Source organism: Aythya ferina, assembly GCF_964211825.1.
Source record: "Aythya ferina genome assembly, chromosome: 5".
Taxonomy (NCBI): Eukaryota; Metazoa; Chordata; class Aves; order Anseriformes; family Anatidae; genus Aythya; species Aythya ferina.
The window spans coordinates 53,934,634-54,041,511 of NC_140301.1; the positions used below are offsets into that span (position 1 = coordinate 53,934,634).

The window sequence follows — 106,878 nt, forward strand, 5'->3', positions numbered from 1 at the left end:
ATGTTGAGCACTTACATATATTCCCATACACTCCCAATTCAGAGAATAGGACTATTGATTTTTTATGGAATAAGGAGCCAAGTTCTGGCCTTCAGTCCCACTTGGTAATAAACTTGTAGTTTTCTCATTTCCTACTACTGATAATGTGCAATATATATATTTTTTTAATAAAAAATAAAATAAAAAAAAAAAAGAATAAAAGAGAGAAGTAGTGATATAGCTTCTTTTTCAATATCACCAGTCAAAATTCCCTTTTTCTCATTCAAGACTTTTCATCAAAAAGAGAACATTTTCATCGGAATACATCAGATGGTATCCTATGTCTGTGTTGAATCCAAGGAAGAGCTATCCCTTTCACAATGCAAATTCTGATTTATACCAAGAGACACCTCTTTAAGAGAGCAAAGAACTGAGTGGTACTTTTTCTCACAAATTACATGAAGTTCTACATTGAAAACAGTTTAGTTTTCAAAAATGAATGTAAACAAATTGGTATAAAAATATGCCATCATATAAAATACGGCATTTAGCTATCATTTTTTTCTCTCTACCTTTTCTTAGTAACACATATTCTTCTGTTCATATTGCAGGAAATCACAAGGCAGGCATGTTTACTCCAGAAAGGTTTATCAGTTAACTAGGAATCTAACTTGGCAGTGGATTCTGCTTTCTGTAGAGCTACCTTATAAAGATTGTATATTTTATTCTATTTTACTTTTTAAATAAAAATTTATAATAAGGCTATTATGCGTCCTCTTCTATTCAAATCAATTCTCAGCAGATGCTTGTATGGTCTGTCTATTCAATTTATATTAAAAAGTAATGCTTAATGCTTTCCAGGTATTTAGCTCTGGCAGTAATACACATAGGAGTGAATTGATACTGAAAATTTGCATTAAAGCTAACATGACAGCAACTGAAATCAGTGAAGACAGACTTTCAGATTTGTTGTCATAGTTCTGCCACATACTGCTGGTCTGCTTTCTCTAACTGAAGATGTCAGGGCCTTTTCTTAAGACCAATTGTTTCCAGATGTACAGGATAGTGCCAGTGCAAAGAAAGAAAGAGAATGCATGCTTCCCACTGGCATAATTGAAATTGCAGTGAAAAGGCAGCCTCCACAAATCAAAATCAATCTCTCCAATGTATTTGTTTCTTCTTTTCTCTGTTACATATTGAATTTCTTTCTTATGTTTTTAGTCAACCACCAGAAAAACAGAAACACTGCCTGCATGGTCTCCCTGCCAATGCAATATGACTGTTTCTCTTTGCCTTATTCAGGGCAAGATGACAACCTTATTCACACTGAAGAGCACCTGCACTGATGAACTGAATTCAGTGAAGCCATTTGTGAAGTGCCATATTTACTATCTATGAAAGATCTAATGTTTCAATCATTGCATATAACCTGCAGTTACACTCCCAGTATCAGGGGCTGCTTCATGTTGTTATTAATGGAAATAGAGTATGCCTCTGCTTGACGTTCAAGTCAAGTTGAAGTTCACATTCTCGAGACCATTTGTATGCAACAATGTAGCTCTTCAGTAACCTGTGTAAAATGTGTGGTGATTTTATTTCCAGCATTTCTTCACAGATTTCTACTGGAACACACTGCCTTTACTGTACTTTTCTTTCTTCTCCACAGACAGCCCAGATATTAAAGGAGTACATAAAATGAACTGTGTTGTAGGTCAGCATAGAAGGAAACCATCAAAGGAGCTTTGGCAATTTTTCATGTGTTATTTCTCCTCCTAAGTAATTTCTGCAATGCAATTAGCAGTCAAGCTTAATTTGCTAATATGATAACAGATAAGTATTTTATATTTATTACAGAGCTCTTCTAATACCTATTCTATATTTCAGAGAAACACTGAAAAAAATTGCACTGCAATCCTAAATAATAAGCCATTATGCTCTAATACCTCATAGCCAAACACAATGTTTTCAAATGCTTCAAAATAATTCTTAAAATCCTGTGTTTGTATTTAAGGCAATCTTCTTACAATTATGAACATGTGAAACTACACATTATAACTAATATTTGTTTTATTGTAGTGCTATGTAAATAAAGTGTTTTTCCCATGAAGAGGTCCCTTTTCAAGGCAGGATATCTACAAAGAAAACATAACATTTTCCAAAGAATATTGAGTCATCAAATGAGCATCCATTTTTCAGTAACACAATATCAAGTTCATTTATTTTTAGTCAACAAGAATGCTAAAACATAAAATAACCCAAATAACAGTAAAGCCTACTTTCTTATGACTTTAGTTTATAAGTTCAGCATTCACAGAAACCAGAAACGCAGAATTCAAGAGGATCAGGCAAGTAGAAGTAGAAACAAGAGACAGATTCACTTGGTGATGCTGACTTGTTGAAGAGAACGGGGAGATAAGATCCAAGTTACTTTTCACTTTCAACATCACAAGCTTACTTGTAGTATAAGAGAGAAAGAACATCATTTTAATCAACTGCCTGGCCTGTCTTCATCCAAATAGATTGCAACTTGTTACTAACATACAGTTAATTTTCACAGATGTACATAAGCATTTCCTCCAGCACAGTTCCTTTTCAAAGATGCACATAACCATTTCTGCCATGACATATGGTTATTATTTTTTCCTGATATTGTTTTTCATTTCTTTATTTATCCACAGAACACACAAAGCATAGGCTGAAAGTCTGAGACTATTCTGTATCTTCCATTGATGATGTTCAACTTTCGAAGAAAAATTTCTAGAGGAAAAACATAATCTCCATGGCCATTCAAGCACTGGTGAAAAACACTGCCAACAAAATTACTGGTTGTTGTTTTCAATAGTTAGCTATATTGTGGGGGGACTGGACACATACAATTCATTAAATACAGTGCTGCGATCCACCATCATATAATATTTAGTCACTAGCAATGTGATCCAAAAGTAAACCAATGAATCAGAAGCAGAATGCTTTATAACTCACCACTAGCTGCTGAATAATATCTTTCAAGCCTAATAACATAAGAGCTCTTCACACAACATTTTAAAGTAATACTCTTCATTGCGTGGTTACATCTGACCCTTAGTGGACCACTACTTATTCTACTAGTAGTTTTATTGACACTTGAAGAATAGCTGTTGTATCATCCAAAAGGATCATTTGTCAGTTAATTATTGTTCTGTAGCTACATTTATGTTGTTGCAAATTTTATGCTTTCACATTGGAAACCACTGCAGTTTATACCATTACAGCAAACACTGCTTGAGGGAATTGTGGAACAAAGATGACAAGACAATAACTTCTCTCTGTGCACATGGGCTGTACAGATCAAGTATCTCCTTTGCTCCAAGTGCAGACATCAGGGAAAAAAAAAAAAAAAAAGAAAAAAGAAAAAAGAAAAAAGAAAAAAGAAAAAAGAAAAAAGAAAAAAAAAAAAAAAAAAGAAAAAGAAAAAACTGACATTTCACATTCCAAGTTGAAAGCTAAGAAAATAAACACTGCATTTTTATGTTTTTATTTTTGCTTTTGTTTTTTAAAGGCAAATCACATAAAATTAAGAAAAATATTTACTACATATTCTTCATACAGACTAACAGAAAAACAACTTGACACAATATGAGTAAATATTCATATGAATTAAAATATATGTATAAAGTTCAAGCAGCTTATAGGAACTGTGTAATACATACCAACATCAGTATAACCTACCATCAGTATCTGCTATTTTATATTATATGTTATATGTTATATGTCATATGTTATATGTTACGTGTTACATGTTACATGTTACATGTTACATGTTATATGTTATATATATAGCAGTGACATTTAAAAGGTACAATCCCACACCCTAAAACAGTCTAAAACAGACTGTTTGATAACAGTCTTGTTAAGGATAAGAGAAATGAAAGCACTGTTAAGGTACCTGGAATTGCTACACAAGGGAGCTGGCTGTAAGCCAAGTGGTCTTTGAAAGTAAAATCAGATCAGTAAAAACATCAACACATGAGTTCCAACCTGTCCTGATTTTTGCTTCCAGGGATCACTCCATATGAAAAGCTCGAGATGTGTCTAACCATGTCTTCTTTGTTTCCTGCTTTCTTTTTGCTTTGGCTTTACACGGGGCATACACGAGTAGGAAGCATAACTTCTTCATTCCCAAAGTACATTATTAGATAAAAATTCTCCAGTATGTGTGAAATAATAAAAAAAAAATACTCTGAGTTGTAGGATTTTAACATAGACACATTTCCAAACTTCAAGAGGATGTGCGAGAGATCATTTATTTTTTGTAACATCTATCTTCACTGTAAATAAATACACTTTCAGTCTAGACTGGCTGGCCCTTTCAGTGGGTAGTTTTGAAAAACTGATGCTTTGAAATCTCTGAGTTTATTCTTTTACACAGGTGTTTTTTTTTCCCTTTCATTTCTTTCCCTTAAGCTATACTCTAGAAGTTTGAAATTTGAAACTTAGAAATGAAGGATGCTTTATATGCTCATGGATACCAATGTCTAGATGCACTCTAACCATGATTTTAATGGCAGAGTTCAAGAGTAGACTAAAAACTAACTAGTGATCCTACCATGTAAAAAAATATACCTTTGAAAAAGCTGCTACATCTGAAAGGAATTACAAAAGTTTGATGGTCTGGCAAATTACAAGAAATCATATACTCTGTTTTATAGTTGTATAAAATATACATAGTGCAACTGATGCTGGTGGTTGATGCATATATTATCATCCCATTGTATGCAGTATTTGGTTAATTATTCCTTTTATGTTAAGGAAAATTAAACTCTGAATTTATAAATACTAATGTGGGTAACATTCCAATCTTTTCAACACATGTAAACTAATTCACACTGATGTAAATTGAGACGTGTTAACACATTCTGCCACTAGAGGATAGTGTTGTCATATTACTATGCACTCACATTAAATACATAAAATTCCTGTAAAGTTCACTTTTTTTCTAAAACCAACAAAAGATATCATTTCTATTGCAGTTAAAGATTTTTTTTTTATCCTGAAAAAGCTTAAAACCTCTCTTTAAATTAAAAGTCACAGAAAAAACACATGGCTTGTTATTAGTTTGCACTTAGCAAGAATATTTAACACACTATTTGTTTCCATTAGGTGAAATGAATTTACCTCAGGCTAAATGTGCTATATAGAAAACTCATGGAAGGATATATCCATTGTGCAGTGGTCTGATACATGGCAGAAAATTGAATTTTATTGTAGTGGTGCTGGAAATACACAACTCGCTTCTGAGGTGCCTGTGAAATGTAACATAGATCATGGCAGCCTAAGCAGGTCTACTTGCTGCCACATCCCAACTCTCATATTCTGCTTTCTCTGTTGCTCTGTACCCATCCTTTTGAACACATGTTTTGGTAAGTTTTCTGCCTCTTTTGCTCCCTAAATGGTCACCACAATCAAGCTGTGCTCTCAGCACAAAGTGCAGGAATACACTGCCCTGGAATATGCGGCACCAAAGCTGCCTCAAATTAAACCAAAGTGTTTTGTAATCAGACTTGAGAAAAACACTTCTACATTTAAAAATCCATACAGTCCTGCTGTAACTAGTAATCAGATGAAAGTAATTTTTTTTTATTAAATTTAAGAATTAATTTCAGAAATACTGTCTCCAGATGCAGGTATAGATCCTTTTCATAGGTGTCATATTCAATAACAAACTGCTCATGAAGAAGCCTACCTCCCCAGAAGGTTCAATGTACATCTTGCTAAAATACTTACTATTCAAAGCATTTTTCTTTTACTTAGTTATCAAAGTGTCTTTGTTCTTATTATTTTTGAATGTTCCTGTTTCATTGTAGCAATAAAATAATTGTTTATATATTATGTTAAATAAAAAATAATTCCTGCTCTAAGGAACCTGCTTTGGCAGGGGGGTTGGACCTGATGATCTTTCGAGGTCCCTTCCAGCCCCTTCAATTCTGTGATTCTGTGTGATTCTGTGATTCTGTATCTGCTTGATTAAAAATGAAGCTATTGAGAGTTACAGGTATCAGACTCACTTACCTAAAAGTGACTGACAGTCTGCTGAGCACTAGGAGCCAGCTTGGACCAAGCTCAGGTATATTTGCTTATGGGAATAACAGGGAATAACAAACACACTCATGTAAGCATACTTACACCTTTGCTTATGCAAAGCAGAGGCAAATCAGCTGCAAACCTCACATCAAATACACACAACTTAGAAGAAGACTTGCACAGGCCTGAGGAACATGCTGTATCAAATAAAAAGCCAAAAAATGTCACCCCCCCCAAAAAAAAAAAAAAAAGAAAAGAAAGAAAAAGAAAAGAAAAGGGGAGAAATGTCCCTGGGAGCTCTACCTGATGCAGTACAGATGGAAGTTTCTCCATGTTTAGAATTAACATATTAACATCTGGGTTAGGGCTTGGCAAAACCTAAATTTACTCTGGTAATGACAAGGTCTTTCTTCAACAGAAGGGCAGAACATATTTTAGACACTTGTTTTCAGTAACTGAAATCTAGAGTGGAACACAGTCAATTCATTTGAGTCTATGCCTGTCAATGAACATTATACTGTTCGGAATGAGACAACATTTTTCCTTAACATCTATGTTCACAATATTCATATTAATAATACCACAATATTGTAATGTATGTATTTACTCAATTATTTTGGTACAGCCTTAATTTAAAAAGTCAGTAGGTCTAGCAATTGTTAGTAGTATTTACAGAAGAGTTCCATACAGAGAAGAAAATAAAACAGTAAAAGTGGCTTAGAAAATGAGACCTAAAAGAGGTGAAGGATCTGAAAAAGTGCAGGTTTCATAATCCTCTTGATACATGAAAGCTGGTTATAAAAAGATGATCATCTACTGCTCAGTGTATCCACTAGAAGGAAAACTGGAGGAATGTGGTGGTTTTACCCAGCTGGGCAGCTGAGCCACAACCACAACCGCTCTCGCACTGCCCCTCCTCAAAGGGAAAGGGGAAGAAAATACAAGGGGTCCCTCTCATAGGTGCCGTCCTTCCTGACTGAAAAGGAAGCACAAGAAAAAAATAATTAAATCTTACATTGAAAAGAATTAGAATATATATTATGAAAATTCAAACTGTAATGGATGTGAAGCCAAGCAACAGGCCCACATAAGAAGATAGTGAAAGCTTGTTTGTCCTGGATTGTTTAAAAAAAAAAAAAAAAAAAAAAAAAAAAAAATTGATAAGAGTAATACCGGATTTGTGAGACAACATTGCTATTGTTTTACAATCTCACTAAAATCAACACAAACTGGGAAAGTGGTGTTGCATCATACTACTCCAGTCATGTTATTAGTAATAGTAATAGAACAGTTTTAGGAAAAGAGGGGTTTTTGTATTTTTTTCTTATAAACACATATACTTAACACACTTTCTCTACATTCTTCTGCAAAAATCACAATGAAATAACTCTTATCTCTTCTCAGCTGTCAGTTCATCACTAGCATCACACAACACTGAATTTTAGGACTCTCCTAAAACTATTCCTAAAGCGCTTTTTCTCAGTACTGTAAGTAGGCACTAGAAAAAGCAAACAGTAGTTTCTATAAAAAAGAAAAGCAACTTCCTCAGCTTTCCTGTTCCTCAACTGAAGCATTACCTAAGTCTTCCAAATAGAGTGATTTAAATTCAGTTAGAATTATGTCTTTTTTTATTTCATTACATCATCTTAATTTAAAATAATTACAAAGTTATTTTTTTAATGAAGCAAGTCTGAGTAATTTTGAATCCGACAAACTCCAATAATATTTTACAGGGGGTTTTTCCTTGTGAGCTGTTTCTTTATGCCCTACAGTTATAGAAATAAAAACACTTAATATGTGTGTTTTTGTTAAGGTATTTTACTCCCATTTTAATAGATTCTTGTTGCAATGCATACTAATATACTAAGAGTACAGTTTACTGCTGATGATATTTAAGCAATAAAATCCTGCATGTGATCTCCACATACTAAACAATCTATCATACCTTCTATGCTATGAAGTGCTTCATTCAGATAAGTTTTTCTTTTTTCCCTCTGACTGCTGAAACTTGTTTTGAGTTGTAGTTCTGATTTTCTTACAAATGAATATAATTTCTCTGAAACCTTTGTATGCAATTAAATAGTTGTTACAATGCCAGAACATGTGTCTTGGATTGCTCAATTAAGTAATTACTATTATTACATAATATTATTATATCTGCACTAACTAGACACTTGGCTGAAGGCACAAGTGTCCTGGCACATCTAGTTTTGTTTTTAAAAGTACATTATTAAGCAACTGTGTGTTGATAACTACTGGCAGATGATCTTTACAGAAATGACCAACAGCGTACATGAAAAGAAGCCCAAATACATTGTCAACAGAGATATTAAAATCTGATCTATGAAATACTTTTAACCACTTAAAAGTATTGTTTTAGATTCAGCTTGAGTAAAAAGACCAGAAACCAAGTTTCTGTTAAACTCAGTTTAACCTCTCACATGTTAAGCAGGGGTCTGAGCTGAATTTTTCTTATAATTGAATTAGGAAGTTGCAGATGTATTAAGAAAAGCAAGAACCACGATTATTTTTTACTATGTTTTGTCTTTCAATCTCTTGGCTTCTGCACTACTGCTATGAAACATATACTCCAATTGCCAACGACTATGGAGGACCTGGATTTTTAATCCCAGAGCTCCAATTTATTTTCTTAATTCAGACATTCTTTGCATAACCTAAGGAATAAAACCAAGAACATTTATTAACCCACCTTATTCCACAGTTCATCTTTAACAAAAATACTCTATCTGAGGTTGAGTTTAACTTTAGGATTTATTGACTTACTAAGTCAGTCCGGGTTCCAAAATCATACCCCTCTAAATGAGACAGTTCTATTGGTAAAAGCACTACACTAGATACTGGGAAAAATAAAAATTATTGGGAAAAAAATAAAAAATAAAAGGGACTTTGCCTCATTTGGAGAATTACAGTAAGCCTTGACTGGGAAAAAAAAAAAAAATTAAGATCCAACTGTAACCAGTTTATTTGTACAAACCCTTTAGTTTATTAGAAAAGGATGAACACTAGAACAGAAAAGGCCTTGAGCCTGGTCCTGAGCAGCCAGACCAGCAGGGAGAGCAATTTGCAGCAATCTTCTGTAGTTTCTGTTGTCAGTCAGGACATCAAACCACACAGCTTGTCAGTACCTACCTACAGCAGAAATGCAATCTTGAAGCTACAAAGGCATGAAAAGTGCTGAGATCTGTGTCAGAAATAAACAGCCAAGCCTTTGGGTATTTTGTCCAGTGATATTTATTTGGCATCCGATTTAAGAAAAAAAAAAAGAAAAAAAAAGAAAAAAAAAAAAAAAGAAAAAAAAAGAGAGAGAGAGAGATTATAAAGAACTTTTATTTTGCAAATATCTTGGATCAAGGACTATATTTGCATGTCATTTTCTCCCAGGCAAATAATTACTTTCCTAATGTAAACAAACTGCCCCCTCTAAGGAAAAGTAAAATAAAAATAAAAATATAAAATATAAAATAAAAAAGATAATAACTCAAAAGAACAAGCTTTTTGGAGGCCTTAGGAAGCTGAAAGTTAATACTGTCTTGGTTTGGCTGCAGGCTTTAATTCTGACAAATTTTCAAATCATATTGTTTAGCAATTTAAAAACAAAACAACTACTCCAAATAAGACTATAAATCATGGGTGTGAGTGGCTTAAATTCTAATGCAGTAACTTCATTGTTCCTGGTGGAACTGTTAATTAAAAATCTTAAAATATTGTCCAAAACAAACAAAACCCTCCAAATATTTTGGCCATTATTCTGGCATTGACATCTCCATTGACTTCAGTGGAGCTGCACCAATTTTATCATCATTCAACTACTTAAGTCCAAAATATTACCTTACTCACTTCATAGCATTAAGACAAGTATTTTTTAAAAAACTGGATGGTGTTAGTTGTAATAAGTCATATGTTCTCTTTTTCTGTTCAAACTCCCTCTTTTGCAAAAGTATTTTGAAGCAGTAATAGAGCATACTAATGTAATACAGAGTCTTATGCAAAAACTAAGCAACCTTATATTCATGGATCAATTTTTAAGTCACATCTTGTGTTTTAATTCCATTTATCCACTAAAATAGAAAATACCAAACAACTTGCCATGGCTAGTAAGTAGATGTTAGAGGTAGGAAGCTAAATAATGCTGAGACAGCTCATGCTGGAAGAATTAATAGCAACGTAAAAGCTAGAGCACAAGCTGCGAATACATTATTAATGATATTTTCTTCTCAAATCAGCAGATGGACACTGAGTTGCTCAAGGGACTGGTAACGGGATACACAGCTTTTCATCTCAAGGTAGCTACTTCAGATAAACCTGGCATTAATTTTAACTGAAAGTTACTATTTGACAGGTATTCAGTAACCAATACGTAATAACTCGTCTAGTTTTTCTGTACAATCTGGTTAACAAAGTTGGCATGCTGTTTTCAAACTCAGTATCGAGTAGGTCAGAAGACTTGGTTACCCTTTTATCTCTAAAGGTTTAGCCCCTCAAAGTAAGTTTCAGACCCAATTGCAAGTGGGACAGCAAACTTAGCACATTACTCTTCAGTTGTCATTTTCCACCCATGTCTAATCAGAATTTTTCTCAATGACTAGATTAATTTTTAAATAGGAAAAAAAAAAAAAAAAGCATGGACAGGAAAATCAACCTAAGAATAAACTCATGAAAATATTTTTATGAGACTGACCACTGTTTTAACAAAGCTTGGCATGAAGGACATGAAGTGTTCTTTTGTATGCTCAAGGCAGAAGAATTTTCAAAAGTGATACAAATACACAGCATGGATGCAATATATCTGTATTGTCAAAAAAAAAAAAAAAAAGTGCATTAACAACTTTGTAAAAATCAAGAGATTGTAAGTCCCTTTTGCTGGAATATTGGGGAGGGCTAGTAGCTACAGATCTCAATAAAATTTGCCATGTTCATTGATCGCCATGAGCTTTTAATTGATTAAGTTTCTTTTTCAAATTTAGTAAACAGAACTGAACTTCTGTTTTCATGGAATCCTACTGAAATTGGTAGGGTTTCAAGCTAAACCCAAAGGCTGCCTTTGGGCAGCTGGCACCTGATAGCAAAATTGGACATAATTTAGAAGCACTTTTCTTTAAATATATATATATATATATATAGATATATAGATATATAGATATATAGATATATAGATATATATATACTGTTAGAGTATGTTTGGAGTAAGTTTAGCAACAGATATTTGAGAAATATTTAATGAATTGTATTCAAACATAAGTAAGGTTGGTATCATATGAAAATGTTTTTAATAAGAATATTTTTGAAATTGTATCAGTCATGAAAGAGAACTATATGTATAAAAAAGCTGTGGAAATTTAGCTATGGGTTTGAGTTGTTAAAGCTGTAAAAAAATACAACCATATTACCTTTTTGACATCTGAGGACATTATCTTTAAGTCTAACTATTCTCTACACAATACAAAACATGAAGATGGATGCCATAGGCAGCTCTCTGACAGGATTTAATCCTTTAGGTTAAAGATGGCTGAAAAAGTAACTTAAATCTGTATTGTTTTATACCTATAAAAAAACCATTACAATCATTGTTCAATACAATAACTGAAAAATACTTTGTATTTAATACTATTTGCTATCACTTACTAGAATCAGTCAAGAAAGCCTCTCTCCTTATTCTAGGCACTATAGAGACAAACTGCAGTAACGATAAACAAGCGATAAAGATGTGTGGGGGAAAAAAAAAAAAAAAAGAGAGAGATTAAATTGACGAAAATTGTACAGCAAATCAATGGCCAAATTAAGAATAGATTCCATGTCTTCCAAGCCCCAGTCCTTTTCTGAGCTCACAGAGTATTCCCCTTGGCTTTTTCTAAGACATTTTTGTTTGTCATCAAAGTGTTTACCAGTAGCAATTAATGCTAGATCATAAAGAGACCTTTTAAACACAAAGGAACTGAACTTACAACCTCTCAAAAACCCAGTTCCTCTCTAACATTTATGGAATTATCCAAAATCTGGATAAGAGACTCTTGAGTCTACCTGCTCTACATATTCAGGGTTCACTCAAGCCTGCAACAGCAAGCTGGGCTAGCTGGGTATAGTGTACCAGCTTCTGCAGCCAGCAGCATGCAAGGATATGAAATGGTCAACATCATAAATGATCGACATTATCTCTTCAGAACAAATGACATAGGACCTGTATACAGGTGGAAATATACAGTCAAAGGTCAAACTCACACATCTGAGTGCCTACTGAGCCTTTGGCTCTGTGACGTTGTACAGGTAATACATACATTGTAATTTCTTTGGAATTGTGCAGCTTTTGATCATATTCCTTTTATTCTAGCTTCAAGCACACAAAGACTTATATTTAATTTAGCATTTAATTGGGTAACACTATATATTAAGCTTACCTTTAGGGAAGTGCGTATGTCATGACAAAACCAAATCTTTCTGTGAAAAGGACATTTGCTTACTAGCACGGTACTTCAGCATTGAGGGAGAACCGCTGGTTGGTTCAATAATGCAAATAATTTTTTTAAATCTTAGAAGATTAGCTACTGCTATGTATTAACATCTTTAGCAGAACTAAACTTCAAAAACAGCTTAGTAAAGTACGTTGCAAAAATTCAGTTAATGTGGAGTAGGATTCATACATAAATGTAAATAAAGAAAATTTTTTTATATATCTTACATTTATTTACACTTCATTTACTTTATTACTTTTATCCTCTTTACATATATGAAAGAAACTTTAAATTTAAAGTGCTATGGGAATTATGGACAGGTAGTTACTTATCTGCTTCTTTTATATTCTAATAACATGGATTTTCCTGTTCAATTTATATTGAATAGCAGTGAACTTTAGCTCACTTATCTGCTAGTTCTTTCTCCAAGACAAAAACAAAGGCATCCATGAAGTAATGTGGGCATCTATTCTAGAAATTTAAAAACACAAAATAAGGAAAGGGCTGCCCATGAAGGTATCAATGTCAACCTACCTTCTATCTTGGCAGCCCTGGTAAAAGGAAGGGGAAAACAGCTCTAACAATTGATTCTTGAATCAATATTACATGTATATGGATCACTTCTCTAAACAGCCAAGAACAGTATGAACAGGGAGTCTTCTGATAAAATTGGAATGAAACACATAGCAATAAAATATAACAATAAAAACAAAAGCAGAGATATGCAGCACACTGGAGAAATGAGCTGCTTTAAGGAAATTATCATCTGTAAGAATAGTTGCAATTCATCAGCTCTGATCACATAAATGCTATTTTCAGGGACAGGAAAAAGCTGTGGGCAGAAAAAAAATGTTCAAATTAAAAATAAAAAAAGTAATTGTGAAGGGAATGTATTAAGTATAAATACAAATTTCCATACTTTGAGGAAGGCATACAGGCAAAAAAAAAAAAACTGTGTCAAAGGCCTTGTTTTTTCACTTCTTAGTAAATGACTGTGATGGTTTTACCGTGCTAGGCAGCTGAACTCCACAACTGCTCTCTCACTCCCCATGATTAGAAGAGGAGGTGAAGAAGTAAAGGAAAGAACAACTCACAGGTTGAGATAAGGATAATTTAATTAAAGGGAAACAAAAATAACTATTAAGGAAATATTATTATTATTAGTTAAACAACTTAACTAAAAGGAAAAAAGGGAAAGGGGAAAAGGGAGGGGGGAAAAAAAAAAAAAAAAAAAAAAAAAGGTAAAGGCTATGTGGAAGTGCAGAGGAAAGAAATTATTCTATACTTCCCACGAATGAGCAATGCTTGACCACGTCCTTGAAGTAAGGGCCTCAAAGCATGTAGCCAGTGTTCGGGATGACAGATGTTTTCCCAATGAGAGCCCACTCTTCCCCTCTTCTTCCTTTTTCCACCTTTTATTGCTGTGACATCACATGGTATGGAATATCCCTTTGGTTTGTTTAGGTCAGCTGCCCTGGTGATGTTTCTTTTCTCACATTTTGCCCACCCCCTCTACATCTCTACGACGGTTAGAGAGAGTCCTGATGCTGTGCCAGCACTGCTCAGCAGCAGACACAACACTGGTGTGATAACACTGCTGTTCCAGCTACAAGTGCAGAGCACAGCACTGTATGGGCTGCTGCAGGGGAAGTTAACATCCCAGCGAGACCCAGTACAATGTCCTCCCACATTATTGTCTCTCAGTACTTTTTTCACTTGTCCAATGTTCAAAAGAAATCCTAATATGCATAAGAAACGATATAAATGTAAATACAACTCACATCTATATAGAATTTTTAAGATAAGTACTGAACACATGAAATGCATACAAAGGTAACTTAGGGGCATAGTCTGTACAGGCATGCCAGACAGGCAGTACACAGCATCATATAAATACAGATGGAAGAGAAATCTGTAGTTAAGTTTGCCTAACCTTCCTGTTATAAGGTTTGAGTTTGAGATGCTTGTAAACTTTGCCAATGTTTAATTGCTCAGTCTGATTTTTTTTTTTTCAGAGTATCTGATTTGGTTTACACTTTCTTAAAAATGGAGCTGCCACATCCTAAAATGTGGCTAAGCAAAAATTCCGTTTTGCCAATGTTCATGAATTCTTATAACTGTAATGTTGAAAAACTACCTAGAAGGAAGAAAGGACTTAGGTATTCTGTCAGCCAGTAGAATCTACAGCCCTGAATCACAGGCCAAGGCTCCCAATGTAACACATAGGGGATTTTGAGTGCACCTTATACTAGTAGTTTGAATCATTACCTGTTTTGTTCCAAAGTCCTGTTGGCATCTGCCCTTTAGAAAAAAATTACAAGGCTTCTTCAAAGACAAAACCTAGGAGCCAGTCATCAGGTAGATACCTCTAGGAAATGGACTCTAAAGTCTCCTTCCACTTGGACTAACTCTCCAATATCAGCCTTGCAAGCCTTTTGCCTCATATGCATCCATATTATAGCTCTTTGGATACATGCAAGAATAGTAGATACATGGTTTGGTGTGAGCATTTCGCACATTATCTTGGACAAACAAAAAAGGGAATTAATTATTAAAGAACTTTTAATTTTTTTTCAAATGTCTCATATGCAAAGATAGGCTGCAAGGTGCCATGAGAAGGTCTGAGTGGCAGAATACTGTAGGCTATGACAGCCCTTGAAGACACGGGAATCTTGACTGCAGGAGTCACCCCAACTACCAAAAGAGAGATGACAGGGCAGTTTAGCACTGAAGAATGCTGATGGATCTCAGCATTGCCCCAGGCAGTAATCCCTGAAAATAAACTATATCCATGTTACACAGTACGAACTAGCATAATCACAGGATATGAGTGCAGTGGAAAAGTGATATTTGTTCCGTGCTCCGCATTTTAAAAAGGCTGAGGAAAGGTCTACAAAAAGATTACAGGATCCCTCTGGATGCTGCACAGTGCAGATGCATGCAGCCTGCTCTAGGTGGAGCAAGCCAAAAGCTGTGTTGATGGAAGCTGTTCTTTGCTTGCTGACCAGGAAACACGTATTGCTCCTGAAGCAGATCACAATTCCAGCATATGCGTCTTTTGAGAAATTGGAAGCTTCGGGGCATACTCAAAAGTAGACCTTCAAGCATCTACAGATTTACGGTAGTTACAGGGTTAAGTCCTGAGTATGCCTTCTGAGTATGTCTTTCAACTCTTCCCACACTGAGATAAAAATATATAGCTATATTAGCTATGTCGAATCCCAAAAAAGGCAGAAAAAAAGTATGAAGTGTTGAAAGAGAAAATCTTGTGTGCCATCAACGGGAGGTACAATTAATTGGAACTCTTCATTCATTCCATAAATACCAACTTACACATAATAAAAAAGAAAATGTAGGAGTTTTAGCTGCAGTCACCTTTATGTTACTAGTCTCACTCATCTGATACAAAATTAATCTCTCTTTTGACATCATGTGGGAAGAGGGAACAGTACTACGTGATTAGGAACATTACACTAATTGCAGCTAAAAACCTGAAATCAACAAAGACATTGCTAAAAATTGCACCAAAACACACCACAGTGATGCTGAATTCTGACATGAAAATTAGATGAACTAACAAAAATAAATTTATCCCTTATACATTCTGAATGCTAGGCCCATCCATTAAATTTTAAACAGATTATATATGATATGTAAACATATCTCCTAGTTCACTGTAAATACTGAAAATGAAACCACTAAAGACAGTAGAAACATGAAAGCAGACCTCCTAACAACATCTATGTTACCAGCAGTGTTGTACTTCTTGCACTTTTTTTTTTTTTTCCTGGAAAGATTCAATTACATGACATGCAGCAAAGTCTTGCTCTTAGGATCTTTTGATTGCTTCACTGAGGCAGAAGCACATCAAATAATTTGACTGAAGTGTTATAATGTTACTATATTTGTAGTTCCCATCTCTATGGAATCTGGGTACCAGCACACAAGTGGAATTGCCATTCTGGATAAGACGAACAGTTCGTCCACCTTAATTACTGTGATCATCATCCAACTTTCCAGATGAAATTCATTTTAATACTTAATACCCAATGATGGGCATAAACATTGCAAACTGTGGTCACAAACAGGAAAATCTGCTTAGTTTAACTATTAGATATTGCTAGATATTTTTGTTATCTACTTCCTTGTCCACAGCTTGTGATTAGGATAGCAGTAATGAGGTCTCAGTAACATGCTGCATAAGTGAGTTCTCTGTGCTCGTTATTTATGGTTTTTCATTTTCATTTTAAAATTAAGTTGGCCCTAGCAAAAATACAGAATCAATGTATGTATGAATATGGATGTAATTTACTACTGACATTGTTTGGTATCAGGCCAGTTGCCAGCCAAACGTGACAATATTGCCAACTGGTCCAGAAGCTCCACTTAAGCTCTGGCCTGGGCAGCCAAACCTGGCCTGCTTTCTTGTACTGGCACCCAGCCCTCTACTTCCAGCATGATTTATCGACAGGGCTTCCTAGGTGGACCTCAAGCATGCCTTGTAGCTAGTCTTGTCTCTGGCCCCCATTTGGATGTACTTTAGACAAATACTATAAGTAGTTCTCTCTCTGGGTCTGTCTCCTGTAAGCTTGGATCAGCATTATTGAGTCTTGTCTCCATCCTTCTCTTTGGCCCTGTCTCGTGGTGTTCCTCAGTGGATTTCTTGGATATGCCCCTGACTCATTAGCTCGCCTTGCCTTATTCCCGTCACAAGCATGATGACTTCTGGTTTTGCCAATAAGCTTCTGGAAGCTTAGTGAAAAGGGGTCTTAACCTCAGCTTTCACTCCTTAGTTGAAAGAGTCCTGGATTTTTAACAAAAGTGGAAAATATCCTAGCAGACATCTTCTGCAATGTTGTAATTGTCTAAATAATTTATAATCCTATTCACTAGATTCAAAATGAAATCTTGTCATTTAAAAAAGAAAACAAATTAAGAGAAATGAATGAGAGAAAGAAGATTAAAAGTTTTAAGAACAGGCGACTCAAAGAAATTTGTATTTCAATGGAAATACACAGTCACTGAAAATTCTTGTGATTTAGACAGTGTAATTATCCATATAAGAACATGTTTTTCATTTTTGACCAATCCAAATTTTACAAAAATACAAAGTAATATTACAACTAGAAGGTGTCCAGTACTGACATTACTATACATACATATATGAATTATACATACATCAATGAATTATGGTTCTGAAAGTGAAAGTCTGGTTCTATCTATCCAGTAATTGCCATTTGTATCTATGTGGTCACAAATGAGGCTGAAATATCATGTTGTAAACATGTATGAAGTTGACTAAAAATTGGCTTACTCATCATCTCAAAAGAGCCTGACTTCTATATGTTTTGAATAAATTATTTTGTAACTTTTACAAGAACATGACTGCTAGGCATCCAATGCTAGCAATTGAGAATTGAGGAGAATTAAAACCTTTTGAGAACAGCCCAAGAATTATTTAATGTAATTCAGCGTAGGCAAAATAAATACATGCTAGTGAATGTTTCTGAAAGACGCTTCATCTTTTTGGTGGAGTTGAATATACTGCCTTTGCAGCTTTTGATGTTAGGCTGTACAGAAGAGAAGTCTATTGCAGGTGCTCAGGGCTGAAGAAGTAGTTTATTCCCCCAGACATAATTTGGTAGTTTCACTATTCCTGATAAGAAAGTTATCTTACCTAGTAGTTGAGCCTGAACACAAGATTAGAAAAAATGTTTACATTTCAACCCATCTATTCCAGCCTCTTCACTGCCAGTGGTGCTTGAGTTTTCATTTTTCTCTTTACGTCTCACACAGGGTGCCAGAAAGCAGAATAAATCTGCTTCAGTCAATAAAGAATTTTGAGAAACAGCCTGCCAGTGTTTGACAATTATGTATAATGATGACAGTTCACTGGCTTCTCAAACCTTGTCCACAAGTGCGGCTGCATAGCTTCAGCTGAGCCAAATTAACAGCTCACTGGCAAAATGTCTCATTGTCTCCTGTCTTCCCTGCTCAGTTAGTTTTCTGCTATTTTAGCAAGTTGAATTGGCATACCACCCAATTAAACAAGAGATGGGGCGTGGAAAGCAGTAACACTGTACAACTGGGAATGGACAATGTTATCCCCATCACAGTGGCAGCAATCTGTTCAATAAACTCAGGACAGAGCATGAATGCTTAACCTTTATAAAAAATAATAACCAACATAGTTGGAATGGACTAACCATGTAAATATTCCCCCTTCATTGGCATGCTGGACACATGGCCCAGTTTCAAGCTATTAAATATTATACAGCTATTTTATACAAGGCATAAAACTATTTGGTGTTTTAACTTTTGCAAGTTTAGATAATTCAGTCAATACAGTAAGAAAAGAAAATAGTAGCTGTGATACATGCTTTTTTTTTTTTTTTTTTTACTGTTTTATTTACAGAGATAGCCTAATCAGTCTGAATCCGTTCTGGTTTTTGAAAATATCTAGTTTGCATGAAACATGTTCAGAAGTTAATGCAGATATTAATATAGTCATACTCACACTCATATTACATTACTTTATTTACATAGTTTATCCTACTGAGTAACAAAGTAATTAGGCCTACAGTGATACAACACCATAGTAAAAATAAGATTTCAACTCAATGCTGTGTGAAAATGTAAGTCACTTATCTTATTCTCATATTTTATGAAGATACTAGAGCATACACATGGAACTATTTTTCTTGTAAACCACCTCCACCCACTGATTATTTCGTAGGCCTTGAAAAATACAATTGCTTTCTGTTACTGGTGAATGAGACTCTTTCCTCAGCAAGTGAGGTGAGGGGGAGTCAAGTTTTCACAAGGCTTTCTACACGTGGTCACAAAGAAAACCTCCCAAATGTAAACTGAGTCGGTGCCATCTTTTGAACCTGTACTCAGTCTGATGTATTGATTCACGGTTTTCCCAGCTAACAGCAAAATAAACACAATTTTTGCTGCTGCTATTCATGAGTAGGTGGGTAACAATGATGTTGACTGAGTTTTTTCACTATTTGGAAAAACCATGAGCACTAGCAAGCACAAAGGAGGCCAAGAGCCAATGAGAAACTCATTAAGCTGCTTAAACTGATCTAAATCTAGGCTGTTGAGGTCACATCCCGCCCCCGCCACATATTTCCACCCCCTTCCTTCGGCCAACGCTAGTGTTTACAGAAACAGGTGGTGGTGTGCCAGTTCAAGGGAAGAAAAAAAAAATAAAATAAACAAAAACACAAAAACCCACATCATTTTAGGGGTAGAGTTTTCCACCTGATCAATTCCATGAGCTGGTTTAAGGGGCTGCACAGTACCAGCATCAGTGCAGAGGAGTAAGACAGGAATACAGCAGCTGGGAATTAAGAGTAGTTTAAGCTTCTGTGAAACTGGAACTTAACAAAGAACTGGAAGCACTGGAGTTTATCCTCAGCTGTACAAACCCTTTCATACACCGATCAAACTGCAGACTACAGATGGAAACAGATTTCTTTCTCTTGCTATCTATGTCCAAAATCCATGTTGTTTTGTTGGTCAGAAGTCCTATTTAGTAGTAACTTCTTTGTGACTGGCTCCTAACAGAAGCACAACAGTGATAACAGCACCTCAATTCTAAATCCTCAGACCAGAGAAGATTAGGGAAAGGATAAGAAGCAGACATAATTTTTTTCTAGCACTTAAGAAGCAGGGAAGGAAGGGGCCTGAAGCAAGAGGAAGCAACACTCTGTACCCAGTAGTATTCCTTGTTGTGCCTCAAAAAGAGGAAATTTCTTTGTCCTTTGACCACAGCAGAGTGTTCAAATATAGTGGATATAAACTGATGTTAGATATCATCACATCAGATACGAGTACGTATTAGAAATCCCAGTTCCTAAAAACGAGAGCATGGCTGCTAGCTAGTGCTGCCTTTGATACTCACAGGCTGAGTAAGGAAGGAGGTCAATTTCTCTTTCATGCTGGTGTTTGTTAGGCTGTAATTTTTCTATCCGTTATCAGCACAGCACAATTAGTATTTAATAAGCATGCCCAATCTAAATTTTAAATGTTTTATATCTTGGCATTATTATGAGGATTAACATCTCCTTTTTCCTCAGCTAATGGTAGTTTGGAGCTTAGTCAGGCCACGTGACAAACACAATGTGTAACTTTTCCAGTAGAAGCATATACACTTTTCTTCTTTTGTCTAAGAATATCGTTGATTTTCTCATTCTGACTTTGAAAGATTAAAGAGCAACTTCGAAAGTTGCCATCTGTAAAGACAGGCTGGAACTACGCAAAGTTCGCCTCTTCCTCATCCACCTCCTGCAGGCAGGCAGTGAGGTCCCCCAATTAATGACGACCACAAGACTTGTATGAGGCCAAATGTTTTTTATTTTGGCTTTGTTTTTATTATTTTTTTTTTTTCCTTCCTCACACCACCGGCTGCACCCGCACCCGGGGCCGCTGCCCCTCAGCGAAGGGCGGGCTCCGGAGGGCGGCACACGGAGGGCGAGCAGCGGGGCTGAGGCGCCACAGCCCGGCCCTCGCTGCCCACCTCGAGGCGGGGCTGGGGGCGCGGGACCCTCCCCTCAACCGGGGCGGAGCCGGGGGAGCCCCGAGCCCCGCGCCCCGGGCCCGGGCCCTGTCAGCGGCCGCCAGCGGAGCGTGACAGGAGGGAGGAGGAGGGGGGGAAGAGAAGGGGGGGGGGGCGGCGAGCCCCGCCTCCGAGGTGACGCCACTGGAGGCGCCGCTCACGTGACGCAGGCAGCCAATGGGCGGGCAGCGGCCGCGCTCTCCGCGGGCGGGGGGCGGTGGCGGAGGAGGGAGGGAGGGAGGAAGGGGGCGGGGGGAGGGGCTGAGGCCGCCGCCGCTGGAGCCGGAGCCGGGGCCGGAGCCTGGGGGGGGCAGCGGCGGCGGAGGAGGAGGCGGAGGAGGCGCGGGGCCGAGTGAGGGCTGTGCGCCTGGGTGGCCGCGGGGCGGCCATGCCGAATAAAAACAAGAAGGAGAAAGTGAGTCGGGGGGGGGCAGGCAGGCCCCGCGGGGGGGGAGGAGGAGGAGGAGGAGGAGGAGGAGGAGGAAGGCGGGGAGCCCCCCGCCGCCATGGGGGGGGAGCTGAGGAAGGGGCGGGCCCCGCAGGGCCTAGCCCGGGGTGTGAGGGGGTTTGGGGAGGTTTGGGGGGGGTCCCCGGGGAGCCTCGGCATGGGGAGGCCCGGCCCGGAGGGGCTGGGGGAGGGGAAGGGGGGAGAGGAGAGAGGGGGAGGGCGGGGGGGCGCCCCCAGGGCTCTGTGAGCGCCGGGGGGGGGGCTCGGGGCTGCCCCTCTCGCCCTGCCCCTGCCCCTCTCCTCCTCCTGCTGCTGCCGGGCAGGGCTGGGTGTCAGCCGCCCAAGGGGGTTCATGCACAAGTTGGAGGAAAAGTTCCAAATCCAGCCCAGGCGGCTTCACGTGTTGCGCTTTATTCGTGTGGCAGGTAATTAGGAATAATCAGGGAGCCAGGGGGAACTGGGAGCAGCGAAGTAGCCCGGCTCATCCAGCCGCTGTCCTGCTGGACCTTCGCTGTGTGGTTTGGTTGGCTTCTGCCCGCCTGCCAGTTTTTCCAAGTTGCTTTGAAATTCGGATGGGTGTTGTGATTCGTGGTGTTCTTTTGGTTTCATTTTTAATGTTTTTCACAGTATCCGAGCCCCCTGTGACACTAAAAACGTTCAAACTTCTCATTGCTTTTCTTAGAATTAGCAAATCTCGCAAATAAGCAGTGGGTGAAAGATCCGAGTAGAGCGCAGCGAGGGAGATACCGGAGTCGTGGGCCTGCGCCTAAAACTGGACTTTCTAGTGCGTAGAACACCAGGAGCAGACAAGATAATGACGTGCACAATGCCTCCTGCGATGATGCTTGTTTCAAACTTAAACTAAGTGTAAATGCTCCTGAGGCCAAAAGCCAGGCAGCAAGGCCAAGTTTTTAGACATGGTTCAAGTCGCTTGCATTCTTACCTATGTAAAATCTCAGCTCTATATGCTGTATGGGTGAGTTTTGAGGCATTAATACAATTCCAAAGCTGTCCTTGAAGGTGGAAAATGTTTAATGCAACTTTGTAGAGACTGATGGTTCTGGACTAAGGTCTTCCAGTTAAACGATATCATTTTTGTCCTATCGATTTTAATATTCTCAGAAGGCGTCTGAAATACTAATTTCTTGACTTGAAAATCTCTCTAAATCTCCTTTTCCAAGTAACTTAGACTGTGAACGTTTTTTTCAGGAACCTGCAAAATCAGGCAAAAGTGGGAAAAGTGGCAAAGATGGACAAGAAAACCAAGAACATGAGGTAAAAACTACTAGAATATGTAGTCTTTCTAGGCAAATTTATGATGACTTTTCAGAAGTCCTTCTGGACTGTTACAATTTTGAAGTGACAGGTGGAGTTTCTGGAACTACTGACCTGGTATTTGATATAAAGTCTTTTAAGACTCAAAAGAAAATGCTTTTGAAGAAGTTATTCTTATGTAGAGTAACTTTAGAGATCTAGCTTGCTTGCTACAGTCTTAAATACTCATCTGTTTCCTATTTGGTTGTGAAGAGTACATCTATCTTATTTTCTGGTTTTATTGTGAGGTTTGGGGCTTGTCTTTTAGCTGCTTATTGCAGTTTTTAATCATTCTCTGTAATTCCCAAAGCTCTCTTCTTGGAAACTTTTGATGTTAGCAAGTCAGTTAAGTGTAAGTAGCCTGTTGTATTATCAGGAGACCTTAGGCTTAATCAAAGGCTGCCATTTTTTTTGTTGTTGTCTAATTTCTGTGTGTAGGTATACAATGGGGTGTTCCATTTTTGACTGATTATTGTGTTGTTACTGTGGCATGTTTTTTCTTCTGCATTGCTGTGTGTTTTGCCCAAGAGCAAGGTGCAGTGACTTGAAAGGGGTCGGTTAAATCCTTACATGCTGCCTTTCTCACATTCGTCTGGAAACACAGAATTAATAGCTCTGCTTCATCTGGAAGTCCACTGTTTATTTACTTAAAAGTTGTAGTAAAACAAAATACTCATCCAGCTTTACCACTTTTTCTCTCTCCCAAATGATTATGGGGGGGGAAGGGAGAGAATGTTTTTCCTGCAGAGCATGTACTCTTTCTGATGCATCTCAATGAGTTTTCATTGTTTTCTTGTGCAGAAGGATGTGTGCTACTGTCACTACAAGATTTAATGACTTTATGAATTAAATTTAAATATTTTTGCAAATTCAGATAAAAGAATTCTGAATTTCGGCAGAGGGAACTCATATCCTAGCTACTAGGAAAAAAGCCCTTAGAATGAAATCAGAACAGTATCAGCGTAGATGTTTATAACAGTACCAACATATAGTGAGCATATTTCATTGTGATGCATTCTGTTTTTTCAGTATTGCTATAGTGTTGAAAGAGAATTACTTCTTGACTAGTTCCTGCGCAGTTGTAAGGCTTGCCATTATCAGTATCTTTGCTATATGTTGGTTGACTGCTTATTTTCTCATGCTTCTGAACAAAAAGCTGTTGAGACCAGAACTAATTTTTTTGGTCCTTCAGGATAGTGTGTAAAGCTCCCACAGTAAACTAGTGAAGTGCTTTAAATGTTAACTGAAAATGTAGATTCCTTTCTTTCCGCATGTGCAGATAAAGAAAGCTCTTTCTTTTTTGGTATTTGAAATGTGTGAGAGATTAATCTCAGTAGAAGAGTACGTTGTAGTATTCATGCATTTTTTGTTGTCTTTCCAAGTTGAATTCCCAATGCAAAGTACAGTTCTCTTAGATTATTGATGATACTTTGTCATGTGTGAGTAAGGACAGAACGGGAAAGGGACTGGCAAACTGATGAGAATGTGACTGGCACGTATACTGTGATTGCCATTCCCAGTGGGCATTGTTTAGTCTCCAGACAATTTTGAACACCTCAGTGCTTGACTCATAAACTTAATTAATAGAGTAATTGCACGCAAATAGTAATATGGAGTTTGCATTCTAATGTGGCTGGCTGTAACAAAGATGTATGTTAGCTGGTGCTTATAGATGCAGAAGAGAAGCTATTTGTTAGCATAGCGAAGACTAGTAAATATAGAAATGCTCTGGAACATGCTATTAATACACCTTTTTTAGATTTTTTTCTTATAAGAAGGTTGTCTTCTTATTTCCTTGTTCCTGTGTTTTAACGTGGCTTTTTAAAGATCCTCATCTAGACTGTGAGTAGGTTTAGAAATATACTGGTTCGTGTAATTTTTTCATCAAACTGAATTTAATGGGTATACATCTAATGTAAATGAATGTAATGCAGATGGCAGATTTTAAAGACTAGAAACTGCTATTCAAAGAGCAGGGACAACACAAGCAGCAGCATCCCACAAATACTGTATTTATAGATGCATTTATAACACTTACCTAAAATCATGATGCCTTGGACTTCCATAGATGAAAATATAAACAGTTCTTAATAATTTGCAGAAAGAAGTGTGTTTCCTGTCTTGTGGTCAGGGAAATGAGATTTTGGTTGAGTGAAGCTATACAGTAAGTTTGTCTGAGGGATTGAAATGATACCTGATATGCCTGGTGAGTGTGCGCATGCTGAACGAGGATGAGAGGGACTTGAGCTGGTACTTGGGTCACTTCGTAAATTTCAACAGAAGCACATAAATGTGTAGGTAAGTATGTATGGAAGTTCTAAAGTGTAGCTGCAGTGTGCAAGTGACCTGCTGAAGTAAATACCTCTCTGCTTATATCTCAAAGAGATATAACTGTAGTTGTGTTTGAAAACAAGGTCCATCTTGCCTGTTTTCGCATCTCCAGTGTTCCCAACGTACAGATGTATAGGAGGAAAAAATACAAGATGGTTCTTCTTGCATTGCCTGTGCCTTGGTTACTTGATGTATTACAAAAAGAGCCAGGCTAGAGAAGACCAGAGATCTGTATTGTTTGGTATTCTCTATGTGGTTAGTAGCTGATACTAAAGAAAAGGGTTTGAGTAACAGAGTGAATGTATGGTTTTCCATTCAGGCATGCCTTTCTTTCAGCCAGTGTGTGGCTTAGAAGGTTGCTTTCTAGCTGAGGTATTGTATAAAGTTGTTTTCATATTATTAGTGATTTAACAGACTTTTCTGTATAGTCGTCTGTATATTATTTTTTTTCCAACCTCCCTGTTTAATATCTGCTAGGTAAGAGGATTTCATTTCTTTGGCTGTCCTGTTCCTGTGATCCTTCTGTTCTGTTACACTTTTAGTGATGGAGCTCCCAGAGCTGTACACGGTGCATGGGGTGAGAGCACCTTGTGTCTGTGCTGTAATAACTGCGTTCCAGCTTCCAGTTATTGAACACTTCACAAAAGAGCTAATAGGATTAAGTTCACATCTAACTTTAGCTTGTAGCCTGTTAGTAAACACTAATGAATTAAAGTAAATAATTGCCAGAACAGTTGAATCTATTCCTTTAGGTATAGCCTTATACTTCAGTAATTAGTCCAGGGTATTCTTGTCTTCAGGTTGTGCACAAAGACATAGTCTGTTGTGTATTGTTTTCTTCTGTGTGAGGATAGTGCCTTCCTCTGGTAAAACACTTGGGGATTTGTTTACCAGTGACCAAAACCTATGATCAGAACTTAAACACAGATTGAAGAAAAATGCCCAGGTGTGGGGGGTTTTATGCCAGCACTTAAGAACTGGTGGACGTTCCCTGTGACTGAACTGGCCTTTGCAGAAAATACTTTCCTTGTGGATAAGCTTCATTGTAGGGTTCTGTTTTCTCTCAGTGGTTCAGAGGTCTCCTTTTGGGTTAAAACAGTAGTAATTCATGGTCAGGTATATACAAGGGGAGAAAAATGAGGTCTTCCCTCTCTGTTTTTTCACTATTAGAGGAGTGTTGTCTAGGAAAAACCTCGTTTTTTTTTTAAATTAAAGTGTTTCTTACAATACTTTAATAATAGTCTTTAGGTACAACCACAGGGGAAGGAAGTTGACTTTAACCCCACAGACTCTTATTTCTGTGTGCTTTGATTGTAGGAATGCATGTGCTAAAACTTGCACTTTTCACTGGTGACATCTATTGCTGCACAGGCACCTAGAATCACTCAAAAACTTAACATCCCAGAGCTAGACTCTGTTGAACCTGCAGGTGAATCCCTAACTGCTTCATATTTTTGCTCCCTGCTTTGGTATTGATGTTGAAATTAAAGTCTTTGCACCAAAACGGCCTGGGAACATGTGTACAATTGGCAGCTCAGGTTCATCTGGGAGGTAGAAGGGGCAGAGGTAGCTGGTGACCTTTACAGGCACAGGTGACAGGGTGATGCCTCTTCTAGATCTAGCAGGGCTGCTTTAAGGCATGAAACTCGCAACTTCATTAATTTTGAATATAGATGCTGGGCAGCTGTAGTGGGGGAAGACAGCCGTTGTTTAACAAAGTATTGGCTTGGTGACTTCCAACTAACGAACAGAAATCATAGCTCTTCCTTCAAGTTCTTCTGCCATGCAGAACAGCAAACGGAAGGCTGATGTGGTTTAAGTAGTGTGTATGTATTATCTCATTGTTTCCATGTACTGCCCTACTTGGGTGTTTTCTGCTTTAAAAGTTTTCTTTTTTTGATACAAAACGTACTAAAATGCAAACTGCAGTGGCCAGTTTCCTTGCTGTGCAAGAAACTGTTTGATTTATTGACAACATGTGTTGCAAATGTCAGATGATAAACAGTGTTGAAACCAATTTTCAAATATTAAGAAAAAGCTTTGCTAAGTACTGATCCATGCCTCTGTCCTACCACCATCAGCCATCTCTTTTCAGTAAGTTTATTAAACACAGGTAATAACTTCAGTGCAGCAATTTTAAGCTTTGTTTTTAGGGGTCTTGTTTTGTAAAGTTGTTGGTTTTTTTTAAATTATTTTCTTAAGCAATAAGTGGCAATATTTTTCAGGATTGATAGTGAAAATGCAGAAATCATTGCATCTTTAAAACGCTTTAGCAAAAGTAAAGATTTGTCTCTGCAAGAACCTTGACGAGTGGCTGTCTTTCCTATAGTAGTCAGGATATAGTGGGGGAAGGCTATCAATATTCTCGTTACCGTTTTTACTGATACCTGGTTACATGCACACATACCATTGCCAGTTTCCTTAAAAATAGTATTAAAAAAGGGAGAGAAATAGAAATGACATAGTTCTGTGAGGATTTCTTAACAATCAGACATCACGTGAAGAAGTAGCGTGATGTTAAAACAAGAACTAGGAATAAACAAGCAATGAAATCCAGCACTTTTTGTTAACAGGCTCCTATGACCTGTTGCATCAAGAGTAGTTTAGACAATTGACTCCACATTTTCTGTATACTATTCCTTATTTTTCTCGTGTTTTCTGTTTGTGATTTTCATTGCAATGTTATTTAAGAGGTTGTACCAGTTACTAGTAACCCTGAGCAACAAAATAAAGATGGTATATAGAGGCTCTTACACAGTATCTAGCTTCTCAGGAGGTTTTTCTACTTCAGAGTTTTTAGAGTTATATTTGAAATTCTTAGCACGAGAGTGTTTATTAGGCAACCTGTTGGGGACTACAGCAGAGGAGCATGAGGTTTGGAGGTTGGATGGAGAATAATGCTCAATGAATTTTCTCCCATTGCTCATGTGTAGTTGGACTGATCCTAAAAGACTTCTGGAAATAACTTCTTGTGACAGATCATTCTTTCAATCAGCTGAGACTATCCTGGTTTAATTGTTTAGTACAGTAAGTTACACTGGTATGTAATTCAGTGTGTATGTATTTGTTGTCACGTATAAGGTGGCTGCCTCTTAAGCTCCCTTCCTTGCTCTTGTCAGATGAGCATCCTCTTACTCAGTGGCACAGCATTTTTGGATACATTTGGATCAGGATATTTGAGGTATAATAAGATTCTTCTGTACTTGTTGTTCTTCATAAAAGCAGATGTCTTTTACACAGAGATATTTGGCATAGATCAGGTCTGTATTATTCAATTAATGCCTGACGTTATGTATTGATTTATTTCCAATATAAAATTGTTTTAAGGGTTTTGGTAAGAGCTTCCTACCATGCTGTCAGTTGGATTCGAGTCATAGAGCCATGAAAGTCAGGTATGCCTGGCAGCCTGTGATAAAGCATCCCCCAGCCCTCCAGTGTTCAGTGGGCCAAACGAATAAGCTGTGGTTGTATCATGAGTACAGCACGTAGGAAACCTGGCTGTACCCTCGCTGTTTTTTCAGCATGTATTCAGCAGTGTGTCCCAGTTGGACTCGTATGCTGAAAAGCCCGTGTTTTGAGGAGTCAGTCCCATGCAGCAGTTAAAATTTATTTGGCAACTGGTCTTCCTTGATTTGGAAGAAGAAAGGTTTTCATATTATGAAATATTTTTTTTTAACAACCAGACCTTTCAAGCTGGAATCGCAGAGCAGCTATAAACAGACAGTATTAGGCCTGTTTTTCAAAGCTTTTCTACTGTGCTTGGGATTTTACTTCTAATGTAGCAAAAATAGGGCTTTAAACCAAAACTGCATGTAAAATGAGGATGGATTTTTGTCATGTATCAGCTATGTAAATGAAGTCTATAGGCTTTGGGTTTTTTGTTGTTTGCTTGTTTCTTTTTAAGCTGGTATGTCAACTACTTTAAAAAATATATATTAATTTAAAAACTGACTTTTGATCGTGGCTTGCAGTTCTAATTTTCTTTGGTAGAGAATTTTTAAATGGGTTAATCTAACAGTTGAAAAATATTTCAGTGTAGCAAGTAAATACAGTCTTAGCATTAAATGAGGTGCTATTTACTGATTAGAAAGATGCATTATGTGTTACTGTTAAAGCAGACATGCAAGTTGTTTTTTTTTTATTTTTTAACTTCTCTCATTTCCTATTTCCAATTTTTATTGATATCTCATCTTTTTGTTTTGGGGAATTGGAATACCCTTCTGTATCCAAAGCAAATATACCTTAATACTGAATGCTGAAATAGTTTAACAAAGCTTATGCAGTTTTTATATTATACTTTCTAAATGAATTGATTTAATAAATGCTCAGTATTTTGTACTAAATACTGCTATAAGAGTATTGTTACCTAAAATGAGTGATTTCTGAAAACATGATCCTATGGCCTTCAAGTTCTTACACAAGGATGGCAACTACTTGCCTCACACATGATGTGTGAGGTCTTCAGCGTGCAGTTTGTTTTAGTACCTGCTATGCTTTCCCTAAGCATGCTCTTAAGCTCTCTGGATCCCTCCTGAATGAAAACAGAGCAGCAAAGGCTGTTCTCGTTAAAAGGGACAAAATGCTCTTTGAAAATGAGCGTTAGTAATTCGGAAATTGAAAACATCCTTTTCACCCTTTGTTTCAATTGGTTTATCTTTTCTTTTTAAAGATGTACTGTTCCTTAAATTTTGAGAGGAATCAATTGTTGAATAATGTGTATGTGTAACAGAATTAGCAATGTAGCTATCCCATGTAGAATACAAACAGTAACAAATAACAGATACATTTTGAATCTACTTTAAATATATGTTTAAAAATAGTAAATTTTGTTTTGTTTTCTCTCAACTTCAAATGAAATTGGAATACATTTATAGTTATACAAGTGGGATGGTAGGGGCATTTTGAGTGTGGCTTTTTTCCCCTGCTAACAGGCTTTGGGAGCCAATAATAGTAAAGCTGGGAAACAAAACCCTGCCTCTTTCTTGAATATAAAACTTAAAATATGACTGTCAAATATTATTGTTTGCTCCATTATTGCCATTATAGCAATTATAACTTAAGCAGGTTTCTTTTCGCTGCCCAGTTTAGCAGTCTGAAGTACTGAAAAGTAAACTTTTCTAGAGACCTGTAAAATTAAAGATCAAATTATTTGGTGTAAGTTTTCTTTAGAAGTGGCCAAGGTTACTGCTATACCACTAAAAGGTCTGGGAACCTTGTCATGCACTGTAACTCTCTTGTATGGCACCCAATACAAAAACCAATTGGTGGGTGGTGTGGGGGAGCAAAACAATTTCAGTGCAAGCATGTGAGGTGAGAAACTGTTAGGAATAGATTCAGGAGCACAGGAATACAAACATCACTGGTAAAGCGATGTATATACTAGCTTAAGCTCATCGGTAGCTTTATTTAATTAGAATTTACAGCAGACTATAGGGGTTGGGCCTTAAAGCATGTAAAGTGTGTGTGTATTGTTCCCACATTTGAAGGATAGCAAAGAGACATAAAGGTACTTCTTGTTGGATTTTTTTTTTTTTTGAAAGTAAAAGGCAGTTCAGAGAAAAACTAAAATTGAAAACCAAGAATTAATGTAATTTAAGCCAGGCCATCATTTATTTAGATTCTTTATCTCTGTATTTATATAAATGTTTTGAAATAATACTGAGGACCTTATCTGGTTTTAATCCTATTATTTAACTGATGGTTGCAGGTAACAAAATAGACTCTTCTGAGGGCATTTGTTTCTTTGAAGTCTCATTATAGAAAACCCATTAAGGAACAAATGCTGCCTTGCTGCCCGTGATTGTGAAGTACCAGGTGCCCGCTGATGGTGGTGTTCCAGCAAACACAGCATTGTGACTGCACCGAGTCTGAGCCCGGGCACCTGATTGCCAGTGCTCACTTCCTCTGCAACCTCAGGCTGCCGGATCTGATCGCTGGCTGAAAAGAATCAAATGTCAGTTTGTACACGGAGGAAGGTAGTTTAAAGAAATAAATATAAGTAGAAAAAGGGTTGGTTTCCATTTGCTCCTCGAAAACTGTGACTGTGAATGTTGTCAAGTTGCAGTGCAAGAATCTTTAGGCTGCAGTACACAGAGCTGAGATGTTTGGCAATTATCAGCGTTGGTTTGATGTGTTGCAAGGCAAGAGTATTGCAACAAGGCTGGGTTGGTACAAGTCTTTAGAAGATCAAATTTGAGCTGCGTGTGCAAGCACCTGACAGGAAGTACAAGCAATGCTTTCTGTTATAAGTAAGTGCTAGCAAGAAAGGCAGAAGAGTTTCAGCAAGTTGTAGGCCAGTCTTCTAAAATAGTTTGTGGCCGTAAAACCTGCTGTGGTGCACTGCTTGAGAGCAAAGAAGGGCAGTTGACCTCCACTGCTCTCGGGGAACTTCCCAGTCACAGCTGCAGTTCAACAGACTCCATCTTGTGATGGAACTCCATAGGTATACATCAAAAATAGCTGGCAGCAACACTGCTATATGTAAATGCAAAATCACAGTTGCTAAACGAGTACCACAGTGTAGCTCAGTGTGCACTTAGTGTGCTAAAATATATAAACGTTATCAACTGAGCTGAAAAGCCATTCTTTTCATTTATTATAATAACAGGAATCCTCAAAGCTTTCAGATACAGCTTTTGCCAAATAAAAACATATGTTAGCTGAGACTACCACTATCCTGTGCATCTCTACCAGTGAGAGAACTGTCAATGATGATGACTGTACTTGGTAGAAAGGCAGCTGCAAATACTGTTTTAGCAGGCGAGTCTAAGTATCATTCTGGTAAATGATCTTTTGGGGGAAAAACAACAGAAACCTAAATGCAACCTGTGTGAAACTGACTGAAGCTGTCAGTGCCATAAGCAGGATCTTTGGAAGCTTCACTATAAGTTGTCTATCAGTCCTGTGGCTGTGAAGCTAGTCAGCAACAGTGGTAAGAATCGTCAACAAAGTGAAAACCTCAGAACTATTTGCCGTCAAAAATGGTACACAGCAAGCATTTTTTTTCTCTGCTTTTCCTTTAACGGTTTTGTTAATGGAGCAGTGCACCTTCTTATGGGTCTAGATGGTTAAGAATCCATATTGAGTTTCATATAGTTTGCAATGTCTCTACAGATCGAAAGTGCTGAAGATAAAGATCATACCAGGTCGGTCCACACCAAACTCCTTACCAGTGATTGGACATTACTGTGCAGCATGAATGTGAATTATTGTAGATAGTCTTAATGGCTCTGTTGTGCGGTATCTTTAATACTGTAATAATAAAAGTTTGTTCTGACATTGTCCTGCATGTTGAACTTCTACCTGGAAGTTTTGCTCTAGTCATTAGGAAGTGTTTCAAGATGTGTTGTTGTTGGAGGCCTGTAAACGTGGTGGAGGACTGTCTTTCACATTAGTTTCAGAATGCATGGTATTGTCCAAGAGAAGATCAGTGACACCACTTAATAAAAAAGCTCTCAAGGGATGTGTTCTTAGAAAAAAGAAGGAAGGTGACAAATCCTCTTCCTCCCCAGTGGAGGGGAATATTATAGTGCCCTAAGAATTTACAGGTACAAGCCTGAAGGAACAAAGACAGCATATCTTACCCACATTGATCAGAGAAAAGATCAGTGAAAGCATTATGACAAAATTCACAGCACAGGCATTTACCTATAGGCTTTAACTTCAAAATAATGCACTGCCATCAGGAGGTGGGGCATGGTTGTTCTTTGTGGAGTTCATGGTGAAAACTGCTGCGGTTGCAATAAATAATATATCAAAGTATTCTGAGTTTCAACATATCAATTCACAGTTGTTTTTTGCTTTTCTTCAAGGCTGGTAAATTAACATGCGGAGATTTCAGATCTCCTAGCTCAAGCAAGACCTGACTGTAGGATGGTCATCTTTGAACATCTGGAACTTTGACTACAGGGCTGATTTCAGTACTCTCTTCTCAGTCCCAACTGCTAATTTAATACCACTAGCCCACTTCTTGAAAGTGTGCCATGGGTTAATTACCATGTTGATTGCTTCTGGGCCATATGTCAGGTATGGCCTGACCATGTGCCCAGCCTCAAAGCAGAGCAGTAAATGAAGAGCTGCGAAAGAGACAGCTCTGAGGCAGAGTTTGAGATGATTGGAGTCTTAAGAGATTTTCACACTGCTTTGAAATTATTCAGAGTGGAAAAACTGAATGGTATTTAATTTTTTAACTGCTTTCCATCCATTTTGACACCTTTATCTTTGATTTTAGTTCTCGTCTCAAGAGATTAAATTGAATTTAGACTCTCAGCTTAATTACATTGAGTATATATTGGACCTCTACCTCTTGGCCAAATTATTTTGATTACATATTGGACCCTTATATGTTTTTGAAAACGAAGTTGTAAATGCCCCTTTTATGTGTTCTCCTATCCTTTGCTTAGTTCTAGCAAATTGTGTTTCGCTTCCAGTGTAAGTATATTTCAGATATAATCCAGAATGCTTTTAAAGCCCCTTCTGAGGCTTGCTTGGCAAGAAACAAGCTCTTCTGGGTGCTATAGATCAGGCATCTGTTTATCTTAATGAAGAATAAATCCACGGAGGCTACTTGCTGTACCAAAATAAAAAGAAGGAAGGGATTAATTCTGCATTAAGCGTTCTTCTATTCTCAGGTTCAAAATAATGATTCTCATTAAAAGCATTCTGCTCTTTTTTTTACTTCCTATACCTGCATTTCACGAGTCTTAATAACTTATTAACCAATACGAGGTTCACCTACCCAGATTTTTGTAGTCCAGAATTTTCATCAGGGATCTTGTTGGTATGCGGCTTGCTGCTTCCATCTTGGGTTGGTGTACATACTGATTTAAACTTGAATTCAGTTGTGATGCTTGAGACAGAGAAGAAACTCGCAGGATAAAGTTAGCCTGATCTTCATCAAGAAATACCATACAGGTTGCTTCCTGGCAGAGTGTTATCTTCAGGCAGAGAGACAGCATCTCTCTTGTCCTGCCCTTAGGAGGTTATCTCTTTTTGTAACTAGTATAGAAATCATCCATTTTTTTAAAAAAATCTTGAATGGCAGATGCATCCAGGTGCTTATTGTCATCTTCAAATTCTTACCACGTGCCAACTAGTTTATCTTAAAACTAAGTATGAAAGCTCACTGCTTTATTCCAAGCTTGGCTTGGAAACCCTTTGATTCTGTGGAGCCAGAAGGCTTTGTATGCTCTGGTCTAATTTGGTTATTAGTGAGTGTGCTTTGAAAAGTCAGACAGTTTTTCTGGTTGCTTGCGCTTCATCAAGGTAGGTCGAATACTGATGGTTTGAGGGACTATCAGAAAGGGAACGCTTCTTGAGTCTAATGAAGAGACTTGTTAACATGGGACACAGGGCTCATACATGTTCCAAATCCCACTACTCTCCCTCTTCTCATCTTAGGTGACTGTCCAAAGTAAATGTTGCTGTATGAGCTGTTCAATGATGATCGGTTAATTTAAAGAGCAAAATTGGCTGTAACTGGGTAGGTTCTACTTGTTGCTGTCTTTGCCCATCACAAGCTTGGCTCCATTAGGCAAAGTATCACCAGGAGGCTAAGAGAGGTGACCCTTCTGTCTGCTCAGCACTGGTCAGGCTGCACCTGGGGTGCTGTGCCCAGTTCTGGGCCTCTGGTACAAGGGACCTGGGCACACTGCAGAGTGAAACAGGAGGCTGCCAAGGTGCTGGAGGGCCTGGAGCACCTCTGCTGTGAAGGGAGGCTGAGGGAGAAGAGGAGGCTCGAGGGGGATTTCATCCATGTCTATAAATGCTATAAATGCTGCAAAGAGGATGGAATCAGGTGGTGCCCAGTGTCAGGACAAGAGCCAGTAAGCACAAACTGGAGCACAAGAGGCTCTGTCTGAACACAGGGAAGCACTTCTGTGCTGTGTGGGTGACGGAGTAGTGGCACAAAGAGGTGGTGCAGTCTCCCTCCTTGGAGAGTTTAGTTCATCCATTCTGAGACCCTGTGACTGAAGGGAAGAAGGGATGCAAGGACAATCTATCGTGAACTCTCATTACTGGCAAGAAATTTCCTTCTCGTCACCTTCCATCTGCATCTCTTGGATTCACGTTAAGGAAACATACATAAGCTCTGTATTTTCAATTGTTAAAAGCAGGATGTAAAAGTCAGAATCACACTGATCCTGGTAGCCTTAATGTTCATCAGAATAGGTAAAAACTAAAAACTAAATTCATCAGAAAGTCTGGAGGTTGTTTTTGATTAAAGCAGCATCCACAGTCTGATATTTTTGGAGGATTTTGTACACATTTTTAATTTTTTCAGCCACTTCTAGAACTGAATGTGTCTATGACTATCTAAACGTTTGGGTAGGAGGAGCTGTTTGTCAGAACAAGGGTAAGAATAGGTATTTCCTATTCTAGTCACTGGAAGAGAACTGATAAAAGCGTATCAGTAGTTTGACCATTCTGCTGTCAAATAAGCTGAGTTCTGTGATGTAGCATGATGTCAATCAGTTTGTCTCAGGAACAGTGGTTTTCTAAAGTAGTTTATCAGAACTTGGCTCTTCACTCTGAGCTTACAAGGGTTGTATCTTTGTAAAAAAAAAAAAAAAAAAAAAAGTGAAGCATGTTACCTAAAGACTGAAGTCTTTAGTAAATGAATACACAGCTGTTAGTCTGAGTTTTTCTCATTAGACTGCAGCTTTTCAAGTACAAGATGATCAAAGATGCTGTGGCTAAGATTGTTTAAGCTGACTTAACTTCTTCAGGTGCCCTTCTCTCTGGCTACGTGCCATTTCTGGGGACCAGGTCTGTCCTGACAGCATCATCATGCCACTCACAGAAGTTGTCAGCTACAGCTGTGCAGTGTGGTGTTCAAGAACCAAGAGCTGTAAGCTGTTTTGGCAGCTCTCTGGGACATGCTGGCCAGGTGACCGGACTGTGACTGAAATCAGGGATGGTTGGGGCTGGTGGCAGAAAGGGCAGCTCCTGGATGAACTGGCCAGGGATTCAGGGCTAGAGTTGTGCTGAGTTGTCACTGCTAGGTGGGAAGTTGCCATAGGAACAAAAAATGCTTTCTTTCAACGTTTCTATTTAGAAGGGTTACCAATCCTCTTAAATAACGACTTTCGGCTAATTTTAGATTGTATCTGCAATTCAGAGTACTTGTTTCCCCGAGGTGTGTGTTACCTTGGCATACCAGAGTATGTGCATGTGTGCAGGCACACGAGCACTTGCTAATTCCAAATTGAGAATTTGTTTGGGAAGAGAGGAAACAGGAAGGTGACTTTTCCTGTTTCAAGTAGTGAACAAAAAACAGGTGGTAGTGGAAGACAGCCAGTTCAGAAAAACAACACCAAGCTCCAGCACCATATTGAAAGTATAGGAACTTATCCACTATTAGTGTTTATAATACACCAAAATCAGTTTTTCTCACATGATAAATCATTGTTTCCTAATTTTGTAGTGCTATGTTTCTTTCTGCTTAGTTGCTTCACAATTTTGGTTTGTTTTTTAACCGAGTTAATGGGTAGAACCTACCTCACAGATCACTTGTATTTCAGCAAAAAGTTTAAGCGTTGTGTTTGAGATTAAAAAGAGAAATACTCAAAAATGCAAAGTAACAGACATCACTTGGATGTAAATGCTTTTAACTCTCCATTGCATGCTACTTTTACTGAAAATTTAGTATATTTTTGGTAACTTAAAATGTGTAGGGATCAATGTATTGTCTCTTCCTTTATTTGTTCTGTAAGGCTGTAAGCATTTTTGCTCTTTTAATGGTAAATTTGCAGAATGGGAATCTTAAATGTGTTTAATGAAATCTAACTGTTGCTTTCAGTCATATTTTCAGTACATTAAGTACTGTGTGTATAATTAAATAGAATTGTTAATCTATTCTTGAAGTATGTACACTTCTCTGCCAGTTAGAGCATTTGCTGCTAGAACAAGCTTTGCATAAAATGACTGTCTTAAATTTATCTACCTTTAGAGGCTCTAAATGGTTATGTAGGGTAACATTTTCTTGTGCACTGAATGTGTACACTCACAGGCCATATGGAAATTGCTAATTGAATAAGCTATTCTGGAAATCCTCTTTAGAACACGAAGAAAAGTAATTTCTGTTCTTTTAGCTGTATCTCTATGAAAATGTTTTTGGTGTTAGCTCATGCAGGAATGAACTTTTGCTTTCATATCTATTATATGTAACAAAACTCTAATTAAATCCATTCAACTGCAGAAATAGTAGCATTACATCCTGATTTCCATCCTGAATCCCATTTCCATCCAATTTCTTTTTCCTATTTCTTATCATATGGGCACTTACTGAAAAGGAGGCAATGGTCTCTTCCTGTAAGAGAAAAGTGTCAAGGTATATTTTCAGATGTATGCTTCAGTGTAAAATAGCTTGCAAATTTGAAAAGCTTCTACAGCAATTTCAGATCCTGTAAAAAGAATTGCAATGCTTGCAGTAAGATTTCCCGCTCAACTGTTTTTATATTCTTGGTGTAGGTCACTCCCAGATGTTTTATGAGTCTTGTAAAAAAAAAAAAAAAAAAAAAAAAAAAAAAAAACTTGTGAAATCATTCATATTTAAAAACAGTTAACTATTGCCTACTTTAAACCTGCTTTTCCTACTTCAAAAAAAAAAAAAAGAGAATAACAGCATCACAAGTTCTGACAGGCTTTTGTTAATGATGCATTTTATTCAGCTTGAGTGAGAGCACTGTTGAGTGTAGTCTGGGGAATAGAGTGAACTGGGGACCATTTTTCTGATTCTGTTATTTAATTCATCCAGAAGTACAGTGACAATCTGGTAAGGAATATTACAATAAAAGCAACCTGCTGTGAATAGGCAGTAAACTGCTACATGTACGTTTAAGAAGCTTCAGCAGCTTCTGAAATGCTCAATCTGCTACAATAAGACAGCTCATTCCTTTAACTTTTATATTATATCAAAGCCTGAATACACTAGCCAAGGTCAGGACTCTGACAGTGAGGCATAGTACAAACAGGTAGTGTAAGGTTCACCTGCTGTAAACAAACAAGTTCCTGATCACTTCAAAGCTCGGGTCAGATAGACAAATACGTTGAAGATTTGGGCTTCACATGCAAATGGTGGGAATAGCTGAGGAACTGCATTGTTGGCAAACTTCTATTTGGTTGGTGGGTAACTTTGAATAGATGGGCTAGTTAGTGCATGTAACAGGATGATCTATTTCTGTACCGTAACACTCATATAGATGGAAATACTCATCGAAAAGAGTGAACAAAAGAATAAATAACTATATACTCAGAGGATGATGAATAGAACATCTTGATTAAAAGGTTATTTTGCTTAACTTAATTCCTGTAACAAAAAAAAAAAAATAGTCTTAGAGGGTTCTCTGTAAGTTCAACTACAATTAACTTTTTTCATTTCTTTTCAAACAGGTGTCAAACAAAAAATCGAACAGCGCTCCTCCCCCAGCACAGCTATCTAAAATCAAAGTACCAGCACCACAGACAGTACTGAAAAAGGAAAAGCGGCAGAGTTCTTCAAGGTTTAATGTTAGCAATAACAGGGAGCTTCAAAAACTGCCAGCTTTAAAAGGTATGTCTTTCTAAATTTGAATGACTCTTGTGGGGGATCTTGAGCATGAGACGGAGAAGCATCTCAACTATCATACTTCTTTTATCTGAAAAACATATGTTATATATTAAATATTAACATATGCAAACTTGCACACACTTGCATATGCAAACACATGGTCTTTTTTCATTTCGTTCCTTATACGAGGACATCCAGTCTGTTGTCTTCTTGGCAGTCAATATAGGAAATATCCAAGTCTTTTTAACCCAGGAAGGTTTATGTGAAAGTAAATTCAATCATCTTGCATAAAAGCAGAATATTTGGGCTTTTTGCAAAACATTAGTCATCTGTCCTTAGCGTGGCATTCTCAAGCCCTACTTTGTTTGCTTGTACTAAGATAGCTCTTAGCATTGAGAGAAGATCTCGTCTGTTACTGTTCATTGGTTTGATTCTCCAGAGCATAGAGTTAGACTTAACTCCAGAGTTAAGTGAAGTCATGTCTTTTTGGTGAAATCAAGATTTTTCCTTTTCCAGTTTTAAGGCTTAGTGATCATGTAGAATGATATTTATGGCTGTTTGTGGAGAAAAGACAACAATTGATCTCTTCTTTCACTAGTGTGGCATTTATCATCTTTGTTTTAGTTGTTGTCCATGTTGTGTTATGTTATTACATGTTAGCATATTGTGTTTATGGTACCCTGCAGTGTCAGGGCAGAATTTTCCAGGTCTGGTAGATGTACCGATCTATCAAGGATGAACAATTGATTTGCCCTGAAAATTTATTTAATGCTGATTCGATGCGTGATGCATATTGCTTTCCAGTGTTCAAAGTTGGCAGTGAAACCCTAATAAATTTCTGAAATGTTGAATAGTACAGTTATAGGCAATGTGAAAATGTCAAGGGATAAGACTTTTTTCCTCCCGTCATTACTCTCTTGCTTGTCATGCATTACTGTTCATGGAAAATAAAGAACCCAGTTTCCCAGCCTCTGTGAACTGTACTGCTCTTCACACAGACAAAATTAGGCTGCAACATTCGCATCATACAGATGCTGTTTTTACAAAAAGAATATGAAATACCGTCTGTTCATCATGGTAGTCTGTATGTGAGGCTTTAAATTCTTCAAGACGTTAATCTATTTTAAGAAATAGCATTTATATTTACTAAATGTTTTTAAATAAGAATATTAATAATATATGTGACAGGTCATGAATAGTATGTCATCTCTTAAACTAATGTAGTAGGTTGCACATACGTGGATGTCACATCCAGGGTGTGACATGAGCAAATGATGCTTTCATAAGTTATCTGTACAGCCTTATTGAGTAGCATACCCCTTTGAACAAAGACTCAGCTGCAAAGAAAAATACTCATTACTTGTTCTAGAACCTTCATTCTGTTCATTTTTAAGCATTGTGTTTCTGGTAGTGCCTGGGACTGCCAGTTCAGGGAGACTAGAAGTGAGCATTCAGTTAAAAGTGGAGCGAGTCGTGAGTTGGAACAAGAAAAATGAGTGCAGATGGGTGAGGGGTAACGTAGTCCGTGTTACTGAGGGTAGGGTGAATGGAGAGAACTTAGTGGAATGTCCCATCACTGGTATTATCACCAAGAACCAGGGAGATTTGGTAGTGGAGTTTTAGATTTGTTTCCACCTTGGCTCTGTTGCAGTTTAAACTAATAAATGTATGGCAGAAGACTGCCTGCTTGGAATTCAGTAATAGTTCCTAAGATTAGTACTAAGGTGTGTTCTAATGTTTTTGAAGCAACATACCTAGATGTCAAGAAATGATAGAAATATTATTTGTCCTTCAGACTGTGATCACTTCCCTGTACTCTCAGGTGAAAGGAAAGAAAAGAGCTTATCTCTGGTGGATGTCTCATGATGCTGCATGTGTGTCCCCAGGCTGTCGAGAGTCAAACTTTGTTATGAAACACTAGTGCAATTACTGATTTAGTGATAGATAATAATTACTACCTTTACTAATAAAGCTGTGTCCGGTCTCTTGGATCACAGCAGGTGCCTGTATAATTGCTGTTCCCACTACATGTACTCATTCATGACTGGGATTCCTAAAGTTTCTTTTTGGACAGCTCTGTGTTTAATGCTTGTGTCTGGATGGGAGTTAAAGCAGGCTGGCAGGCTGTAATTTAAAGAGACTGAGAGGATTAAGGTGGGTTTGACTTGAGTGATGAGCTGGGAAGAATGTAGCATTGTTTTGGCTTAGCTGTGTTTAACCAGCTTTCAAATTCTAGTTATTCCTAAGGAGTAGCTCTATTCCTGTGGCTACAGAAACCGGGAAACCTTTTTTTTGATGTGTAGTAGGCCAAAAGATGTACATTGTCATGGCTGGTGAGTTGAGTACTGTGTGGTGTGAGACACTACATGCAAGATGTATTTTAAACACTGGGTATGGAGCCATCTTCACGGATTCAAAATTCTACGTTAGGCTTGTGAAAGCCGGTAAGTGGTAGGCTCTAAATGGCCTGTGGTATCCCAGAGGTAGCCACTTTCTTCTGTGCCAAAATGGCTTTTAGTCAACATTTCTTATGTGGGAAACACTTTGCCTGTTAATCTGAAATAGTCTCAATTCTTGGGCTTCAGTTGTGCTGCTAACTTTGTGTTGGGTGTTGCGTGAAAGTGCTTCTGGAAATACCAGCCTGCTTGCCCTGCTAACTGCTATTAGTGCAGCGTGATTTGTATTCATTGGAGCAGATCACGATTAACATTGTGAACCTCGGTTTATTCAGGAAATGGAGGAGCTGGATAGCTTCGATAACGCAAAAAGAATAGGAAATAAATTGTGAGTTAAGAGGCTCTAAGAATAGAGATAAACATAGAAATTCTGAGTAGAGTATGATGCTATTGCATTGCAGAGCACAGGGATCTATGTATTAGCAGAGTTGCAAGCTATCGAAGCTCTCCGCGGCACAGTGCAACACAGCCTGACTGGGTTCAGGTAGAACTGGCAGCTTGTATGCCTGATACCCCAGAAGTACCCCTGATGAGCTGCCCCCAGGACTGGGATCTAAGGGTCAAATGTTGTGAGAAGATCTTGCCAATTTTCACCAAAATGGAAAAACTCTGTGCCAATGACCTGGTGTTACATTACTTCAAGCTCATTTGTTTTTCCTTATTAGCTAAGATTTGCAGTATAGGTACATGTTACAGAAAGTTGACTTTGCTTTCAGCTATTCATTGGAAAAAAAATATATATTTGTTGGTCTAAAGATGTTTTTTGTGGTGTTATGATTTGAAAACTTCCTGATTAATGCTTTGGTTATATCAAGTATAAATAATTAAGGGTGTTTCAGCTTTCAGAAACTTACCGGTTCCATTATTTTAGCTCTCTTAACAAAACAGCTTTCTGTAATTCAGGATGTATTGAAGTTAACAAATATAGAATGTTCTCTGAGAGAGACAAACAGTCTAAGTGTTCAGTATGAATGTTTAATAAATGTATAAAACAATATTTACACGTGTCTGACCACTGACACTGAAGTAGTTTGTGTTCTTTGCAAGTGCCCCTTTAAACTTGAAGGAAGGGACTGGAATTCGTTGTTATGCTATGGATAATTTCCTCGTGGTTAATTGCCAAATAATTCTATGGTGTCTGTGATTTAGTTTTACATGTGCTGGCATTTACAGTGCTTATATCTGGTGAAGTTGATGGGTCAGTGGGTCATCTTCGCTTCAGCTCTGTAATGTAGGTTACCTCTATGAACTTCTGACACCCTATTACATTATACTAGATAAAGCTCTAGAGCTTGTGTGTGATACATATGTGCTAATCACCTATATTAATCTAGTTTTTATACTATAAAAACTAGCTATATTAATCTAGTTTTGAGAGGAAACAATAATTGACATTAAAGATAAACTTTTGAATAGAATCTAGAGATGTTATAAATCGCATACTTGTTGCTTACATGTTCAGTGTCTGCAATAACACATTTTCACTTCAGTTCTTACAGGGAATTTTTAGTATCCAAAGACCAGTATTCAGATGTCTTTGTAAAATCTTAAACAGTAATCTGGCTTAATGCTGAGGGAAGGGAAAGATAACTTTTTACTCTACGTTTTTTTTGTTGTTGTTGTTGTTGTTGTTTTTGTTGTTTATTTTACACCTTTGGCTTGAAGTACATGTAATTGAATTTACTTCCAAATCCGGCGTTTTTCCTCCCAAGTGTTTTCTTTAGGAAAACATTCTCAGATGAATGTTTGTAAGGCTTAGCTTACTATCTAAATTATTAGGAGATGATCAGACTTAATCTTGTCTGAATTTTCTACTCAAAGCTTTTTGCAAGCATATTTTTACAATTAAAGTGTTTTTCTTCTCTGATTTTACTGAGATCATATTTGGCCCTTGCTAAATGAGTAGTGTGCCACTGTTAACATCTGCAGGACTGCATCATCGAGGTGCTGCTCTGATGGACTTGCTGAGTAATTGGTAAAGAACAAAAAATAACAAAAAACAGGCCTGCCAGCTATGTGGCATTTCATAAACAGTTAACAGGAAACCTACATGTTACTATATTCGCACTGCTGTGCAAAGTTATTAATACAGAAAAGTAAATTGTAAGGCTAATGATTCAAAAATATACAATATTAAGTACTCATAAAATTCATAGTTTTAGAAATACTTGCATTACAGGTGGACAGGCTTTTCACCATTCTAGTCTTGTTACTTAATTATTTCTAAGATGTTCCCTTGTACATAATGTACATTTAGTTTATATGCTACAAGGGATTTTGACAGCATGGACAGGTGAGCATACTTGCATTTGTACGTTACTTTTGTAAGGATGTGCTGATTTTAGCAAACTGTAAACGTGCAGTGTTTAGAAAACTTGTATAAAATGGTGAGAGGGTTTTTTTGTAATTATGTTTGGTTTGAATCCTACAATACACAGAAGAATGTTGCAAGAGAATTCGTGAATACAATATTCAAAGTGTTTTACCCCAGTCAGGGCATCTTGTACACTGTTGAATACAGTTGTGTCACAAATCCAGCTTTAACCTGCAAGGAGTATTCATTAAAAGATGATGTTCTCTGTCACTTCTAAAATATATATATTTTTTTTAAATTAGTGCTCCTGGATACTCCAAAGTGTTGAAGAATTTCCCCATGAGTATGTGTTAGTCATGCATATGCAAATTTGGAAAAAAATCAAAAATATGCTATTTTTGTAGCATGTCTCTGTGTTTTTTTTAAAGCTGGATGGAAATTTGCTTTATAGCCTCATAGAGGACTCCCATGACACCAGTGTCGTAGTTTTGTTTGGGGGTTGTTTTCATTTTTTACATGAAGGTGAACATTGTTTCATATAATCTAATAGATGGCAGTTGCAATTCAGCTTTTATTTTCAAATGCAGATCCTAATTTGTTTACAGAATTACTACTTCCCTCTTGGGGTTGGATTTCTGATCTTGGAAAACGGGGATACAATCTTCTTATAAAGGTGTGTGTATGTATATATATATCAAGGTAGGAAGAAATGAGCTGTGTTGACAGATGTGGATGTTTAGACTAACTCTTGAGTGCTGAGCAGTGTAGAATATGCAACATTGTGCTGCTTTGGTGTAGCATAACTACATGATATGATTAACAGATTTTTGGTATTTATTGTTGAATGTCGTGCTGTGTGTTGATTTAATGCTGTTTTTGACATTTTGGTGAAGATGTGTTTCTGATTTAGTGGTTTGGTGAAATCAGGCTATAAGTCAAAACTTTTTTTTTTTTTTTTTTTTTAAAAAAAAAAAAAGCAGGGTGAGGAGCAATGACCATGACAGGTCAGAAGGGTAACATTTTTTTCTGAGCACGTTTCACATCAAGTGTGTGGTTTCTTTATTTTTTTTTAATTTTTCCAACCAGAGATTTCTAGAGGTATGCCAAATTCTGAGCCTGTTTTGTGCAAGGAGAAAACTTGAGGATAGTGTCTCAACTTGTCTGTCTGTGATACAGGACTCTGATAGAGAGACAAGTGTTATTAAAACTTTCCTAATGCTTTTAAGTCATAAGTGGATGTCTAGGAGATAGCTCTGTTTTCATTCTCTATACAATATTAAAATCTGATGAATCAAGATTGCAGAAGAAGTGATTGAATTTTAAGATTCTAAGACTTGAAATACTTTAAAATAAATAAATAAATAAATAAAAATTGGGCCTAATATTCATTGATCAAACCATTGTACCCATGAGGAAGGAAGAAGTGAGAGTTTCTGAAGTGGTCAGAAATGGAAGACCACTACGTGTATCTGTCAACACAGAGAACAGATAGCTAAGCAAAACTGAGATCAAGGTAAATTAAAAAGCAAATGAAGTATTGACCTCTGTGCTACGGGGAAATACAGCCACGTACGTTGGTAACTTCCCCAAACTCTCATCAGGATAAGTCCACGCTCAGTGTGTTAATTTCTTGTTTAAAACTGCCATCTATTTCTCTGATACAGAAGAAGCTGGGTATCCATAATTTACCTGAATTTATAGGAACCATAGAGATAAAGGACCTTTTTAAGGCTTTGAGGAATGTTTTTCTCATAAGCTGTTGAGACTGGAAGTCTCAATGTTTAATGCTGCTTCTGTCACAAAAACCTCCTCCCAGTTGTAAACCAGAATGGAGGTGCAGTATTTCAGCCATTCCGGCTTAATTGCACTTCTTGTGTGTATTCATAGTGAATAAAGAATTTTGTCCAGCTGCAAGGTGGTAGCATCGCTGTTTAGCTAAAAGTATGTTATGCAAAGTGAGGTGGTAGATTTAACAAGATAATGCTACTATAAAAGATAATTTGCCCTGAGACGTAATGCATGTAAAAGGCAAAACAGTGAGGCCAAACAGATTCATTCTCATGCAAAACATCGATGAATACAGTTCTGTGAAACAGATGATGCTTTTCTCTGTTGTACATGAACTACATTGGGCTAACTCGGTATGCTAAGTGCTATTCTTCTGGTCCTGGCTGTGTTCGTGCTATTATAGTATTTTTGGCAGCCTAATTTTCTATTGAATTTACTGAAACAAAAAGCCTGTAAAGGAAAGTACTACAGAAGGTCCTACATCAGTGTGTTTAGTTGTCAGTGAATGTGTGTATTGTATCATGTGAAAGAACTGTGGAGGCTTTCTTCGCCACCTTCATCTAGTAACTTTGTATGTCTGGAAGAATTATTGAAACAAATGTGAGTGGTAAACACAGAAATCTTGTACAGCAAAAGCTGGCAGTTGTTTAGTGTTCATACAGGAAAGTATGCTGTCAAATCAGTAAATATTTTAATATTTAATGATTATGAAAGCATTAAAGTATTTAGCAATTATCCAGTATTAATTATTTTGTAACATTTTAAAGATGAAGAAATATGATACCTTGTGAGTGAATAAATACACCCCAAAAAGGGGTTATAAAGAGAGAGAAATACTTTGCTTGAGTGTTTTTTTTCTTTAGCTAGCTTTACATGAAATCACAGGCTTGGATTAATGAGCCATTTTTCATTTCAACTGCCCTATCAAACACCTACTCATTAGTCAGCAGCTGAAAGTGTTAGAAGAATGCTCTACATCTGTCACTGGCAGCTTTTCCTACCAAACTTGTTTCCACCGAAGCCTGGATAGCATCCATAAAAATGGAAAATAAGACAATACCATATTTTAAATCCTGGATTTTAACCTGTATGTTCAGAGTTTAGATTTCTTAAAATGTCTTTTATTATGCCTGTGTTTGCAAAAAGAACATATTTTTGTTGCACAGGTTTTCATTGTAATGATACCTAAACTTTTTTTCACTGCACTGAAGTTCTAATTTCTTAAGACCTGTACTAATCAAATGTTGTATTCAATATTTATACGTTTAAATGCATCTGCTGAATGACTAGCATGCTTTCAAGGTTTTACTCTTAAATATGTTTTTTAAGCGTCATTTGCTTCTAGAGAATGACTTGTGATCTATGTAATTAAGACCCCATACAGGAATGAGTTTGGTACATTAGGTTTTATACAAGGCTTGGTTAAAATAGTGTCAGTACTTGAAAAGTGTCTCTGTTATCTACCCTGGGAAGTATGTTTTTGCACTAGATTGTATTTTTAAAACACAGTTCTTTTAAGGTAACTAATGAATTCATGTTGTACAGCTTTCCGAACTCAGTTATCTAGTATTTTTTTTCCCTCCTAAAAAGTCTTTTGAGTATACGGTATTGGCTGAAGTAAAACTTGGCACTGAGTCTGTGTGCGCTACAGTGACCATGCAAATACAGGGAGATCCAGACAGAGACAAATTCAGCCATGGGCAGATGTTTGCCAATTTCACTTTTAATCAATTTTTTCCTGTACTCTAGTAAGCAAATATTTTTAGATTTTCAACATTAAAGGTACAGTACTGTATTTCTCCGTGCTTCAGTCTTAGGAGCTCTTTAAGGAAGCCAAATGATAATTCACACTTGTTTTATTTATCCAAGTGTTTTTTTAATTATTTGCTTTTTTTTTTTTTTTTTTTTGATAGCTGGGTATTAAGATGGTTTTCATTGCCTCTGTTCCCATGACAAGAACATTTCCTCTTGCCTGTCCTTTGGAATCTAGTCAGAGCCTTGTATGAGTCCAGTATCCTTCCTATTGCTGTGGCTTCTCTTCCAGACTGTGTAGTACCTAATGTGTTCGCCTCCCCTAAAACAGTTTTATTGTCCTGGAGTAACATTCTGAACTCACTGTTCATGGCAGTAACAAGACGCTTTTCTATATCTGTCATTTGTGAGTGGTAATTTTTTTTGTTGTTGTTTAAAGGGAAGAAAATTGCTGGTGGAGTGTGTGTGTGGGGGAGAATTAAGTTGGGTCTACCAATAAAACCTGGACGTGTTTATTCCCACGTGTTTATTCTCCTTTCTGCATGGCTGTCTGGTGAGCCAGATAATGGTACTGACCTGGCTCATCCCAACCTCTTTCCTTCTCATTTCAACTCTGCTCTGTTTCCTAATCTGGTTCAACCATGCAGCTGCACGAGCACAAAGGTACAGGGCTGCAGACAGTTAGGCGCATGTGCCTCAGGAGAGGCAGGATTGCAGCAGCAGCTCTGGAAGACTTAGTTCAGTTTAGACTCCTGTGGAAGTCTAACCTAACAGAAAAGCAACCTGACAGTAATGTAAGTGGCTTTCTGTTGGGTTAGCGGACTCAGCCTTCACAACTGTGGGACTGAAGTGGAAGGGCATGTGGGAAGAGGATTGAAGCTGTCTGCAACTAGACTGGCTTAGGTTGCTGAGGAATTGCAACTTCAATATTCATGGAGTTATGCCTTCAGTTACCTTGGAGTTCAGGCTAAATAATGTTTCCCTCTCCTCATTATAAAAGCTCAGACTCCTCACTTATTCTGAGTGGTAAACAGCTTTGTTTAAGGTGTTTTGATGGAAATAACTAAAATCAGGTGAATTTTTGTCTTTTGTGTTGTTGGTTATGTCACTAGTAGTTAAAACAGTAACTAGTTCAGAACAGAAATAAAGGCAAGCTTTGCACAGGTGACTTTGTTTTTTTTTTTCTGGTATTTTCTCTGTTTGTTTTTACATCACAACCTAAATGGACTGTTTGTTTTGAAGGAAATGCCACATAGCCTCTCGGTATAAAGAGAATTCACCAGCTGTCCTGCTGGATCCTAAATGTAACAATTAAATCCTGAGAACTTGATAGGATTTTTCTTCATTCCTATTGTCAGGAAGTTTGGAGTGAGAAGCAGGTTCAGAGGAAATGTGTAATAGCTACATTTTTGCTATGCTGTCAATATATTTTTTCATTAATTTGTTAACTTCAGCTGCCATTTTTAGAATTAATGGTTTTTTGATTCTTTTTGCAATGAAAGTGTCTCCGTAAATTTGTTCAAATAACCTCTTCCTCCTATTGATAATCATTAACGGTGTTCTATTTGTCCTAACCTTCTTTCCCTTCCCATTAGAAAATCAATTCCTAATTCAGTTTTCTTTGCAATTTTTTTTACCCATGAAGTTGCTCAAATTAATTCAAATTAAATAGATATTTTCTTTTGGTGGCAAATCAAATGTTGTAAGGCTGAAGCAAAGAACAGCTATACAAACCTCCTGAGCAGAGTGTGTAGTCTGCATAACTGGTGAACAGATAGCAGATTTTGATAACGAGCAAAAGGTCTTGTAAAGATTGAAGTTCTCCAGCTCCCCTAGCACCCTGCAAGAAGCACATCAGCACATACTCCATTGTGGCTGTTTGAGCAAGTTTCATGATAATTTAGTAAGTACTGGCCTTAGATGGAAGAGTCCTGCAAAGAGGAAGAAATGTGAACAGGATATGGGTATTTCACAAGAGAAAACTTACTTGAACATGATCTAGTGCTCTGCCAGTACTACTGCTAGCACTGCACATTTATCACTTACTCTCTTTAGAACAATGTAGGGGGGTTGATTTACTGAACTGTTACAGAAATTTTTGCAAATGAGCCTTCAACTATTCAAGCCATGCTTATGGATAAAGTAGGAAATGGCACTGTAACTAAGGTAATGTTCCCTTTTTATTCTGTTGTGTTCCAGTACAGTAGATAAATTGTGTACCATTGTACCAGCAGTCTTCATATCCACTTCTGTATTTGCAGGGAGTTTCAAACAGAAGCAGCAGCTACCATTAAAGCAAAGATGTGAGTAGAGAGGAGGAGATACAGCTGCTCTTTTAAAGATGTGGTTACCAGATAAACTGGAATTTTAAACACAATTTTTTGCTTCATCATAACTGAGGCTTATCATTGTAGAACAGCCTAATTGTACTTTAGATGTGGAAGAAAAACAGAATTTGCTCATAAAATTGTGTGTGAAAATATTGAGCTTTTTTTCTTCGCTTATCCATCAAGATCTTGCAGAACACTTTGAGATCAGTCTTGACTTTATTTTAAATCCAGTTCTGTTAACGACATATCTCTGTGGTAGCCTTTGTTTTATAAGATTAAAGCTTCATATCTAGGGTATACCCAAGGGATATAGAAATACGAAAGCTGACTCTTTTGAGAATACACCTCCCTTGGTTTTGCCTAGACTAGAAGGACAAGTGATCTGAATCCCTGCAGCATTAGAGAAAGGTTTAAGATTGTATCAGGAGTTCACGTATTCCACTTTCCTGTACTCAAAAGCAGGATCAAGAGCATTTGTATCACTCATTATGTTTGTCCATTTTTAAATTGGAGAGAAAGTTTGCAGTCTTACTTTGTTTCACTATGCTTATTGTGAGAGGCTTTCATTTAATGTCTAACTTAAATTCCTCCTACATCAAGGAAGATTACTTAACTACAGTGACTGTAGAAAAACTAATTCTCTCCATCTCCATAATTACTTCTTAAAACACTTGGATACTCTGTCTAGACCTCTTCATCACCAACTTCCCCCCCCTCAAAAAAAAAAAAAAAAAGAGCACCTGGATATATATTTTAATTGTCTGTTTCTAGATTGATGAAAGAGCCTAAAGGAGACCAGGCTTGCATTGTTCTTAAACTGATACATCCATGAGTTACTACTTTAAATCAGGCCCAGTCATCAGTCAGTAAATCCAATTGATTTCTCCGTGTATCAAATGGGTAATATTCCTCTTATATATCCCAATTAGTATTTTTCCTTCATCGAATTTAATAATGCTCAGTACAGCTCTAACTTACCTTTGATGGTGTATAGGGCAATACAATTTTTGCAGCTAGGTAAGCATATGCCTGAACATTTTTGTTCCAAATTTTCGTAAGCAAATTATGTAACTGAAAAGTCTCTTCTTTTGGATGTACTTCTCTTTTGAGCTGGTATCAGATAGGAAAATGTTGTAGATAGGTAATTTAAATACTGAAAGGTGGTGTACTGGTGCAAATAGTATTTGTGGAGAAGCACCAATCTGGAGATGGTACAAATACAATATTGCTTACGTCTCTGAGCATCACTCCCAGAGGTGCGGTATCTAGGAGACAAAACAGTCCTTCAAATAACACTTTGTGAAAATACATGTTCAAATCCTCGGTGATAAAGAAAATGGCGCTTACAGTGTTTTGTTGCAAATACCTCAAGTAATTTAAGGAAAAAAATTAAACATTTATAGTACTTTCTTGTGTTATCAGGATTGTGCAGTGAAATGTTTTTTGTGTGACCATGCTCTGGTTCTTATTGATGTGATACTTCAGTTTTAAATATTTTTTTGAGTTACTTATAATAATTGAACTTGCATGGATCTTGCAATATTGAAGTTTGACAGTGTTAGGTTTGACTTTAGATAGGTCAGTCTCTGGAATGAAAGAGACACTGAAATGAGCATGCAATGAGCGATTGCATTCAGGAGCTGAACAATTGGGTGACATTGGTCTGTAACAGACTCATACTAGGAGCCATTTGTGAAGCACTTCTTGGGAAAGCTTGTGCAGTCTGATATTTAAAAAAAAAAAAAAAAAAATACTAATAACGAGTGAAAGGCATTTATCTTCCTGGGAACCACCTTCCAAGATGGCTTGGGGAAGCCAAAGCCGTTGGAGACGCTGCCCTCGACGCAGTATTTTTCCACTGTGGAGCTGACCTCCAGTGTGGCAGTTCTTGGCAGAAACTCTCAACTTTTTTCCCCTAAAAGGGGGGAAGGAGGAGGGGCAAAATACCCCATACGCCGTTTTAACAGGCGTTTAACCCCTGTTAGCGGGCGGGGAAGAAGAGCAGAGCGCGGCGGCCCAGCCGGGCTGCGAGGGGCCCCCCCCAGGCCCGGTGCCTGAGGCGCGGGCCCGGCGCGGCCGCCTCCCATTCGCGTCTCGCCCGGTGTCATTTTAAGTTGCGGCCCTCAGCCAATGGGGCCGCTGCCGCCCGCTGACATCACCCGGCAGCCAGTTCCCTCCAGCTGCACAGCGCCTCAGTTTCTGCCTTTTTTTTTTTTTTATAAATAAAAAAAAATAATAAAAAACGACCTAAAATGGAGGCTGGTTTCTCGCCGTAAGCAGCGGGCTGCCTCCCCCCGGCGCAGCCCCGATGTTGACATGTAACCGGGCCGGCGGCAGGATGGTGGTGGTGGACGCGGCCGGTCCCAACGGGCCCTTCCAGCCCCTGGCCCTGCTGCACATCCGAGGTGAGCCGCGAGGGGTTCGCCGCCGCCGGGTCTGCGCCCTCGGCTTGGTGCCGAGGGATGCGAAGGTGCCGCGAGGGGCAGGGGGAGAGCCGAGCCGGGGAGAGGAGCCCCGGGCCTGGTGGCTGGGGAGGGGGAGCGGTGCCCCTCGGGGGGCGCAGAGCCGTGCTGCAGCCCAGGAGATGCGGCTCAGCGCTACGAAGCGAGCTCTGATCTGCCTGCTGGCTTGCGCAGCCCTCGCTGCTAGCCTTCTGCACAGAAACGTGTGCTCCTGGAGCTACGGAATTGCTGCAAACCTACACATTACGTAGTCCCTTAGGAAAATGCATTTTCTCCCGACTTCTTTTTTTTTAAATAATATTGAGGTGTGAGTCTCGCTCCGTATTCTTGCGGTTAGTGGAATTTTGCATCGCTGTGTGTTTCTTTGTGTTTTTACGTGCCCATAAACAACCTTCGTAACCAATCAAAGCATTTATTTTTTTTTAATGTCTTCCTCAAGCTGGCTTTGTTTTAGAACTTTTTAGGAAAGCAGAGCATTTATTAGATGGGATCAGCACAGCTTGAACAATGGCACTTATATGCAAGAAACACAGCTGATACTGTTCTTGATTACCTTTTCCTTCTCGGCTTTCCCTGGCATAGGCTAGCTGTTAGTACTGAAAAGATTTTTTTTTTAATGAACATTCCCATCACTATAAATATTTTGCTTTGGAAGTTTGGTGATTTAATTTATTTATTTAGTTTTTGAAATAAACAAAATGCTCAGAAGCCTGCTCCTCTGAGCAGCAGCAGTTGTCTTCATATATGAAGAGATCATGATTTCTCTTTATCTCTACAAGAGCCTTACCCTTCTTTGTCTGAAGTGAGACTAGATGTATTCTAGAAGACTCTAATTTTGGTCTGTGAGTGGGGGGGGAAATGTGGTAAAATTCCCTTGAGTTAGAATAAGGGCTTTGCTTGTTGTCAAGGGAATATAAATGCGACTGCCTGAACTGTAGACAGGCCTTCACTCTTCCGTCTGTGCAAATCACCTTAATTTCCTGATTTGTGCTTCGTTTTGGAAGGATAGAAGCCCCATCTTTTAAAGGCACAAGTGAATTTTAGAGAAAAACAAAGGTTGGAGGCAGAGCTATGAAGTATTATAACGATGAACCGCAATAATCCTTTGTCTTAATATGATAAAAGGGTTCACGTCAGTGATTCTTTTATCCCTGTTGTTGCCCAAATCAAATACGTAATTGTGGAAGCAATTGTGGAAGTGCATTTTAAGAAACTTCTGAAATTTACTTTTGTAAATACTAAATTTTTGGTGCACAGGATAATATGCTAATAAGGTTGAGGTTAAGGGTTGTGTCGTTAGGTTTGTGTTTCTTGTTGTTTTGTTTTTTATTAATGAAAAGAGTCAACTTTCTTGTAAGCAATTAAGGAAGATCTGGGGGGATTATTTTGCATTTTTCAGATGGTAGGAAGTTAGATGGGTGTCTGGTATTATAGCCCAGAGGAGTCTCTTCAGAGGTGAGGGGAGGCAGGGAAGAGAATGCATCTCATCCATCCATACATACAAGTTAATTCTTTTGTATGCACCTCGTCTCACAAGCTGCTCCAATTTAACCAGTACTGATTTGGGCCCAAAATGAATCCTAACAGAACTATATATTCAAAATGAATAGGAGCTAAAGCGAGCTGATAGCTCTAAAGCCTAATGACGTAGGTTTACTGTTTGTTCTAATCCATGCAGCTTTTACAGTTGTCCTCTTACATCATCTGTTGAAGCATGGGTTGAATTTTCTAGTAGAAGTGCTTTTCTTTGCAGCTGTAAGTGCTAGAATTTTAACTTACAAAAAGGCTTCCTCACTAAAAAGTAAATCTGCTTTAGGACAAATTTCATACAGTGTTTAAAGTAAAAGTTTGAGATTGTGTATTGTATTTTATTTTACCCTTACATTGGAGGGTAAAATACTCTATATGGTCTTAATCTTATTTGGGGTGAGTGGGGAAAAAGGATGGGGATTTTTGTAGAGCAGACTATCAGGAATTACTTGAAAATAAAAATTGCAATCTTGCTTTTAAAATTAATTCTAATACACTTTCTATACCTGGATTACAAGGAGTATGTAAAGTTTGCAGAATTAAAAAGTCTGGTCTGGCAAGAGGTGGAAGCTTGCTCCTCTTCTTCCTCCCCCTCCTGAACTGCAGACAGCTTTATTGTCTGGATTATTTGTAGCTTTGCCAAAGCACCACAGTGGGGAAAATAGATGCAGGTGTTTTTAAAAAGTGATGTTTAGAAGCTTGTGAATAGGAAATAAGGGTGTCAACATCTTACTGTCTACTGCTGCTGTCTCTGGAGGAACAATGGGGATTTGTAGGATAGGAGGTGTCAGGGCCCTGAATACCCCAGCTGGTGCTCAAGATCAGCTCTTCAATAAGGCTGTCATGGAGAGGGCTGTGAGAAGCCTTGTTGGGGTTCCCCCTTTGCTCAGGAGCTGTCTTTAGGCTCAGGCCCTTGGCCTTGGTCACCGCCTCATCCAGGCTGCAGCCATGTCTTGGGCTGTGTGCCTTGCCTTTCAGGGTCCTGATGTTTTAACCAGCTTGTTTGGCTTGCCTCTTCACTGTGGACATGTTCCACAACCACTGGACTGTTGGCTGACCCTGATCACTGTCACTAGATCTGCTCTCCTTTTCTGGTTTGGGTACAGTGAGACTCTGCCCTTTGTCACAATTATAGACTGCTGGCAGTTGTCCAAGACCAATGTGTAGAAATCAGGTCTGCGGAAGATGACTTTGGACCCATTGCTGGAAAACACCAAGCACCAGAAGAGCCCAGTCCACGGTGAAGGCAAGTGGCACACAGCCATTAGTGTGTTATCTGCTTGTGCTGACAGCGCTGGCTCAGGAAGAGTGTTTGGCTACTGGGGTAGTGAGCCCTTGGTCATTCCACCCACACCAGGCTTTCCAGGAGGCCCAAGTCATGCTGCTGCGGCTGCATTGATCATCCTAGAGTACAGAGCACATAATGGTCGGCTCGACTGCTTGGCTTTAGTGATCGCAGTGAACCGAAAGCTTACCTTGCAAGCTTAAAGAGAATCGGTTTCAATTTGAGCAGCTGTTATGGCTACGAAATAGCTGTTGTGGTTTGTGGTCCTCAGTAGAGGCTTGTGTGTGTGTGTGCAGTTGGCTGTGAAACAAGTGAAGATGGAGTAGGTGAAGCAACTGGTTGTGGGCTATCTGCATGGAGAGTTCCTGTAGGATCCTTGTGTGGAGGTCACTAGCTATGAACGTAAGGATAGCAGAGAAGAGGGTTATTGAGTATTGCAAACGTAAGATTTTTACAGCAAAGAGGGAAGCAGAGCAGGATGGTTTTTCAAGATGCTTCTTTCTCCTTATGGAGCCCTTCTGGCAGCGAAACCCCTAGGGTGACGGGAGTGCACTCAGGGCCCTGATCCAAGTAACTGAGATGAGGCCTGGGGGAAGGAATCAGGACCTTCTGATTTCCATCTCAGTGCTTCCAGCAAAGAAAGCTTCTGTAAAAGTAGCATGGATTACAACAAACTGTTAACATTTGTCACTAGGCTTCAGTTACCAGTTCGTGTTTACTGTGGTGAGTTGTCTTGCAGGAAGCTGTAGCTGTAGGACAGAGTGCAGTTGAAAATGATCTTGATCCTTTGTGTAGGCAGATTATAAAGGGCTACATGTATTCGTTTGGAGAGGGTATGCTTTTCATTAGGAATGCAGTTGACTGCTCTTAGCCTGAAAACCAGTGTTTTCATGTAGTCAAGACAGATATTCAGATATTTGAACAAAATATTGGTAGAACTCTGCTTTGGTCTGCATTGCCAGAATTAACAGAGTATAGAAGTTAGTTTGGCAGTCTAGTTGCTTAGTGGAATTGGTAATATTGCCTGTTCATGCTTTTCCAAAATGATTTGCACGGTACTTTGCAAGATGTGGTAAAAGTTGTGTGGGAAGGAGGATGAGAACGCCCTGACCCTGTGTCAGCTCCCACCGGTGCTTCCTGTAGGCTGTGACCTGTTTGAAATACCTCATTGTCTGCTGTCCTCTGCCTTCCAGAGTAGCAAAAATTTTTGATGCTCAACTTTGTAATTATTTAACTTAATTTGGATTTTATGAAAGTTTGTGGGGTTGGTTTATTGAAGATATAGGTAGTGGTAACTGCCTGTTCTTGTCATGTGCTTCCTGTAATCCTCAGCAAGGGACCGTGGAAGCTAGTTTATATTCCATATCCACGTAGTGCTCTTCTGCAGAGTATGACTAAAAATGGCAGTGGTAACATTCTTGTCATGTATATATCTGAGGATCTGGATAGAAATTTTGCATTCTTAGAAAAGCTTGGTAAAAGCTGATGGTTCTGTTGGGTTGGGTACCAACACAGCATCAAGCACCTCCCAGTAATGCTGGTTTCTCTGAGCTTGGGCCACCTTAGATAACCTTTCAGCTCCAGATCAAATCAAAACTAATGCCAGGTTCTTAAAGAAACCAAGTGCTCTCCAGCTATTGTAAGGTGCATTTCCACTTCGTGTTTTCATTCTTGATTATGAAAGGTCAAGTCCCTTTGACAATGAGTAAACAGAGGGAGCAGCTTTTAAGAGAGCTACATGATGCATTTAAACCTAAGTACGTGATTTTTCTTAAAGGAGAAAAGCTCACTCGGTGCTTTCATTTTAAAAGAACCCAAAGAACCCAGCATGTTTCTTTTTCTTGAAAAATAATTGTCTTGTAGATATTTCTGTTTAATAGTACTTGCTGAAAATCACGAAGGCTTTTACTTCACGGGATTTTTTTCTGAGCTTAAAAAAAAAAAATCAATTTTGTAATTAATTAAATGGAAGTGGAGGCCAAAGCTCACACTTCAGCAATAATGCAGACCAAATTCAGCATGCAGAGCAGCAGCCATTAATCTGACTGCACAAAAGGAGGCTGAGAACTGGGTTTGCTGGCCCGAGAAAGGAAAGGCTAAGGGGAGATGTTTCAGCTGATGGCAGGGTATGGAGAACAGAGACAGACACTTCTCAGAGGTGCACAGTGCCTGAAGAGAGATGACTGATACAAGATGCAATGCAAGAAATTGCAACTGAATGCAAGGAGAAAAAATTTTCACTGTGAAAGTATTCAAACATGGGAACAGGATTCCAAAAGGGGCTGTGAAATCTCTGCTTGGAGACGATGAAAACTTGAGTGGGCAACATGAGCAGCTTTGCTTACGTAGTTCACCTTGCTTTGAGCGAGGAATTAGCGACCGTCTCACTTCTGCTGGTCTTTTGATAAATTATACTATGATCCTGCAGTTCTTTGTTGCATGGAAGGCAAAAAATGACTGCCCTTTCTGTCACTTTAAAAAATAACAATAAGAATAAATTTTAATCTACTTCTTAAAATTCAAGGAGCAATATTCTATGCTTCTGGTTGCTGTTTTTTCCCCTTTGGTTACTCAAGTAGACTTTTTAATGCATGTAGTGCCAAAATGCCTATTCGTACTTTTACGTCTGTGGTAACCCTGAAGTTTGTGTACTACTTTCATGAAAACTGTTACGGTGTTTTAAATGATTCTCACTGTTTTTGTGAACTGTTAAAGATAGAGTAAATGGAGCTGCATGAAGTATTAAAAATATTGGCACACAAAAACAATGTTTTGTTACTTTCTTAATGCTCTTTTAGCAGCTCAGCAGTAGTCAAAAATTGTTTGGCAGGTATGTGTTTTTAGAGAACATCCATAACTAAAATATCTTTTGAGTAAGCTAGAACTCATAAATGTATGCAGTCAGCTGGTTCACCCACATTTCTTCACATTTATCCACTTTTGGAAATATGTAATAAATGGAATTCATTTGCTCAGTACTGTGAAATCTTTCTGTAGCTCTCTTTAACAGGCTTAAAAGTGACAATGAATATTCCGTTAACAAACTGTGTGACCTCACTATTAATATTCTGTGTTGTTTATGAAAATGTTGAACAGGGTAACATCTACCACAGATCCTAACAACATGTTTTTGGTAATCTTCCTGCATTAGAAAAACATTGTTAAAAAGTGTGTGGTGTTTTTTGTTGTTTTTTTTTTAATTCCCGAGATAACCATCACCTACTTTACAATCCTTTCCAACAACTTGATAAATCTTAAGCGTAATTTCCTTTACATGTGATCACTTTTTTATTAATGCTTTATTAGTCTGATACTGGGCTGTATTGATTATGAAGTCATATGTAGAAATCTCCATGTCACCTTTCATGCTATTTTTTTCTGGTGTTAGTGTATCCTGCTGTGGGAAATTAAAGTGTTTTATTCCTAGTGATTTCCTGCACAATGGTAATTTTTACCTCTATACAAGTCTTGCATTTTCCATACAAGTAGGTATTTTTAAGGATGATAAATGAACTTAACTGGTTTGAGCATGCATGTTTGCTTGACCGTTAATTTCCTTTAATCTTTCAACACACTTAAATGTAGTAAACATTTAAGGTACGGTGAGTCTGTCAGTGGTGAGTAGTATCTTCCTGAGAAGGAAGTTGCAGAGAGTAAACCCCATAATCACTTTCTTCAGAGATGTTCCCATCACATTAATGAACCATACTAATTCCTTTTCAGTTAATTTAAATTATAAATTGACAGCTACTTCTGAAATTGCAGGCATGCTTTTAGTTTGTGGAAATACTCCTGTGCAAGAAGCCTTCAAAACTTTCTTTCCACTGCTAATCCAGTTAATGGGAATTTCCTGTGATCAGCACACATTTTCTGTTCTGTTTGTGGGTTGCAGTTGGTTTTGCATCATGGATGAATCTTAGCTGAGGTATAAAAGAGATGAAAGTACTTGTTCTTCTCCATTAGAGCAAAATGAAATTTGATAATCTGAAGGTATGAGCACTGGCTTTTTGTTTGAAGGTTTTTACCTGTGCCTTCTTACTGAGCCACCCAGACTGTTAATGTTCAGCCTGACTCTTGTTTCCAAAACTTACCTGTATCCTTGCAGTAAGTACTTGGCCAGTGCTGCTCTATAGCCTTACTTAACCACTTGTACATGGAATTGTTAGCTTTGAAAACAACCTCTACCATTCTTTCTGAACCTGGTGCTTCGAAAAGGAGCGACAAGACCATCTTCCCAAGGAATGAGCTGCAGTTCTGTTCTATCTATGAGATCTAAACTGTGAAATGTATATGTAAGAATTTCATCAATTAATATTAGATAATTATCTAAATTATCAGAGTGCTGATATTTCATACAAATGACTGTTAGAGTATTATTGCCTCTTGTGATGGTTTTGCTGGATATTTAAAGGACATTCGGACATAGCCATAGTACATAGCCAGACACAGACTGATGTGTTTGTGTTTTTTTTAACTGCTGTTTCCTGAAGCAACTCATGGGTAGCATTTGTAATACTTGACCAAGAGCACATTTAAAGGAGGTTTTTATCACACCTGCTGAGTTTAATGTGTTACTGCTTTTACTCTGTATTCTGTACTTCTGCCATTCTTCCTGTATTTTTAAATCTTTGTCTAAATCTTCTAGCCAAACAAAGCATGTATGTATAAATATGGCTCCTGAAAACAACGAGGATATCAAGTGTTTGTACTGCCTTTAAAATCTTGAAGGGTTCAACTATAAAAAGTCTTTGGAGGGGACTTTTTGTTGAGCTAAAAATTCCATTAAATTAGAGGAAGGTAGTCATCTGGAATTTTTAAGCTGCATTTCTTGAGTCACATTGTAGTTTGTATTCCCTTCGAAGGAAGCAAAATTGTATCAACATAAAATGCATATTGTCCTCAGTCCTTATTTATACATCAATCACAGAATCACAGAATTTCTAGGTTGGAAGAGACCTCAAGATCATCGAGTCCAACCTCTGACCTAACACTAACAAGTCCTCCACTAAACCATATCACTCAGCTCTACATCTAAACGTCTTTTGAAGACTTCCAGGGATGGTGACTCCACCACTTCCCTGGGCAGCCTGTTCCAATGCCTAACAACCCTTTCGGTAAAGAAGTTAATCAAAATTCTTGTTTGGTGATTTTTTGCTATGACATACACTTAAATTTAAAACTCAACATGGTTTTCAAGAAATGGTTTTATCCCCGTGTCTGTTAAAGGCTTTTAATAATAAATCGTAACTTCTGTAGAGTCAACTAATTCTCTATCAAATACTGCTAGTTACTGAAACCACCGTAAAGCATGTAGATTAAGTGGGTACCAGCAATATTTTTCATTTATAGGTACAGGAATATTTACATCTATGCAAACGAGATGTTCCTCTGCTGGTAATGGCTTTTATGTTCTAACCTTTATGCCTGACCTAAACCACCTACATGACTGAAAGTGCCGTCTTCTCAGGAAACAGAGCCTGTGCTTGGCTTCTGTCCATGTGCTTGTGTTTTAAAAATGACACAGCTGAGTTAAATGATGCTCTGAATGCAAATGAATGCATGATATTTTAAAGTCAAATCTGCACGTGTTTTATTGAATTCCGCTTAATGTGCATACAGGTTGTGCAACACCATTTCTGCTATAATTTGCCAGTTAAGTTTCCTTTTTCAAAGGCACTTAAATTAGGGGCGGGGGACTGCCTCTGAACTGTTACCAGTAATGGTGGAAGTGACAGTTTTATGTCAGGCTTCAATTTTCTTAATTGCTCTTGTGACTGATATGTGTCTGAATTTTATGAAGTAAACATTTTCCTCATAAGTTCTTTAAAGAAAAGATGAAATATGAAACCAAAAGATGTAAATTTTGAACTTCTCCAGTTATTTGTAGCAGTCTGCTACTTGAAAACTCCTCTCTTTGGAACGGTTTTATGGAAGTTCTTTAATTTGCATTTTTGGATTTGCCAACTGTGTGGTTTGTTTTTCTTTACAAAACCTTTAGAGCCAAATTTTCATATTGCTTTTGTATTTGAAGTGAAAACATAATAATGTCAGCGCTGTTTCAAAGGTGTCCTGTTTTCATTCACATATTGAAAAGAAAACTTGACCAAAAGGATCAAAGCTTGAAATCTCATAAACAGGTTAAGGAAAAACTGTTATCTGTTCTTTGAGGTATAATAAGTTCTTCTTCAAAGATATACTCCAAATGAACTTTAATTAGACTAGTATGTTTCTTCCAACCTCTTCCCAGCACACTATTTTAGCCTTTGCTTCTGTTAGCATATAACCTTCTACAGAAGGTATCTCAAAATCCCAAATCTGATGCAGAGGTGGGTGGTTTTTTGTTTGGTTGGTTTTTGAGGACTGCCTATTGAAGTTATTTGTGTGGTATGAAAAGTTTGGTTTTGTTCTTGTCCCAGTAGGAAATTAATATCTCACTGACCTTTGAATCAGAGTAAACATGTGCTCTCCAAAGTAAAATTTTGAGCATGGACTTTACTGCTTAATTCTTCTCACTCCCTCTGATTGAAAAGTGGGTATTCATTAATGTAGCTTAAGGGATAATGAATGCTAAAGCTTATTTTAAATAGAAGAAATTAAAATCAACTGCTTTCATTGTTCATTAAATCTTCTGTTTAAAAAGAAGATAGTAACTAAAAATAGCCTTAATACTTAGTTTGGGAAATCTGCTGGGAGTTAAGTGATGTTCATAAATATGACCAGGATTTTTGGACATGGAGTAGTGGGTCAGCCTAGGATTCATAGCTAAGAAAGCCAAACTATTTTTGCCTTTTGTTGGAGGCTCTGATTTGAGTGTGTTACCTAAAGAAATGGTCCACTCTTTCTGCTGTGGGAGAGTGGTTGAAATGTGGTACATGTTATCAGCAGAACGTCAGCCTTTCTGGCAGCAAAGCAATGTACTCCTTTTGGGATGCTGTTGCTAATAGGTACGAGCTCTGTTCTGACCAGAATCCCTTTGCGAGACTGAAGACTAGTCCAACCAGAGCCTAAAGACATCTGTTTGAAGTAAATGCTGTATTTGTCTGAAAACACGTACACGAGGGATAATAGCATTGGGATATGCATTATCATATGCAGTGATGATTTGTGAATTGAGTTAAATGGAAAATTCTGAAGCACTTCATTCCTGACGTAATATGCCTGTATATATTTTGGTTTTAATCTCTATCTGGTTTTGATCTTCAATCTTAATGCATAATAATATTGAAATGCATGCTTTCAATACAAGTCAATACTATGGTCTTGTTATGTGAGTCAAAACTTCCCTTACTGAAACATGAATTTTATTTCCCAGCAGGGCACTGCTAGTAATTGTTGTTAGTATTTGAAGTAATGGTTGTCAGCGCTTGACGTGGCAAGCATTGGCTGCTAAGCAGGTTACTGACCTAGCTCTAAGGTTACTTTTCCTCTCCCAGGCATCATTGCTATCATGCCAACCACTTCTTTTACCCGAGTTGCATCACACAAGGTTCCCAAATTTCATAGGCATATGGAACTATTGAAGTGTTGCTAATGCCACCAGTGAGGAAGGCTACATACTGAATTGAAAAGTAGGATTTTTCAGGAATATACGTGGGGTGGTAATTGCTGTCTGTTGAAAGTTCAGTCAGAACCTGAGTTTGCATGCAGGCTCGGTTACCTTCACTGGTAGAGCCTTTCCTCTGAATAGGAAAACACTTATTCCAAATCCTATTTCTAATTTTGAAAATAATGGAGAATTCAGCTGATTTAATGTTGTCATCAAGGAAAAATTACAGAAGTGTTTGATTAATTTAAAAATAAATGTTAGCTTCAGTGAGTGCATGCAGCTGTGCCTGTGGTACAACTTAAAGAACTCTTGCCTGAGGGGTTGTGCATTCAGTTTAGGTTGCGTTAGGATGTGAAACACTGAGGGTTTCTTTCTATGGTTTAACCATAGAAAACTGTGGTTCTCTTTTCTTCATGCTTTCTAATCTATTATGTCATCTCTTCCCAAGTCAACACTTGACCCAGTGTTCTTCAGTGAAATCTTGTGATATCTGTTAATAATTATTCTAAATACCATTAAGTTTATGTGTTTTATAATTCAGAAGTATCTAATAGAAAACAAGGGGTAACCCACAGGGTTTAGGACATGTAACAGAGCAAGGAGAGGAACAACCATGCTGATAGGCTCTTCAGGAAGTAACCAAGGTATTTTATACACATTTTGGTGGTTGGTTTTGCATTGAATTACGTTTCACACAGATGTGTGACAGCTAATACCATTGGCAAATTACTCACTCGTGAGTGGTATCTGGCTAGAGGTTGGTATATGGAGCTTTGGTGTGCTTCAGGAAGCTGTTCTGCTTGTAGTATATGGGTAGGCATGATTAGCTTAGATTTATTTCAAGCAAGCATCGGAAGTGGCAGTTTGATTCAGTTGTTCATTGTTTTCTTCAATTTTCTTAATATAAAGCATATAAATTACACCACGCACTGGAATTATGTTCTGTAATGTAACTTAAGTCTGGTCTCAGCAGTAGCCTTGACAGCAGTTCTTCGTTTTCTGAGAGACAGTTATATATATTAAAAATATTTGTAGAAAGCTCAAATGCAATTGATGTTGCATATTCTTTTATGTAAAACTCCAGATTATTGTGCCATTGAAAATGGATGCAAAGTTACTTGTATCTTTTGAAGCACATAGTAAAACTGGGAAATAGAGGATTTTTCATTTTTGGTTGCTAGTAGGTACTTTGTGTTCAAAAATGGCTTTTCCTGTCATGTTAACTGTGTGTGCGCCAAAAAGCTCAGAGATCTGTATCTGCTTGGTTCCTGCTTCCCTTGTTAAGACAGTTTTTTCTTCCATTGTCTTTTTGATTTTACTCGCTGTCATTTTTCTCCCTAATTTTCAGGTGGAATTTTTACTTCATTAGGTCAAGCCCATTTCTGCTCGTTTCACTTGTCATTTCCTGTATGAGCATTCCTGTTTTCCTCTTTATGGCACATTGCCTTTCAAGTATTTATGCAGTTAAGACTTCTACACTCTATTTCAACATGTTTTAATCTAGTCTAAAAATTCTTAGTTTAGTTAGATTTAAATATATATATGATCATGTTTTTTTATTTTATTTTATTTTATTTTATTTTACTTTTTTTGGGGGGGTCTAAGAAAGTAGCTGATTTCTGGTAACATTCTTTTTAAAAGAAAAGCTTAGATATAGGGTGGTTTTGGTTCACTTTTGAAGAATTATTACATAATGTAGTAAGTCATTGTGTGCCTCTGATCCACTTTTCCCATCATTAGTTATGATGTACGCCTGGAAAAGATGTTAGTGGAAGTCATTTGTGTCTCAGCTTGTTTAAATACTTTAAAAAATAAAAAATAAAATTAAAAAAATAGTGCCATACAGTGGAGAATGACAACAATTTTATTTTTTTTTTACTTCCTTGCTGGTTGAAGTCCTTAATCTCCCATTTTTATTTTTGACAGTTAAATGTCATTACATAAAGCTTCTCTATCATCAAACCCACAATTTAATCTTGTAGCTAGGGGATAGCTGCCACCACCAATAGCCTTCTGCATGGGATTCCCCCAAGACTGCAGCTTTCCTAGTGGATTACTGTTGTGAAGCACCTCTCTTGAGCTTCACTCCAGGACTGACAAAAAGTGTGCTCAGGACTTTCTGCCTCTCTTCAGCTGTGGGTTATTTTTGCTGTTGCTGTTTAATCAGTCTTACAGTAGTTCATTTAATTCTAGCAGCCTTTAGTTTATTTTTTCTAATATATGCCAAACTGTATTGTTTTTAAAAAAAAAAAAAAATCTAAATCCGATGAAAAGTCTTTATTTTGAATGAAGAGATTTGTTTATTTAGAAACAATATTTAAAATGCTGTGTACATTTCTATGTAATGATTTCTAACATCTTGTTCCTCCTGCCTCCCCCCACCCCATTTCCCTGTTGTGAGTTTAAGACTAGTTTCATACACAAGCTGTCAGAGGTGGAATAACTTCTTTCACTTAAATAGAGTAGCAGTTAAACCCAGACCGCAGATCAGCAGAGAAGCAAAGTCAGCTCTATTGCTTTGCTGAAAAAATAAAGCTGAATTTCCAATACTAGCTGGAACCTTTGTTTTCTGAAAACAAAACTTAAGTAAAACCACTTGAATGTGCAGAAATTTGAACTACTTGAAAGTGAAATCAAATGCAGCTTGCTTTTCAATTTTAGATAGAAAATATGCCACATAGGATTTCAAGCATCGTTTTTAAACTTTATTTACTATCAGTATGTAGGGAAATATTTATCATGTTTTGTGTGCTTTTGTCTCATTCAGGCACATTACAGAATGTGAAACAATAAGTAGGAGCAGTGTAGTTTCTCCAAAAACTGCAAATCCAAACCAAAAGCTCTTATTTCCAATTACAAATGCCTGTTACCTGGAGCACAGCCAAAAGGTACGGCTGGCAGCAGTTCAGTTCCTTGAAGGCAAAAAGGAGTGGGCATAGCCAGTATTTACAGCTGATTCTCCTTTCTCTCTGGGATTGCTGCTGAGAACAGTGGTGCTGCATAAAGGCAGCTGATCCAAAAGAGGGTCATGCTTTAAAGTTGCAGTTTGCTGTATGAGTACTAATAGAGGCTGGATGCATCCATCTGCTAGTCTCAGCTCGCCATCGAATTGGCTTTGAACAACACAATTTTGCTATGATATTAGGTGTTTAGGCAATTAAAACATTTCGTTGTCTGTCCTGCAGAAGCTGTAAGTATCTTTAGAGCATTTTTAATTATTGACCAGGAATTTTTGGAGAATCATAGGCTTTGTTCTAGGCCAGGCTGAAAGTTCATCTAACCTGCAGCATCCTGTTTCTGACAGGAAATGCATTGTTTCAAGAGAAAGGAGAAGAAAAAAAAAGGCTGAGAACTTCTCAGTTGGAATGTATTTGAGTAATAATAATATAATAAATGGTAAATGGAGAAGGACCTCAAACTTGAAAGGAGAAGGAGCTGTGATAAAGACTCAGCTGCAGTTCTTTTGGAAAAAGTCTGCATTCTTTTATGACACTACTTCACTTACATGTGAATCCCATTATCTTCAGTAGTGAGACAGAGTAGAATTTGCTTTTCTGTGCCACTTAAGAGAGCATGATATATAAAAATACAGAGTCTAATACAAGCACTGTGTGTCTTCCCATGGGAGTTCCTGTGGCTTTGATCACAGTGGGCACTTTTCTTGTTTTAAGCATTTCTTTTGGAGGGGGAAAAAAGCTACAGGATCAATAGTGTTCCAGATAAAACAATACAAACAGCAATATTTTATGTATTTTTTCTATCCAATGTATGCGTAACAATACCTTGTTTCAAGTAATCTGCAGCCATACTCCCACTCCCAGGGTTGCTAGTTATTGTATAAAGTGTATTGCGTACTGTATGTAATTATAGTAATTTCTCATATTCCTTAAGTGTATTTTAAAGTACTGCTAGATGTAATAGCATTAATTAAACTTTCCATGTGTGAACTGGAAGATTTTCTCCCCATCCCCTTATTTCCACTATCTTCTATTAGGGTAGAATACTGTTATCTGGGAGAGTTTTGTCTCTAAGTACTGTTAATTACTTTTGTTATATTTTCAATAAAATAATTTCATTAAAATCTGCTGAAGAAAATCAGCAACTGTGATGAGTTGGTCAAATAATAGAAATGCAAGAAAAATTAAGTTCTGTAACCTAAGGAAGCAAAACTGATACCTCTGCTGAGCCTTCACAAACAAGCAAGTGCTCACACAGCTACAACGAATGGTATCTCTTCTATGTATTTTCTGCAAGTTCTCAGCTATGATTCGTTTTTTTGCTTTTAAAATGATGTAGTGAGTCTTACTGACCACAAATTATATTTTGTGGTAGCAACTGTATTGTTCTTCCTGTCAGACCATGACCTGAACATTTTCAACTTGTAGCTTTATTGCAGTGGCAATCTGTACGTGAAAACAGCTGTTTTGTATGACATTGCTGAGTCGCCTGCTTACCCTGCCTGCCTTTGTCCTGCCCTCAGAAGCTGGTAAACACTGTTGTCATAGAAAAAAGGTCTATTTTTCTCTGGAAAAGGTAGAGAGTGAGTCAGTCATGGGCACCAGGTGATAACACAAAATACAAAACTTGAAAGGTGACTTTTATATTTGACTGAAAAAGTTACCCAGAGAATGGTACGTTCTCTAAAGTCCTACAATGCAAACGTGTGATGTAGTATTGCTGATATGTCTGGGCACTTAGAAACTGAACTGTAATGTTTTCTGGTTTTGTTTCTTTTTCTATTTCTATTTTTCTTAAGTGAGGCAAAAACTTTGTTCTATTGTGAAAGCAAGGAAATCATCTGTGTTCTGCTAAGATACTTAAGCAAATTCTGTAAGTATTGAATATGTGATATAAATAGCAAAGGGAGAGTTTTTAAGCATTACTCAGTGAATAGCACCAAAAGTCAATTTGGGGATAAGGAGTACCTTTAAATAAATAACCACAACCTTCTCAGTCATTGAGGGATGGAGCACCAGAGCTGCTCAATTACAAAAAAAAAATTCATACCTAGTAACATGGTCTTCAAGTATGTCAGTTAGCTTAAGCAATTAGAAGTCAGAGATTACAATTAATTGTAGTGAAAGATGATGTAGAAGTTGTCACGCAGTGAACAGAAAGCATGCAGCCAGATAGTCCCTGGCATGTGGCTAAGGATAAATGACTTGTTGGGGCATCTCATAATTAAACAGGTGCACATACATTCTCTGTACAAAAATTCTGGTCTATCCAGTCAGCTGCTTGGCCACCTTCACTAATCTCTGTCATCCTGAAATCATCCTTTCAAACCTTAATTGTAGGAATGATCTTGACTTGATGGCAAGTACTCCAGGCAAGCACCATGAGAGAATTGAGGTCCAGACATTTTAAACCTGTTGATGAACACTTAGAAGGCTGGGAAGGGACATGACAAACAATTCCTTACAAATATGTGAGGTTCTCGGTCTGTAGAAAGACCATCTCTCACTTCACTGAGCAATAATTATTAAACTTAAAATATTTAAACCAATTCATAAGTGGTGATGCAGGTGGCTTGCTTTGTGAGGGTGTTCCTGGACCTTCGTAGTTGTCAGCCTTTAATTTCAGAGATTAGTACTAATTATAGCTATAATGCCTCCTCTCCTTCCAGGTTGGTGTACTGGAAATCATTGTAATTGTATGTCCATTACTTGTGTGATTAAGGTCTCTGGATTTTGTGTAGTATACGTGTCCAGCACAGTATCCCTAAGTGAGATCATGTTGTTATGCTTCAGGCGGAACCACTTTCCATTTTACAGTTAATTGGGAAAAGGTAACCACTCTAACCACTTTGTACAAACAAGACTTTTTACATTTAGGTCGTAAATTTACCTGGCTTCCAGCATGCAAACAATTCCATTAAATACTCTTTCCAGGAGAAATTATTCATTAGTTATAGTTTTTAATATAAATAGACAAAAGCATATGTATTCAGATGCAATTTGTGTGGCTTAAAGTACTTACAAATTGTTCACAACACTGGACAGGATTTTTAATTTGCTGGGAAATTTGTTGGCATTTGTCATTTAGCACCTTCTTCCTAATTCTTGAACTCTTCATTATCCAAGGTACCTTAATGACACTGAAGTCTAACCAATAACGGCTTCTTTTGTGTACAGTTTTTTGTTGTTCTGTATCTTCTTTGGAGCTCTTCCGCTATGTTTTTTTCTTCTGCGGTTGATTAGTGGAGCAATTTAGTGTCTGTAGCTTTTTTATTTATTTATTTATTTTTAGAATAAATATGTCATGCAGGTTTATTAAAGCAAAAGTACTTTTGAGAGCAACTTCTTTTGGAGAGGAAAGAACCACTCCAGTTTGCTATCTTGACAATACATCTGTCAAGCATTTAAAGAAGAGCTACTCGCTATATTAACTAATCAGCTGGGCTGGTATGTCAGGCAGTTTATTACATTACGTGTTCATCTGTTAGGCTGTGTGTGTTTATATTCAGTAGTACCACTTGAAATGCTTTGTCTGGTGATGGTTCTTACTGCTTGTGTTTAAGAAAGTTTTTGCATTTTATGGTGCGCTAAGGAAAAAGACAAGCCATCAGCTGGAGGAAGTCAAAGCAAACTGCAGGCATTTTTACGAAGGCAATCTAGACTTTTATCAGGCTATTAATGGCTTAGTTGTTCATAGCTAACAATAAAAAAAATTGTCATGCAAAAATATTAAACGTATTATGGTGCTAATTTATGCAGGCTTTCTGTGGTATATTCTCATTTCTTGTCTGGAACTTAATGCTGTGGTTATGTGGCCGTTTTAATTGGCATAGATATTTTTTTGCTGCTGCCAAAATATGGTACTGTTTTCTTTACATCTGGCCAGTTACTTAAATATTCCCAATTTACTGGAAGTTAAGGTGCTGATCCTGAAAGCGTTTGCTGTGTATAATAAACTATAATGTCTCACACATTGATCATCTTAATTGCTCATGGGGTTGCTTAGGCAAAAAGCAAAGCACATGAGGAATTTTGTGGCATCACAGCTAAACCTTGTAGAATTTCAGAGGCATTACTTTTTGTTTCATAACTGTTGAAACGTTAGATGTAAGAGATATTTTAAGTTGTCACCATATGAATATTTATAAATAGCAGTCTAGTGTTAGTTCTTTCTTAACAGTAACCTAAATTTAAACTTCTACATCTAAATTTGGACACAGTGATTTAGGCTTGCTTCAGATTATAACTGGTGGGTTTGTGTTGATATGAGTGTATTTTTACATTTTTGAAGGTTCGTTATTTTGGAAAGTACTGATGGCAAAAGTAGTGCTGGCTTTCTTTCTCATCAGTTCTCTGTACGTCTGAACTGTACAATCTAATTTTACTTCATATACAAGCATTAAATTAATTTTTGAGGATCATCAGGGTGGATTAAGGTGTAAAAAGCCCAGGAATTAGACTTCAGAGTTTTAAGAGAACCTAGGTATCCTTGTCAAACAGCAAAAATGCCACTGCACAAAGCACTGTATAAAGGAAAGGCACGTGTAAATTAATAGAAGTGTTACAGGCAGAATTAGAGTTACCAAAAGAAGTATTTTGAAAAGGTACCACAGAAGAAAGAAATTCAATTAAGTAGATTTGTACACACTTGAGGCACTTTAAATGTGAGGAGCAGTAAAACAAAGCACCAGCAAGCTTGCTCAGAAACGTTATGAATAGATAGACTAGCTTCACAGGTCAAAGATCCTCTAGAAAAGAGGAAAGGGGAGGGGTAAAAATGGGCAGAAGGGGGGCACTGGGAGACTTGAAAGGAAGATGGGCAGAAATGTTAGTGTTCCTATTACTGTCTATTCTTAACCAGCTATACTTGAGTGATGATTAAACAATCAGTAAATATCAAACCAACTATTTGCTCATTTTGATTCAAAATTTACTGGCCTTTTTTTTTCCTTTTTTTTTTCTTATATTCACCTTGGTGAGAGCTGACAATGTTATTTTCTTGTATGTTATTTGTACTTTACTTGTATGTATATAAATACATACGTATACGTGTTTGAAGGGATTCAAGACATGGACTCCTGACGGCTCTTGAACAGAAGGCGTTTATTGCCCTTTTTCACTACTACATATACTTTTCCCGTAGCCCCACGCACTGTCCATGTGCCTGAATCTGTCATACAATGGGGTAGAGACCCTCAGACACACACCTCAAGCCAATCAGCAATTGGCCACTGCCCAGAGCTCATCTTTTAACACTGTAGCCCATTTACTTTATTTCAATCTTTCTCAAATTTTTGTTTCTATTGCTTGTTTCCTCATTATCTCTAATTCGGGGAGGTGTGAAACATCGTGGAGCCACCTGCAAAATCCTTTCCCACACATGTATATATAAACTCATGATTTATATTTAGTAATTGTGATCTTTTCTAGAAGACCAGTGTTTAATTTTGCGGTGCTGGCCACAATTAACTGAACAAACTCCTAAAAAAAAAATAAATAAATAAATAAAAATCTTCAGAAGATTCATAATGCAAGTCTATCTCTTGCATGTGCAAAACATTCAAAGTGATGCTATAAATTGAGCAAATAGTTGAAGATCTGCATCTACTCAAATTTCTTTAAGTATTTTTTTTGTGTCAATGAAGTTTTAAAAATAAATAATTGTTCTGTGCCTAGCTAGATGTGGTTACTGCTGTTTATTTCCATGCGTGACGGGAAAAAATTGAACTTGTGAAGTGTAGATCCCAAGTTTATAAAGTGACTCTGGCTTAAATATATTGATGAAACCGAAGATTTATCTCTTAATACTCAAAAAGAGTATTTCTACAGATAAAATATTTTGTATGTAAACTGAGCTCTTTGGGGAATTCTTGAGGCATTTTTTCAAGTATGTGTTGTTTTTTTCTGTGCAGCAGCTATTTGTAGTGAAGGCAATCATGCAGCACTTTTGGAGTTCTGTTAATTCATCTTGTCACATACAGTGTATTTTACTGGGGTTCATGCTTTGGACCATTATATTCCTCAATTTCTTTGAAGATTTGGGAAGTTTGCTTTTAGTCTTAAACACTGCAGTACCTGTGTCTCGGGGAAATAAAAATGAGGAAAAAGTAAAATCTGCTACAATGTAAATTATAACCCATTATTTTTACTTTTCAGATGTTCCTCCTGCTGATCAAGAAAAGCTTTTTATCCAGAAGTTACGACAATGTTGTGTACTTTTTGACTTTGTTTCTGATCCACTAAGTGACCTAAAGTGGAAGGAAGTAAAACGAGCAGCTTTAAGTGAAATGGTAGAATATATCACACACAATCGCAATGTGATTACAGAACCTATTTACCCTGAAGTAGTACATATGGTAAGTGGTGGAACCATTCTGAACTTTTTAAATTCATAATTACTTCTTCAGCTCTGTCAATCTGTCTTAAGAAATACTACTGAAATCTTCAAAAAGATCAACTATGTTTGCACACTGGCAAAATGGTAATATAATAGGTTTTTAATCCTCTTGCAAGTGTTGACTCTTCTATGTAAGAGAAATTGGATGCATATTTGCAGCAGAAATAAATTATGATTTAAGTTGATAAAAATGAAATCTTTAAATAAAAAAGACCATCCATCCCCTCCCCCCAATCTTTTTTATAATAGGCATTTATAAAAACAGGGTGAGGGTGAAGGGTATAAATAATCTAGTTTTTTAAAGAACGAGTAGATTGCAAAACTGAAAGTTTGAGTGTTTGTTAGAATTAAGATCACTTGTTCAATCTTGACACTTAATCTCAAGTAATCACATTCAGTGCCCATGGCTGAATTTTTTTTTTTTTTTTTTCTGCATTTGGAGCTGAGAATGAGAGTCAGACTTTATTACACTGATGAGGATTTTGCTGGAACAAGTTATATGTACTATTTAGACCTGTGTTGTTTCTTCCCTTTCACTATTGAAATCCAAGCCAATTAGACCCACTTCATTTTTTCTGTCCTGTTTAAGTTCAGTCCAGAGGAGGAAGCCATGAAACTGCAGGAGAGTCTTTCTTCTCTCATTGTGGTGACTGTATGCCAGTTGCCTGGGGTAGCAATTGGGCTGAGGACAGAAAAGCATCTTTCCAAGTAGCTAACTACTAAGCTTCCCAAAAAAATGTTAACCACGTGACATGATAGTTATTCCCTCTAACACCCCACCCCCACCCCCCCCCCAAAAAAAAAAGAAAAATACTCAATTGGGTCGAGCTTTCAGGGGGATAAGAAAATTGTACTTCTTTAACATTAGTGTGAATTCAGTCAGATATTGAGGTCCTGCTCCAAATCAGAGACTGTGAAGCAACTTCAGAGTAGATTCTAAAGATTTATAGCATTAAAGGTGCGACTCTAAAGATTGCTTGCACCGTAAGTGTTCACTAATACAGATTTTTTTTATGAGAACTTCTGAGTATATGAGGATTCTGTACAACTTTAAGTCAAATGTATACAAAACATTGAGGATGGTTAATGATATCATGGGATCATGTCTTTTCATATGTTTTGATAGCCTATTTGTATGTGTTTTTTGCTAATTGATTATTCATTTGAGAATATTTGATACTCATGGAAAAATAATTATGAAAAAATAAGCTTGCTGAGATTTGATTTAGAGAAAAAAAATTGAATTCATGGTGATGGCTTGAATATCAGTTTAAGACATTAGTGTTTGCTCTGTGAGGAGTCTTAACTGTCCATAAATTCATAACTTCTGCATTATGAGCCCACATTATCTTCCTCCATCAAAAACCAATGGCAAGGATACATTTAACCAAGGAAAATACATACTTTCTTTGCTTTCAGATGCAACTAATGGTAATACAGTTTGCAATTCTGTCAGTCTAATAAATCTTGGTGCAGAATTTGTCTCATCTTAACTACCAGCATTCTGCTATGGGCTCAGAGCATCTGTTTAACAATTCTTTCAGTGAATTTAAAGTGCTTTTTACATGTAAGAATCTAAAGGATATGGGATTTCCTTGTATAAGACTTGTACAGCATTGTGGCAGACACTTTCGGTGGCCGTTGTCAGACCTGGACTAGGATTTTTAGGTTAAATTCAAATAGCAATTTTTTTTAAGGCTGCTAATATTGAAAAGTTTTCTTTCAGTTGTCTATAATGAAACAACTATATTCCTCTTGCAGTATTATGCCTCTTTCAGGCGTGCACATAAAGAGGTGTACTTTTTGGTAAATTCTAGTAGTAGATTAATGTGAATTTTAAGGTAAAATGGCTATCTTCTTTGTACTTTAAGGGACCTGTCTACGTTTGGACTCATTACACCAAACTTGGGATAATAATCCATCTAGCTCAGCATCCTAGTCTTGTCAGGGATGAGTGTAGAGGCTGCTGGAAAAGATTAAATCTTATTTTTCTTTATCTGAGCTGGTAGTTGGTATAGGAGTTAGGACTTTACTGTGCCATTCTGTTTATCTTCACAGCTTGGGGGTTACTCATCTATAGATGACTACATACACGCATAAGTGCGTGTAAGAGCGAGAGAGATTTTTGTTTGCTTTAGTTACTGTACTGTTTAGGCCAAAAGCTTAGGGCAATAAATTTCACAAGTTACCCATTTAATAATAATAAATTATTTGTCCTTTACGGTATCTTTATTTGTTCTTTTGCTCTGATGAGAGCAGTCTTTATAATTCAAGTGATCACGTCATGTTCATGCCCCTCATCCCAACCCTCTGCTTCGTGTTTCAAGTATCTTTGGCAAATGTATAGTTAGATCTTGTCTTTAAGCTATGTTTTGATTTGGTTGCTTAATAATTATTTAACATTAACCATGAGTCTTTTCCAACAATACGAGAGAAACAAGTTTCTTAAATTGATGTAATGTTATTCTCCAGAGGGGGACGTAAGTTTCTTCCCCTTCTTCCTCAAGGACCCCGCTGATGTCCTTCAGATTCTCTTTACCTTTGTAAGCAAAAATGTGATGGGAAGGGAAATGTTTTTAATACAGACTTGTTTTACAAGTTCCGTTTCTCATGTATATCATAGTAAGATTGGATTGACTATCCCCGAAGCAGGAACTTACATCTCGAAGCTGAAAGACATGTGGACAAATGTCTAAATACACGTTGTAAATGTAAATGATAACTTAATAGTTTGGATGAAAAGCATCTGTTGCGGATTCTTGTTTAGTAAAGGGATGTATGCTTCATTTTAGCTTAGGTTTTGAAGAAAACAAGACTTTGAGATTGTTCTGTTGTGCACTAATTTGTCAGAAACATAAATATTTAAGGCTATTAGTTTGGTAGAAAACTTCTGAGAATTGTTAGCTATGTAGACTATGGACCCATAGGAATGCTGCTTTCCATCTCAGGAAGGGATGGGCAATATCTGTATTGTATCTATTTTAAGAGGGACTATGAAAGTGAACAGTGGTATGAATATTCACTTCCCCAGCTAACCAGTCAGAGGATATTGAGGAGAGCTGAGAGGAAGCTGAGGAAATGCTGAATTTTGAGATCCGGGGTTGTAGTGTTCTGAAAAACAAGTAGATCCAAAGCTTGTGTGAGTAAGACTTATTTCTGTAGCCACCAGAATAATTTCCTTGATGATGATATAGTACTTGTGTATAAGAAATCAATGTTTTTGTGAAGCACAAAGACCGATATGACTTTTTAAGTTGGTAATATAAAGGAATTAAGATCTTACTTTATAACTAGGTCATTTCAGCAGCTAAAGCAGTTTTCACTGCTACTCTTCATGTATTATGAAAATGAAATTACATACTCATGCACATGGGGATATATATTATTTTAAGTGTTATTTTGGTGTTACGTGGGTATGTCTTGTTTACTCTGACCTTTGATATGGAATAAGAGTTGATATAGTGAGTAGAAGTGTACTATATGTGGCTCTATTCAGCTGTTAGGATGGCTTTATTCATTAAAATATGGAGGGTGCAGACTGTCAAATTATAAAGCTCATCATTCAGAGCTGTTCTTGTCAAGCTTTACTTGGGCTGCTCAGCAGAAGGGAGGAGAAAATGTGTGTAATGTTATCTCTGTGATACAGAGATAACATTAACATTCTACTTGCTTGAAAATTTTCTCTAGTGTTACACAAAATGGGCCACCAGAAGAGCAGGGTATGTAACAACCATGACAAGCAAACCTGTCTGTGAAGCTGTAAAAATGCAGCTTGTTGGCCTTTTCTTTTGCTGTTCTCCCATCCCCCTGAATGAATTACATACTTCGGAGTCAAACATGCCCATGCTAAAAGCGCAGAGAGAATCCTGGCACACGAGCCCAGTTAAAATTCAAATCTGATAGATCGGGGGGTGCTTGTGGGGTTTTGTTGGATTTTGGGGAGTATAAATTAATCCTTTATGCTGCGTTTGCTTAGTTCTTCTCTGGGAATTTGAACTTAGAGGAAATTGGGCTTTGCAGCTTGCATCTTGTCTATTTGGTAAAAAGACAGTAGTTAGGGAAAAAAGCAGCCAGTTGACAAAAAGGCAAAGGTCTCAATTATGCTAACTCATTATAAATTTTCATAAACTTTAGTGGCTTAATAGACAAGAGTTTCAGAGCTGTCTTCATTGAGAAATGCTGCACCTTGATTTGAGCAATTGTATGTTCTTTTGGTCAGATACAAAACACAAAATGGAAATCAAATCAGGCTCCATCGCTCATGGAACAAGTTATTCTGTTTTGGGTTTCATACTCTTCCCATTTGATATTCTTAAAAAAAAAAAAAAAAACCTGTTACTAACACCTTATACAACCCAGCTTTTCTTCTTGCTCTCTCTCTAGCCTGAGACTTTCCTTTCTCATCTAGAAAAGGCTGATTATTCTTTGATTTGCATAGCAATCTTAGCAAGTGGGAATCACGTCTGGTCTTCCTAAGTTTTTCTTGGAAGACCATTGATTTATTGTAATTTTTCACCTTTTTAAAAGAAAACTTCCAGGTTATTAGTTTCTTGAAGTCCATGCTGTTAAAATATCTTTATATTTATATGTCCCTTTTTAGCTTTACCTTTAATTCTGTGAAACTAATTACTCTGATACAGCATTCCTAATCAGTATCAGCCCTACGGCTCAGCTGAAATAAAGGAATATTATGAAGCAAAACAGAGCATCAGGATGACTTTTCCTTCATGGGAATATGATGTAATTCTTGCAGATTTAGCTGATGCAGTTTGATACTGCCTCCCACTGTCTGCTCTGCCATCTGTCAGACGTGAGATGGCAGGACAGCACATACATATGCTCCATAGCCTGCTAGTTAATAAGTAATGTACAGCATTATTTTAAACTGTGAATGGAGGTGTTAATGATAAGCAGTCAGAATGTGAGCAGGGAAACATGGCCTTCTGTTGCTCTTCCCAGAATCCCACTGAAGAGGGGTGGAGTGGATTCCTCTGCAAAACAACATCTTTAGACAGCTCAATCTTTCAGAGCTTCTGGGTTATCTTCAAATTACAAGCAGCTAAGTTCTGATGCTATTTTTTAAAATATATATACATATACGTAAATATAAATAAATAAAACTGTGAGAAAAGAACAAAAATGTGTGTATGGGATGTGTATCATAAAACAATTGAAAATTAGAAAGACTGATACTATGGCATAAAGAATAGGCTTTTAAGTGTGATTAAAGTAGCCCTACAGCTACATTATAAGTGAACTCCATCCATCATGTAGGGTTTAGGATTTTTCCTTTAATTGTTGAGAGCTTAGGAGTGTCTCAGCTGATGAATAAAATGTGGGTTTTTTTTTTGCATATTCAAATAAAACATTCAGTTTGATGCAAATTCCAATGGAGTAATCTTTTTTTTTTCTAGCTAGTTGTGCAAATGCCCTGTACTGGCACGTTTGCTGAGCCAAGTATTGGCTTTCGTGAAAACGCTCTGTAAATGGTTCTGCTGCTCCTGGTGATGTAGCCTTTTGCAAAGAATTTTCTTTTTCCTGGGAAATCTGTTGTATCTGACTTGGCCAGACTTAAGAAATGTATTTTTCAGATTTCCCCTAAATTCTTGCAAAAAGACTCCCCGATCTGTTACACTGCTCGAATAAGTAAGAAAAGCCTTAAAGAGTTTCTGTATATAGCCTAATATACTTGATCATTATGGAAAGTTAGAATAGTAAACCACTGTTTTTATTTTGGCAATCTTTCCATTTCTGTATTTTGTTCAATCTGAAGCATTTGTATCAAATAATCTTTTTCAAGTAGAGGAGACAGTTCAGGACCATAACTTGGATTGATCTGTATTTTTCATTCTGTTCAAAAATAAGTTTAGGCTGCTTGGTACTGGTTTGATAACGAATAAGCAAGCAACAAAACAACAAAAAGTCTCTCTTGGATAGAATTACATGGCTAAATAGATTGTATTTTTCTATTTGCTCATCAATGTTGTCTCCTACCAACATCTGCCCTATCTAATACTCTGGATTACAAGTGGAATTGAGGAATTAGTCTCTCTCGGTATTGACAGCTGTAGCTGTCTTTACATTTACAGATAAGGGATTTTTCCAGTTTTCTTACTGGCATGCACAGAAGCCTGTTCCCTGCAACTTGCTCAGTAAAAGGTTTAATCATTAACTTGTCAGGGGTGACAGAACAACCATTTGAGTCACTAGCTAGTCGGTCCTTTCTTGTCCATGAAGAAGCCAGCTGTCATTTCAGATGGAGAACTGAGGTTACTGCAGACTTTAAGTCTGCATTAAGCCATTGTAGGTAAGATTACTCTTGAGAACGTGTGCTAAATTTATTCAAAAATCATGTAAGGTTTTTTTCAGCCAACAAATGTTGTGTACATTCTTTTATGATTATATGTATTGTATATATAGATGTCATTGTGATCATACCTGATTATGTGTATTTTTATTTACATTTAAAAAAAATAATCCAAGCAATGTGCATTCAGTGATGAAGTGGTTTTACCTAGAAGAGGACCTCTTAGGAAAGTGTTTTGTGTCAAAATTTGTTGCAAAATCATCACTCTTGACAGTACCTGTGATAATCAATGCACAATGTAATGTGCAGGAGCACAGTCAGCACCCATCTTCCCTAGAACCTTTCTGACTTTGAGATATGCAGAGGTTCCTTAAATTTTACCTTTACTTTGATGCTTTTTGCCTTTTAAGACTTCTCAAAACTTTTTTTTTGTCTTGAAAACAGTTTCAAAATCCCTAATAATTTTTAAAGGGCTTTGTGGCAAATACTACTTCAATTCACTCACATTACAAATCTGCATCTAGACAAACACTTGACAGCACAAAATATACTTATATCTTTGTACCTGTGTGTGTGTGTGGTTGTGTATATGAACCTTGAAAAGCATTTCATCTTTGTAGTCTGCTCCACATCCATGAGGATGCCAAACTGTGCATGGTTTAAGAGAAGTATCACTATGAGGGGAACAGAGAACTTTGATTTTAAAGTGTTTCCATATAGGTACACCCAGAGTATGATTTGAAAGCAATAATAATTTATAGAATAGTTGCAGGTAATCTTTGTTTTCCATCTCTGGTTCTGACCTCTGCTGTTGAAGGTTGTTGTGAGGTCCTCTAAAGTGTATATGTAAAAATATTGTCTAACCACTTATAAATATATTTGCTTGAACTTTCAAAATGGATTTAAAGAGAGAAAACATCCTGTCAGTAAGTTTGTGCTTTCAAGAGTACTACATGGAAAACTGTTCTCCAAGTTAAAAATTTTTAAAGACAAATAAATTTACCTCATTTTTGTTTAAATTGCTAGCTTACATATCTTGCATTTTTGCAGATGTTAACTAAATAGGTCATGTTAAGAATTCTGAGTAAAAAATTATCTTTGAAATCTTTTATAGTCATTCACTTGTTTCAGAGTTCTTAAAGGCACGTGTGATTTCAGTTTGCAGTTAATATGTTTCGAACATTACCACCATCTTCCAATCCAACGGGAGCAGAATTTGATCCAGAGGAAGATGAACCAACTTTAGAAGCTGCGTGGCCTCATCTACAGGTACTTAGTGAAGATTAGGAAGTTGTAATTTAATAGAATTTTAACATTTAAATCATTGCTTATTGACTCACAATGACTTAGGTTAGGTGTTTATATCTGTAAGTTGCGTTTCTCTGCTATACCTAAAATACTTTATAATTTACACATAATATTAAAAAAAATCACTAGTGTATTGGAGGTTAAAGGCTTGCTGTTTCTTGCGGTGCAGATGCAATTGCTGTGACTTAAATGAGCTTCAGGTTGTCACTAACTGCTTTGATCTGACTCTGGCACAGTTCTGGCTTTGAGAGGTACTATGACAAAGAGAGGAGAACAGAGAATTTTCAAGACACATACTTCTGAGCATGATGAATATTAGATTATTCTGGGTCCCATGAGTAAAATCTAGCAATGGAGCTCAGCAGAATTTGAATGTGATTTAAAGAACCCAGAGTTCTTGCTCTAGATAAAAACATACTGCATTGAGAGGGCAGGAGCAAAGCTTTCACTGTGTGCAATATAAATTTTTTTTTAAAATGTGCTATACAAATATAAATAAAAACAGTCCTGTTCTGAGCAACTAATCAGTAACTTTGGTAATGTACTGCTTATAAAATGGTTTATTGTTTAAAAAACTAATACTGTTTTTTGTCGGACTTTTTTTTCAGCTTGTTTATGAATTTTTCTTAAGGTTTTTAGAATCTCCAGATTTCCAACCTAATATAGCTAAGAAATATATTGATCAGAAATTTGTATTACAGGTAAGGTTTTTTTAAAAACAAAACACATTTAACTTAAAGCTCCAAATCCATATTATCTTACAATGCATTAGGTTCAGGTAAAGTGCATCCTTTCTTTTTCCTCTTTGCAGCTTTTAGAGCTTTTCGACAGTGAAGATCCTCGCGAAAGAGATTTTCTCAAAACAACTCTTCACAGAATATACGGGAAATTCTTAGGCCTGAGAGCTTACATTCGGAAACAAATTAATAATATATTTTATAGGTAATACATTTTCTAGCTTTTTTCCTTTTTTTTTTTTTTTTTTTTTTGAGGGGGAGGGTGGTGCTTCGAGCTTTGGTACACTTTTCCACAAGTCATTATACTGTGAATGTTTTACAGTCCTTCCAGCATGTCTCTGTTTTCTACCCACAATGAATGTATGAAACTTCCCATTTAAGAAACTAGCAAAAAAGCTGACACATACTGGGTACCATTCCATGAATGGCACGAGCAGTACCAGCTGCTTATCTTCTCTGTATGTGGTAACAAGTGAGCCTTTAGAAGAGATAGAGAGGAGTTGCTTTAAAGTAATTGGGAAGCCTTCACTCTCCTGCAGACAAGAGCTCCTGACTGGCCGTATCTAGAGCCAGTATGTCCTTAGATAAAAATACACATATATAATTCATTTCTGAACTTTTTTTTTTTTACTTGCTACTTCTTGTGCTTTACTTCAAGGAGATGCAGAAGCAAAGTCTTCAAACACAGATGGTTCTGGTGTGTGGCTTTTGGAAGACTGAGAAATGTTACAGTCATTAAATTGACTTCATTACAAAGAATGCAAACTATTACAGTTTTCCATATTTTTCACTCTGAAATTTATGAGAGATGATGTCATTTGCACTGCAGAAATAACCTTTCCATACCAAGTTGAAATCCCTTTTGAAAAAAGTTTCTTATTTCTGTAATACTTTTGAGCTATAAGTTGAAACTTTTTGCATTTGATTGTAAACTCGTGAATATGAACACCAGGGAGGAAAGCTGTGTCAATTTCTGTCTTGAATTAAGGGTTTGTATGTGACAAACTCAAAGTATGTGCAGAATTTTTCAAAATGCTTCATTTTCGTATACTTTTTCCAGCAAATCTTCTTACATAAGCCTAGTAAGAAACAGAAGTGTGGTCTTTGTCTTTTAGTCACTAATCAGGATTGCATAAGTTCTGTCCCCATGGTATGCTAATCTTACTTTTTTTTCTAGTGTGAAATATATATATTTTCTTAAATTATTAAACCAGTATGTTCCTGCTTATTTGCTCTTAAGGTTTTAATATCATTGTCTTTAGTTTTGCTTGAAATCGTCCTGAATTACATGGAGAGCATTTTAAGGAGAAAAAAGTCATATCAAATACTCTGGATTAAAAGTAGTTTTTAGTATGTTGGTCTACGACAAATTTTCAAATAGATAACAATTTTCTAATAAATTAATATTATCTTCTAATAAGTAAAATTTTTGATAATTGTAAAATACCTGAAGTTGTGCATAGAAGTTTTTCAATAAACTTACACTCAGGCAATTGGGAAAAATGCAGGAAAGGTGATTGCATGGGAAATTACAGTGTTCTGTCAAACAAGAATTCAGGAAAATTTGACTTCCTCAGTTTATTACAGAGCCTTTTGTGTGCATAGGAATCTGTAATGCCAAATAGCTCTTTAGATCCATAAGTAGTAACTGTTTGAACACCTTGTGCTTGCGTGTGCTATAGAAGGTTGAGTCACAGCATTTGATTATGCCAGATGCTCTGTGTTATTTTAATATTTAAAGCATTGTTTGCTGTGTTCCATTTCGCATTACTGAAATGGCATGGAGTATGATTGGAAAAGGCTCAAATGAGTGTACTATTATTAAATGTGGAGGGAAGGAGCAAGCGTGAAGGTTGAGAGCAGCTTGATGTGCTCTTGATTTGTTTCTATATGGAACGTGCATGTCTGCTATAGAACAGGGCCGTCAAGTACACACAGTGTCACTGTCTTTAGAAGAGTTTGTAAGACTGCTAAATTGTTCTGGTGAACTCTGCAAAGTTTCTTTTCCACTGTGTGCTTGTTTTCTTCTGAGTGACTAAAACTGGGGAGGTGAAGGCTACCTGTAATGTTAGATGGTAATCTTATTGGTCACCTTGCATCTCTATTTGGCAGTAACTGAGTAAAACTTTTCATTTATTTAGGTTTATTTATGAAACAGAACATCACAATGGCATAGCAGAATTACTGGAAATACTGGGAAGGTAAGTTGTAGGTTTTGTCTAATTAGACTTGCTTTGTCCTCAGAGGAGGCTTTAAAGATTGAGTTGGGAATTGCACATTGTTATGAGACAAGATGAAAATAGCTTCCTGGCATGTGGCAAAGCTGTAGCTGAGGATAAATTTTTTATAAGAGCGCAGAAATGTGGCAAGAGCTTGAGTGTAACAGCAACATTTTTGGGGTGCGACAATTTTTTATATCACATTTTAAGTCTTATTTTCTTGCTTAGGAACCCTGTGATTAAGATTAGTTGTAATGCAGCTGTGATTAATATGTAACTAATTGCAATTAGTTTAAAAATTCTTCCAACTTTACTAAATGTGTAGCAGGTAAACAGACAGGACAGATAGGTTGTAAGTTCTCAGAAATCTTCTGTTAATCTTATAGTAAACTGCAGTGATACATCTGAAAGCCCTTGAAACAAGAATTGTACAACATAAAGCTGATAGCCCAGTCAAAACTGGTGTGGTTTTTATCAACTGCTTTCTCTCATCCATGTGCAAGCTTTTATTTTATATACATAATACACTTCAAAAGCATAGTTTATTTTACTTTACAGTTTTTTTCACATCTTTGCACATAAAAATAACAATGTAATGTCGCTTAATTTTAGAAATATGTAAATTTCACAGGATCAAATAATGAGTCAAATTGGCAGGGACCTGTGGAGATCATCTAGTCCTACCACTCTGCTCTGGGCATAGTCAGTGAGAGTGGGCTGGAAACTCCACAAGATCTCTGGGCAACCTTTTCTGCATTGGACAACCCTGAGATTAAAAAGGGATTTTTCTTCTGAGTGAAGCTTCCTGTTTCAGTTTGTGCCCGTTGCCTCTTGCCTTTTCATTGTGCATTATTAAGAAGAGCAACTCTGTCTACATGCTGTCTCATCTGACACATTGATAAGACCCCTGAGCTTTTTCTTCTTCTCTAGCCTAAATGGTCCCAGCTCTCTCAGCATTTCCTAGTATGTGAGGTGCTCCAGTCCTTAATCACCTTCATGGCACTTTGCTGGACTCTCTCCATTATGTCCATATCTTTCCAGTCCTGGGGAGCTTAGAACTGAACCCACCACTCCAGATGTGTCTCACTAGTGTTGAGCAGAGGGGATGCTCAACTTCCCTCAACCTGCCAACAACTCTGTTCCTAATGCAGCTCAGGATGCTGTTTAAATTGAAAAGATGTTTTGTAAATTCTCCATATCTACATGTCTGCCTGGAATAATTATTTAATCTTCAACTAAATATTCAATGATTAACAGAAGTTACAAACCTATCATTACATCTACATGCTATAAAAGTAATCAAGTAATACTGCTCAAGATATACTGAAGACTGTCTAAAGCTGAAATACAAGAAGATGGAGCTAAATCTACGAAAGTTATGTCACTGACTCTTTCACTTTAGTTTTTTTAGGTTGGCTTTAAGTGTTAACGTCGTAAAAATAAAGTGTTTTTTTCCCCTCAGGTTTCCAAGTCAGTATTTCTATCATCTAAGTAAGGATTCTTTGCTGTAAACATGCTATACTGATGGGCTGATACTGATGGGGATGGGTTCTGCAAGTGTTTTAGCAGTCCATGTGTTTATTTTTTTTTCCCTTGTCTGCTGTCCTGGGTCAGTCTCTCTCCAATATTCAGTCTCAGGTTCCTTCTTTAATTCAGTGACGATGCTGATAAAAATATGTATTCAAAGCTTTGTTTGTAGTGAGTAGTTCATAACAAAAATTAGAATCTGAAGTGCAAACATAATCATGTATGTTGCTTGGAAGAAGAATTTAGGACCTGTGAAAGATTTGGGTGAGGTGTGGGCAGATGTTGATTTGACTGTTCTATTTATTTAAAGAGCTGGATCAAAAATGAAGTGGTCTCTGGTGCATGTGGAATCTACATTTTTCTGCTACACTGTGTTTACCAAAAGTTCTCAAATGTGCTATGAAAACAAGAGTTTGGTACATGCAGTACAGTAGTGCAGTTTTTGAGTAATTGCTGACTTTTATTTTTTAATTTCTTTCCCTGACAGCATAATTAATGGATTTGCCTTACCATTAAAAGAAGAGCACAAAATATTCTTATTGAAGGTTTTGTTACCACTGCACAAAGTGAAATCACTCAGTGTTTACCATCCACAGGTAAGTTTTGTTTGGCGCTTTTCTTAATAACATAACAGTTGCAAAAGTCTACTATGATTGACACCTTCTGTTCTAACCTGTCTGAGCTGGATTGGTCTTTCTGTTCCCCTTACTTCATAAACTAATTCTTCTACGCCTTCTAGTGACTTGCATTCATATCAGCAAGAAGGGTTGCCTATAGGGTTGCCTGTCTTCTCTCTCTGACATGTCCTACTGAATGAAATGGCAAGACACTTCAAGTGAATTGTGTGAAATACCAAAGTAAAGTCACAAATTCACATTGAAACAGCAGCAGATATTCAGAAAGATTTCAATGACAAATCCAGATATACGTGATGAGAGCTAATTTCTATAATCAATTTTAAATTTACTTTAGAAGAATGGAGAACACTAGCTATAGTAGCCTTTGTACATTCCTCATATTACCTGGGCGGATTCTTGGTAGCAGTCATCAAAAACAAGAAAGGAATTGGGCTAACCAGCTGAACTTCCATAAATGAAAAAACATTAGAAAAAATGTTTAAGCTGTTTATGAGGTGTGCAGTGATACTCCCATTTAAAAATTTTACGTTAGGATTATTGGCGAGTGCTAAAGATGTAATAGTTGACTGTCTAGGCACAAAGTATCGTGCTTAGAAGTGAAGTTGGTAAACACTAATTCAATCTAATCTTGCATCTGCTTTAAATTGATACACGTAGTTATTACTAGTTCACTTTCTCATATTGTAGCAAATCTTATGATTTAAAACTATTCTTTGCTTTTTTGACTAACTTAGGTGCTGTGCTTTTTTGACTAACTTAGGTGATGAAGTTGAAAATATTTTTAAACAAATGTGAGACACCAAAATATTAGCAACTGGAAAGCACTTCAGAGTTTAAAATCAGAATTTTGTTTTCTGTGATTGAAAAGAGGAAATGAGTTGAAATATGAAGTACAAGATAGAAAAAAAAAATCTAATTCACAAATATGGAAAGGGGAATAAATTGCCAATTAATGTAAAATTAAATCCGAATTATTTAATGTACTATTACATTTAAAAAAAAAAAAGACATCTTCAGTAAAGACACTTCAAATTTTCATCTTTTTGTAGCTTTTTGTAGCTAAATCAGATATTGGCACTCTAGCTTTTCACTAGCAGCCTAGATAAGGCCAACTAGGAGATAATTTTTGCTATTCTACATATGTGTGGACTTTATGAAGATAGATTTACTTTCTCAGCTTCATAGTCTGTTCCTTCATGTTCATTTCCAGGAGATCTGTAAGCTTTTTATTCATAACAAAAAGATGAAATCTCAAATATAACAGTAGTTTGCGGATTGATTTCATCACCAAAAATAGGTGCAAATTCCCGTTCCCTTACAAGAATCTCATTTGGAGATGATTTGGAAAGTGACTGTTTCCTTATTGATAACAAGAGGAGAGGTTTTTAACCTTCCTTCTTGGCAAACCAAAGGAGAAACCAGCAGATATGCAGGTTATTACCTCTCCAACAGGAGCTGATTCAGCCTTTGCAGTGCTGGCTTCTGCCTATTTGCCTCAGTGAACCTCTGGAGTTGTATTAAAGTAAGCAATTACGTTTATATAAAGGAGAACTTCTAGGACGTGGATTTCTCATTTGTTTTAGAATTAAGTTTCTTTAATTAAAACCAGCAAAGCAAAAACTATGTAAAAACAAGCAGGGCATTTGAGCAAAGATCTAGTAGATGTGAGTAAACAGTGTGTTCCTGTGTCCAAAAGTCTGTTTTCATGTTGATTTCATACCGTTTAATAGTGTATCTTTATCAGAGGATAGAATCATTTAACAGTGAGGCTTCTTCCCCAGATTTGTAACTGCTTGTTCATAGTCTCTTCTCTGTTTTTGCTATCTTCTCTTTGTATATTAAGAATCATTTCAGTATCCTAATTCATATTAGAAAGAATTGGTCTGACTAACCCTATCTTTTTGTATCTCCTTGTTTTCTGGTAACAATTTATCAATCCTGATCACTGATCCACTGTATAATGAGAGAAGAATAAATATGGTTTTCTGTTCAAGCCTTTCTCCCCCTCCTGTGAATTCTGGCTTTCTCAAGAGACAGTATACAAGTCTTTAAACAGTTGAAAGTTTATGTTCCTATTATAATCTAAAAGATGAGTACAGACTTGAGTACATATGCTTTAACAATTTTTCCCCAGCTATCTCTTTTGTTGTTTCTTTTTTTAAATTGTCTGCCAAATAACCTTGTAAAATTACAGAAAAACTGTTGTTTTTATCTGGATTCAGTAGTGTTCTCCAGTTATACTGCTGATTTCAAAGTGTGTTCAATTTCACAAGTGTTAATAAAATATTTTCTTTTATTTTAGCTGGCGTACTGTGTAGTTCAGTTTTTAGAAAAGGACAGCACGCTTACAGAACCAGTAAGTTTATCTTGCTATAATATGTTTTTGGAACATTAATATCTCTTTCATCTGTTGACTGCTTAAGGAGGTTTGGGGAATAAAGTATTGATAGGTAATTGTTTTTAATCAGAAGAGTCAAATATTTAATCATTTCGATCTATCAAGTGGATTTCTTTTTTCCCAGCAACCATTTGGAATGCTCAAAATGAATTAATGCAACTTGAAAATTATCTGTTCTGTTTGTTAAAAGATATTTTATTGTGCTTATTTTGTTCTAGCTGATTATATCTGAGACGGTTGATGCAGAAGCAGTTTAGTCAGATGCTTGCTTGCCTGAACTGTGTTGTGTTGAGAAGCTGATGATATGCTAGAGCACAGATTTCTGGCACACAGCTACGTACTGATGCAAGGCTTTTGAGTCAGATCCTGACTCCTTTTGAATCAAATACCAACTTGGAACATAAACAAAAACAGACTTTGCTCTGGCTGCACATAGCTGAAGAGATGAATACTCACTGTCCTAAATAGTATATAGGGTTTTGCATCACTAAGCCAACACATTTAATCACTAAGTTGCAATCTGTAAACGATTGCTAATAACGAAAGTGATATAGAATTAGATTATAACTGTTTCCATTGTAAAATGGAAACTGAATCTTAAAGCAGTGCACAACTGAGCAAGAATTCTCTTCTACTTGGAGCTTCTAGTCTTTAAAATACCATGTCTTGTACATTCTGACATTTGTGCCATATGAGATCTTGAAATCTTAGCTTTCTTCCAAATATCAACTGGGATGTTACATATTTCCTAGTACAAATTTGAACTAATACAAATCCAAGTTCATTTTCCTTTTTTTATCCCAAACTGGTACATAATGCTTACATTTTTTAATCATGGTGAGTAATGCATATGCTAAGTTCCCCTTCCAAAATTCCAGTCATTACAAAATAAAACCCTTTGTTTTCCTTCATAATTGTCAAATAAGACATTTTTACATCTTATTAAATAAAATATGCATAAATTTCCCAAGGCTTCATTAATGACATAGTATCTACTCTGACAATTAAATGGATACATACAATAAACATACACTGATTTCTCATTGAGGTAGTATTTCATTGATTGTGTTGCATTTTACATGTAGTTTTTAAGCTTAAAAAAATCTGGACTTTTATAAAAGTATCATCCATTTCAGAAAATAAAGAATGCTCTTTTTTTCCTAAATAAGAGAGAAAGTTTGGTGTCTTAAAACAAAGGCTAATGGATTGTTGTAACTTAAACTACATCAAAGCTGTATAGAAGTTTTTTAGGAGAGGGTTGTTGGGGGTTTTGCTTGTGTGTTTTTTTCCAAGAATTCTGTGCCTTTTTTCTCCAGTTCTACATCTAGAACTAGGCAAACACTGTCATATTTTTGTTCTTTATGCGGCTTTTTAGGTCGCTGTATGTACAGCGACTAACAATTTAATTTCAAAAAGTATGTGCTATGGTTTTGTCTCCACAAAAGTACATTGCATCATGCAGATGAAAGTGCTTCCATTGAGTTTTACTCCCAGAGTATCATATTTAAAATACAGGACGTTTTAGTAAGTATTAATCAGACAAGCTAAAAGCAATCATAAGTTGCACACTTCTCAAAGAATCTGTTGAAATAGTTAAATTGTATTGATTTAAAAAGAGGTATAATAGAAGATTTTAATGGTACAGTTGCCAGATGAAAGTTAAATTTCATAGAAAAAGATACTGAAATACAAAGTTTCCTGCATGCTCCTGGAAAGTAAGTCAGAATGCAGAACAAGAGAAGGAAAGATTAAAGGTATCTCTTGTTGACATACCAGTTCATTTATTGTTAGATATGCTTACATGTGAATTGCAACTTTTCAATTCACAAGTTTTTCATCAGTTTGTATTGGTTTAGTTTATCAAAACATCACTAGTTAAAATTACTGTCTGACATGGGAATGCAAATATCCTGTCCCTTTAGTGACTAGAGTCCTAAGCCTTCTGTTTTTAATCTTTAACCACAGAACAAAAGCACTTACAAACATGTGCTTTCAAGAACATACTAATTTCTTATAAAAATATCTAAAATGGAGTGATATGCCAGTCATTTTGAAATATTTAATGTGTTTTGAAATATTATTTAAAGAAAAGTCTTATTTGAATATTATTAATAGCATAGTATTCATTATGTCTTCAATATAATTTTGCATGTTTTTGTTACTTAAGTGATGATGTAATTGGAAACTCCATTAATAAGTACAATTGCTAAATATGTTAACTTCTAATCTGGTATCACTCTTCAGACTTAAGTTCTTCAACCTAAATATTCAATAGATTAAAGATTTTTTGGTTTTCAATTCAGAGGCCTTGCCCACGGATGTATAGATTCTTTCTGAATACTTGTGAGCCCTCTGAGAGATTGCTTCCTTTTCTATCACATTTTATGGATCCCCTTAAGACTGTGATTATAGTAATGTAGTCGATTAAATAAAACTTAATGTGTAACAGTAATCTGCCTGGAGTAGTCAGTCACCTGTCAGTCTGGGTATTTATGGTAAGTCTTTCCTTAAAATACAGTGATAGAGCTTAATTTCTTGAGCCTTGAAGTACTCCTCCAAGAAAAAAGAGATTAAAAACTGCTGTCACTTAAGTGGCAGATAATTTTTCCCCATCATATATCAGCAAATTTGCACTTTGACATTCATGTTAAGGTAGTTGTCAGGTTACTTTCTGTAGTCTTCGGATAATTTTTGAGCAAGTTTTTTAACAGTATAACTCTTCTGAGAAATTGTTTTTAGCCTTATCAGCTATTATTTCTGTGACTGAACCATATTGCTACTGTCATGTGGGACAAGAAATTTGAGGGTTTTGTTCTGTTTAAAACATTGAACTTCTTAATGACATGTGATTACACAACTTTTATGAAAACTGTGTTCACTTTGCTTCTGCAGGTTGTAATGGCACTGCTGAAATACTGGCCAAAGACTCACAGTCCAAAAGAAGTCATGTTTTTAAATGAACTAGAAGAAATTTTAGATGTTATTGAACCATCTGAATTTGTAAAAGTAATGGAGCCTCTCTTCAGACAGCTAGCCAAGTGTGTGTCCAGTCCACACTTTCAGGTCTGTATTTCCTGAATGTACAATCCGATGAGAATTTTTATAGAGTGAACTTGGTATTATTTGCTGCTGCTGTTCACCATACTTAACTTTATTTCTTGCAAAAAGTCGTCAACTTTGGCAAAAATGGGGTATCCAAATGCCAGCGTTATTTCTTTTCAATAGCATAATACATGAGTTCATATTGGCTAATTCACTTAAGCTCTTACATTAAGCATACCACTTTTAAAAGCTTGGTGTTTTCAGAAGTGCCTGAACATTTTCAGTAGATACTATTTGCATTTCACTGATTATAATAGAGTTCTATGGATACTCTTTTTCTGGGGGCAAACATGTCTCTGCTTGGATTTTCTGTTAAAGAAAAAGCAGGTTTTCTGTCCTTCCATGAGTAGCTTCCAGTTCATGATTGTTGTGGTTTAACCTGGCCGGCAGCTAAATACAACACAGCCGTTTGCTCACCTTCCCCCCTCCCTCTCTGGGATGGGGGAGAGAAATGGGAAAGTGAAGCCTGTGAGTTGAGATAAAGACAGTTTATTAAGACAGGAAAATAATAATAACAATAATGATGATAATAGTATTACTAATAATAATGTGTACGAAACAAGTGATGCACAATGCAACTGCTCACCACCCAGCCTAACCCCAAGCAGTCGACCCCCCCACCCCGGCCAGCCACCCCTATATATTGTTTAGCATGACTCCAGATGGTATGGAATACCCCTTTGGCCAGTTTGGGTCAGCTGTCCTGGGTCTGTCCCCTCCCAGCTCTTGCTGCACCCCCAGCCTGCCCGCTGGCAGGACAGAGTGAGAAGCTGCAATGTCCTTGGCTTGGTATAAACACTGCTCCACACCAATTAAAACATCAGCATGGTATCAGCACTCTTCTCATCCTAATCCAAAACATAGCACCCCACCAGCTACTAGGAGGAAAACTAACTCTGTCCTAACTAAAACCAGGACAATGATATAAAAATCCAAATCTCAGTTGAAATTCTTCTTACCTTTCAATTATTTTTGCCAAATGTTTCTATTACATGCTCTTTAAGGGGTTGTCTAAAGAAGTATCCCTTTTTTCCATGTTGTCTTAGGTGGCAGAGCGAGCATTATACTACTGGAATAATGAGTATATTATGAGTTTAATTAGTGATAATGCAGCAAAGATTTTACCCATCATGTTTCCATCCTTGTACCGGAATTCAAAGACACATTGGAACAAGTAAGAAACATTTGTACAGATTCTGCCTTCTTTTATGTCTAGTTTAGGCTTGAAAGTGGTTCAGACCTTACCTTTGAATTGATAGTTTTAAATGTGCTGAGCTGTTTATTCTATGATGATAAAGTTACTGGATAAGGAGATCGCTGTAGTCAAAATATTAAATATTAAGAAATGAAGAAGAGGATAGTTTTTTCCTCTTTTCATTAAACAAAAACTGTTTTAGTACGTCAAATCCATGACACTGTATTAATATAAACTTGGCACTAATCCATAGTTTAGATATTTCTAAAGACAAGCTATGATTTCTGATATCTAACCTCTTTGCTCATTTGCATTTCTTCTAAATTCTAGTGGAATATGTTGTAGATCAGGCCTTTTATTTTCTTTTACTGTTCTTGTTTTTCTTCCCCTTTTTCTGTTTTCTTTCTCCATTGACTATTTTAACTTTTTTTCCCACAATAACATAGTACTTACGCATGAAAACAGTCCTGGTCAGCTCCTTTCTGCAGCTGTTCCATTGTGAAGGGCCTCTTTGTTTGAGCTGTTGTGCAACTGCTGGGATGGTAAAAGTATCACAGTCTAGTGCTGGCCATGAACTGAGGACTAATGAGGGTTCGGCCAAAAATACCTAATAAATCTGCCACTAAACATAGGAAAAGAAATGGAAGATAAAGCGATGTTAAAGTGATTGATTACTATCACTGATTGTAAGCAGTAACAAATAATGTACTTATTAATAACTGTGATTCAGTGATGCAATTATACATAGTCAATATAGATTTTCAGTTATTTTTCTGGCTTTCAAGGCCGTGCAGTCATTTTGTTCTGAGCAAAGTCATGCTACCCAGTACAGCTGCACTCTCGCTTGCAACTCACATGCATGATACAAAGTAATCACTTAACTGATTGCTTCTTTCTTTGGTTGTAATAATCAGTAAGAGATTAGACTAGAATTGCAAATTACTCTGTAGAAGTAAGTGCTTCATAAGGCACATGGGGTTTTTTGATTATTTTTTTCTGTTGTTTTCCATATCACGTTTCTAATGCTTTTCCAAAGAGCCCTGGCATAAATGCTGAAGTGCTGTTGCTGTGTGGCAGTTTTCAAAATGAATGGTGTCTTTTCTAGGCTCCTTGTAGTCCCTTTGATTTGTCAGTTGCCAGTATGTTACTTGTATCAATAACTTTAATACAATTTTGCATTTTTCTCTAATAACTCTAGCTTGGTTAGTGTCAGCTACTAAATTTCAAACCTAGTCCTCTGTTCTGATAACACATAGTATTAAAAATGAAGTTCAAGCTTCAAAAGTATATGTGACTAGTACTATAGAGTAAGTAAACTGGTAATTTTAGCACTCATGTTAGCCCTTCTGAGAGTGAACTGAAACTTCCATTAACTAGTGTTGTTTCCATTTTTTTTCCTGAAATGATGTAATCTTCCAGTTATGTAGGCTATTGGCTTCTGTTGACCAGAAAAAAAAAATAGATTTCAAAGTTTAAAGTACTCTGAGTTTCAACCAGAAGTTTTACTTATAGGACAATACATGGCTTGATATACAATGCTCTGAAACTCTTCATGGAGATGAACCAAAAACTGTTCGATGACTGCACACAGCAATTTAAAGCAGAAAAACTGAAGTAAGTTTTCATGTCAGTGTGTCTGTCTGTTCTTGAATAATTTGTTCAGAGTGCTTTAGCTCTGAAAAACTGTCTCTCTACTGGGAAGTTGTGCCCATTTGATTACAGTATAAGTCTCAAAATTCACTTCGTGAAATTTCTCATATATGAACTCTTTAAAATCTTCAGAATAGGGTGCTTCGTGTAGTCTTTGCTGCAGATCACCATCTTCCTGATGAAAAGTAATTTTTTGGAGAAAGATGCTGCTAATCCTGGAGCCCAGTGTAAAAGATCTCTTGAACAGCTTAGTTTACATCCTATGTTTACTTTAGCATGCTTTATTTACCCAGTGTTGTTTTCTCTCATGTTACCACTCGGTTCTTCCCAAAACACTTTTTGTGTATTTTCAGCATTGCATTGTGTGCACATGTGCATGTTTTCCTAGAAATTCTCCAAGAGAAAGTTGTCACTTTTTTTGTAATACATTATTTGCCAGAAGAATCCTGATGAGTTTAGTGCATTCCTGCATAGGCCAGTGAAACGGCAGGGAATTGGAAGCTAGAACTTTTCTGGTTTATGCCCAAAAACGTGGCTAAATCTTATGATCATAATGTCACTTATCTTCTGTTCCTCTTTTTCCCACTGGACATAATTTTGAGACCCAGAAGTCAAATGTATTAATCACTTGGTGCTTATTTTAGAAATTGGGGAGCATAGTTAGAAAGACAGTATTGAAAATTTGAATTTCATTTTTAATTTCAAAGTGAGCAAGGATTCCCTTAAGTAACGTTTCCAATTATAAACCTATATTAAAACAATATACTGGAAGTAATATACATTTCTAATGTGGATGAACTTGCCCAGATTTTGAGGGTGTTTATTACGATTTCAGTAGAAATAAGCTTGTAGTATAGTATAATTTTTTTTAAAATACATATCAAAATGTGAACACTACTTTTTTGTTTTTAAAAGAACAAAGACTATACATTTCTCTCTTCCATTATAGCAAATAAGTAGAATCAATTTTAAATCAGAAGGCAGTCTTTTCTCCTTTCTTCTTTGTTTTAGGCCTGTTGGCTTTTTTGGTTGTTTTGGGGGGTGTTTTTTTTGTTGTTGCTGTTTGGTTGGTGGTTGATTGCTTGTGTTGTGTTTTTTTTGTTTTGTTTTTTGTTTGTTTGTTTTTGTTGTTGTTGTTTTTTGTGGCATTTCATTTGAATGTGAGCAAAGGCAAGCAGAGTATTAAGGGTTACATCAAAGCAAAATAAAATCCCTCACTGCACCACAGTTTAGATGGGATGGGCATTTTTCTACCCCACTCCAAACTTAGCTTAATGAAAAGTTGGAGACAAATTGTGTGTAGACTTGTTTTTAAGTATGGATCATCTGCTCAGTATTTTGAAGTCTGAAAGCCTTTTTCAAGCATTCTTTAGCTAAAAGCCCTTTTAAACTCTGCCACCTTGCAAACATGTTTGTTCTCAGCTCTGCATGAAGTTGATTATCTATTAGAATGGGGAAAAACAATTTTTAGTATTTCAATTACATCGGGCATAAATCAGAGACCCATAGAATATCCCGAGTTGGAAGAGACCCCTTTGGATCATCAAGTCCAACTCCTGAATAAAGAATCAAACATTTTATCTTCTTTTTAGTGTTCAATACAAAATATCCCTGGGTGTTTTTTTTCAAATTATCATCTAAAGCAGTTGGGCTGACAATAAGAATCTCTGCCTTTTATATATTAAAAAGTTAAAATGCTTCCATGTAGACCAAAACTTTTGAGTTGTAACCATTTTAACACAGTTAAAGACTAACTGGTGTCAGTCAGTTTGCTTTCATGAGAGCATTGGTGTTCTTGTTTTTGTTTCCTTTTAATGTTGTTTTTAGATCATGGGGTATTGCTATAATGCAAATTGTCCTGTCAACAGTAAGTGGTGTTTTGAGTGGTAAGCTGAAACAAGCATAGACAAATAATTTGTTCTGGTGAAATTTTTCATATTTAAGAAAATGTATGCAAGTTGTGATACAAGATTCACCAAGCTTCTTTTGCTATTTTTGCTTTTAAACTTTTTTTTTTCAGAGAGAAGCTAAAATTGAAGGAACGGGAAGAAGCATGGGTTAAAATAGAAAATCTAGCCAAATCAAATCCCCAGGTATTTAGAAAAGATTAACATAACATGTTCATGTTTAAACACTTTAGTTTTGTTAAATATCAGTGGGGGAAACAGGTCTGACTGATCATGGAAATAAAGCAATTTCACTAATTGTATTATGAAAGATATACAATAAAAGTACTTTTAAAATTTGTAACCTTTCTCTTGTGCAAGTAATTATTTAAAAAGAAAAAAAAGTTTCTGAAAAATATGATGTGAAGTACTTTTTCCTTTTCTTACAATAGGAAATATACTGTATTGCGGTTTGAAAAGTTATTGTGCAAAATTATGGAAAATATAGAGATGCCATAAGTGGTTTCTCTTGAAAAGCTGTTTTGCAAACAATATATTACAAAAGAGATCTTTCTGCAAACTGTGAGTTATGACTGATCAGTTTTCCTCTGTGTCAAATGGATTAAAGTAATATTGTACATTCTTGTCTGCTGCATTTGTTTTCATGTTTGCAATGGGCTGGTCTTCTGATGGACCTGCACGTCAGGTTCTTGCTAAAAGGGAAAGCATCCTGTCAGGCATTTGTCGAAGTAACTTAACATTATTGAAATTTTGATAAAGAAAGGTTCCTTTAGACTACTTATTTTGAGATCATGGGATGGTTCAACCTGGTTTTCCCCCCGCTTACCCACCCTCCCATTGCTTGGGGAATGCTGCTATATTTATTTTTTTCTGAAGGATCATTTTTCTTTAACCATGCTGATTTGCTGCTATGAGGAAAAAAATGTTTCAATTACTTCGCAGCAAGAAACTTACTGTACTGTGTCTTTGCAACTCAGAGTTTAAGTGGTGGAAGATTGAGTAATGGTACTCTATGAATGGCAGCAGGACACTTTATCATCTCAGTGCTATTTTAAAACAAATTATGGGGTCATCTTTTTTTCAAAGGAGAAGGAATTTAAAAAATGTTTATTTCCTCTTGTGGCATTTCTCAGGGAACTACTATTAGTGTGCTCAAATAAAAAAAAATGTTCCAATCATTTGGTACCACTACTGACAACAGATCAGTTAAATGAATTTAAAAAGAACTATGTGTAATGAAAGTAGCACTTGTTTTTCAGTGACAGAACATTCTCTAATCAGATAGTCCATACGAAAGCCCTGGTTGAAGAGTGTTTGATATACACGGTCACTTGCTAGCACAAACGGTGGCATGTCTGACTAAAGAAGTGGGTAGACTTGTGGTAGTAAAATGTACAGTACTGCAGAGTAAAATTGCTTTTCTTCCCAATTAACTTGGTAACTCAGTACATTTTCTGAAACTGGTAAGCACAACCTGTATACAGTATATTCCGAATAGTAGTTTTGAAGAGAGCTGATAATTGCAAGCAATTAAAATATGATTAATTTGAACACTGAGTACTCCACTGCATAAAGAATTGACGTAAGTGTATAGGTGCTTCTAGCATACTCTGTAATGGATTTTAGCAGTTCCACTTCCCACCCTGAATTTCTATTAATGTTTACTTTGTCTATTTACTGACAATTCTCGTTCAGAGCTATTCCTTACTCTACATGGCACAAGAATACATTTTAAGGTTTTTAGATCTTGATAATTAATTTGTTAAAACATTGCTGTCAGTGTCATCTCACATGCATTATGTTATGGGTACACTTAGATACTAAAATATTTTTGAAGAAAAATGGTTGAGAAAGTGCGTGTGTGTTCATAAATGAGTTTTGGTTTAAAGACCACATCTCATCTGAATTAAAATAGAACTTAAGCTATTGATAAACCATTGAGATTGCAGTATTTTGATTTAGTTTACAGCAAACTTTAGATACTATACAGCTGTTTTCATAGCTTTTTTTAATCCACAAAATACTTGAATGGCTGCTTTATTAAACTTTTTTGTCTTAAGCAAGTATTTGATTTTGAAATTATTTTACATCTGTATTAGCCAAATTGTGTTTTTAACAGTATATTTTCTTTACAAATACAAAATTGCACCAGCAAGTTAAATCATTGTGTTTAGGTTGCTACACTGTTCATAAATCACTAGAGAATGTATTAATAGGGTTTCAGTTACCAGAATAGAACATCGATACTGGCAAAACCTGAATATATTTTCAAATTCAGTCTCAGATAAAACATATTTTTCATACTCTGACTGTTTTTCAACAGGACATTTCTGCCAAAATGAAAGTATTGGAGTTCCATTTTTCTCCATCTTTCATGTGCACTTGGGAGGAAATTTATTACTTGGTAACTAGAAGCATAAGATATTGAAGTTAATCTCAATTATAACATTCAAGTGCTCTAAATCACTCTTAGTTTTTAGGTATTACTACTAAAAATGATTATTTTAACACTTTGCATTTTATTAGTACCCAACATATAGTGACACGAGTTTGATGAACAGTCCTGTTGCAATGGAAACAGATGGGCCTTTAATTGAAGATTTGCAGATGCTGAAAAAGACAGTGAAAGAAGAGGCTTGTCAGGTAAAGCTATGTGAAAATAATAAAGCACTCGTTACAAATTGAATTAGCAACTCTGCCAGATTTATAATTTATTCTTAATTTTATTTACTTGGTTAATCCTATAAATGAATTTGAGTTACATTTTCATCTCTTACTGTTGTCTCCTAAAGTAATAAACTTCATTAGAGCTGCTACTTTAAAGTGATACTGTAGCAGCAAGGAATAGATTGTTATTATATACAGTTATGCCTGTGGATCTGCTGTATGGGTCTCTTTAGATAGTTCTGCAAATATTTTGATTCCTTTCAACTTAGAAATAGCTGTCTGAGTCATGGCAGAAACAAAGGCTATGCTTTAAGGATAATTAAAAATATGGCTAAAATCCAGTGTTCTCTATATACCAGTTTTGTTTATTTAAAAAAAAAAAAAAGTTTAAAATAGTCAGATTCTAACAATGACACTTCTTTTGTCTGTTATTCAGAGCCTTCTTTTTGGCTAAAGCTACTATGTTCTGACAAAATTTATGAAGTATCCACCATAAAACTTGCCTTGCCTACACGTAGGCTGTTTTCCTCAATCCACCATCTGTCATGTTCCATTACCTAGTAAAAGGCAGAGTCTGAAGGCCATTCCAATTGTCATTAGCTTATGGTTAGTGATCTTCAGGATTTTTTTATATTCAATTAAGTGGAACAAGAGTCCTGACATCAAAACTAGACATTTGGAGAGCTATTTGAACTAGGAGCTAATGGAAGATGGTAAAGTAACAGGGAGTACTGCAGTATCGCTAAGATGTCTGGTAGAACGTCAGTAGTATGAATAAATCTATATCCAGCAATTTTTGAGACCAGAGAAGTGATCTCAATGAGTGGCTGAGATAGGAGATAAATTCTGTTTAACAAAAGTATCAGACAAGGAATTTAATACAAATAAGCATATGGTGAGCGTAACATTCCACATTAATTTTGTAGAATTCATTAATTAAACAATTAAAATTATATTTATGCATTATCGTATTTTATGTATTATAATAAATATGGCATTTTGCATCCAGTAGGTTGAAGTTGAAAAATACATATATATGTATATATGTATTATACATATATATCTATATATATACACACACATATATATGCCTCAAAGTTATGCTCTGTGACAGCTGACTTTTAAACAACCACTTCTGGAGTGGATTGCAGTGAAGCTAATGGAAAAGAAACAAACTATAAAAATAAATAAAATTCCAAAACTTAGTTTAGAGCTGTTGAAGCGTTCTTTAACCATCACTCCAAGTGCATGCTTTCCTGCTTTTCTGTGTTCAGAAAGTGTGCAAGAGGTAAATGAGATTTTTCAAAGATCCTGTCTTAGCAGAGCTAATGGGATGTTTTGAAGCAGGAGTTATTATTAACAGAAACTTAGAGATAACTCTGAGAAGTATAAAGCAAGAGGATTGGTAAGTGGCTCGCTAGAGAGGAAAAAAGATTGATTAAGGTTTAGGGCACTGTAGATAGCAGGCTAAATGCAGGTAGGATTCTTAAATTTATGAGCAGACACTGTAGAGAACTACATATACCTTGCTAAGTACTATCAAAAATTGATGTTAAAACGATTCACAAGAGTTACCAGTTTAAAGTCAAAAGCAAAATCTAGTGTTTTTAAAATCAAACTTGAGAAGTGAGAACTATGTCAAGATTTATCCAGTTTCAGGGAAAATAAGGCTTTGTCGGAGGTTTGGAATGTAGCAGAGTGTCAGTATTGAAGAGGTGCTGCTAGAATGGCTGAGGAAAGTAGAACAGCTTTTCTTCTGTACTGGACTACAGCTTCTATACTGGACTCTGGTAAAGCTGAATTTGACCACCACATACTACTAACTTTGTGAACATGCTAGTGAAACAAAGGCAAAGTAAAAGCTGCTCAGTTTTTATATGGGCCTTTTTGGTTTTTGAGTCCTTTTATAGGGCTGTTGGGGAACAAAGGAAGAAAAAAGAGAGAATAAATGGTTGCTTTCCTGTGTGAGAAGAACCAAACGGCAGCATGCCAGATTTATCATGTAATGTTCACTGTACCTGAGAAAGAGGGTGAGAAATGTGAGGTGACACCACTTGCAGATTGCAGTTGTACGGGTTAAATGAAATTGTATGGGGTGAGAAAGTGCAGACCTAACTGAGCTCAGATGTATGGGGCAGCATAACAGATGGGGAAGGGAGGGGCGTGGGGGGGGATGAGAATATCTGCAGAAAATCAGTCGCCTTTCTCAGTCATCTTGTTAGGTCTGTGTTCATGCAGACAACTCAGACTTCGAGGATAATTTGTTAAAGAACATGAATTAACATCAGTGATCTAACAGCTGAATTAGGGTAGATGAGAAGGACATGAGGACTGTATGAAGGCATCATTAGTTAGTTTTATGATACTTTGACAGGAATATTGTTTGGTTTTGACAGAGCATCAGTACTCTAACACAGGAGAACCTTAAATTTTCAGATACGTGAATGGTGCGAGTAAACAAGCATGGAAGAAACTAAGATCATTTATCTAGGATGTAGAGAAACACAAAATTAAAAATGGAAAAATGATACAAGGAGAGGACTTTTTTTATTTTAAGGATGGTTATAATCAAGGGACAATCATGGTAGTAACATAAATGCTAGCAGCTCTTGTTTCTTTTTTTTTTTTTTAATTGTATTTTCTTCTTAGTAAAAAGAAATTGTTTCAAGACTTGAGACTGGATAGCTGGTGGAATAAACAGGAAACAGTAAAAAAACTTTTTCCTTATCCTTTTTTGTTTCAGTCCCTGAAAGGAAAGTGAACATACTGATATGAAAGAAATACTTTAAAATAATTGTTCAATAATAAATATTTTTGGTTAACTTTGTTCCATTTTGGTTTCAGGCACAGAAAGATCAGAAAAAAGATCGTCCTCTCGTGCGACGCAAGTCAGAACTGCCTCAGGATATCTATACCATGAAAGCCTTGGAATCACATTGCAGAGCTGATGAATTAATATCACATGATGGGCATTAAACTATTTACAGTGAAATATTATTTTGAAGGAAAAGTTGTTTTTGTTTTTTTTTTTCTGGACTCAGTTCTACAGTAGAACTTACTTTTTTGTGCCATACCAATCAGTTACACACAAAGTCAAAGCTTTCTTCAACCCAGTTCTGTAGGCAATAACTTAATAGAGTATGCAGCTCAAGATTAGTAGTTCAAACAATGGTAAATGACCCAATTCCAAATGCAGAATGTCGGGTTGACTATAATCAAGTGGACACAATTTCCTGGAGGTGTTATCATAGTACCAGCTAGCTGATAACATAGTTTTTTATCTTCATATTTGAGAAGAGCATTCTATGAACTATTTCCACCTAAAGAAATGAATGACCAATCGTTGGTACTGATGATAAACGTGTATTTTCAAAAGCAAAATTATTTCAGATTTAATTAATAAACTTTTTGTAGGATTTCTCAACTTTATAGTTGTTTCCACGTTATTGCTGTCTTGTAATATACCAGCAGTTTTGAAAATACACAATTGTTCTTTCATACTATAAAAACATGGCTTACAAACTGATAACTTTCACGACAATCCTCAATCATGATTTCTTTCTAAGAATTATGTAAATTTTTTTCTCCTTTACTTAGGATAAAGATATAGATCTATATATTCCATGTCCTAATACTTTATGTATATTTAAAGCCATATTTTCCAGTCTCTAGTATATAATACGGCACCAGTATTTGAGATATGAACTGGTAGAAGAATTTTTCCTAAAATGAAAATTTGTTTACGATGACTGGGAATAGATTGAATATAAAATTTCATTTTAATTTTTTTTTCCAAGTCAATAAAATACTTTTTCACTGTTTTCTCCCTTATCTGAGCTTTTAATACTCAGCATTTTTCTTGGGCTCTAGGAGTTCAGTATTCCATGGCAGATATTGTGTGTCATTTCAGCTGCATCAGTTTTTATCTGAAAGATGAACGTAGCCTTTCAGGAAACAAAACATTACAAGCTTGTGTAATTAAGTAAAATGAGAAAAAGAACAGACCCTTGAATTCCATTCTGCTTCTTTTTTAAGAGTCTAAGAGCTGAGGGGATAGTGACCATAATTTTACCGTGAAAATATTTTTTGTTGTAGTTGTAAAGAGCATATTTGCTGCAAATACACCTCACAAGTGAACTGAAAATGCATCTGAATTGCTGATGATCTTCAAATGCTGCTATATATTCCACAAGATTACTTGCATGTAATGAGCTTTTTGTTGTAGATGGAAAAGCACGGGAGGAAAATCTCTTTTAAAATATAGTGCTTTGTCTTCAATATTTGATTTCTCTCAGGGTGGCCAGTATTTTGACTTACTTATCCTGCTTACAAGCTGTTTGAAATGTGTTCTGCTATTCTAAGTGGGTGGTTAGTTTCTTTTGTCTCTGGCAGTAACATGATATAACTATGTTTAATGTCTTGATGCATAAAGAGATAAAAACGTGGCTTCTTTAAAAATAGTTTTGTTTTATTTTTTAAGGAAGTATAACGTCTCCTGCATCCATGAAAATATTGCGCAAAGCAGACATTCATAGTGACCTTGTGCAGATGTAGTGCCTGCTGTTTGTTGGTTGCATTTAACATACAATTTCCAATATTTGTTACATTGTCTATTGGAAGAAAATTGTCGGTGGTAAATATTGGCTTACAACAACTAAATTTAAAGACCAACCCAACCTTTAAGTGGAACGTCCACTGCGTCTGAAAACATTTCCTGTAAAACTTGAAAAAGAATATGCTTTACCATTAGGATAAACTATATTAAAAGAAGTTTAAAGATGCCTTCTCCTTTTGAGGGAAAAAGGGTGCTTTTTTAATTGTGTAAAGCAATGTCTATGTATTTTGATATACCATTGTTTGAACTTCCATCTTTAGCTGGTAGATTATCAGTTACCTTTGATTTTGGGTGTTCAGTATGTTTGTGCAAGAGGTTGCTGAAAGGAATTATTCTTATGTTACCCAAGGGAAAAAAAATGTATATCAATGTTTGATTGATTGTGTGATGCTCAACGTATAAGAACATCTTTCACTGTCTAGATTTAATTTCTGTTCTTTATTGAAGATAAACACTCACCAAAAAGGGAAATGTTTAGAGACTTAAATTTCACCATAAATTCGTATTTGAAGTTTGGGCCACTGGACATTTGTTTAGGCACATTCCAAATCTATTACCACTAATGGTTTAGGATGTTTATTATCAATATTTATATACTTATAACCCTTTATTAAACCATTCTAAAACTAATATATCCAAAATAAAAATTAAAAAAAAAAGTAGAATTTTGGTGACTGTTGTTCTTCATAAAGTTCTATGTTTGACACCTTTTCCTGTTCTCCAAAATTACACCTGTACATCAGGAATGTCAAAAGTAATATTACAAGTGTCTTTTTAGTGTGGCTTTAGTATGGCTTCATTTTAATATTGTACATACATTGTACCTTGTTTTATGGTAATAAGTAATAAAAATGTAGACTTCATATTTTGTACAGAATCGTCCTATGTACAGAATAAAAAGTTCCTAGAAACAGCAAAAATAGGTAAGTGGAACAATTATTTTTCATTAGACAATTTCTGTAACACTGTTAGTGGAATGTTAAGTTCAAATGTACCTACATATTTTTTAACATTTTGTAATTCAATTTTTTGTTCTGGCATTGTTTCTGAAGAACTTCATACACCTGCCATTTAATATGCTTTTATCTAATTTTAAAACAAAACAACAAAAAAATGGTGTATTATATGGACAAATAAAGAACATGTGAATTTTACTTGCTCATCATGAAACTAAATTTAGCTCAGGGCCTTTGGGGGTGTGTTCAGATTATCATAGTTTGCAGAATTAGCTGTGTGAATTAAAGAACAAAATAATTTCATAAGTTTCACAAAACACCCTAATCCTAAAAAAAAAAAAAAAAAAAAAAAAAACAGGAATTTTGTGGGAATATTATTAATAAAGGTATAGGGGCTAATATATGTTCAACAGAAAAAGCAAACTTAGCTTCTAGAATAGGTATCGGTACTGAAAAGAATTTGATAAATTTCCAGTCCACACATACAAAAACATTTTATAGTATAACGTTTTCCCATGTAGCACTTATTGACAGGCTTCAAACAAAGTAGCCATAAAGGATTATGGTGTGGGTAGGTGATGAGTGGTCAGATGGCAAGGACATAAGAAAAGATCTTTTTTTTCCCCTCTGGTACCTCTAAAAGTCTCCAAAAGACCTAAGGTAATAGCTCACATAAAGCTTGACTTTCAAATGTGGGGGGGGGGGGGAAGGGGGGAGAGATTGGTTGGTTGGGATTTTTTGTTTTGTGTTTTGAATGCTAATACCAATCTGTTCAGGCTTTTTGCTTGTTAGAGTTTTCTGTTTGGGTGGTTTGGGATGCAGGGATGGGAGTGGAGTTGGTTTTGTTTGTTTCTGGGGGGATTTTCTTTTTCCAGAGGCCCAAGATCAATATCTGACTCTTGAGTTACAAATGTAACATTCAGTCCAAAGAACTCTGCTAATAACCTACTCATTTTGGAGACACCTAAATTCAGTAGCCACCTCGCTGTGAAGTCTTTGTGTGTCTAAAGAAATCGAGTTTTCTGCATGAGCTAAAACTCATCACATGCACTCCCAAGCTTAATCATAAATCAAAACACTAGATACCAAAAGAAGTGAGGATTCAGTCATTCTGTTTACAAAATTAGGATCAAATATCTTTCAAAATACAACAGTAGCTACTGTTTTAAAATAGTGGTGGTTGTGACTTTTTTTTCCTATACAAATACACTTGAGTTGCAATCATGTTCAGGAAGTGGGAGAGGAGGAACTAACCATTTTTCTCTATGGGAATTAAACTCCAGGGCTTTGACCAACAACTTTTTTTTTTTTTTTTTTTTTGGCATTGCTAGCTTGATAAGGCTTTTTAGAAGCAGAAAGGTAGGTGCAAGTGTGGCATAGATACACTTGTGTTTGGCGGCTTGTTTTACTCTCTGAAAACTGCTCTAGTACCTTGGAAAGACTACTTCCAGGATTCCAGTTCATGGGGAGGGTTGGTTTGGATCCTGATATGGACCATCCGCCTGAAAGTGGAGCATTTTTCCTCCTAGAATCTTATCCTTCCTGTGCATAATAATTGTGGAGGCTCAGACTGCATATAGCTAATTAAGAAATGCCATTCTAATTACCATATCCCTGTCTCCCTGGATTATAGTTTATTTTAAATGATGAGACTTGGCTTGAGCTGCCTTTACCTTATGAAGTAAAACTTTGATGTAGTTAAATACTGTGTGTGAAAAATTTCCCAAGGGGGAATTTACTGTGGAGCGAAGGATGATGATGCATTATTCCTTCATCACATAATTGAAGAGCAGCATGACTGCAGCTGCTTTTCCCTGAACAGATTCCTATTGGGACTGCATTCACTCCCGCACAAGGAGAGGATTACACACACAAAATGTGAAGTTTCAGAGGCTTCCACTGTAGGATTTTGAGGGGAAAGGTTTCCAGTGTTTTAATATAAAGAGAAGAGAGCATTCACATAATTTGCTTCAAGTTATTTTAGGCATTCTTGTGGACCAGGAGACCGCAGGAGCATTCATGCCTGTGTGAAGGTCTTGCCATAATAATAGATCGTGCTTTTTTCTAGTACCCTGCCTGGAGAAGTCTTTCTCTGTGTTTTTGATACTTTCTCTGTGTTTTGATGAATATCCATGAAAAGGATATTCATAGTCAACTTGAGATAGATCAAGGGGAAATGATTTTTCACTCTAATTGAGCCTATTCTTCCCATAGATTTTAATTGAACCTGAGAAGCTGTGCAAAAAAAAAAAAAAAAGTTTATCTTTGACACTTTGTTATCAAAGTCCTATACATTTGTTCTTTATTATAGTCATGTCACAGAATATCCTTGTATGTGCTTTTTATAAAGTAATATAAGAGTTGCTGTTTTTTCTTTTTTTTTTTTTTTTTTTGACACTTTCTCTGTGATTCAGCAGTAGTGGATATAATTACCTGGATTCTTATTTTTCATCTCTGCCAAGTTACACTTGGGCTGGGATGTTCAGTTAACGTATTTTCTAGATGCATGGCCTAAACTGACATATACTATGCGGAGATGAGTAGTAGATAGTTATTCTCCCCCCTGGGAAGCAGCCAGGCAGGATGAAAATAGGGGGGTATTTAATAAATACTTAATAACTCAGTAACTGTGTTCCTTAAATAGGACATTCGACTGACTTAAGTACCTATGACTATTTTTTTCATCAAAAATAAAAATTTACCTTTCTAATGAAAGGGGGCTTGGGGGGTGAAAATTTAAATGGTTTTGACCAGTTTTGGTTGGATCACCTGTATCACTTTTGGTGCTTGTATGTGAAAACTGGTTGCTGAATTGATCATTTTCCTTCCAGAGAAGAAAGGTTTGAGATTTGTATTACTTCAGAAATCACTGTTTTTCCAAGATACACTGGGTTCCTAAGCCACTTAGGAGCGTACTGAGCATATGCGTGTTTTTGGGGGGTTGAAACAGAGGAGCTGGGGTATGCGGCTGGGCTTTCTGGACACATCTGAACAGATCCTGAGTGTGAGGGTGCACATTGTGCACATCTGTGCACATTGATTTGCCTCTGTGTCCACCTAGGGAAATGCATGAGGAGTTCTGAGAGAATTTTATTTTCTCTTTGGGGATTTCCCCTTCACCACCACAGGAACAAGAAGTGGAGTTTTCGGTCTGTGGTCACCCAGTGCCTCCAGTGTGCTTTGTTGGGGCCTGGGGAGTTGCTCTGGAATTTGACTGCCACCTCCCCTCTCTCAGGCATGTTCTCCTTTGGCTTTCTGTTTGCTAAACCAGCAGCAACTGCGAGCCACGACCAGGCAAGGGAGGAGACTAGACTGGGCAAGGAGGAACAGGATTGTCCATCTTTGTGGCAGTGAGCTGGATTCATCTGATAACTTAGGCAAGCAGTGGTAAAGGAAGATTAAGGTTTTTCAAAAATGAAATTCAGAAAAAAAAAGTCTTATTCATCAGTGTGTTCATTTGGTATTCTGTCCTATGCTTTTGGGAAACTGTCTGGCAACAGAATCTGGATTAGTGGTTCAGATACAGGGTCCAGAAGAGGCCCATAAGGATGATCAGTGGCCTGGAGCACCTCTCCTATGAAGAAATACTGAGAAAGATGGGGTTGTTTAGTCTAGAGAAGAGAAGGCTGTAGGGAGATCTCCTTGTGACTTTCCTGTACTTAGAAGCGGTCTACTGGGCAGCTGGGGAGGGACCCTTCATGGGGGAATGTAGTGATAGGACAAGGGCTAAGGGCATTATATCTCATCTAAACCTAAAAGAAGAAATTCATGAAGGTGGTTTATCACTGGCACAAGTGGACAGCTATCCCTGGGGCTGTTTAAGGCCAGGTCGGATGGGGCTTGAAGCAACCTCATCTAGGGCATGGGATCCCTGCCTGTGGCGGAGGGTTGGAACTGGGTTATCCCTCAGGTCCCTTCTACCCCAACCGCTTCTATTCTATTTGAACACCTCAGAGTCCAGATGAACCAGGGGCAGTACAGGCTCCTTTCTCATTTTCCTTTCTCTTGCCCTCGCAGCGGCAGGCGCGGCCTGCTTTTCCCCTCAGCACAAATAACTCGAACAAAAGCCCACACACACCCCTCGCTGGTGCTTCCCGCTAAAGCAGAGGGGAGGGAGGGGA

At 36.8% G+C, this 106,878-nt stretch overlaps 1 protein-coding gene across 2 annotated transcripts; it reads left to right on the plus strand.

The window, feature by feature from the left end:
• Positions 1–21,349: 21,349 nt before the first annotated feature.
• PPP2R5C (protein phosphatase 2 regulatory subunit B'gamma) lies at positions 21,350–102,955 on the plus strand. Of its 2 annotated transcripts, XM_084520956.1 has the most exons (16): positions 21,350–21,487; positions 22,730–22,795; positions 38,558–38,717; positions 71,291–71,490; positions 78,997–79,107; positions 79,755–79,847; positions 79,958–80,088; positions 82,025–82,084; positions 84,117–84,225; positions 86,570–86,623; positions 89,558–89,728; positions 90,814–90,941; positions 92,475–92,576; positions 94,633–94,705; positions 97,046–97,162; positions 100,031–102,955. In XM_084520956.1, the coding sequence occupies exons 1-16, from the start codon at positions 21,461–21,463 to the stop codon at positions 100,160–100,162; spliced, it is 1,734 nt and encodes a 577-aa protein (XP_084377082.1). In that variant the 5' UTR covers positions 21,350–21,460; the 3' UTR covers positions 100,163–102,955. The 2 variants fall into 2 exon arrangements, with proteins under 2 accessions (XP_084377082.1, XP_084377083.1); XM_084520957.1 differs by lacking the exons at positions 21,350–21,487; positions 22,730–22,795; positions 38,558–38,717 and adding an exon at positions 51,514–51,759.
• The last annotated feature ends 3,923 nt before the right edge of the window (positions 102,956–106,878 follow it).

Coding starts and splice junctions, on each gene's coding strand:
- PPP2R5C (XM_084520956.1), top strand. CDS start 21,461: ATGCCGAATAAAAACAAGAAGGAGAAA. Junction 79,108..79,754: donor CTGCGTGGCCTCATCTACAG/GTACTTAGTGAA, acceptor CTTTTTTTTCAG/CTTGTTTATGAATTTTTCTT. Junction 90,942..92,474: donor TCAAAGACACATTGGAACAA/GTAAGAAACATT, acceptor TTTTACTTATAG/GACAATACATGGCTTGATAT.